The following is a 144,179-nucleotide window of genomic DNA, read 5'->3' as shown; positions in this document are numbered from 1 at the left end:
AGGAGTGGAAGAGAGTGCACATGGAGCGGAGACAACAGGCAGCCCCAACACCACGCCAGAGATGGCAGCCACCTGACGACGGATGGCTTAAAATCAACTCTGATGGTGCTAAGTCTAGGCATGGGGACAAGGGTGGAGGGGGCGCTATGCTGAGAGATCACCATGGAGCGTTCAGGGCGGGTTTGTGCCACCACTTTCCGAATATTGCTGACCCGGAAGCGACTGGAATCTTGGCGTGCAGGAGGGCTTTGGAACTGTCAAGAGAGGTCAATGCACAGCGCATACATCTGGAGTTGGACAGTCAAGCTTTGGTGCAGATGCTAAAACAGCCCATGAAGAACCTGGGCATCACAGGTCCATGGATGGAGGAATTGAAGCTTTTGCTGCATTCTTTTCAGGAGTTTAAAGTTTCTTGGGTTAGGAGGTCTACTAATGTTGCGATGCACAAGTTCGCTAAAGTAGGGGTGGGAGACGAACTATGTAAGGTTTGGTTAGAAGCTCCCCCGGATTTTGTTCTTGATGTAATTTCAGATGAGATTCCAAACTTCGTGTTTTAAATAAAGTGGCAATATTTTCCCTCAAAAAAAGGATGCGTGGTTGTTCCTGACTTGTAGGGTGTAGCTAACCCAATCAAAAAAAGTTGTTAGACTCCAGCAATTTTTGGCCTTTTCTAGCCGATCCCCTAAACTTAACGTTGTAAGTTTCAATTTGATCAAGTTCAAAGAGGATTCAACCGAAAGTAGCATGCATTCAAGCATAAACATAAATAGTTTGCATAACGGAACATAAATCATAAATTTAAACTAACCTAAACTACTTTCGATCGAAGTAGAGGTCGAGCCAATCTTTCCTCGTATTGTACGGTGTGCCGCGAGCCGGGTCCAGGCCGGTGCCGTCGTAGGGGTCGTTGGGGAATGCACTCCTCCACTCGTCGACGTCGATCTCCTCGTCCTTGGGGCCAAACTCAACGGCCTCCGTGCCGCCGTCGCGGCCGCCTTCGACCTCGTCATCGGAGGAGAGCGCGATAACCTCACTACCCTCCGCACCGCCGTCCTCACCTCCTTCGACCTCGTCATCGTAGGAGAGCGCGATAACCTCACCGCCCAGCGTGTCGGCAAAGATGGCCCGCTCCGCCTCCACGAGCTCTAGATGCTGCCGACGGCGCTCTTGCATGTAGGCCTCGGCGGCGGCCTCGGCCTGGAGGCGCTCCCACGCCTCGCGTTCCTCCCGCGCCATAGCCGAGCTCATCACCCCTAGCTCTGACAGAGCGAGGTCGACCGGACGTGTGCTGAAGGGGGAATTGAGCCTAGCCGTTGCCCCGTGGTAGCGAACCTGCCAGTGGTTGTGCTCCATGGCCGTGAGCTTGGCCGTCTGGAAGCTACCGAGCTACCGGCAGGTGTGGGTCTCCCGATCTGTAATCTCGGCGACCCACATCCCCCACCGCCGCTTTCGGGCCCCGAGGTAGGACCTCGTCGGCTGCCGGGTCCGAGGGAGGATGGGGAAGTCCTCGAACCGGCGGAGGGACGCGGCGGTGGGCGGATCAGGGGAAAGGCGGGGCGGATCGGGGGAACGGCGACGGCGGACCGAGCCCACGGAGGACGAAGGGGACACCTTGGCAACCACCTTGCCAGAGTCGGGCGAAAAGGCCGCGATAAAGCTCTTTTTGGCCATTGGCTCCTCGAGCTCCCCGGCACACAGGCAGAGGTTGAGGATGGGGGCGTCGGCGATGGGGCGACCTACCAATGGTTTTGAGGGTTGTGTGTGTCTGTGTGAGCAGAGGTTTTGGGGAGTGTGTGGCGTGTGTGGATGGGGAGGGGGCGGGGGGGGGGGGCAAGCTGGTGTTTGAGGAAATGTTGCGGCAACAGAAAATTTTACTAGGCGGGAGTAACAAGGCGGGGCTACTGAAAATTTGGATCAAGGGCGAGCAGATATTTTTGATATCTCGGGGGATGCAGGGGCGGGAGTAAAATGTCGGGGCTACTGAAAATTTGAATCAAGGGACTGAAGCAAAGCGAGAGTAACAGACATCGCACACGGTCCACACATACTAATCGTGTGCTATCAAACATTAAAACATCCATGCGGGATATATTTTCGAAATTACGAGGCAGTAATATTTTCGGGATTGTGAGGGATGCAGAGGCGCGAGTATTTGGGGAGCGAGCTAGTGTGCTTGACACGCCGGCTGTGGACTGTAGCCGATGCATCTTCTCGCGTAAGCCATATGCGTACTATACAGCGATGGTGCTCCAGGATATTTTGTAATACATCTCACACTGTTGGTGATAATAAGCTGTGTGGGATCTACTTGATTTTTCATCTTGATTTGAATTACATAATGGGGTCACAGCAGCAGTGGACGGTGTTTGAATTGCTAGACCTTTTATCTGCAGTGAACATGCAACTTTATGTGTGTCGTAAAAGAATTGGAATTATTCAGGGTTCGTTTGGACATTTTATACATTAAACTGGTTTTCTAGCCATTTCAGGTGCACAATTCAAAATTAAACTAGATGCACATGCTCTGGTGCATAGAAATTGGTTAAAAAATCAAATCTGTGTCGTTGAGTGCATGCTTAGGTCCCATGCAAGAAATGAGAATGAATTTGAAACAACATGGCACTGTTGATTGCCGGCAAAACGTTGAGATACCTGGTTTTTGAATCCTAAAAAAAATCCAAAACTCGTCTGGAATTCATGAAACTTGGCATGCTATCATGGAGCAGCATCAACATGTCGTGGTAAAAAAATTGTCCCGTTTGGGGCAGGTTTGGCTATAAGCTTCTCACGAACAAGAGCTTCTCATAGCAAGCGTGATGGTTTCGGTAGGGAACATGCCACCTTTGGGGACAAAACGATATCCGTTGCCTCTTATTGCTTTCAAAAAATTTCTAGTGTCAACATAGAACAACAGGAGTATTGTGTTTAATTTTGGAATTTTTCGGGGTTCGTTTTGCCTTTTTTATACATTAATTGGGTTTCTGGGCTTTTAATGTGCATAATTCAAATTTGAACTACAAGCACATGCTCCAGTGCACAAAAGTTGGTTGAAAAAGCACATGTGTGTCCTTGGGTGAATTTTTAGGTCCCATGCAAGAAATGGGAATGAAAACCGAACACCAGGGCACTGTTGATTGCCGACAAAACATTGAGATACCTGCTTTTTAAATTCTAGTAAATCCAAAACTCGTCTGAAATTCAAGAAACTTGGCATGCTATGATGGAGCAGCATCAACATGCCATGGTAAAATTGTTGTCCCATTTGGGGCAGGGTATAAGATTCTCATAAACCAGAGCTTCTCACAACAAGCATGATGATTTCGGTAGGGAACGTGCCACCTTTGGGGACGGAACGATATCCGTTGCCTCTTATTGCTTTCGAAAATTTTCTAGTGTCAACATAGAACAATGCTACCTCTCGAGCATGTGTTGGTTTTCCCTTGAAGAGGAAAGGGTGATGCAGTAAAGTATCATAAGTATTTCCCTCAGTTTTTGAGAACCAAGGTATCAATCCAGTAGGAGGCTACATGAAAGTCGCCTATTACCTGCACAAACAAATAAGAACCTTGCAACCAACACGATAAAGGGGTTATCAATCCCTTCACGGCCACTTGCAAAAGTGAGATCTGATAGAGATAATAAGATAAATATTTTTGGTATTTTTGTTGTATAGATTGAAAAGTAAAGATTGCAAAATAGTAAATGAGATGCGACGTAAATAAAAGAGATATAATATGACGAAAAGAGACCCGGGGGCCATATGTTTCACTAGTGGCTTCTCTCAAGATAGCATATCTTACGGTGGATGAACAAATTACTATCGAGCAATTGATAGAAAAGCGGATAGTTATGAGAATATCTAGGCATGATCATGTATATAGGCATCACGTCTGCGACAAGTAGATCGAAATGATTCTGCATCTACTACTATTACACCACACATCGAGCGCTATCCAGCGTGCATCTAGAGTAGTAAGTTCATAAGAACAGAGTAACGCATTAGGCAAGATGACATGATGTAGAGGGATAAACTCAAGCAATATGATATAAACCCCATCTTTTTATCCTCGATGGCAACAATACAATGCGTGACTTGCTGCCCCTGCTGTCACTGGGAAAGGACACCGCAAGATTGAACCCAAAGCTAAGCACTTCTCCCATTGCAAGAAAGATCAATATAGTAGGCCAAACCAAACTGATAATTCGAAGAGACTTGCAAAGATATCGAATCATACGTATAAGAATTCAGAGAAGAATCAAATATTATTCATAGATAATCTTGATCATATACCCACAATTCATTGGATCTCGACAAACACACCGCAAAAAGTATTACATCGAATAGATCTCCAAGAAGATCGAGGAGAACTTGGTATTGAGAATCAAAGAGAGACAATAAGCCATCTAGCTAATAACTATGGACCCGAAGGTCTGTGGTAAACTACTCACACATCATCGGAGAGGCTTTGGTGTTGATGTAGAAGCCCTCCGTGATCGATTCCTCCTTCGGTGGAGCGCCGGAAATGGCCCCAAGATGGGATCTCATGGGTACAGAAGGTTGCAGCAGTGGAAATAGGGTTCCATGGTGCTCCTGGATGTTTTCGGGGTATATGAGTATATATAGGCGAAAGAAGTAGGTCGGTGGAGCCACGAGGGGCCCATGAGGGTGGGGGGCGCGCCTACCCGCCTGGGCGCGCCCTCCTACCTCGTGGCCTCCTCGTTTCTTCCTTGACATCCACTCCAAGTCTCCTGGATTGTGTTTGTCCAATATTGATTCTCCCGAAGATTTCATTCCGTTGGATTCCGTTTGATATTCCTTTTCTGCGAAACACTGTAATAGGCAAAAAACAGCAATTTGCACTGGGCCTCCGGTTAGTAGGTTAGTCCCAAAAATAATATAAAATTGCATAATAAAGCCCATTAAACATCCAAAACAGATAATATAATAACAAGGAACAATAAAAAATTATAGATACATTGGAGACATATCAAGCATCCCCAAGCTTAATTCCTGCTCGACCTTGAGTAGATAAATGATAAAAACATATTTTTTGACGTGGAATGCTACCTAACATAATTTTCTAAGTAATTCTCTTTATTGTGGCATGAATGTTCACATCCGAAAGATTCAGGACAAAAGTTTACTATTGACATAAGAGTAATAATACTTAAAGCATACTATCAAAGTAATCATGTCTTCTCAAAATAACATGGCAAAAGAAAGTTCATCCCTACAAAATCATATATTTTGGCTATGCTCCATCTTCGTCACACAAAATACTCAAATCATGCACAACCCCGGTTTCAGCCAAGCAATTGTTTCATACTTTAATTTTTTCAAACTTTTTTCAACTTTCACGCAATACATGAGTGTGAGCCATGGACATAGCACTATGGGTGGAATAGAATATAATGATAGGGGTTGTGTGGAGAAGACAAAAAAGGAGAAAATCTCACATTGTCACGGCTAATCAACGGGCTAGGGAGATGCCCATCAATTGATGTCAATGCAAGGAGTAGGGATTTCCATGCAACGGATGCACTAGAGCTATAAATGTATGAAAGCTCAACAAAAGAAACTAAGTGGGTGTGCATCCAACTTGGTTGCTCACGAAGACCTATGACATTTAAGGAAGCCCATTGTTGGAATATACAAGCTAAGTTCTATAATGAAAAGTTCCCACTAGTATATGAAAGTGACGAAACAAGAGACTCTCTATCATAAGGATCATGGTGCTACTTTGAAGCACAAGTGTGGAAAAAAAGGATAGTAGTATTGTCCCTTTTATTTATACTTTTTTGGGACTTTCTTTTTTCTTTGGCCTTTTTTTATTTGGGACAATGCTATATTAATGATGATCATCACACTTCTATTGATTTACAACTCGATACTAGAACAAAATATGACTCTATATGAATGCCTCCGGTGGTGTACCGGGATGGGCAATGAATCAAGAGTGACATGTATGAAAAATTATGAATGGTGGCTTTTCCACAAAGACGATGTCAAGTACATGATCATGCAAGGAAATATGACAATGATGAAGCGTGTCATAATAAATGAAACGATGGAAAGTTGCATGGCAATATATCTCGGAAGGGCTATGGAAATGCCATAATAGGTAGGTATGGTGGCTGTTTTGAGGAAGATATAAGGAGGTTTATGTGTGATAGAGTGTATCATATCACGTGGTTTGGATGCACCGGCAAAGTTTGCACCAACTCTCAAGGTGAGAAAGAGCAATGCACGGTATTGAAGAGGCTATCAATGATGGAAGAGTGAGAGTGTGTATAATCCATGGACTCAACACTAGTCATAATGAACTCACATACTTATTGCAAAAATTTACAAGTCATCAAAACAAAGTACTACATGCATGCCCCTAGGGGAAGGGTTGGTAGGAGTTAACCATCGCGCGATCCCGACCTCCACACAAAGGATGACAATCAAAGAAATACCTCATGCTTCAAATTTGTCACACAACGATTACCATACGTGCATGCTACGGGACTTGCAAACCTCAACACAAGTATTTCTCAAATTCACAACTACTCTACTAGCATGACTCTAATATCACCATCCTCATATCTCAAAACGATTATCAAACATCAAACTTCTCATAGTATTCAATGCACTTTTTATGAAAGTTTTTATTATACCCATCTTGGATGGCTATCATATTAGGACTAATTTTATAGCCAAAGCAAACTACCATGCTGTTCTAAAGGACTCTCAAAATAATATAAGTGAATCATGAGAGATCAATAATTTCTACAAAATAAAACCACCACCGCGCTCTAAAAGATATAAGTGAAGTACTAGAGCAAAATTATCTAGCTCAAAAGATATAAGTGAAGCACATAGAGTATTCTTATAAATTACGATTCATGTGTGTGTCTCTCAAAAGGTGTGTACAGCAAGGATGATTGTGGTAAACTAAAAAGCAAAGACTCAAATCATACAAGACGCTCCAAGCAAAACACATATCATGTGGTGAATAAAAATATAGCCTCAAGTAAAGTTACCTATAGACTAAGACGACAGAGGGGATGCCTTCCGGGGCATCCCCAAGCTTAGGATTCTGGTTGTCCTTGAATTTTACCTTGGGGCGCCTTGGTCATCCCCAAGCTTAGGCTCTTGCCACTCCTTATTCCAAAATCCATCAAATCTTTACCCAAAACTTCAAAACTTCACAACACAAAACTCAACAGAAAATCTTTTGAGCTCCGTTAGTGTAAGAAAACAAACCACCACTTTAAGGTGTTGTAATGAACTCGTACTTTATTTATATTTTTGTTAAGCCTACTGTATTCCAACTTCTCTATGGTTCATACCCCCCGATACTAGCCATAGATTCATCAAAATAAGCAAACAACACACGAAAAACAGAATCTGTCAAAAATAGAACAGTCTGTAGCAATCTGTAACTTTCGAATACTTCTGGAACCCCAAAAATTATACCAACTTAGGAAGTTCTTGGTAATTTGTTTATTAATCTTATGCAAAAAGAATCAGCTAAAAATCTCGTTTCTGTTATTTATGAAAACTAATCTTGTGCGCGCAAAAGTTTCTTTTTTTCAGCAAGATCAAATTAACTATCACCCTAGGTTATCCTAAAGGTTTTACTTGGCACAAACACTAACTAAAACACAAAACCACATCTAACCAGAGGCTAGATGAATTATTTATTACTAAACAGGAACAAAAGCAAAGAACAAAAATAAAATTGGGTTGCCTACCAACAAGTGCTATCATTTAACGCCCCTAGCTAGGCATTGAGATTTCGATGATGCTCACATGAATGACAAGAATTGAAGCATGAAGAGAGCATCATGAAACACGTGACAAACAAATCTAAGTCTAACATACTTCCTATGCATAGGCATCTTATAGGCAAACAAATTATCATAACAAGCAAAAACTAGCATATGCAAGGAAGCGGAAAGAAACAATATCAATCTCAACATGACGAGAGGTAATTTATTATCATGAAAATTTCTACAACCATATTTTCCTCTCTCATAATAATTACATGTGGGATCATAAGCAAATTCAACAAAATAGCTATCACATAAAATACTTTCAACATGAACCACATGCATGCAAAGTTGACACACTTCGAAGATAGTGGGATTAACATTAACTAAAGTCATGACCTCTCCAAACCCACTTTTTTGAAAAACTTCATAAGATTGAACATTCTACAAATATGTGGGATCTAAAGTTGACAGTCTTCCAAACCCACTTTCAATATTTTTGCAAACACTATTATCAATCTCATATTCATCATGGGGCTTAAATAAAATTTCAAGATCATAAGAAGAATCACCCCAATCATGATCATTGCAACAAGTATTATACATAGCAAAACTAGCATCCCCAAGCTTAGGGTTTTGCATATTATTAACACAACTGACATCAAGAGAATTTATAGTAACATCAAGGAACTATCAAGTATGGGCGCAATAGCAATGATCTCATGATTAACATAAGGAACTATAGCAAATTCGCCTTCAAAAATATTGGCACCATGGCCACAAGAATAGCAAGCATCATCTTCATCAAGGGAAATTTCAATGAAATCATCAAAATCATCATTATCTATAGATTCCTGCATATTACTATTTCTTCCAAAGCAACGGTCATTCCCTTCATAATTTCTTTGACATAGACATTATGAGCATAGTTTTCATAGCAATATTTAAGTATGCCGAAATTTTCAGATTCGTGGAAAGTAATATCATACTTTTCAATCAAAGAAGCAACTTCATGAGCACCCTTAAAAGCGACAAATTCTTCAATTTGTTCGATATCATAGTAACTATAAACACCCTTTCCATAAGAAGATAAGATTTCATTATCATTAAACTCACATAGGTAGGGAAGGTGTTTTTTAGGATTCTTAGAGCAACAAGTAAAATCATAAATTTCACAGAGATTCCAAGCATAGCATAGCAAACTATTTATTTGATACCATAAGAGCTTCCCCTTTTCAGACAGACAATGACACACAAAATGAGCATGCTCATCTAAAGATTTTTCCCTCAACTAAACTAGTTGGGGTTTCAGCACAAGCACATATAGATCGAAGATGATCCAAGTAGAACACTTTAAGTGGATCCATATCAATAGATTATTAGCAAGCGAAGATGCAAGCAAATAGAAGGCATGTGGAAACACAAACAAAAAGACATACGAGAAGAAAGCGAAGAAAAGGTAAAAGTTTTTGAAATTTGTTTTAGAAGTGGGGGAGAGGAAAATGAGAGGTGAATGGCAAATAATGTAATGTGAGGGATAAGAGTTTGTGATGGGTACTTGGTATGTCTTGACTTGTGCATAGATCTCGCCAGAAATCGACGAGTTGTCGGGAGATCAAATCTTGACTTGACTTGGCATAAGCCTCCCCGGCAACGGCGCCAAAAATCCTTCTTGCTACCTCTCGAGCATGCGTTGGTTTTCCCTTGAAGAGGAAAGGGTGATGCAGCAAAGTAGCGTAAGTATTTCCCTCAGTTTTTGAGAACCAAGGTATCAATCCAGTAGGAGGTTACACGCAACTCTCTTAGCACCTGCAAAAACAAATAAGAACTTTGCAACCAACGCAATAAAGGGGTTGTCAATCCCTTCACAGCCACTTGCAAAAGTGAGATCTGATAGAGATAATAAGATAAATATTTTTGGTATTTTTGTTGTATAGATTGAAAAGTAAAGATTGAAAAATAGTAAACGAGATGCGACGTAAATAAAATAGATATAATATGATGAAAAAGAGACCCGGGGGCCATAGGTTTCACTAGTGGCTTCTCTCAAGACAGCATATCTTACGGTGGGTGAACAAATTACTGTCGAGCAATTGATAGAAAAGAGCATAGTTATGAGAATATCTAGGCATGATCATGTATATAGGAATCACGTCCGTGACAAGTAGATCGAAATGATTCTGCATCTACTACTATTACTGAACACATCGACCGCTATCCAACATGCATCTAGAGTATTAAGTCCATAAGAACAGAGTAACGCATTAGGCAAGATAACATGATGTAGAGGGATAAACTCAAGCAATATGATATAAACCCCAACTTTTTATCCTCGATGGCAATAATACAATATGTGCCTTGCTTCCCTTGCTGTCACTGGGAAAGGACACCGCAAGAATTAACTCAAAGCTAAGCACTTCTCCAATTGCAAGAAAGATCAATCTAGTAGGCCACACCAAAGTGATAATTCGAAGAGACTTGCAAAGATATCAAATCATACATATAAGAGTTCATAGAAGAATTAAATATTGTTCATAGCTAATCTTGATCATAAACCCACAATTCATCGGATCTCGACAAACACACCGCAAAAATTATTACATCGAATAGATCTCCAAGAAGATCGAGGAGAACTTGGTATTGAGAATCAAAGAGAGAGAAGAAGCCATCTAGCTAATAACTATGGATCCGAAGGTCTGTGGTAAAATACTCACACATCATTGGAGAGGCTATGGTGTTGATGTCGAAGCCCTCCGTGATCGATTCCTCCTCCTGTGGAGCACCAAAAAAGGCCCCAAGATGGGATCTCACGGGTACAGAAGGTTGCGGCGGTGGAAATAGGGTTTCATGGTGCTCCTGGATGTTTTCGGGGTGTATGAGTATATATAGGCGAAAGAAGTAGGTCAGTGGAGCCACGAGGGGCCCACAAGGGTGGGGGCGCGCCTTCCTACCTCGTGGCCTCCTCGTTTCTTCCTTGACGTCCACTCCAAGTTTCCTGGATTGTGTTTGCTCCAAAAACGAATTCTCCCGAAGGTTTCATTCCGTTTGATATTCCCTTTCTTCGAAACACTAAAATAGGCAAAAAAAAGCAATTTGCACTCGGCCTTCGGTTAGTAGGTTAGTCCCAAAAATAATATAAAAGTGCATAATAAAGCCCACTAAACATCCAAAATAGATAATATAATAGAATGGAACAATAAAAAATTATAGATACGTTGGAGGCGAATCAAACAACAGGAGTGTTGTGTCTAATTTTGGAATTTTTTGGTGTTTGTTTGGACATTTTTATACATTAAGTGGGTTTTCTATGCATTTAATGTGCACATTTCAATTTTGAACTAAAATCACATGCTCCAGTGCACCAAAGTTGGTTGAAAAATCATATGTGTGTTCTTGGGTGAATTTCTATGTCCCATGCAAAAAATAGGAATGAAATTTAAACTCGAGGGCACTATTGATTGCCGGCAAAACATTGAGATGCCTGGTTTTTAAATTCTAGTAAATCTAAAACTCGTCTGAAATTCATGAAACTTGGCATGCTATCATGGAGCGGCATCAACATGTCATGGTAAATTTTTTGTCCAATTTGGGGTAGGTTTGGGTATAAGCTTCACACAAACCAGAGCTTGTCACAACAAGCGTGATGGTTTCGGTAAGGAACGTGCCACCTTTGGGGACAGAACAATATTCGTTGCCTATTATTGCTTCCAAAAAATTTCTAGTGGCAACATAGAACAACATGAGTGTTGTGTCTAATTTTTGAATTTTTTGGGGTTCGTTTGGACATTTTATACATTAAGTGGGTTTTCTAGGCATTTTATGTGCATAATGAAAATTTGAACTACATGCACATGCTTCAGTGCATATAAACGGGTTGAAAAATCATATATGTGCCCTTCGGCGCATGCTTAGGTCCCATGGAAGAAATGGGAATGAATTTCAAACACTCTGCCAACGTCACTCGCCCGGAAACATTGAGATAACAGGTTTTTAAATTCTAGTAAATCCAAGACTCATATGAAATTCATGAAACTTGGCATGCTATCATGGAGCGGAATCAACATGCTGTGGTAAATTTTTTGTCCCATTTAGGGCAGGTTTGGGTATAAGCTTCTCACAAACCAGAGCTTCTCACGACAAGCATGATGGTTTCGGTAGGGAATGTACCACCTTTGGGGACGAAACAATTTCCATTGCCTGTTATTTCTTTCAAAAAAATTCTAGTGTCAACATAGAATAACATGAGTGTTGTGTTTAATTTTGGAATTTTTTGGGGTTTGTTTGGACATTTTTGTACATTAAGTGAGTTTTCTAGGCATTTTATGTGCATAATTCAGATTTGAACTAGAAGCACATGCTCCAGTGCACCAAAGTTGGTTAAAAATCAAATCTGTCTCCTTCGGTGCATGCTTAGGTCCCATGCAAGAATGTGAATGAATTTTAAAGACCAGTGCACTGTTCATTGCCGGCAAAACTCTGAGATACCTGTTTTTTAAATTCTAGTAAATCCAAAGCTTGTCTGAAATTCATGAAAGTTGGCGTGGTAAATTTTTTGTCCCATTTGGGGCAGGTTTGGGTATAAGCTTCTCACAAACCAGAGCTTCTCACAACAAGCGTGGTGGTTTCGGTAGGGAACATCCCACCTTTGGGACGAACTATATCCGTTGCCTCTTATTGCTTTCAAAAAATTTCTAGTCTGCACATAGAACAACAGGAGATTTGTATCTAATTTTGGAAAATTTTGGGGTTCATTTGGACATTTTTATACATTAAGTGGGTTTTCTAGGCATCTTAAGTGCATAATTCAAATTTGAACTACATGCACATGCTCTAGTGCATATAAACGGGTTGAAAAATCAAATATGTGTCCTTCGGTGCATGCTTAGGTCCCATGCAAGAAATGTGAATGAATTTGAAACACCCTGCCACTGTCACTCAGCTGGAAATGTTGAGATACCTGGTTTTTGAATTCTAGTAAATCCAAAACTCGTCTGAAATTCATGAAACTTCGCATGCTATCATGGAGCGGCATCAACATGATGTGGTAAATTTTTTGTCCCATTTGGGGCAGGTTTGGGTATAAGCTTCTCACAAACTAGAGCTTCTCACAACAAGCGTGATGGTTTCGGTAGGGAACGTGCCACCTTTCGGGACGAAACGATATCCATTGCCTCTTATTGCTTTCAAAAAATTTCTAGTTTCAGCATAGAACAACAGGAGTGTTGTGTTTAATTTCGGAATTTTTTGGGGTTCGTTTGGATATTTTTATATATCAAGTGGGTTTTCTAGGCATTTTATGTGCATAATTCAAATTTGAACTACATGCACATGCTCCAGTGCATATAAATTGGTTGCAAAACCAAATATGTGTCCTTCGGTGCATGCTTAGGTCCCATGCAGGAAATGAGAATGAGTTTCAAAGGCTAGGGCAGTGTTCATTGCCGGCAAAACTTTGAGATATTTTGTTTTTACTTGTCTGAAATTCATGAAACTTGGCATGTTATCATGGAATGGCACCTGACGTGTTGTGGTATTTTTCTTGTGCATTTCACTTGAATAACAGCCAACAAAGGCATTTCGAACAACTAGCTGCCACTGTAACATCTCAAACATTTCATATAATTTAAATTGTCTGTGTTCTGTTAACCTTTCACGTGATGCCACACCTCACTCTTTTGATGGCTAGGAGGTGCCGCGCGTGCCGACAGGTGCTTGAGTGCTTGACTAAACGGGAGGCATGCGACTGGACTCCAATGCATGATTTGTGCAGCTCTTGATCGCAAACGTTTTAGTTAGAACACCCGTATGCAAACCAACAACTTCCCTAGGAAGCCAAGAGAAAATGTGTCGAGCAGGATTTCTGCATCTCTTGATCGCAAACGTTTCAGGTAGAACACCCGTATGCAAAGTGAGAGCTAAGGTCTTCCCCCTTAAGTCGAGGGAAAATTTGCAGCGCAGGATTTGTGCATCCCTTCAATGCAAACGGTTGTTTTCGATGACCCGTGTGCAACCACGTACAAACAATTTGGTAAGATTTGCATCTGTCATATTGGGTATGTTGCCATTTGTCAAACTGGAAAGATTGACATTTGTTGATCTAGTAATATTGTCATTTGTTAACCTTGTAACACAGCGATTTGTCAAAATATGAAGCTAAAAATCACTAGCAGTATCTAATTTTTACAACTAAAATTCAGTAATTAAGCATAGATGGAGGCGAGGAGGCGTGTTCAGCCGGGCGTGCAGCGGGCGGTGCAGTTCCTAATACGGCTTTAATGCAGACGAGGGAGAGGGTAGAGGTTCCCGAAATGTTGAATGGCCAATGATGCATCCTCCTTCAATTAGCATCGTGAATGTATGAGGGAAGTAATGAGAGGAGGATCGGGAAAATAGGCAGCACGATGTGAATGCAACGCAGTTTGCACTCATATAAAGGCGCCCCTCCATTCCAATGCATCTACCACATCGTACGCACCTAAGCATTTGCCTAAGCATCTACACTAAGCGCAAAAGTGCTCACTCCAAACCCATGGCGACGATGCGCGCGAGCGGCCATCGGCTGTGCCACATGGTCCACGACACCGGCATGCGGCATGGCACCGAGGGTCGTCTCCAGACGGTGTTGGGGATCGGCTGGTGGATAGCCGCCGTTGACATCAGCTACGACTCTTAGTTGGACTAGATGATTGTTGCCACCACCAACAAGTTCACCATCGTCAAGAAGCTCGCGGACGACATCGCCGTACTCCTCCAGCCCGCGCGCCCGGGCTCCTCATTGTCTGCCACCCTAATTGGCCTCCATGGTCGGAACCTCTTTCAAACACTGGTGGCCCTGCGACCACCCACCGACGCCACGAAGAGTGTCCACCTGGAGGTCGCGCTCCCTGCAAGGCGCCTTGCCCTGAAGAATTCATCGACCTACACATCCACGTGTACGAGTAAATCGTGTACATAGGTATCTACAAGGTCAGTGAGGACGCTATGACGTTGGCCTTCTTCAACTGGCTGGAAGCCTTGGATGCCTTTGCTGAGAAGTACCTTGACCTCGCTACAAAAGCCGCCGCTCCTTAGCCGCCGGTCGGTGGCCCGGCGCACTGAGTTGAGGAGGAGGAGGTCGTACATTGATGGATGCATGTTTCTTCTTGCCTCCCGTAACCACCACTGCGATCGCATCATCGTGGCCTTAATTCTTATTGTGCTATTGCATTCTCGTTCCAGTCAATACAGACATGTGCAATCCCTTTGCTTAATTATATGCATCATTGTAACTAGTACTCCATCCATTTTGGAATGGAGGGAGTAATAGTCTACTTTGGTGCGTGCAAATGCCATTGTTGTGGTAGCCACCTATGTAAGTGGATGTTTAATTTGGTTATGCAACCATGTCCTTATAAGTGTGTGTGTGTGTGTGTCTATATATATATATATATATATATATATATATATACGTAAACACTATTTTGATCATGGGATGAGAATAATATTCTGATCACAACTTGACCTGCCCCACTAGTAGTACGTTGAACTTCCCTGTGAACTAGGATGAACTTCCGCCAACATTGCCCAAATGGGGCTTGCGATATACCGCTGGAAAGCTATGGACACCAGTATCATGACCCAACTTCAATTTTTGGCAAAACGTAAGCGGTTTAAGAGCAGTTTTGAAAACCGTTTTTTCTTCACACAAAAAACGTGAATCGTATTTTCGATCGCATTTCTAAACCCATTATCGGAATGAGGCATATAATATGGCGTTGGAAAGCTTCTGCAAAACCGCTACTTCCACGTGTTGAAAGTTTCTCTAATTCTCTATGGTTAAAGAGTAATTTGAAAAAACATAAAATTTCACAAACCGAACAGCCGAGTTCGTATTTTCAACGTCATTTATAAATGGCTAGTCCAATTGAGGCATATGATATGGCGTTGGAAAGCTTATGAAAATGCGCTACTTTTTCATTTTGAAAGTTTTTTTCTAATTTTGAACGGTTTAAAAGTAATTTAGAAAACGGTACAAGTCCTATCAAGTTTGTATTTTCAAGCTAATTTTTTAGCCATGCGTCCGAATGCAGCAAATGATATGGCATTGGAAAGCTTGAACAAAAGCGAAACATTTTGGTATGTATTATTTCTCACAATTCTTTACGGTTTTAAGTCAGTTTCGAAAATGGAGAAAAACGTATTTTTGCTGTATTTTCTACAAACTTTATCGGAATGACGCAAATAATATACCGCTGAAAAGCTACGGAAAATGCAAAACTTTTTCATGTTGACAGTTTTCTCTGATTCCTAGCCGTTTTCAAGTAATTTCAAAAACGGTGAGATCATTCGTTCTGCCTTTATAGCAAAACAGATTCGCCAAAAATGCGTCGCGTTAAGTACCTGAACTTCTCGGTATGAAACCTTGAACTTCACTCTGTTTTTCATGTGCTTTTTTTCCCTTGTATATCTCTATCCACTTCTTCTAGCTCTACATCCACTCACCGGAATTGAGCAAGTGATATACCGATGGAAAGCTGTTGTAAACACGCAACTTTCCCGTGTTGATCATTTTTTCATACTCGCAACGATTTTAAAAGTTTTTCATCTGAAATTCATTCAACGTAGTAGCTGAACTTCATGCTATTTTCACGTTGAACTTCTATGACGTATTTTTGTTTGTACAGGCGCCTGAACTTCCCTCTGTACGAACCCGGCCTTCGGGCTATCTTTGCAACCGTGGCTTCCTCCGCGAATTATTCTGGTTAGTAGTGTTCTATATGATGTTAGTGTAATCTAGAAAGGTTTTTAGCAACTAAACACCAGTTTTAAATAGAAATCTCGCTCGCTGGCGGATTTTGCTCTGGGGTCATGATGAAATTGCGTTTTTTGCAATTTTACTGCCTGATTTGTTCGACCTCAACTTCCCATAGTACTAGGTTGAACTTCCGTCAACATTGCCCAAATGGGGCTTGCGATATACCGTTGGAAAGCTATGGCCACCAGTATCATGACCCAACTTCAAATTTTGGCAAAATGTAATTGGTTTAAGAGCAGTTTTGAAAACCGTTTTTTCTTCATACAAAAAACGTGAATCATATTTTCGATCGCATTTCTAAACCGTTTATCGGAATGAGGCAAATAATATGGCGTTGGAAAGCTGCTGTAAAACCGCTCCTTCCACATGCTGAAAGTTGTTTCTAATTCCGAATGGTTAAAGAGTAATGTGGAAAATCGTAAAATTTCGCAAACCGAACAATCGAGTTCGTATTTTCGTTGCCATTTCTGAACGCCTAATCCAATTGAGACAAATGATATCGCGTTGGAAAGCTTATGAAAATGCAATTTTTTCTCATATTGAAAGTTTTTTTTCTAATTTTGAATGGTTTAAGAGTAATTTAGAAAATGGTACAAGTTCTACCAAGTTTGTATTTTTGATCTATTTGTTTAATCATACATCCGAATGTAGAAAATGATATGGCGTTGGAAAGTCTGAACAAATGCGAAAGTTTTTGGTATATATTGTTTGTCCAAATTCATTACAGTTTTACGCTGATTTTTTAAATGGCTAAAAACATATTTTTGCCGTAATTTCTACAAACTTCATCGGAACGGGGCAAATAATATACTATTGAAAAGCTACGAAAAATGAGAAACTTTTTCATGTTGATGGTTTTCTCTGAATCCCGGCCATTTTCAAGTAATTTTAGAAACGGAGAGATCACTCGTTCTGCCTTTATCGCGAAACAGATTCGTCGAAAATGCATCGCGTGAAGTACTTGAACTTCTGTGGCAATTCTGCCTGAACTTCACTGTGTTTTTCACGTGCTTTTTTTTGCTCGTAGCTCTTCATTCACTCACCAGAATTAAGCAATTGATATACCGATGGAAAGCTGCTACAAAATGTAACTTTCTGTGTTGATCATTTTTTTGATACTCCCGACGGTTTTAAAAGTTTTTCTTGTGAAATTCATTCAGTGCAGTAGTTGAACTTCCTGTTGTTTTCACGTTGGACTTCTGTGACATATTTTTGTTTGTAATTTTCCCATCCATTTTCGTCAGTGTGACACAAATGATTTTCTTTTTATACAAACCTCTCTCACAATATTTTTTTAACTTTTTCCGACCGAGGACTTGAACTTACACAAATGATATTCCTGTCGTCTTGAAGTAAATTAGAAAACGATGCGATCATGATTTCAGCCTTCACCGTGAATGGAAATGCATTGCGTGAAGTAGTTGAACTTCTCGAGCATGTCTGTTTGAACTTCACTCTAATTTTTGACGTGTTGTTTTTTGACGTGCTATTTTTTGCACTGCGTGAAATAGTTGAACTTCTTGGGCATATCTGTTTGAACTTCACTTTGTTTCACTTTAATGTATTTTTTATATGAAATACACACCATGTAGTACGTGAACTTCCGGTTGTTATCACTTTGAACTTCTCTCTAGTTTGAGAGAATTATTTTGAAACACAAAAAACAACATATTATTTATGTATTTTGGACATCTAAATACACGGTGAACCTCTCTAACAAGAATTTTTGAACTTCTAGCAACCATTTTAACGTTTATGAGGTTGTTTTCAAAAGTGCAAAAAATGGCATTGTGCTTCTTATTTTTTGAAAAGGTAAATCCTAGGTTTTAATAAACTCCAAACTTCTGTGTTATTTTAATTTGAACTTCCCCTTTTTATATTTTGGGTAAAGAATTGTATTTTATTTTTATATGGAAAAATCGAACTTGGAAATACAAGATGAGCCTCTCTCGTAAGAATTTTTGAACTTCCCCGGATAGAGCACTTGAACTTCTTTCAACAAACCTTTTAAGCTTTTAATTTTCTATACTTTTATTCTCATTTGAAATGCATTCCTTGCAGTAGTTGAACTTCTCATTGTTTTCACCTTGAACTTCTGTCACGTATTTTTATTCAACCTCTCTCACAAGAATTTTTGAACTTTCTCGGGCCGAGCGCTTGAACTTCTAGCAATAAAAACTTTTAGCTTTTGCGTTTTCATGGTTACGTGAAAATATCTGAGATTTTTATAGACATTGAACCGCTCTACCTTTTCTATCTAAACTTCATTGTGTATTTTTAGAAATGTGAAAATTGGAGGTTTTTGGAAACATCGAACTTCTTTGTTATTTTAAATTGAACTTATTGATTTTATTCTTTAGTAACTGGAAAAATTCTAATTTATCAAATAAATATCAGTCTGCTCTTCTTTTTTCCTATTGAATTTCTTGGTTTTATTTTCTAATAACGAGAAAACTTGAGTTTTTTGTATATATTGAAATACTCCATTTTTTAAAATTGAACTTCTTGGTTTTATTCTTTTTGTATTGGGGGGGGGGGATTTGAGTTTTCATAAACATCAAACAACTTCATTATTTTAATTAGGACTTCTAGATCTTTATAAAAAACAAGGGAAAAATTATGTTTATTAATTTGACCTTCTTTGTATTGAAATAAACATTTTGAACTTCCATGTTATTTAAATTTGAACTTCTCCATTTTTTTGTGAAATATAGAAACACCATTTTTATAAACTTTTTGAACTCCTTAGTTTTTAATTTTTGAACTTCTTAGTTTATTCTTTAGTAATGGGGAAAATCATAGTTTGTAATAAACTTCGGAATGCTCCGTTAATTACAATTGAACTTCTATTTTTTTAGAAATTGGGAAAGCCGTTTTTTTATGTTTTTTTTATTTTGGTTATTTTGTATTTTGTAACAAACATTGAACTACTTTGTTATTTATATTTGAACTTCTAGGTTTTTCTAGAAACATGAGTGAGCGACAACAACAAAATAAATTGTATCTCTGTACTGCTTCCTGACGGATGATTTTTATTCTATGTGCATCTTCTAGGCAGGATGTGTTCTCCTCTCAAAATAGTGTCTTTTGAACATTCTAAGGGGAAGTCGTTGAACTTCTAAATTATTAAAAAGTATGGCCTTTCTAGTTCTCAATCAATATGTGCACTAGCGCACACCACTTTTTGAGAGAGAACACACTAGCGCACACAGTTGTTGAGAGAGAAAAATAATAGGTGTACATCATTTTTTGGACTTCTTCGTACTTTCATCTCTCGTCAACATGCTCAAACGTTTCAAAACCAAAATCTGAACGCAAGTTAAGAACAAAAAGAGTACAAACTAGCATGTACTAGCATAAACATGAACGTTATAATAAAAAGTCCACCACTATCTGAATAACATTTTTCTGGATTTTTATGCAAAAATTCTAAATTTTTTCTTTTCCAGTCGTGTCCGAACTTCACTCCGAAAGTCATAACAGAAAAACGAGTATTTTTGTCGGGTCCGGCAACGGATCCGAGGGGAAGAAAGGGATGCCGGTGCGGGAAGGGTTCACAGGGGAGGCCATCTTATCTTCTAGATCATGGATGACAACATGCTGGGGAGGATCTATGGCGGCGCTTGAAGGAGAAGGGACTGTATTCAATCATTTCTTACATCTTTTATGTACAAAAAGAAGAGAAAAAACCACCCATTTTGCACGAGAACACACCGAACTCACGTGCACACACCCATTGCACGCACGAACGCCGAGCGATTCTGCCCGCCAACCATGATTCTTGTTTCTTCGAGTACCGGTGAGGTTCTGGACGGAGAGGGGGTAGCAGGGAGAGGAGGGATCGTCGCGACAATGCTTGGGGGGGGGCGGCCAGCGGTAATAGCCACGTCCGGCGGTGGCACTATCATCCCCTATGTCCTCGGAGGCGTCGTTTGGGGCGGAAGACCCGCTCGGATGCGCTTGGGAGAGGCAGGGGCAGAGCCGGGGTGTGGCGAGAGGAGGGGGTATGTGGGCGTGCGATGACGGCCTGAGGCAGGTCGCCGTGGCGGCCTTGGCAGTTCGCGGCGGTGGCGCCTGAGGCAGGCTACGACGACGGCGCCTGGGGCAGATCACGGGCGGCGGGGGCATAGCTTCTGCTGGGGAGAGAGGTAGGGGCGGCGGCGCTTCTTCTAGGGATGGAGGTGGGTGCGTCGGCGGCGCTTCTTCTTCCCGTGGAGGGAGGTGGGGCCGGCGCACAGGGTGGCTGGGACGGCGACGCGCAGGGTGGTTGGGTCGGTGGTGAACTAGGGATCCACGACGGAGGATGGAAGTGGAGGTCGCGGCAGCGTGCGGGGCTCCAGATTCCGGCTGCTCAAGAGGGTCAAGGGACGGCGGTGAATGGAATATGGTGGTCTGTGTGGGTGTGGGCGGCGGCTCTGGTGGTCGGCAGCACACACGGGTGGGCGACGGATCTGGCGGTCGACAGCGCTGCAGCGAAGGTGGGGGATGGGTGTGGGGATCGTGGTGGAGTGCGCATATGGGTCGATGGTGGGTGGAGATAGAGTTTTGTTTTTTTATCCATTGGTACCGGTTCGGGAGTTCAGGAGGGAGCAGTCGGGCCTTATAGGGCTGGCTGTGATCCAAATAATTATTCTAATCCACTACAGGAAATATGTGAACTTATGACCTTCTCTCAGTGACCCTCGAAGAATTGGTCATAAATTTATGACCATTTTAGACCAATTGGTCAAAAGCTGTTCAGGGGGCTTCAAACCCTAAACCATTGCGACCATTTTGGTCAGAAAGGTCGTAATTTCCTTACATGAAATGGTCACAAAGCAAATAGTGCTAGTCCGCTGCCTTATTTCTAGTTGTTAATGACCAATATAGATGGTCATAACCTTGTAGATTGTGGTGGGTTGTGATGACTAGGCGCCATCTCATCAGTTTTGCCTATGTGTCATGTCCATGTGGCAGTTTTTGCCCTAGGTTGTGAAGCAACCTATATTTCTATCATTCCCAAAATTCCCAAAAAAATCTCATAAATTCTTTGGGTCATATCTTCATCAAATATGTAAAAATCCTTCCTTGCCTAGTTCAAAACTAATACAACAATATTCATTTTCCTATTATGTTCACAACAACACTTTATGAAGGAAGTGCTATTTATATATTCTTGATTGCCCTACGAATTTTTGGGCACTCTTTCCTATCCAAATCATTACCGCATGACAAAATTCAGCTCCATTTGCCTAGCAAATCTTCCTCGGCAAATTTCCAATGTTTTTGTCCACCTAGAAGCATTGTGAAGGAAGTACCTTTTTTATATCTCTAAATGACATGAAATTTATACAGTTTCCTTCATATGCCCAAATTATCACCCTCCTCCAAATTGCAGCTCAGTCAAATCATCTATGTGAGCCCAGGTTCAATTTATATTTTATGGCCAAATTGGCACGTTGCAAAGCAAGTGTTATATAGACCCCTCCTATTACCCTCAAACTTTCCGGGCACTCTTCCATACCCAAATCATTGCCACATGATAATATTCAGCTCAATTTTCCTAGTAAATCTTTCTCGGGAAATTTCCAAAGTTTCTACCTCGAGAGAAGCTTTGTGAAGTAAGTACTAGCTAGGCTTACCCAAATGATCTGAAAATTGACCAGCGCATGACCATACCTAAGTAACTTACCTACACCAATTTTGAGCTCATTTCATTCATCCAATCTCTCTCACTAGTTTTCCCAAGTTTCTGTCCATAGAAGAGCATTGTGAAGGAAGTACTACTTTGGCATGTCCAAATGGTATCAATTTTCTACAATGCTTTCCTATGCCCAAATAACCATCCTCCACAAAATTTCAGCTCAATCCATTCATTATTTTGAGCCCAGCTTCAACATTCATATTTTTGTCCAGCGTGGTACTTTGCAAAGCAAGTACCACCTAGGATCCTCCTTTTGAGCTAAAAATTTGTGAAGACATTCTCCTTAGTAGATGATCATCCTCAGCCAAAACTCACGCCCATTGGCCATGTGCATTTCCCGTACCGCTAATCAAACACTTGGCTGCTAATTCATGTTTGAGCATCGATCGGTCTTCTCGTGAGAATCTTATGTTGTAATTTTCTTCCTAGCACCAACCTGGGGATTGCCCAACCTACTAGACATGCCTAAGCCGCCCGGAACACATGGTAACATTACGGTCACGCGGTGACCACGCGACATGCATGCGAGTTTACGCGCTCTAGAGTTGAGGCCCTCGGCCACCGCCCAAACCTCGATGTATCGCCACCAAACCATGTATTTATGATTAAATAGGTCCTTATGTACCTAGAAATGATTTTTGGAAAAAATAAATAGCAAACTATGAGGCAGCTGCAGTTCAAATTTGACTCGCTTCCAGCTGAATCGGCGGAAATTTGTCTTTTTCACGAGAGGTGGATCAAATTTTTTTACACCCGACCATTTTGTCAATTGTGCATTAAATATGGCCTAGTATTTTATGAAAATGATTTGGTCCAATTTTGTAACAATTATTTGGTAGTTTCTTCACAAAAAAACCTCCTTTCGGGCACTCGAAAAATGGAAAATGGTTTTTTCGTCCAACGAAAATGAAAACTTCCTTAGGCAACATTGTTTGCCATTCCAATATGCACCCTTGTGCACAATATGAGATCATTTGAACAAACTATGCCATGAATGTGGCCATAAGATTGATCATTTGGCTTGAAAGCCATTGATCTCCACACATGATAGCTCGTTTTTGAGAACACTTTTTTAAATAATTGCCGTATTACAAGTTTGTTATTTTTCCTAGGAACTTGGCCACATATGATGACACAATGCGAAGGTTTCCCAATTTTTTGATTTTTTTTGAATTTTTTATACCCGTTTCAAAATGCGGTCAAAACGGCGGGAATGACCGTTCCTAGCTAGTGGTTGAATCTTGGAATTTTTTTGGTGTTTCTCTGATTAAATAGATACTTATGTACCTAGAAATGATTTTTGGAAAAAATAAATAGCAAACTATGAGGCAGCTGCAGTTCAAATTTGACCCGCTTCCAACTGAATCGGCGGAAATTTGTCTTTTTCACGAGAGGTGGATCAAATTTTTTTACACCCAACCATTTTGTCAATTGTGCATTAAATATGGCCTAGTATTTTATAAAAATGATTTGGTCCAATTTTGCAGCAATTATTTGGTAGTTCCTTCACAAAAAAACCTCCTTTCGGGCACTCGAAAAATGGAAAATGGTTTTTTCGTCCAACGAAAATGAAAACTTCCTTAGGCAACATTGTTTGCCATTCCAATATGCACCCTTGTGCACAATATGAGATCATTTGAACAAACTATGCCATGAATGTGGCCATAAGATTGATCATTTGGCTTGAAAGCCATTGATCTCCACACATGATAGCTCGTTTCTGAGAACACTTTTTTAAAATAATTGTCGTATTACAAGTTTGTTATTTTTCCTAGGAACTTGGCCACATATAATGACACAATGCGAAGGTTTCCCAATTTTTTGATTTTTTTTGAATTTTTTATGCCCGTTTCAAAATGCGGTCAAAACGGCGGGAATGACCGTTCCTAGCTAGTGGTTGAATCTTGGAATTTTTTTGGTGTTTGTCTGATTAAATAGATACTTATGTACCTAGAAATGATTTTTGGAAAAAATAAATAGCAAACTATGAGGCAGCTGCAGTTCAAATTTGACCCGCTTCCAGCTGAATCGGCGGGAATTTGTCTTTTTCACGAGAGGTGGATCAAAATTTTTTACACCCAACCATTTTGTCAATTGTGCATTAAATATGGCCTAGTATCTTATAAAAATGATTTGGTCCAATTTTGCAACAATTATTTGGGAGGTCCTTCACAAAAAAACCTCCTTTTGGGCACTCGAAAAATGGAAAATGGTTCTTTTGCAAAGAAAATGTAAGCTCTATTTGAAAACATTGTTTGCCATTTCAAGATGCACACCACACTTATGCAAAATACGAGATCATTTTGATATGCCATTGTTATATTTTTTATAAGAAATCAAAGTTTTGGGTCCAAAATTTTGAGATTCAAGCGCGAGATAGCTGGCCAATCAGACGCGAGGAACTGCCTTCACGCGGATCACCAAATTGGACGCAGTCTGAGCCGTCCATCGCGCACCCATCCAGCGGTGGAGCTTGTGCCGAGAAAAAAACCCTAACCCACGCATCCACCCACCCTCCCCTCGATCCCAGATCCGATCTGCCCACTCACCCTCCCGCTCCCCTCGATCCCCAGACCCCACCTCCTCGCCGCCGCCCGACTACTGCTCGCCGTCCCGCCCCTCCTCCCTGTAGAGGCGCGGCGCTCCGATGATGGCGTGGGCGGAGGATGAGGTCATCAGCCCCACGTCGCCTCGGCAGGGCTACACGTCTCGGAGCGGATCGGCCGCGACGCCGCCACGCAGCCCGACCTGGAGGAGGCGCTCGAGGCCTCGCGCTACGCCTCCCACCCCTACTCCTCGCACCCCGTGAAGCTGCACGAGCCCCTCTCCATCTCTCTCTCCTTCCTGGAGATGAGAGAGGCTCGGCTGCTCCTTGTAGGTTGGTGGTGAGGAGCAAGGGGGCCGAGAAGTCGGCCGCCAACGGGAAGAAGGGCAAGGCCGGCAAGGTTAGCCTCCTCCCCCCCTCCTCTTCCACCTCGCCTTCACCATCCCCGCACGGCACTCATGAGTTGTCGCTCCAGATCCACGGATCGCTAGTCAGGAGTTGCGCCCCTCTCAATCGTCGCCGTCGCAGAGTTCTTTGTTCAACTTCATCTGGGTTCTAGTGATTAAATTTAACCTGCAGAGTTCTTTGTTCGCAGACAAGCAGGGTTTCTTCCTGCCAGTAGCGATGTTGGAAAAGATCGGGTTGCCGCCCAAGCCGTCGATGCGAGGGGCGACCTGGGTGCTGGATGCCTCCAACTGCCAGGGCTGTGCCGCTCAGTTCTCCTTGTTTACACGGAAGGTAATCAATCTCGTGATCTCTGGCCTCGTGATGATGATGTGAAGCATAACGTACTCTGCCATAATCCAACCGGGCACAATAATCCAGTTCGTACCAATTTCAGTTGCATTTCATGGGAATCCCCTTCACTTTTGGACCACTGTTTCACACTACTTGTAATATTCAAAGAAAGCCTACTCATTACTTGGATAAATTCTCGCCTCTGCCTGTGCTGTCATGACTATGCAGAACCAAGAATTAGCAGTTTTAACAGGTTGAACTGTGGGCTTGCACCGTGTGCTTGCAAGGGGGTTAGATGAGGTGTTGACACACATCTCAGCCTATTAGTACTCGATCGGATCACAGCCCCAAAAAAGTACAGAACCACTACATGCTGCAAGCTTCACGCCTTTTAGTTCCATGCACTGCGATTATGTCGAGGAGGATGAGGTCATTCCCATGAGCTTGTGCAGAGGGGGAAAACTAAGTTGGTGCACATTCTCACTGGAACGACCTCAATGTATGTCGACTGATAATCTCTTTTAGTCCTAGCAGTGAAAGTTAATAATTGCTCTGTTTCATGCCTAATAAAAAAAGTTGTACTGCATGTTTGTTTTATGCTATCTGAATCTACATTGCCAAAGATGGTTGGACCAGGAGTTGTGTTAAACTTTGGTGTATTTAATATGTAGCATCATTGCCAAAGATGTGTATGGAGATGGTTAGTTGGCCAATGTATATGATTGTATTCACTTTGTACAGCTGCTCCACAACTTTTCTTATGTTGCAGTATCTGTGTATTCACTCTGTTGCCACTGAACATTGCAATCATTCAATTATTCTACTCTGTTTGTCTTGTTCACTCTGTTGCCACTGAATCTGTTGCTCTTCTTGTGCAAAAAAAATTAGTGCTGCTAGTCAGAATGAAGTTGCATGTAGGCAGCTCTTGTTCTAGATTTCTCTGGACTATGATTGTAATGGATGGAATGAAACTTAAATCATGACGTCTTGTTGCTCGTTTGAACTGGTGCTACCATGAGTTTTGTTGTGATTTCTGTGTCCTGATCTGGTATGGGGTTCAAATTGCAGATTGGCAAGGCCGGTGGTGAGAAGTGGAAGTCCCAAGTGATGTTGTAAGTTGCCCGTCTCCCCTCCCCCTCTCTGTTACTGCTCGATTCTGTGCTGGTCACTTCCTTCTTTCTTCAGTGTTTGCTCGGTGTCGTGATGACAATGTGATCGTACCTGTGTTGGTTTACTTGTTTCCGTGTCAGTTTGGCTAGTGCTCCACCCAGTTTTTCAGTTAGATTTCAAATTCAGTCGCTATGCAATGGCTGATCTACTACCTGCGCTCAATTCGGTCGTATAAATCAAATATGATTACTGCTGGCTATGGAGGGGCTTTTTTCTGGAGCAATCAGTCAGTAGGAGGGGCTTTTTTCTGCTGCTTGTTTTTGCTTCAGTTGGGTACATGAATCTCTGGTTATAAGGATTTCAGAGCCACGACTTGTTCTGAATCTCTGGTTGTTTCATGATGCTAGTCCGCACTTACAATATATTTTCCTAAGGTGATGCATGCATGATTAGTACCAGTGTGAGATGTCGATTCATGTATCTGTGTTTGGTGCGACATTCATGTATCCATACATTGGGATGTTGGGATACTTGGATTCCTATTTTGTCTCTTGTAGCACCGAATGCTAGTCTTTGTTTTACTAAATTCATCAGATAGTTAACTCACTGTGAGATGTCCACTCTTGTTTTGTTAACAAACATGAACTTGTTAAGTCATCTATTCCTGGCTGTTGCTTTTGTTCAGTATATATGTCTACTTTCTGATTTGTAAGCATAGGTGGTTATAGGTTGCTGTGATGAATATTTGTACAGTTGTTTGCATATTTGAAAGATACATGACATGTTCCTATTCTACATCTGTTTGCATGTTCCTATTGCACTGATCATCACTATTGGTAAATGCTATTGCCTGATATAATAGAAGTATGAGCACTCAACCATTGTACAACTGTTTGCATATGTTTTTTTTATAAATGATGATTGTGAAAGATGTTCACATGTTAATTTTTGTTGACTAAATTCTCTTATGCGCTTGACTTGGCTTGACCCAGAACAGCAGCATCCTTGATGCGTACTGACCTTCACCTTGTTTTTTCTCTCGCAGGCTCGAAGGAGGCAGTATGCAAGGCACCTCCTGATGGATATTGCTTGCTGGCTTCTGCTTTTTGAATGCTTGTATTGCCGCAGCTTGTGCCGCTATTCCAAAAGTTATGTATTTGTGAACATAGGAGATAAGTTATTGATATGTGTTCGTCTGTCTAATGTTATGCGAGATAAAGTTGTGTGAGAAAGTTTTCTATACTTGTGTTATTATTGTGGGAAAGAAGTACTATTACTATACTGATTTGAGAATATTGGCTGTAAATAAAAGAGGGCTTGGCCCACTATTGGATTGTAAAAAGGCCATGTCCAGAATTTATATTGCACTCAATACTTGGGCTCTAAAAAGGCCATGGCCCAAACTATGTTGGACTTGTTTCTAAAAAGAGCAATATAACTTTCAGATTCTAAAAAGGTTGAGGCCCAAAAAAATGGATTGTAAAAGACTGCATCTCAGAAAAAAAAATCCTAATTGTTGGGCCAGGCCCATTTAGCCAATCAAAGCACAGAGGAAAAAAATATAAATGGGCTGAATTAATGGGCTCGGCCCATATAAACACCGAATTGGACCGGGCTGAATCTTGTGCCACGTCAGATTGCCACGCTGGATGCCTACGTGGCCTGGGGAGGTTGCTAGTGACCAAAACGCCACAGTAGACGTATTTTGGTCATAAACGTTTGCGACCATTCCAGAAGAAAGGTCGCTATAGTCAGTTTACGACGCCCAGCTTTTGACCTTATGTTTTTGGTCACAAAAAGGTCATAAATGGAAATTTGTGACCTTTCAGTGACCAATAGTGGTGGTCATAAGTTGACATATTTCTTGTAGTGATCCCAGGATTAGAATAGTGTTATCCTATATATATATATATGTATATATATATATATATATATATATATATATATATATATATATATATATATATATATATATGGAAAATCCATACTACCACCCGGTGGTAGTTACCCCACATGTCTCATATACTACCATTTGGTACGATATATACTATTTTATTATTTTAAATATGTTCATATACTATATCTAAGATATTTCAAAGTAAGTGACTTGAAAAAATTGCATATGAGCCTATAGTTTTTGTTATATTTGTGAAATACGTACATATTTATATGTAAAAAAGAGGATACTCAAAAAATGATACATACTACCTAAAAATTATTATATATACTACCTAATCATTGTTATATACTACATACTACACGTACATAATGTCGGTTTCGACAGATACTACATACAAAATAGAAAACGCAAGTGGTGGTAACTACCACTGCTTGTAGGAAACATTTGCTCTATTCTAATCAATCACAACCTGACCTGCCCCGCTAGTAGTACATTGAACTTCCCTGTGAACTCGGTTGAACATCCGCCAACATTGCCCAAACGGGGATTGCGATATACCGTTGGAAAGCTATGGACACCAATATCATGACCTAAGTTAATTTTTTTGCAAAATATAAGTGGTTTAAGAGTAGTTTTGAAAACCGTTTTTTCATCACACAAAAAACGTGAATCGTATTTTCAATCGCATTTCTAAACCTTTTATCGGAATGAGGCATATAATATGGCGTTGGAAAGCTGCTGCAAAACCACTCCTTCCACATATTGAAAGTTTTTTTCTAATACCCTATGATTAAAGAGTAATTTGAAAAAACGTAAAATTTCGTAAACCGAACAGTTGAGTTTGTTTTTTCGATGTCATTTCTAAACGGCTAATCCAATGGAGGCATATGATATGGCGTTGGAAAGCCGATGAAAATGCACTACTTTTTCATCTTGAAAGTTTTCTTCTAATTCTGAATGGTTTAAGAGTAATTTAGAAAACAGTACAAGTCCTACCGAGTTTGTATTTTCGAGGTAATTTTTTAACCGTGCGTCCGAATACAGCAAATGATATGGCGTTGGAAAGCTTGAGAAAATGTGAAACTTTTTGGTATGTATTATTTCTCCCAATTCTATACAGTTTTAAGTCAGTTTTGAAAATGGTGAAAACATATTTTCTCCGTATTTTGTACAAACTTTATCAGAATGGCGCAAATAATATATCATTGAAAAGCCACGGAAAATGCGAAACTTTTTCATGTTGACAGTTTTCTTTGGTTCCCAACCATTTTCAAGTAATGTCAAAAACGGCAAGATCATTCGTTCTGCCATTATCGCGAAACAGATTCGTCAAAAATGCATCGCGTGAAGTACCTGAACTTCTCAGTATGAAACCTTGAACTTCACTCTATTTTTTTACGTACTTTTTTTGCCCGTGGCTCTCCATCTACGCACGGAAACACTCACCGGAATTGAGGAAGTGATATACCAATGGAAAGCTGCTGTAGACACGCAACTTTTCCGTGTTGATCACTTTTTCATACTCGCAACGGTTTTAAAAGTTTTTCATGTGAAATTCATTCAGTGTAGTAGTTGAACTTCCTGTTGTTTTCAGTTGAACTTCTTTGACGTATTTTCGCTTATAATTTTCTCATCCAGTCGTCAGTATTACACAAATGATATTGCTTTTGTACAAATCTCTCTGACAATAATTTTTTGAACTTTCTCCGATGATGGACTTGAACTTATAACAACAAAACTTTTAGCCTTTGCTTTTTTATTCTTTTTAATACAAAATGCACATCGTGTAGTAAATGAACTTCTGGCAGTTATCAACCTGATCTTCTCTCGGTTACGTGAAAATATTTGAGTTTTTTAACGATATTTTTATCTAATTTTCTTAATCTTTTTTATGAAATTTTGAAGCGCACTATTTTAAAAAGTTGAACTTCTTGTTTTCCATTCTTTAATAACGAGGGAAATCTGAGTTTTCTATAATCATCAATCTTCTCCATCTTTTTAATTTGGACTTCCTGGTTTTTTTCTAAATCTTTTTTTTATGAAATTTTGAAGTGCTCTATTTTTAAAAGTTGAACTTCTTGTTATTTAATTTTTGAACTTCTTGTTTTCCATCCTTTAATAACGAGGGAAATCTGAGTTTTCTATAATTATCGAACTTCTCCATCTTTTTAATTTGGATATCCTAGTATTTTTCTTAATCCTATTTATGAAATTTTGAAGCGCTCTATTTTAAAAAGTTGAACTTCTTATTTTTTTTAATTTTTGAACTTCTTGTTTTCCATTGTTTAATAACGAGGGAAATCTGAGTTTTCTATAATCATCGAACTTCTCCATCTTTTTAATTTGGACTTCTGGTTTTATTTATTTTAGTAACGAAAAAAATCCTACTTTTTGATAGACATCGAGCCGCTCCATTTTTAAATATGAACTTATAGGTTTATTTTAATATAAATTCTTCATTATTTCGAATAGAACTTACTGGTCTTATTCTTTAGTGAGCGGAAAAATTGAGTTTTCAAATAAGTATTAAACTGCTCTACTTTTAAAAATTGAACTTCTTGGTTTTATTATTTAGTAACAAGAAAAATTGAGTTTTTAATATGCATTGACCTACTTCATTTTTTAAAATTGAACTTCTTGGTTTTAATCTTTAGTATTGGGGAAAATCTGAGTTTTTTTAATTTGAACTTCTTGGTTTTTATTTGAATTTTCTTTAGATTTACCTTTTTATTTAGGTTTGAAGTTCTTCATTTTATTCTTTAGTAAGGAGAAAACATCTGACTTTTTTTGAACCTTCGTACTTCTCTCTTTTTTTACTTTGAACTTCTTAGAAATAAATATGTTTTTTAAGAAACTTGATAGAACCAATTTTTGTTCAAATGTTCGAACGGATCTCTATAAAAAAATTGAACTTCTTGGCTTTTACTCTTTAGGCATGGGATAAATATGTTTTTGTACAAAGTTCGAATTGCTCTGCTAATTTAATTTGAACTTATTTGTTTTTGCTCCCCCGAGCACAAAATTGAGTTTTTTATAAACTTTGACCTTCTCTATTATATTTAATTTGAACTTCTTAGTTTTATTCTTAGGAAAATTTTGGTTCTTTTAATCCGTTTTTATAAAAAAATTTGACTTATTTCATTTTTTAATTCGTCCTTCTTTGATTTTGTAATAAACATTAAATTCTTGATTTTCTTAATATAAACCTCTAGATTTTGAAGAAAACAAGAAAATTCCATTTTTCTATAAATTTTGAACTACTCTCTTTTTTTGGTTTGAACTCCTTGGTTAATTATTAAGAGGAGGAAAATCCTAGTTTGATATAAATACTAAACCGCTTTGTTATCTAAATTTGAACTTCCGTGTTTTTAAAGAAACAAAGAAAACTCGTTATATATATATAATATGTACTGCTCTATTTATTTTATTTGACCTTCTTGATTTTCTAATAAACAATGAACTTCTTCGTTATTTAAATTTGAACTTCTAAATTTTCTTGTATCGATGAAAACCTATTTTTTATAATCCTTTTGGACTGCTTTGTTTTTTAGTTTAACCTTTTTGGTTTTGTAATAAACAGTGAAATTCTCTACCTTTAACTTTGAACCTCTGGTTCTTTTTTTGAAATGGGGACAATCCTTTCTCATATATTTTTTACAAACGAGGAAGGGAGTGCTAGTGAGGGGTGGCGTCGATGGTCGGGGAGGGGGATGAGGGGCGGCGCCGATGGTTGCGGAAGTAATCTTCTCTTTTTTTAAATGGATAAATCCTTTTTTGTACACATTGAAGTTCTTTATTATTTTTTATTTGATGTTATTCTATTTTTTACGAACATGAAAAACTAATCTTTTTAAAATAAACGTCGGACTGCTTTGTGTTTTTAGTTTAGTCTTCTTGGTTTGTTTTTTAGAAACAGAGAATATCCTAAAATATGTATGTGTACATCAAACTGCTCTATTTTAAGTCTGGTCAACTGAATATATTTTTAAGTCTGTCATAATTGAACATTAACATGTTTATTTTATTTTACAGTATCAGTACAGTGTTAGTAGTAGTCCCGGAAGACACGATGACAACGATTATAATAAACTCACAAGTAAAGAACACTCGCATCTCCCATCCTGGTACGTCTAACTCAGTCAAACCCACAAGCTCTATGTAACGCCTCACACTGGCACTTCTAGCTAACACAAACATGACCTGCTTAGCTTGGTTAACAACCACTAGGCTATGCCAAAATTAGCGAGTGCGCAGCTAGCTCCTACCTCCAGCTACTTCCCTGGAGCACTACGTGAGGCGATCGAATGCATCAAGCACGTACCGCAAACATATTACACATGGATCGAGTACAACTTTATTAACGATGATGGCGACCATGGGCGGTGGAAGAAAGACGATTGGCACGACCTGTAGGAGTCGTCCTGCTCGTGTAGTACAATGTGAACTTCGGCAACGCCATTCATATGGTCGGGAGGTAGCAACAGCCGGTGGAGACATGGCAGAAGGGAAGGTCGTAGGCTGGAGGTGCGACGCTGGGAGCTTGCTTGCTGGAGCAGCGGGAGAAAGAGGTATGTTGCAGGGCGGCCGTATGCGTTTATGCATCAAGGAAAGGGGCCATAGCCGCGGGTGAGAAAGCAATGTTCATAAACATGTTGCTCAATCACTGAAATCGATGGAACTATTCTAGTCTGATACTTCACAAATTTTAAATATAAGCAGAGTTTTTGCTGCAACTTACCTTGTGGAAAATCACTAGATCCCAGATCGCACGACTTCTTTCTTTATCATATCTGAACTTCAGATTAGTGCCTCCCCATTTTTTGCTCTGGCACGCTGTACAAGCTTCAGATAGTACATTAGAGAGCAGGAGCACAGTACACAACACTGGACGCAAGTAGCAGCAAGCTTTTCCATCAATTAGGAAATTGATGAAAAGAACGAAAGAACACTTACTTGATAACCAAGAAACATGGTGAAAAAAATTCAGCAGACAAAATACAACTCTAATCTCAGTTTTTCACATTCTACACGGTTAATTCTTTTTTAACAACATACATATGAAATTAATTAACGAATCAAAACTCGGAAGGGACTCTCTTTTATGCAGATGTAGACCCAATCATTCATGATTCTTCTTTAACATACTATAAGATGAACAACAGAGAAGCATCCATACCAATAATACTGACTTGCAAACAATATTGTAGAAACAAACATCAGAGTTATCGTTGCTTGAGCGAGTAGAGCTGAGGCAGCCATGGAATTAGTAGTCGAGGAGCATCCATTTTTTCTATGGCCTAATGTTGTCAGTCCAAGCACGCACATAATCGATGAAATTGATTTCAAGCTCCAAGTGCAGCAGCCTATGGCAAAGCTAGCAAATAACAACAACTTCAACCAGCAAAAGGGCACAACATAGAGCAACCGTAGTAGTGCAGCAGGAAGATTTACATGGAGCAGCAGAGGTTCACATGTTCAAGCAAGAGACGACGGGGAAGGTCGATCAGAGGTGCCAGAGCAGGTCACGTACTAGAGATGCGGCAGGAGGCAAATGTAAACACCTCGATCAGTTAGTAGATGAACTTCTAAACTATAGCAATGTTGAACTGCAAAAAAAGTGGCTCCAGAAGCCCCATGACGAATTAGACCACACGGTTGGGGCTCCATCTATCTCCCACATCACCGGACGAGCTTCGGCCATGAGGAAGAACACAACCGGTTCTCACCACGAACTTGACCATAGCCTTTTGCATCAGAAAGAAAAAAAGAGCATGAGCAGAGAAGACACAGGCACCGCCCTGCGTCGCTGGTCGCGTCGTGCTACCAGGATCCTGCTCCGGTGCGATGAGAGAGGTCGGGGATAGGGGGAGCGGTGCCCAGCCGACGGTAATGGAGTTGGCCGGAGGCTGGGGGCGGGTGGCCGGAGGGAGGACGGGGCACGTTGCGGCCTGCCGGAGGGGAACGCGGGCGATGGGGCGGTCGCCGGAAGGAAACGCGGGGGCGTGCGACCCAGGAGGCGGTCGACCCAGTCGTCACTGAGGGCGGGGCACGCTGCGGCCTGCCGGAGGGGAACGCGGGGGCGGGGCGGTCGCCGGAAGGAAACGCGTGGGCGCGCGACCGGGGAGGCGGTCGACCCCGTCGCCATTGGGGACGTTCCAGTGGCTGGTGTTGACGGGGGCGGCAGCGGGGGGTGCCGGAGGGTGCGAGAGAGGTGGGGCGGGGCACCTACGACGGGGGATAGGGTCCGGGGCGGGGCGGATCACTGGCGGTGGGTGGGGGAGGGGGTCGCCGATGGGTGGGTGGGGGTTGGGGATCCAGGCGAGGGAGGTGGGGATCGAGGCGCGGGAGGTGCAGGACACGCGATGGTTTTTTTTCGGTGGAGTTCGGGAACACCACCGCGGCTCCTCTATATACAGGGAGGTGTGATCCAAATAACTATTCTAATCCTGGGATTAAATAGTGTTGTCCTATATATATATATATATATATATATATATATATATATATATATATATACAGACGGTCTATTCTGCTAATATTAGCAGAATAACTATTCTGCACACCACTTTCACACTGCATGCTGAACGCAAGTGCACTGCATCTTCTTAACGACAAGCACTGCAATATAGACTAGTGAACTTCGCGTCGGAAAAAACTGCACGCAGTGTTTTTTCGGTACTGTTTTTGCTCTAATTTTTTGATTGTTTATCGGAACGAGGCGTATAATATACCGTTGAAAAGCTATGAATTAGGCGCAACTTCGCTATGTTGAACACTTTTCGAGATTCCTCGCGGTTTAAGAGCAGTTTCAAAAATGGAGCAGCGGATGACAAGTGGCAGCGAGCGTATTTTCGTGATTTTTTCTAAACCGCTCATCGGAATAAAGCAAATGATACGTTGTTGGAAATATATCGTCAAGGCGCATCTTTTTCATATCTATTATGTTTTCTAATTCCTTACGGTTTAAGAGCAGTTTCTAATTTACTAAATCGCGGAATTATGTTTTTTTTGAAATTTTTGCAATTTTTGGTACTGTTTTTGCTCTAGTTTTTGAACCGTTTGTCGAAACGAGGCGTGTAATACGTTGTTGGAAAGCTATGGACAAGGCGCAACTTTCATATGTAGAAATGGTTTTGAGATTCCTTACGGTTTTCAGTTAATTTTGAAAATCGTGCGGCTGACTACGAGAGGCAGCGGCCGTTTTTCGAGAAATTTTTACAAACCGCTGGTCGAAATGATTCAAATTGTACGCTGTTGGAAAGATATCGTCGAGACACAACTTTTTCATGTAGAACACTCTCTCTAATTATTTACTGTTTAAGAGGAATTTCGAATTTACCAAAATGAGGACACTCTGTTTTTCGCGACACATAAATCGACGTGGGTACTTCATCCGACTGAAAACCGCACGGCAACGGACGAAAAACCGCACTGCATCACACAGGTAAGAGAACTGCATGGTTTCTTTTTATTCAAACGTAATTTTTTCAAGAACGAAAAAGTAGGGTGCACTTCACATCGGGTGTAAATGAACCACAACACTATCAAAAAGTGAACCGCATTACTTTTTTTGCTTCCGTAACAATATTTTTGCACTTACGGGATGAACATCACATGGCCGACCGCACTGCTTTAGAATGAAAACCGCACTGCATCGGGCGGGCAAGCGAGCTGCATAATTTCTTTTGTCGGACGTTATTTTTCTCATACGAGTTCTGTTGTCTTTTTTTCAACTTTCTTTTATGAACGAGAGTGGACCGTAAAGACAAGGGCAAGTGAGCCGCAATATATATCAAAGTGTACCGCATTACCATCTTGTTGTTTCACTAATTTTTTTGCATTTCATGTTGAGGACAAGTGAACAACATCACTCTCAAAAGTGAAGTCTCATCGCAAAACACAAAATGAGTCCCTGTAATTTTTATACATAAATCCTCAAAACAAAAAATGCACCATTTGCATTGCTTGATCACATGCTCCAATCTTCATGCCGCGATTCGAAGGAAGAGTGGTGGTGCCGCGCACAGGAGGTCGCCGTGGGCCGAGAGGAGCTCCTGGATGCCTGGTTCGGGTAGGGGTGCATGGACTCCTCGTCGGGGGAGAGGAATTGAGCCAACTCCAGGAAACTTGGCGCATTTTTTCCATAGTTAACTGCAAAACTTTAGTGAGCTTCAATAAAACACAAAATGAACTGCAACAGTTGTAGTAGCTCGCGGACGCACATCCGGGGACCGGCCATGGAGGTGGAGGTGACGAGGGGAGGGAAACTTGCGGCAGGGTGCCATGCCGCTCATGCTCGGAAGCCAACCTCACAGCGGCAAGGGACGACCTGCAGCCCACCGAATCTCGCGCGAGGGGGAGGGGGGAGTGCCGGCGTGCTGCGTACTCCCAGGTAGTGGACTGCACGGGCGCCCTTGGATCGACGAGGGCAGAGCCACAGCTGCCGGCGCTTCCTCTGCGCCGCTCGTGGTCCTTCCTCTCTGAGGTTGGGCTCCCTGTCATGGCCAGCAGCCAGTGGAGGGGGAGCAAGATGGAGACAGATCCGGGGGGTAACCGTCCGCGCTGCAAGTCGCGTCACCGGTGGAGCCGCTGGACTGCGGCGGGGCGGGGGTGAGAGGCAGCTGGAGAAGGGGGTAGAGCAACAGTGGCCGTCGGCGCTGGCCAAATTACCAGTAGCTGGTCGCCGCAAAAAGACCATCTGGAGGGGAGATATGGTAGCGACGGCCCTCCCCATCAGCGGATCCGGCGTGTACTCCACTGGATGTGGTTGGGTCGGGGCGAGAGTAGGCAGCGCGGTGAGCGGCGCGGTGACGGCGGCGCCCGGGCGGTACACTGGGAGGTGGTTGTCGGGAGTCTACCTCGCTGGGGACTCCTCGGGTGTCACCGGATCTAGGCCCCTGCGAGGTGCTTGCACGGCAGGAAGGGCTCGTGCTCGCCGGAGGAGGCGAGGTGGCGCGGGGGAGGGAGGTGGTGGCCGGGGCGGGCGGCGCGGTGGAGGGAGGTGGGGCAGTGGCGCGGAGGAGGGGGGTGGTGGTGCAGCGCGAGAGAGGAATGTGGGGTGGCGGCGCGAGAGAGGGAGGTGGTGGTGTGGCGAGGTTGAAGGAGGTGGCGCGGGGTGGGGTGGGCGTGGCCCCGATGGAAGGAAGGAGGTGGAGGGAAGAGTTAATGGGTGGAGGAAGGAGGTCGATGTCGTGGATGGAGGCAGTTTTCTCGGGTAGCTATGCGGTGCGGGTCAGGTGGATCGAGTAGTACAGAAGTATTAGCAGAATAAGACGTTTCGGTGTGCAGAATAACACTCTTAAGGGTGTTATCTTAATAGACCCACCCTATATATATATATGTGTGTGTGTGTGTGTGTGTGTGTGTGTGTGTGTGTGTGTGTGTGTGTGTGTGTGTGTGTGTGTATTGTTCTGTATGCAATCCCATCGCACAACACACACGTCTTGTTAGCAGCAACCGTCTGTGTTATTATCAGTCTTCGCACACATTTTTGATTACAGACCTATTTGCCGCATATCACACACATTTTCTTATATTGAACCATTTCTGTTCTCTTGTCTCAACACAAACAGTTCATCCGAGTGAACCGCATGCCGTATATCGCACACACCTTGATCTGGCTGACCGCTTCTTTTTGTTACCTAATCAAAAACATTTCATTCGACTGAACCGTATGCTGCACATCACACACGCCTTCATCTGGCAGCCCGTTTCTTTTGTTCCTCCTCATCTAGTTAATTGAACTGAACCGTATGCCCATCATCGCACACGCAACCAAAATCTGAACCGTGTTTGATGCATCCGTCATTGCAAATGTTTTGCACCTTTTTGACGGTTTTTTACACCATCGTTTGCGATTATTGCATCACACATAGTTTCGTCGAAGGGTCTCTAATCATAGTGTCGCGTTAGCAGCATCCTGCAGTAGTGCATGCTCTGCAATTTCTAAAAGTAACAGCGCTACTAGTGAGCGCGAAAAGCTGCGCAAGTCCCAGAGGTTTACAACCTCTAAGCAGTCCACTTCCATCACCACTCATGAAAATCCTCGAAGCTTAGCAAAAATGACACCATCTCGCAGAGCTGAAGCCTCTGCGATAAGTGGGTCAGTGACGTCCGGGTATGGCTTGCTCCAGGTTGCTAAAAAGGTGGTAGGAGTTCTTGCAATCCCTCCTGCTCCACTTTTATGTTGAAGACTAGAGACACTAGCATCACAATTTATCTTCACCCAATCCATATCGGGTGGTCTCCAACCGAATCCAGGTAAGGTCCTGGCATGCTGAACTTGGATTTCTAGCAAAGCTAGAGCTTCCCTTGTTCTCTTCATAGATTGAATCGGGTCTAGCCTTGCCTTGTCATGCGTGATATTATTCCGTGAAGTCCAAATCACCCAAATAACAGTGACAATCTTGGCCCGATACACCTTTGCAATTCATGAGTCGCATAAAATATCCTTGCACCAAGTATTTGGATGAAGGTCCGGTAACTTAACTTGCAGCCACACCTTCGCTTCTTCCCGGAAATTCTGTGCATATGAGCACTTGATAAGAGCATGCATCATGTCCTCATCCGCTCGCATACAGACCTTGCATCTGAACATTGTAGCAATATGTCTATTTCTCAGGGTAGCTTCCACAGGGAGGATGCCCCATAGTAGCCTCCACCAGAAAACACGCACCTTCAGAATTACCTTGAGCTTCTAGAGCCGGTTCCACAACTGTTTATTATTCTCTGAAGATTCAGTAGTCGCCCCTTCCTCTATACCCAAATGCTCGTTGCGAGTCATTAAAGTACGATACGCAGATTTTACAATGTAGAAAAATCACTGTCGTGAGGCCATTCCCAAAAATCTTCGCCCCCGCCATGCCTCAAAGGTATGTTCAAGATCGCATCTGCATCGGGGCAATGAAGTTGTTCCTAATCATGTCGGCCTTCCAGGACCAACTCTGCTCATCAATCAAATTTGAGTCTTTATTGATTACCGCGTCACCAATTTGAGTGGAGGGTTTGAGTAACATCTTGCCTGGTAACCAACAGCCATTCCAAACATTCACTGAAGTACCATCTCCAATTCTCTTCAGTAGACCAACGTCAAGAGCCACTCTGCCCACAATGATCGCACGCCAGGTAGCCGAAGCGTTGCGCGGAACAGTGGCTTGCAAGAAGTCTGTCAATGGGAACTACCGGCCCTTGTGCACCCAAGCGCAAAGAGAACGAGGGTTTGTAAGTAGTCTCCAGCTCTGCTTCCCTAATAGTGACAAATTAAAAATTTGAAGGTTCCGGAATCCCATCCCTCCTTGAATCTTTGGTTTTGAGAGCGACTTCCAATCGATCCAGTGCATGGCGTGCCTGTCGATCGAGCTGCTCCACCAAAACTTTGCCATTGGCGAAGATATGCTTTTATATACCTTCTTTGTTAGTTTAAAGCAGCTCATAGTGAATGTGTGAACCACTTGAGCAACTGACTTCACTAGCACTTCTCTCGCCGCACACGAGACAAGACGTTCTGTTCCTCCGCTCATTTTGATCTTACTCATTTGCCAATATGATCGAAGGTTCCAGAAGTAATACACCCTACTGCAGTTGGGAGACCCTGATATCTCTCAGTGAATGCCTCCACACAAATTCACAATGTGCCTCTGAGCAAATTTCTGACAGGATGAGGTGTGTTCGGGATAAAGTAAATGGAGCTTTTGTCCTTATTAACACATTGACCCGAGCACTCAGCATAGATCCTGAGAATATTATTCGAGGGGTTGGCACTCTCTACCTTAGCTTGCATGAAAATGAGACTATCATCTGCAAAGAGAAGATGATTTATCCAAGGTGATTGTGTACTTACTCGAATCACTTTATCAATAGAAGAACCCCCATAATGATTAAGAAGCGATGTGAACCCTTCCGCCCATAATAGGAAGAGATAAGGGGATATTGGATCACCATGCCGGAGACCCTTAGAAGGAGTAAAGTATGGCAACAACTCCCTATTCACACACATAGTAAATCTGACTGATGTTACACACTTCATTATCAGCCTGATGAATGAAGTAGAAAACCCCAATTTAAACATGACAGCCTCTAGATAATGCCACTCTACTCGATCATACACCTTCATCTTGTCCAACTTTACATTATAGACGGAGTTCTTACCCTTCTTTCTTCTCTTCTTGCATAAACACTTTCATAGGCAATAAGAACATTATTTCTAATGAGACGACCAGGTACAAAAGCACTCGTCTCCTCGCTCACAATATCATTAAGAAAGTCCCTAATCCTGTTTACAATACATTAAGAGTGATTGAAGTGTCATTCATACCATCAGGCAAATTACCCCCATTCAAAAAACCAAAAACTCCCATAATTATGTCATCTTTTAGTAAATACCAATGTCTCTGAAAGAAGCCAGTTGTAAACCCTCCACTCCCGGCACTTTGGACGGCGCTATCTAGAATAAAGCCCTTCTCACCTCCTCTGCTGAGAACGGCAGATTTATGTGATCATTCATGTTCGCTGTCACTCGGGTAGGAACAAAGCTCATCAACTCCTCCATTGGCCTGAACCCCTGGGACGTGTAAAGAGACTTAAAAAACTGGTGCACTTCGTCCTGGTCCTCTTTCCAAGACTGGCACACAGAGCCATTTGCACGTTCTAGTTTGTTAATATTGTTCATTCTTGTTCTCTGAGCAGCCCGGGCATGGAAACACTTAACATTATTCTTCAATTCATTTCCGCATGTGCTTACAGCAGGTGAACAAGCATATACAAGTAAAATGGGCAAACAGCCACACAAATCACGAAGCAACTATGTGGTAGATGCTTCGCCGATAGGAACCACCACTAGTGTAGAACCGGGCTTTTGCACCGCTTCGTAAGGGCCTTTAGTGCCGGTTCTATAACAGGCAAAGGGTGGGGACTAAAGGTCCCCCCCTTTAGTACCGGTTCAGCACGAACCACCACTAAAGTGCCACCACGTGGCAAGAGCCTAGGTGGGGGCGGGGCCGGGAGACCTTTAGTACCGGTTGGTAACACCAATCGGTACTAAAGGTTTGGGGGGGGCTTATTTTTACTTTTCCTTTAATTTTGTGTTATCAATTTAATTTAGAGATTCTTTTTTACATTATAATGAGTTGATAAATAACTAGGTGAAAGTACCACGAATTAGCTTGAAGTGGATATGGATCGTCCTAAGTAATCAAGTAATATGGATATCGCATATACTTGATTACTATAGCTAAGTGATCAAGTATAGTATATGCCTTATCCATATTACTTGATCACTTAGGACGATCCATATCCACTTCAAACTAATCCGTGGTACTCCTAGTGATTTAACAACTCATTATAATATGCGATTTTTTCGTAAATGATATAATAACTCATCATCATCATCATATTAATATAAAAACTCTTGCCATATCATCACCAACAACAGTACTAGCTAGCTAATAATCATCAGAGTCGTCATTACCACTATTTAATCATCATAGTCATTACTGCTATCTAATCACCACCAACTCATGAGAGGACAAGTACTAAGAGCATGAACTAGCTAATCACTCCTACTGGTCTCTCTCGGGTAAAATAGCATAGAACATGTGTAGCTCTCCTGATTCATCATACTAGAGCATGCAGATGAACCTATCTCCTAATCATGGGCTGCGCTTCTGATTGCTGCCCCCTAGTACTTCCATGCGATCGTTCACAATTTCTCTCCAGTCTTTCACTATTAAGCATTCCTCGGTTTTAGAAATCCTGAATGCACTCATGTGCAATGTAGGATGACTTGGCCGTAAGCTAACAATTGACATGCGACCTTTAGTACCGATCCACTGAGGCACAACTGTCATCGGGAGTCCGAAGAATCTCGTATAGTAACATACTTAGCAATGAAGTTTAGCTTCAAAAATAATGTATGCAAAAGATGCACTGAGGACAAATAGTAAAAATCTTACCATCTTGCCTAAATAGATGTGAATGTAGTTCAATACGAACACTATTGGTCGCACATTTTGAGTACTAAGATTTTCAAATTCAGGAAAATATTTTCTCTTGACAGCATCAAATCCTCAAGCCATGAAACATAATGACTTATCTCTGATACGTCTCCAACGTATCTATAATTTATGAAGCATTCATTCTATTATATTATCAGTTTTGGATGTTTATGGGCTTTATTATACACTTTTATATTATTTTTGGGACTAACCTATTAACCGGAGGCCCAACCCAAATTGTTGTTTTCTTGCCTATTTCAGTGTTTCGAAGAAAAGGCATATCAAACGGAGTCCAAACGGAATTAAACCTTCGGGAGAGTTATTTTTGGAATGGAAGCAATCCAGGAGACTTGGAGTAACGCCAGGGAAGCAACAAGGAATTCACGAGGCAGGGAGGCGGCCCTACCCCCCTGGGCGCGCCCCCCACCCTCATGGACCCCTTGTGGCTCCCCTAACCAACTTCTTTTGCCTATATATGTCCATATACCCTAAAAACATCGAGGAGCACAATAGATCGGGAGTTTCGCCGCCGCAAGCCTCTGTAGCCACTAAAAACCAATCGGGACCCTGTTCCTGCACCCTGCCAGAGGGGGGATCCCTCACCGGTGGCCATCTTCATCATCCCGACGCTCTCCATGACGAGGAGGGAGTACTTCACCCTCGGGGCTAAGGGTATGTACCAGTAGCTATGTGTTTGATCTCTATCCCTCTCTCTCTCATGTTCTTGACTTGGCACGATCTTGATGTATCGCGAGCTTTGTTATTATAGTTGGATCTTATGATGTTTCTCCCCCTCTACTCTCTTGTAATGAATTGAGTTTTCCTTTTGAAGTTATTTTATCGGATTGAGTCTTTAAGGATTTGAGAACACTTGATGTATGTCTTGCGTGGGATACATGTGGTGGCAATGGGGTATTCTATTGATTCACTTGATGTATGTTTTGGTGATCAACTTGCGGGTTCTGTGACCTTTGGAATCTATGCATAGGGGTTGGCACATGTTTTCGTCTTGACTCTTTGGTAGAAACATTGGGGCACTCTTTGAAGTACTTTGTGTTGGTTGAATAGATGAATCTGAGATTGTGTGATGCATATCGTATAATCATACCCATGAATACTTGAGGTGACATTGGAGTATCTAGGTGACATTAGGGTTTTGGTTGATTTGTGTCTTAAGGTGTTATTGTAGTACGAACTCTATGATAGATCAAACGGAAAGAATAGCTGCGTGTTATTTTACTACTGACTCTTGAATAGATCGATCAGAAAGGATAACTTTGAGGTGGTTTCATACCCTACAATAATCTCTTTGTTTGTTCTCCGCTATTAGTGACTTTGGAGTGACTCTTTGTTGCATGTTGAGGGATAGTTATATGATCCAGTTATGTTATTATTGTTGAGAGAACTTGCACTAGTGAAAGTATGAACCTTAGGCCTTGTTTCCTAGCATTACAATACAGTTTGTGCTCACTTTTACCACTTGTTACCTTGCTGTTTTTTTATTTTCAGATTACAAAAACCTATATCTACCATCCATATTGCACTTGTATCACCATCTCTTCACCGAACTAGTGCACCTATACAATTTACCATTGTATTGGGTGTGTTGGGGACACAAGAGACTCGTTGTTATTTGGTTGCAGGGTTGCTTGAGAAAGACCATCTTCATCCTATGCCTCCCACGGATTGATAAACCTTAGGTCATCCACTTGAGGGAAATTTGCTACTATCCTACAAACTCTGCACTTGGAGGCCCAACAACGTCTACAAGGAGAAGGTTGCGTAGTACACATCAAGCTCTTTTCTGGCACCGCTGCCGGGGAGGTGAGTGCTTGAAGGTATATCTTTAGTTCTTGCAATCGAATCTTTCAGTTTCTTGTTTTATCACTAGTTTAGTCTATAAAAGAAAACTACAAAAAAATGGAATTGAGTTTGCCTCATACGCTTCATCTTTTTAATATCTTTCGTGAGAATGATGGGATGGAAAATTGTGCTCAAGTGCTAGAAGAAGAAGTCTATAAAATGTTTGGCAGTAAATCTTTGAATGATGAGCATGATTGCAATGTTTTTAGTATGAACTCTTTGAATATCCATAGTACTAATGATGATTGCACTAGTCATGATGAAAATGTCTCTTATAAGCATGTCAACTATTGTGGAGTACATAAAGCTTGCAAGTACACACCGAATAGAGAAGATAGATTTTGCAAGAGGCATAAGTATTTGGAAACTAAATGGTTGCAAGAAAGGCTAGACGTGAGTACTGAAAATTTAAAAATTTATTTGTCGTACTTGTGAACTTTGCAATGAACATGGTCATTTAAATCTCCGATGCAAATTGTTTCATGATCGAATCGTGTCCAAAAGTTGTGATGACTTGATTTCCCTTGCACATCATAATGAACTTAGTTTGCTTTTGTCTATGAAGAAATGAAACGTATAACTAAGCATATTCCAGAATATAACCTTGAGAAATTCCTTGATATGGATCTAGAGGAAATTTATATGTATTGTGCGGTAAATTGCATTGAAAATCCTTATATTTCCAATTACATAAAGAAAAGAAAGCAAATAGAAGATGAAGAGAATACTAATGAAAGGGAAGAGACTTCCCAATATCCTCCTATTATTTCTTATGATGAATCAGGTAACGAGGAGGAGCTTTCTATTCAACCAATCTCATTAATAAGAAGCTCAAAAAAGAGGGTTAAACCCACACATGATGTGAAGAAGAAAAAGAAAAGATGGAGAAGCAAAGGTAGAAAGGTATCCCTCCCAAATGATGTTGCTCCTATTACTCATTGTGATGATGATAATTGCTATACTATTGGTGCTATCCATACTATTAATGATGAGAGTGATTATGCTTATGATATGAAAAGTCCAAAGCTTGGGGATGCTATGTTTGATGAGAATGACATGTTTGAGAATATATTTGCTGCAACTAATGTTTGTCCCAAGCTTGGGGATGCTACGTTTAATGAAGATGATATTTTTAGCCTCCCATGTTTTGATGAGAAATTTTATTATAATGATAGCATGCCTCCTATTTATGATGTTTATATTGATGAAAGTGGGTTTGGAAGATTGTCAACTTTAGGAAGTAATAATCCCAATATTTTGGAGTATGTTGAATCTTATAATATTTATGAAAGTGGATTTGGAGAGGTCATGACTTTATTTAGTGATGAATCCACTATTTTGGAAGAGGTTTTAATTGATTATGATGAGAACAAAGTTGCTACTTATGATGATTATTGTGATGAAACTTATGCTATAAAAAGTAGTGATGATTATATTTATAAAACTTGTCATGATTATGATTACCCTTTTTCTGAACATTACTCTTTTAATATGGAAACAATTTATAGTATTCGAGTCTGTTATGATACTCCCACTATTCCGAATGAGAAGAATTTTGCTTACGTGGAGAGTAGTAAATTTCTTATGCAAGTAGATCATGAAAAGAATGCTTTAGGTGCTGGTTATATTGTTGAATTCATTCATGATGCTACTGAAAATTATTATGAGGGAGGAACATATGCTTGTAGGAATTGCAATAATATCAAGTTTCCTCTCTATGTGTTGAAAATCCTGAAGCTATGCTTGTTTTACCTTCCTATGCTAGTTGATTCTTGTTCCCATAAGCTGTTTGCTCACAAAATCCCTATGCATAGGAAGTGGGTTAGACTTAAATGTGCTAGTCATATGCTTCATGATGCTCTCGTTATGTTTCAATTCTTATCTTTTATGTTAGCATCATTGTCATCATCATGCCTAGCTAGAAAGGCATTAAAGAAAAGCGCTTGTTGGGAGACAATCCAATATTTACCCTTAATGTTTTTGTGTGTCCACATTATTATTCTACTATAGTAATCATGTTTTATAACTTTTGTTTCAATAAAGTGCCAAGTAAGACCTTTAGGATAGCTTACGGTGATAGTTATGTTGATCCTGCTGAAAATCAGAAACTTTTGCACCTAGTATATTAGTTTTGATAATTCACAGAAACGTGATTTTGATCTGATTCTTTCTGATCTGGATTGGTACACAAATTTATCAGGTTTTCCTAATTTGGTAGGATTGTTGGAGTTTTAGAAGTATACGTTTGATACATATTACTACAGACTGTTCTGTTTTTGACAGATTCTGTTTTCTATGTGTTGTTTGCCTATTTTGATGAATCTATGAGTAGTTTCGGAGGGTATGAACCATAGATAAGTCCGAATACAGTAGATATTACACCAATATGAATTTAGAATGATTCACAATAGTACGTAAGTGGTGATTTATTTTCTTATACTAACGGAGCTTACGAGTTTTCTGTTGAGTTTTGTGTTGTGAAGTTCTCAAGTTTTGGGTAATGATTCGTTGGACTATGGAATAAGGAGTGGCAAGAGCCTAAGCTTGGGGATGCCGAAGGCACCCCAAGGTAAAATTAAAGGACAACCAAGAGCCTAAGCTTGGGGATGCCCCGGATGGCATCCCCTCTTTCGTCTTCGTCCATCGGTAACTTTACTTGGAGCTATATTTTTATTCACCACATGATATGTGTTTTGCTTGGAGCGTCATGTAATTTTATTTTTTTGCTTGATGTTTGAATAAAATACAAAGATCTGAAATTCTTAAATGAGAGAGAGTCTTCACATAGATACATAATTATTTAACTACTCATTGATCTTCACTTATATCTTTTTGGAGTAGTTTGTCATTTACTCGTGTGCTTCACTTATATCCAATGAGTAAATGGTTGAATGAGTTGAATGTCATAAATCTGAAATTATATATGTTTCATATGCTTACCCCATTGGGAGTAATGACTTCACATCTAAGAAGTAAAGGTGGTAAATGTATTGAAGGTTAGCAAACATTGTATTGGTCACTTGAACAATTCATGAAAGAATATTGAAGGAATAGAGATTTCGCATATAAATATACTATCTTAGACATCTTCTATGATTGTGAGCCCCATTAATTATTTTCAAACCTGAGCAAATTAGTTGAAATTGGACAAGGAAGACAACATAATGAGTTATGCTTGGGTATATTTGTATAGAAGTTATATTTTTATAGATCCTCCAACATGTGGTGCTTGCTATTTAGAATTCTTTGCTAGCTAAAATATCTGTACTAAGCGGGAATACTGCTTGTGCATCCAAATTCCTTGAACCAAGTTTCTTCCATGAGAGTCCACCATACCTACCTATATGCGGTATTTACCTGCCGTTCCAAGTAAATTTGCATGTGCCAAACTCTAAACCATCAAATAATAATCTGATTTGTATGCCCGAATCGCTCATGTAGCGACTAGGGGCTGTCAGTATCTTCCATGCTAGGTGGGTTATTCTCATGATGAGTGGACTCCGCTCATCATTCACAAGAAAATGGCTGGTAACTGGGATGCCCAGTCCTATGATCAAAGATAAAAAATAAATCGCAAATAATTTAAACAAAACTCCCCCAGGATTGATGTTAGTTGGAGGCACCCATTGTTTCGGGCAAGCCATGGATTGATGATTGTTGGTGGTGGGGGAGTATAAACTTTACCATTCTGTTTGGGAACCGCCTATAATGTCTGTAGCATGGAAGATATTGGGAACTCTTGGTTGTCATGTTGACAATGAAAGCATACCTCTCAAAATTATTTTCATCTCTGTTTAAAAGCTTTGAGCTCTGGTACCTCTGCAAATCCCTGCTTCCCTTTGCGAAGGGCCTATCTTTTACTTTTATGCAAGAGTCAGTAATATTCCTTCTCATTCCAACCTACTCTTTAGTTGGCAATCATCATGTCATGGGGAAAGATCTAAGAATATATGGCCATTCAAATATATTTGATCATGAATTATTATTGTTGACAATTATCTATATGATAAGTAAGTTGGGAGGCGAAACATTAAGCCCCTATCTTTCTCTGTGTTCGATCGATGCTATTTGTTCTAAAAATATGCTTTGAGTGGTAGCAATCATGGAAGACTATATGATAGTTGAGTATGTGGGATTTGCTAAATCAAAGCTCTTACATAGACCCTTCCTGAAAATAAGATGAATTGCAATTGTTTGATGACTGAGAACATAGTTTGCTAGCTCTCAAGAAAGTTTATGGTCTATGCTTTAACATTTGAATAGCTTGTTACTTGATCATGAGAAGTTTTATGAGATGTGCTACTGTTATGACATATAATGATGCTAGAAAAGGTGATTGAAATTATCATTGATCGAACTTATGCACCTGCTAGCATTCACACCTCATAAATTATTTATTTTATTATTTACCTACTCGAGGACGAAAAGGAATTAAGCTTGGGGATGCTGATACGTCTCCAACGTATCTAAAATTTATGCATCATTCATGCTATTATATTATCTGTTTTGGATGTTTATGGGTTTTATTATACACTTTTTTATTATTTTTGGGACTAACCTATTAACCGGAGGCCCAGCCCTTGTTTTCTTGCCTATTTCAGTGTTTCGAAAAAAAGGAATAGCAAACGGAGTCCAAACAGAATGAAACCTTCGGGGGAGTTAATTTTTGGAACGGAAGCAATCCAGGAGACTTGGAGTAGACGTCAAGGAAGCAACAAGGAAGCCACGAGGCAGGGAGGCGCGCCCTACCCACCTAGGCGCGCCCCCACCCTCATGGCTCCCCTGACCGAGTTCTTTCGCCTATAGATGTCCATATACCCTAAAAACATCGAACAACACAATAGATCAGGAGTTCCGCTGCCGCAAGCCTCTATAGCCACCAAAAATGAATCGGGACCCTGTTTCGGCACCGTATCGGAGGGGGAATCCCTCACTGGTGGCCATCTTCATCATCCCGGCGCTCTCCATGACGAGTAGGGAGTAGTTCACCCTCGGGGCTGAGGGTATGTACTAGTAGCTATGTGTTTGATCTCTCTCTCTCTCTCTCGTGTTCTTGATTTGGCATGATCTTGATGTATCACGAGCTTTATCTATTATAGTTGGATCTTATGATGTTTCTCCCCCTCTACTCTCTTGTAATGAATTGAGTTTTCCCTTTGAAGTTATCTTATCGGATTAAGTCTTTAAGGATTTGAGAACACTTGATGTATGTCTTGCGTGGGATACCCATGGTGACAATTGGGTATTCTATTGATTCACTTGATGTATGTTTTGGTGATCAACTTGCGGGTTCCGTGACCTTGGGAATCTATGCATAGGGGTTGGCACACGTTTTCGTCTTGACTCTTCGATAGAAACTTTGGGGCACTCTTTGAAGTTCTTTGTGTTGGTTGAATAGATGAATCTGAGATTGTGTGATACATATCATATAATCATACCCACGAATACTTGAGGTGACATTGGAGTATCTAGGTGACATTAGGGTTTTGGTTGATTTGTGTCTTAAGGTGTTATTGTAGCAGGAACTCTATGATAGATCGAACGGAAAGAATAGCTTCGTGTTATTTTACTACAGACTCTTGAATAGACCGATCAGAAATGATAACTTTGAGGTGGTTTCGTACCCTACAATAATCTCTTCGTTTGTTCTCCGCTATTAGTGACTTTGGAGTGACTCTTTGTTGCATGTTGAGGGATAGTTATATGCTCCAGTTATGTTATTATTGTTGAGAGAATTTGCCCTAGTGAAAGTATGAACCTTAGGCCTTGTTTCCTAGCATTGCAATACCGTTTGTGCTCACTTTTACCACTTGTTACCTTGCTGTTTTTATATTTTCAGATTACAAAAACCTATATCTACCATCCATATTGCACTTGTATCACCATCTCTTCGCCGAGCTAGTGCACCTATACAATTTACCATTGTATTGGGTGTGTTGGGGACACAAGAGACTCGTTGTTATTTGGTTGCATGGTTGCTTGAGAGAGACCATCTTCATCCTACGCCTCCCACGGATTGATAAACCTTAGGTCATCCACTTGAGGGAAATTTGCTACTATCCTACAAACCTCTGCACCTGGAAGCTCAACAATGTCTACAAAGAGAAGGTTGCGTAGTAGACATCAATCTCCTTACAGTTTAGTTCAGCCCCGGGATAGTGGACGGTCTTGTCTACCAAGTGCTGGACATGTTTGCTTGAATTTAAATAAGTTGTCAACAGAAATTAGTTGTCAACTATTTATGAAAAAATAATAGCGAAGACATAAATATGGTTGAGAAACTCACATAATGGTAAAAATGGAGGCGTCTGCAGATCAAGGCGACAGCCCGCGATGCGAGGTGATGGGGGGGGGCGGCGACGGGCTGGGCCGGCGAAGGGGACGTACGGGCTGGGGCGATGACCGGCCGGCGCATGCGCGATTGAAAACACCGAGGACGGGTGCACGCGGCTACGAGGCGGGGACGGGCGTGCGCGGCGATGAGGGCGGGGACGGGGGTGCGCGACAGGGTGGGCGGTGAAGTTGACGGGGACGGTCACGCGTGACGGAGGCGGCGACGGTGATGGGCGCGACGAAGACGAAGTGTTGTTTATATAGGAGTGGCCTTTAGTACCGGTTGGAGCTACCAACCGGTAGTAAAGGTCAATTTTGGTCGGCGAAGCAGCGGGAAAGGCAGGCCTTTAGTACCGGTTCGTGGCTCCAACCGGTACTAACGACCAAGCCTTTAGTACCGGTTGGAGCCACAAACCGGTACTAAAGGTGGCGCGCTCCCATCACGGATGCACAAAGTTTAGTCCCACCTTGCCGAGCGAAGGGCAGCCGCACTGGTTTATAAACCCAGCTGCGGCTGCTTCTTCCAGCTACTCTCTAAAGCAGGCTTCTGGGCCTAACTTTGTCGCACTGCCTTGTGAGCCTGCTGGGCCTTATGGGCCTGCATATCCATGCCCTAGGCCAGCAGGCCCACTAGGCAGCGCGCAAATGATTTTTTATATAGTTTTTTTCTTTTATTTATTTCTGATAGTTTTTTGCTGTATTTAGAGTTTCACTACTAGGGAAAACCTTATACACAGAAATTTAGCAACAGCGCGGGTCAAAAAAGCGCGCTAGTGCTATATAGCAGTAGAGATTTAAGAGAAACCGCGCTACAGATACAAACTTAGCAGTAGCGCTGGTAGTAGCGAAAGCGCTACTACTAATATTCCCATTGGCAGAATGATAGGCTACGCATAGCAGTAGCGGGCTTAGAAGAAACGCGCTACCGCTAGGGCATAATTAGCAGTGCGTTTCCAGGGAAGAGCGCTACTACTAACAGAAATAAAATAAGATGAAAAACAAATAGAAAAGTAAATGAAAATGAAAGAAATAGAAAAAGAAGAAAGGAAAAAATAAAATGTAAAGCAAAATAAACGAAAAAGCGAAAAATCAGAGGAAGGCATAGCAGCAGCGTGTGTTTGTAAGAGGCGTTATAGCTAACGTAGCTGCAGCGCGTGTCCTAGACCCCCGCTATAGAAAGAGAAAAGGAAATTAAAAAAGGAAGAAATTTACATAGCTATAGAAGCAGCGCGTTTTGCAAAAACCGCTATAGCTATCTTAGGGATAGCGCGTTTTGCGAAACGCGCTACCGCTAAGTTTGACTTAACCAAAAAACCGTTTCCCCCCGGCCACTTCTCCCCCAAATCCCTCAACCCACCCCGCGTGCCGCTGTCTCCCCGATTCACCGTCGCCCCACTTCGCCGCCGACGTCGACGCCACCAGAGCCGTGCGCCGTCGACGACACCGGAGCCGCCCCCAATGCCACGGAGCCGCGCGGCCTCGTCAACGCCACCGGAGCCGCCATCGACGCCACCTTCCTCGCCATCACCGGAGACGCCCCTGCCTCCCTCGTCATCACCGGAGACGCCCCTGCCTCCCTCGCCATCACCGGAGACGCCCCTGCCTCCCTCGCCACCACTACCTCCGTCGCCACCACCAGAGCCATCATCTGTAAGCCCCCACCCCTCCTCTCTCTCTCATGCATAGGTTAGCCAGTTTAATTAGGTTAATTATCTAGGTTAGGACAAAATTTTAGTTAGGGCTTTGACAGAGAAGTAGTTAGGTTAACTAGTTTAATTAGGTTAATTATCTAGGTTAGTGCAAAAACTTAGTTAGGGCTTTCACAGAAAACTAGTTAGGTTAACTAGTTTAATTAGGTTAATTATCCAGGTTAATTAGTGCAAAAATTTATTTTAGGCTTTGACAGAGAACTAGCTGCGTTTACTAGTTTAATTAGGATTAACTATCTAGGTAAACTAGATTAACTAACTAGGTTTAATAGGTAGGTTAATTAGGTTCGTTGGATTAACAAGCTAGGTTAAGTAGATTGGCAAAGGTTTTTGATTTTTGAAAAGACCACTATTTTTCAAGGAAAAGCATTTAGGCAAATTTTATTTTTCATTGAAGTGGTCATGTTATATCTTTTCATTGAAGTTGTTCGATTGTGACCAAGGGGCTTTGTTGTTTCCAGGGAATGATGCTGAGTGGCCTATGTGTTGCCGGAATGTTGATTCATTTCTGTTCCGGCAAATTTCAGGTTCTCGATTTGTCCACTTTTTAGCAAAGGTCATGCCGAAATTTCCCGTGAATTTCGGCATGACTTGTGCTACAAACTAGGACATATCGAGTGCCCGGGATTTGCCGCACCAGGAAGGAGTCAACATTCCTACAAAACAATAGTCCTTTTTATGTCATTATTCATTTTATTAGTTCTAGAATTAATTGACTAGATTTAATCATAGGAAACATGGCTAGCAACGATGAAGGACAGGGTTCTGGTGATTGCGACGACGTCTACCGGGGGGTAGACGAATTTTTTAGCCTTACCGACGATCAACATATGTTGTTGCTGGGACCACCGGTGGCATCGGGGACTGAGACCGACACGCAAACCAGTGCTGAGACCGACAGGCAGACCGGTGCTGAGACTGAGACCGGCGCTGAGATTCAGACCGGCATCGAGACCGGTGCTGAGACCGGTGCTGCCTCGGGGAGCGGAGCCGGTGTAGAACCGAAAGCAAACAGGCAACGGGTTCCTAACAAACTCGGGACTACTAGACTGGTGGTCACGGAGGTGGACGACGACAATTTTGAGCCAAAGGTGCCCGAGGAAGCGCGCGTGTGCTACGGCAATCAAATAGGCTGCATCATACGGACAACCGCCACCATCAACGATGAGAATCTAAAGAAGATAGAAAATATGAGGAGCTCCCTCCTAAAGAAGTTTCACCAGATATTCTTGTTCCCGGGCCGGAATGAGAAGGATTATGAAGATCCAGACAAGGACCCGGCAATGAAGAAGATAAACAAACACGCCATGACCAAGTTTAGCAACGCGTTGGCCGCCTGGAAAAATCGAGTGAAAGCAAAGATCAATGACGGGGAACCCTACTCCGAGATTGTAAAGGATAGTCCGACAATCACAGAAGAGCAGTTTCAAATATTCAAGGAGGCTTGCGAGGCCGAAGCTGCCAAAGAAAAGTCTAAGTACATGAAGGGGCTTCAAAAGAGGAACATTGGGACCCACCACCTCGGAAGCCGTGGTTACGGTGGAAAGAGGTCCAAATGGGCCAAGGAGGACGCTGAAGCCGCGAGTCTGGGCATCCCAGACCCCTTGGCGGATTTCATCTTCCCGCAGGAGCGTGACGTCCTGAGGGCCCGGCACCGTTGGGACAAAGTGAAGAAGGTTTACGAGACAACACCGGTCATTACGGAGTTCATGAGACTGCTGGTAATTTTAGTTTCTGATCAATTCGACTGCACACGTTAGGCATATTTGCAAACGATCCTTGTGCCTTTTGTAGAGAGAGCAGCACCGGATTGCGGCCGAAAGCGACTCGCCGTCTGAGGCATTGGCGAGGCCCAAGTGGGACACTCCATTCAACCGGGCGTTGAACATATTGAAACAACAACCGGTGGATACTCGACCATCGTATGGACGCGTGCACGGTGTCGGAGACGGCGCCACGTGGAAGAATTACTACCGTGAGACCACGGAGGAGAAAAAGGAAAGACGGAGGTTAACTGAAGAAAGCATCGACAAGAAGGTTGAGATTGCGGTTGAGAAGAAATCATCTCAGACAGGCAACTGCGGTAGCTGCTGCAAAACAGGCGATTGCAAATATATCTACTTCCTTGGTGACGGGCGTTTACACTTGGACAAGGCAAAATCCAGAAAAAAATGCAGAGGACTTTCCCATTGCTGACTTCTTGGCCGCACCTGCTCCCGCACCGGCTCCCGCACTGGCTCCCGCACCGGACGTGCTCGGTGGTGCCTCCTCTTTGGCTGAGCTCGACGCCCTCACGGTATCTGCCACACCGGCCCCCTTCAACATAAATGTATAATCTCCCGTTTTCGTTGCCTTTCGGATGTCTCACGTCGCAGACTTTTCTTTGCAAGCCGACGAAACCCCGTGCACCATATTGTTCACCATCGATGAACAGAAGGTGGACGTGGGGAAGGGGACGATAATGGAGCCGAAGGAACCATTGTTCCACAGCCAGTCGATCCCCCCGAACGTCTTCAAGGTTTCCGTGGCCAGTGTCAAACCGGGCCACGAGAATTTGCCTCCTCTAATACTAGTGGGGGATGACGACGAGATCCCGCGGCGGCTTGGTGATTGTTGCAATGGGTGGGTCCTGTTGTGGCCAAAGAGTCTGCTTCGTCTGGAGGCGGCCGGGAGCACACCCACGAGCACGCAGCCTCAGCAAATTATGAACATCAACACCCCACCTACCCAATTAGCGTCGGGTGTCGGGTTGGGTGATAGCGGACGGGGTAAGCAGGTGGCTCCATTAGTCGCTGATGACGTCGCCATGGATGAGGATGAGGATGATGATGGCGCTGAACAGTATGTCTATACTGGCGCCTCCTCAGGGTTTGAGCATCATGAGTCGGTGCCTGAATTACCGTCTCAACGTATTATTGACGACCATCCGATGGTAAAGAAGCCTAGGAAGAGAGCGAGGAAAGGCAAAAAAGCTGATTCTATGATCCAGCCGCCTCAGCAGCCTCGGCTTCAGGACCATGTAGATATCCCCGATGCTGATAAATGGCATATCCCCGGTCGACCAATCCTACCTGAAACAGCGCTACGGGCCAGATTCGGCGATCTAAGGAGACTTCATGACGATGTGCTGCGGGTAGAGAAAGGCCTCATCGCCTCGAAAGATCCAGGATACCCACTCTACGTGGTTAACGTTCCGCGGCAAATGTCATACGTCGACAGCTTCCCCGCGGATAAGTTCTTCCTCCAATTTGATTACATATTCGACATGTTTCACGTGAAGAAGCTGGATTTTACGTTTGTCCGCCTTTATGCCTTGCACATGAACTACATCATTGGGGTTGAGCAGATACGTTTTATCTGTGTCGCTGACCCGTACTACATGCACGAGGGCTTCTTGGGAGTCTGTGCACAGCATCGTGAATACGCGAGGGATTACATCGTCAGTTTCATGCTCGCCAATAAGGACAAGGAGGCGATTCTCGTGCCTTATCATCCCGTGTAAGTCATCCGCGCTGCTATCCTTCCTTCGATTTCAATAATTCATTTGCACGGTGGAGGCTAATTAATTTGAGGTGTACTTATTTTGTGCAGCGCCGGGCGCGCCTTCCTCATCATCCTCTACCCCCGATTCTCCCACGCTCTTTACTTGGACTCGTCGAAGAACATTCACAAAAAGGATTACACCCACATCAAAGATGTTCTCGACAGTGCTATGTTTTACTACCAAGCAAGGGGTGGAGAGGTTAGGGACAAGAAGAGAAGGGGCGGCAGGGCCGCCTTCAGCCATAAGACCGATTTCTGCTGCATCCAGCAACCGAACGATTCTCTTAATGATGGATACTATGTCCTACACCACATGCTGGAGTACAGACGGGATCACCAGAACCTTCACATGGCACCTAGTGTTGGAGAACGTAGTAATTTCAAAAAAATTCCTACGCACACGCAAGATCATGGTGATGGCATAGCAACGAGAGGGGAGAGTGTTGTCCATGTACCCTCATAGACCGTAAGCGGAAGCGTTATGACAACGCGGTTGATGTAGTCGTACGTCTTCACGATCCGACTGAGCAAGAACAAGCTGGACGTCCTCTAGTTTGTTATTGCAAATTTTACGTGGCTGCTACGGGCTGAGCAAGAACTGTTCTTACCTACGCATTAAAACCACAACGATAGTCCGTCAAGTTAGTGCTGTTTTAACCTTTGCAAGGACCGGGTGTTGCCACACTCGGTTCAACTGAAGTGAGAGAGACAGACACCCGCCAGTCACCTTTAAGCATGAGTGCTCGCAACGGTGAAACCAGTCTCGCGTAAGCGTACGCGTAATGTCGGTCCGGGCCGCTTCATCTCACAATATCGCTGAACCAAAGTATGACATGCTGGTAAGCAGTATGACTTGTATCGCCCACAACTCACTTGTGTTCTACCCGTGCATATGACATCTACGCATAAACCAGGCTCGGATGCCACTGTTGGAGAACATGGTAATTTCAAAAAATTTCCTACGCACACGCAAGATCATGGTGATGGCATAGCAACGAGAGGGGAGAGTGTTGTCCACGTACCCTCATAGACCGTAAGCGGAAGCGTTATGACAACGCGGTTGATGTAGTCGTACGTCTTCACGATCCGACCAATCCAAGTACCGAACGTACGGCACCTCCGAGTTTAGCACACGTTCAGCTTGATGACGATCCCCGGACTCCGATCCAGCAAAGTGTCGGGGATGAGTTCCGTCAGCACGACGGCGTGGTGACGATGATGATGCTCTACCGGCGTAGGGCTTCGCCTAAACTCCGCGACGATATAACCGAGGTGGAATATGGTGGAGGGGGGCACCGCACACGGCTAAGGAACGATCCGTCGATCAACTTGTGTGTTATGGGGTGCCCCCCTGCCCCCGTATATAAAAAGGAGGGAGGGGGAGGTGCGGCCGGCCCCTTTGGGGTGCGCTTGGAGGAGTCCTACTCCCACCGGGAGTAGGACTCCCCCCTCTTGCCTTGGTGGAGAAGAAAAGGGGGGAGGGGAAAGAGGAAAGGGGGGTGCCCCCCCTTCCTTTGTCCTATTCGGACTAGGGGGGAGGGGGCGCGCGGCCTGCCCTGGCCGGCCCTCCTCTTCTCCCTCATGGCCCACTAAGGCCCATTAACCCTCGGGAGGATTCCGGTAACCCCCCGGTGTTCCGGTAAAATCCCGATTTCACCCGGAACCTTTCCAATGTCCAAACATAGGCTTCCAATATATCAATCTTTATGTCTCGACCATTTCGAGACTCTTCGTCATGTCCGTGATCACATCCGGAACTCCGAACAAACTTCGGTACATCAAAACTTATAAACTCATAATAAAACTATCATCATAACGTTAAGTGTGCGGACCCTACGGGTTCGAGAACTATGTAGACATGACCTAGAACTATTCTCGGTCAATAACCAATAGCGGAACCTGGATGCCCATATTGGTTCCTACATATTCTACGAAGATCTTTATCGGTCAAACCGCATAACAACATAGGTTGTTCCCTTTGTCATCGGTATGTTACTTGCCCGAGATTTGATCGTCGGTATCCAATACCTAGTTCAATCTCGTTACCGGCAAGTCTCTTTACTCGTTCCGTAATGCATCATCCCGTAACCAACTCATTTGGTTACATTGCTTGCAAGGCTTATAATGATGTGCATTACCGAGAGGGCCCAGAGATACCTCTCCGACAATCGGAGTGACAAAACCTAATCTCGAAATACGCCAACCCAACATGTACCTTTGGAGACACCTGTAGTACTCCTTTATAATCACCCAGTTACGTTTTGACATTTAGTAGCACCCAAAGTGTTCCTCCGGTAAACGGGAGTTGCATAATCTCATAGTTACAGGAACATGTATAAGTAATGAACAAAGCAATAGCAATATACTAAACGATCAAGTGCTAGGCTAACGGAATGGGTCATGTCAATCACATCATTATCCTAATGATGTGATCCCATTAATCAAATGACAACACATGTCTATGGTTAGGAAACATAACCATCTTTGATTAATGAGCTAGCCAAGTAGAGGCATACTAGTGACTATATGTTTGTCTATGTATTCACACATGTATCATGTTTCCGATTAATACAATTCTAGCATGAATAATAAACATTTATCATGAAATAAGGAAATAAATAATAACTTTATTATTGCCTCTAGGGCATATTTCCTTCACCTAGATCTGGCGATGCCCATATTCTGCAATGGGCAAAGGACATAGGAGATATCGAGGATCATCGACTTCGAGCTGAGTTCTATAACATCCAGCACGAACTTGCCCAAATCATCATGAATGAGGTCGTCGGAAAAACAGGGATGTTCCATGCAGAAGGACAAATGTCGCGGGAAGACGTCCGAACATGGATAGCCTCTCAGCGTCTCGACATGAAGCCTTTCACTAAGCTCGATGACTATCTCCCTGACATGGATGGATGGCACGACATGATGGAGTGATTGTCGATATATGACAATGTGTCCGTTTAGTCCATACTTTCTTTTATGACAAAACTTTGAGTTATGCACGGTGAAACTTTATTTGTGATGTAATTAAACCGTCCTCCTCCTCGACTAGCGAAAATCACTCTAGCTAGGTCATTTTGGGTACGATGAACTTTTTTATTTATGCTTATGATATGTTGTTTCTATTTTTGCCAAGTCTGTCTCTTTCTGTTGCTCAACTATATATGTTGCATATCATCGACTCATGTGACGATGCAGGTGCATAGATCATAGATGGCGAAGAAGTGCTACGCCAGGAGTATATATACGACAAGTGGCCAGAGTGTCAGGCCCAGGTGTACCGGTTTTCGGTTTCCGAGCGACACGCAATACTTAGTTTAGGTTCACGCTAATGCGAGAGAGGGATACGAACTCATGTACTCAAAGTGATAGCTATTCTCGCGTATATCATTGTTTAGATGGATGACGATGTATTTGCAAGTAATCGAGACTTGTATCGCTATTTTTGAGATTGATGACGAGAGACCACTTTGTGTTGGATGATGATTATGATGATGACATGATTTGATGAGACTAATTGTATGTATATGCTATGATTACATTTGTATGTGGATGATATGCTAAAGATTATTGTATAAAGCCTATTCAAATACAAAACAAATAAAAAACAAATATGCAGGAAAAAAACTAATAAAACTAGTAGTAGCAAGGGGGGGAAATTTAGCAGTAGCGCCGACTTACCAGTAGCGCTTCCTGCTGAAAAGCGCTGCAGATAATATCAGTAGCGTTGTTTTCCAAAGAGCGCTACAGCTATTCATCAGTAGCAGTAGCGTGGGTCAACAGGCGCTACTGCTATACGTTAGCTGTAGTGCCTTATTAGTAGCACCGGTACCCGCGCTACTGAGAGGGCCAAAACCCGCGCTGCTGCTAGGCTTTTCCCTAGTAGTGTTTCTTTGTGAATATTTTTGCTTTAGGTACAAAAAATTACAAACTTTCTGTTAGTGCCAGTAGTTTTCAAATTTGAATAGTTTAAATTTGAACTATTTGAAATTTGTGTGAATCACTACTTTGTGAATAACTTAACTTTAAAAATAGATTTTCCAAGTTGTACACGAAGTGCATCCAGTTTTTGCCATAACCCTCTCTACTTTTTTGCACACGCTATGTGGGTGAAATGATGATACCATGCCAAGTTTCAACCTATTCAATTTTGCGGTCATTTAGCTCTCAAAACAAATCAGTAAATGAATAAAAATAGCAAATGATGTTAGAAAGGGTTGAAAGTTGATGAAGTGTCTTTGGATCGTGCATAATGAACGCAAAAAAAAGTCCGAAGTTGTAATATGTTTAAAAAAATGAAGTGTCGGTGTAACAGATGAGTTTTTTCGTCCGAAAGCCTAATACTTCGAAAGTGATTGTCCAGTTTGTACACGAAGTGCATCCAGTTTTTGCCGTAACCCTCTCTACTTTTTTGCACATGCTACGTGGGTGAAATGATGATACCATGCCAAGTTTCAACCTTTTCAGAGTTTTTTTGTAGTGCTTTTCAATTTCACGGTCATTTAGCTCTGAAAACTAATCAGTAAATGAATGAAAAATGGCAAATGATGTCAGAAAGGGTTGAAAGTGATGACGTGGCTTTGAATCGTGCATACTGAACACAAAAAAGTCCAGAGTTGTAATAAGTTTAAATATATGAAGTGTCGGTGTAACAGATGAGGTTTTTCGTCCAAAACACTGATACTTCGAAAGAGATTGTCCAGTTTGTACACGAAGTGCATCCAGTTTTTGCCGTAACCCTTTCTACTTTTTTGCACATGCTATGTGGGTTAAAGTATGATACAATGCCAAGTTTCAACCTTTTCAGAGTTCATTTTGTAGTGCTTATCAATTTCACGGTCATTTAGCTCTCAAAACAAATCAGTAAATGAATGAAAAATAGCAAATGATGTTAGAAAGGGTTGAAAGTTGATAACGTGGCTCTGAATCGTACATACTGAACGTAAAAAAAAGTCCGGAGTTGTAATAAGTTTAAAAAAATGAAATGCCGGTGTAATAGATGAGGTTTTTCGTCCGAAACCCTGATACTTCGAAAGAGATTGTTCAGTTTGTACATGAAGTGCATCCAATTTTTGCCGTAACCCTATCTACTTTTTTGCACGTGCTATGTAGGTGAAATGATGATACCAAACCAAGTTTCAACCTTTTCATAGTTCATTTTGTAGTGATTTATAATTTCACGGTCATTTAGCTCTCAAAACAAATCAGTAAATGAATGAAAATAGCAACTAATGTCAGAAATGGTTGAAAGTTGATGACGTTGCTTTGAATCATGCATAATGAACGCAAAAAAATTCCGGAGTTGTAATAAGTTTTAAAAAATGAAGTGCCGATGTAACATATGAGTTTTTTCGTACGAAACCCTGATACTTCGAAAGAGATTGTCCAGTTTGTATACGAAGTGCATCCAGTTTTTGCGGGGACCCTATCTACTTTTTTGCAAATGCTATGTGGGTGAAATGATGGTACCATGCCAAATTTCAACCTTTTCAGAGTTCATTTTGTTGTGCTTTTCAATTTCACGGTCATTTAGCTCTCAAATCAAATCAGTAAATGAATGAAAAATAGCAAAGGATGTCAGAAAGGGTTGAAAGTTGATGACATGGCTTTGAATCGTGCATACTGAACACAAAAAAAAGTACGGATTTGTAATAAGTTATTAAAAATAAAAGAGAGGCGCAATGCTCACCTGCATGTTGCTTATCTTCAGGCCTTGAGAAACTACACATACCTCCGTGCAGTCCTACACCATTTCACGGCCTGAAGCTAAGCAACGTGTAGGTGAGCATTGCGCCTCTCCTTCATCGTCTCTGCACTCAGGGCTTATAAACTGATGTGAGTGCCTCTCGCATGGCGAGGTGGGACTAAAAACAGCTGCAGAAAGAATCAACTAAAGAACTCTAGTACCGGTTCATGCCATGAACCGGTACTAAAGGTGCTCATGGAGCCCTAGCCTTAGAACCAGTACTAAATGAAATATCTTTGTAACAAATGAGTTTTCGTCCGAAACCCTGATACTTTGAAAGAGATTGTGTAAACGTTTAAAAATATACATAAAAAATACATTGATCAGTACCGTCTTTCAGCCAAAACACGCTACTACTACATAGAATTACATTAAAAATATATTGATTATCAATGATATTTTTGTGTACAATCTGAATTGTCAATATGAGTCCTCACCGGTTTAGAAACCAGAGAAGACTCATATTGTGGCCACAAATTCTACACATAGAGTTTAATGAAGACCAAGTGGTTGTGATAGTTTGAGAAGTAACATATTTAAGGTGGTAAAAACTCTGTTAGTGGTGCGAGGTGGGACTAAAAAAGTGCTGCAGAATGAATCAACTAGAAACCTCTAGTACCGGTTTGAGCCATGAACCGGTACTAAAGGTGCTGGTAGGGCCCCAGCCTGACCACAACCTCTTTAGTACCGTTTCGTGGCACGAAGCGGTACTAAAGGTTTAACATGAACCAGTACTAATGAGCTCCTCCCACCTAGCCGTTGCAACCGGCACTAATGGTCACATTAGTGCCGGTTCAGTTCCAAACTGGGACTAATGAGCTTCACATTAGGCCCTTTTTCTACTAGTGCACTTCCGTTAGGAAGTTCTTTGCGGGGGAATGAAGAGCCACATGTGTCTAGTCTTTTTTTTTGACTAGTAAGAATGCACGTGCAATGCACGTATTGATCGATATAGGTATAATCAAACATATTACAAACATTAACATTCGAATTGTTGCATGCTATGAGGTGACATATCTCCATGCCAAAATACAAAAGAGAATACCGATTATGTATCCATAATTCAAAACTCCATGCCCCAATGCTGGGAATGATTCAAACTTCCAATCGAATGTTGTCCATCTCATGACAATGTCTGAAAATCTTTCCAAACCAATGACTATTAGATCACATTCCATAAGATTTACATAGTAAAAGTAGAGAAGCCAGAAGAGCTCAGTATCAGAAAGGACCAATCTTAAAAACACTTAAATCTTTGCCAAAATAAAACACTTAAAATCTGATTACGCTCATAAACACTTGTAAAGCAGCAAAAAACTACAGACAATACAACAACCGTGTCATTTTATTCTGACAGGAAAAGATCAAGCTATTTATCATCATGCAAAGAGTTTACAACGTCAGATGATTAAGCACGGACGACATGACAACATTGGCGGGCTGACCACATGGCGATCCATCTTTTTTCATGCCCATATTGGTCATTTTGACTACGAATATGAAACTTTGTTGGATTCGTAGAGAGTAAATGCAATAGTTACTTCATCTTCATAGGGCCACTGGGTCATGAAACAATGCATCGCAGGTTCAAATGTTCACATGAAAAGAGAAGTTCTGAAACCTATCAAAGCATAGATCAGACAAACTGTACCAAGGGTAAGCCATTTAACTATTTTGTACTATCATTATACCAAGCCTCAGATCTTTCATATGATAATGACATTCTACCATGATACAATAGAAGGAATATTTCAGCATGAAACCTAACCTTATCATGGTAGTGCAATTTTTGGACCGGCTGTAACCTCATTCTCCCCCTATCGCCAAAATCCCGGGCTCCAAGTACACTACATGCCTGCACCATAGTGCCATCCACAAGCTGCCTTGCTTCTTCCATTGAAAAGAAGCGAGAAAACTTATAATAAATGAACTAAGGGAAGTTTAGTTCAACATCCTCTGCCTAATGCAGTCAACACCCATCAACCTAATCCATCGTCAGGCAAATGTAACACAATTAGTGTTCCATAGTTTGTAATATTTATTTTCTTAATCTAATCTGAACACTAAAAATATTATGGGAATAACCTTTTGTGTTCTTTATATTGCCAGTTACATTCAGCTTAAATACAAACCAACGCAAGAATAAATGGAGGCACTTGGCCCATGCAGTCTGCGAATTCTCAATTAGAGAGCAAAGTAGATATAAAAAATCCATGCCATTTATTAGGCTAAGCATTAATATAAATGGTGTAGAATACTAAAACTGACATATAACAATACTAAGAGCGTGTTTACATTCAGCAATACTAAGAGTGTCGTTTGCATATATAGAGACGACAAGTACGCAACAAAAACATCACTTGGTTTGAGCAATCAGGTTCAGCTAAATAATAAGTAAAATCAGCTCAGACTTGCAAAATTTGAGATCAACAACACAAATTTAGATGCATGTCGGCGTTTAAGGTAGCGGCAACTCGCAGGTGCATTTTTCTCTTGCCATTTAGTTGAGTTTCATTCTTCTCACCATATTTGAATACCTCAGACAAGACTACTGCTGAACTTGGTGACCAAGATCATGGGTTGCTGAAAATAGTGTAAAATCAGTAAAATGAGAAAGTAGGAGGGGGGGGGGGGGGGGGGATGTTCCAGACGGAACTCACCTTCGTGACTTCATTTGCCAAAAAACAATAATCACCTTCCGAACATGTTGCTTGGCTGCCAGTGGCGGCGTTCAATCTTATTTCTGGCAATAAAAAATGTGGGACGACAAATACTACAAAATTAATCGTCCAACGAACATGTCCAGATCGACTCAATTTCACCATTTTAAATAAAGTCACAGACATGTGAATGTAACCAGTCAAATACACATTGCAAGATTGGTCTGTGCTGCATCACAAATTTCTCCATTTGGTTCTGCTGGCTTCATTAGACAACATATGTACTTCAACTGCCACAGTGAAGACAAAATCTGACCTATTGACCACTTCATGTGAGATCTCTGCACAATTAAATCAACCACATATAATGTAACAAAGTAATATCCAAATGTACATCGCTAATGGACCAAATTAGATAAGGATAACAACTAATACATGAAATTAGTCACTATTTATGACTATAGGAGACGCACGAGCATCAACGCTCATCTGGCTAATCGTCATTAAATGGTCACTATAGCTGCAACAACAGAATGCATAACGAACGACAACGGTGGTGGCCGTTCGACTGGGACCTCGACATAGGGTGCGTCCACCACGCTAGGAGGGAGAGAAGAAAGCCACGGCGCGGTGGCACTGGAGGGAGAACCCTAGTGGCGCGGTGAGACTTACTCTTACTCCCATCTGCACCTGCTTCTCGCTGTTGCTCATCCGCCGTGGTCGTGCATCCGTTGTGCGCTACACATGTACCGCTGCCCCTCGTCGTCTTCGCCTCCCCGGTCGACCCCACGACCACAAATATGATCAAAATGTCAATATCCCATCCCCCAATATAGAAACTAAGTGCAAATCAATTATTTCTTCACATAGCCTATCAGAAATACACCAAATCAGATATGGATGAATATTGAATACATAGATATCACCAGGAGAAGCCAAGAACGGCGGGGTCATGTGATGTAACCTTTCATCTGGCAAAGCAACCGGGGCGTGTGGCAACGGCACCATTGCGGCCGCAACAGAGGGCGCAGAGGAGGGCGCCGAGGGCTTCCAAGCGGCACATGGGAACAGGGCGGTCAGGTGGAGGAGCAGTCTGGCGGTGAGGAAGATGGGCCAAAAAGAGCGCGTGGATTAAGATGTTTGCTGTGGTACGCGCCGTAATCGGTGAAGTGCTGCTCCAGGTCGAGGAATCTGCCGCCGCGAGCCATTGCGAGATTCGTCAATCAGGCGCTGCCGCTTCGAAACAAATGAGGCGCGACGGAGAAGGTATATCAGAGGAGGTCGTGGAGCACGGGGTGAGGGGCGGAGCGGCGATTGGAGGAACGGATGGGAGACCGCGGCGCCTACGATTCCGGGTGCTGGATGGGTTGCGTGATTGCAGGGACACGTACCTGGTAGTTACGTGGAGGTGAGTACGATCGTCAATGGAAATTGCTAAGTGCACACCAAAGATCAATTAGATTAATGATGACTGTTAGATCAATTTGTGGGACTAATAATGCGGTGTTGGTTGGTCCGTGCGGTGTCGTGGGCCTAATTGTTAGGTGCACGTAAGAAAATTCTTGTTTGATTGTTTAACAGTAGTAGAGAAATGGAGGCAAAAGATTTGCCTCATCTATTAATAAGAAGAGAATAGGGTTTGTTACAAGGGCGCACTTTTACATAGCATGGAGGATTACCCACACAAAATAATGTTCCCTAATTTCTTAGCTACGACGGTGATCCAAAGGTTTGCCTCATAGATGATGTTATTTAGCAAGATTGGTGGTGGAGCGCTCTTATTCCGGAAAACACGGGCATTCCGCTCGTTCCAAATGGTCCATGACACGGGCATGATTAGAGAGGCCATGGGCTTCCTATTGGGGACCCCGACGCCGGTCCTATTTGTCCACCAGTCCTTGACCGAGCCCTCGAGATGCCACATAGAGGTGTCCATTTGATGAAGCCCGAATTTTACAATGACCAAGTTCCATAGCCTAATAGGGAAGCTGAAGGAAATATGCCCTAGAGGCAATAATAAAGTTATTATTTATTTCCTTATTTCATGATAAATGTTTATTATTCATGCTAGAATTTTATTAACCGGAAACATAATACATGTGTGAATACATAGACAAACCGATGTCACTAGTATGCCTCTACTTGACTAGCTCGTTGATCAAAGATGGTTAAAGTTTCCTAGCCATAGACATGAGTTGTCACTTGATAAACATGATCACATCATTAGCAGAATGATGTGATTGACTTGACCCATTCCGTTAGCTTAGCACTTGATCGTTTTAGTTTACTGCTATTGCTTTCTTCATGACTTATACACATGTTTCTATGACTATGAGATTATGCAACTCCCTATTACCTAAGGAACACTTTGTGTGCTACCAAACGTCAAAACGTAACTGGGTGATTATAAAGGTGCTCTACAGGTGTCTCTGATGGTACTTGTTGAGTTGGCATAAATCGAGATTAGGATTTGTCACTCCGATTGTCAGAGAGGTATCTCTGGGCCCTCTCGATAATGCAATCACTATAAGCCTTGCAAGCAATGTGACTAATGTGTTAGTTGCGGGATGATGCATTACGGAAGGAGTAACGAGACTTGCCGGTGACGAGATTGAGCTAGGTATTGAGATACCGACGATCGAATCTCGGGCCAGTAACATACCGATGACAAAGGGAACAACGTATGTTGTTATGCGGTTTGACCGATAAAGATCTTCATAGAATATGTAGGAGCCAATATGAGCGTCCAGGTTCCGCTATTGGTTATTGACCGAAGATGTGTCTCGGTCATGTCTAGATAGTTCTCGAACCCGTACGGTCCGCACGCTTAACGTTCGGTGATGATCGGTGTTATGAGTTTATTTGTTTTGATGTACCGAAGGTAGTTTGGAGTCCCGAATATGATCACGGACATGACAAAGAGTCTCGAAATGGCCGCGACACAAAGATCGATATATTGGATGACTACGTTTGGACTTCGGAAGGGTTCCGGGCAAGTTCGGACAAATACCGGAGTACCGGGGGGTTACAGGACGCTCCCGGGGAGTGTAATGGGCCTATTGGGCCTTAGTGGAGAATATGAGGGGCGGCCAGGGCAGGCCGCGCGCCCCCTCTCCCTTTAGTCCGAATTGGACAAGGAGGGGGGGCGGTGCCCCCCTTTCCTCCCCCTCTCTCCTACTCCTACTCTTGGAAGGGTTGGAGTCCTACTCCCGGTGGGAGTAGGACTCCCCTCGGGGCGCGCCTAGGAGGGCCGGCCTCCCCCCTCCTCCACTCCTTTATATACGAAGGAGGGGGGCACCCCATAGACACACAAGTTGATCATTGATCTTTAGTTGTGTGCGGTGCCCCCCTCCACCATAATCCACCTCGGTCATATCGTAGCGGTGCTTAGGTGAAGCCCTGCATCGGTAGCTTCATCAACACCGTCATCACGCCGTTGTGCTGACGGAACTCTCCCTCGAGGCTCTACTGGATCCTGAGTTCGTGGGACGTCACTGAGCTGAACGTGTGCAGATCGCGGAGGTGCCGTACGTTCAGCACTAGGATCGGTCGATGAAGACGTACAACTACATCAACCGTGTTGTCATAACGCTTCCGCTTACGATCTATGAGGGTACGTGGACGACACTCTCCTCTCTCGTTGCTATGCATCACCATGATCTTGCATGTGCTTAGGAAATTTTTTGAAATTACCGCGTTCCCCAACAGAAGCGGCATTTGAAGAAGAGATGTGGTCCGCTTTCTCGCTCACGCTTGCAAAGGGTGCAAAGTCCACAATTTGGCCATCCATGTTTTTGTAGCCTATCCGCAGTCCAAATTCTGTCTTGGATAGCCAACCGAGCAAACAATTTAGCCTTTGGTGGCCCCTAAGTTTTCCAAACCATTAGAAGAAGTCAAGGTCCTCCTCATTACATGGATTTCCCAAGCCCACCCACAAATTTTTTTGTGTCGTCTATTCAAACCATGGCCATCACAATCGTAAGGCCAGCACAAATTTATCTGTGTTGAGAACCCGTAGGCCGCCATATTCGCACGGGCGGCAAACCGTCTCCCAGTTTACCTTGCACTTTGCACCCGTCTTCTTATCCGATCCTGACCAAAGGAAAGCACGCTGCAGTTTGTTGATATTGTGAAGAGTGCCTGGCGGTATGACCAAAGATGTGATGAAGTACACCGCTTGCAAGGTGACGACAGACTTAACAAGGTTCGTGCGTCCAATGGTCGTGATATTTTGCCCCTCATAGGTGACCAACTTGCTCGCATTCTTGTCCTCAAGAAATTGCAAGTCCACCTTCTTAAGCTGCCAGACGGACAATGGAAGACCCAAGTATCTTATCGGGAAGGACACCCTGTTAACAGGCAAGCCTTGCAGAATGTGCTCCAGGTTTAGGTGATGGCATCGAATGGGCACAACCGAGCTGTTGCTAGAATTGGTGCAAAGTCCGGTGACGTCCCCGAATGCGCGCAAAATGGCTGAGAGGTTGTCAATATCTTTTCTGATTGGAGCCATGAAAACAGCCGCATTGTCTGCATAGAGTGAAGTTCGCACCATGGCCCCTCTCCCACGATTCTTGTGGAGTAGTCCTTTTCGGGTTGCCAGCTCAAGCAGTTGTTGGAGTGTGTCAATTGCGATAACAAAGAGGAGCGGGGATAAGGGGTCCCCAGCCGAAGGGAGCTTTGCTAGACGTACGGAGTTTTACAGGAGGTTTACAGGTTGCTTAATAGTAATTGGCCGAGGATTGATTAAGATGCACGGGCCCACAGGTGAAAATCAGGGGGGGGCAACTAGAAGAGCGAATGGTACGGTCCTCAACCTGTAAAAACCTGTAGAATGAGCCTGTACGTGTAGCATTTTTGGGCCGGAGGCCCATACCGTGCTTGATGTGGTTGCCAGCCACCCCATTCAACAGAATCCTAGAAGATGATGTGCACAGAAGAGCCGCGGTCCAATCCCAAAACTTGGGGGGAAACCCCCTCCGCCGAAGGAGGTCGAGGATGTATTCCCATCTGACCGAGTCGAAGGCTTTGCAGATATCTAGTTTGAACAGGAGAGACGGAGTCTTGCATTTGTGTAGCCTACGGGCCAAGTTGCGGACCCACATTCTTTATTTCTTTTTCATTTGGTAGACAGTTGATGGCATACAATTCAAGAAAAAACTACATTGGAATTACAATTCTTTTTAAATAACGGTTTGCTAGAAAAAGTTAGGTCAATTATGCCCCCGTGTATCATCACTTCATTTCTCAGGGGCGAATTGGATCTTGCCGGCTGCAATGTCATAGACGAAGCGCGTGTCCACCTGCTGCATCGCCCCGATGATTGTGATGTCCTTGCTCGGCACCACGGTGAGGCAGATATCGTGCTGAACAAAGACGAAGAGCTGTTGCGGCCTGATCACGAGCTCGGCGCCCTCCTCGAAGCGCAGCGTCACCGTCGGCAGGTACTCGAGGGCGGCCTGAGTCGCACCGCTGAAGCAAAGGCGGTACCCGTCACGCTTCACGAGCGGCAGCCCGAGTCTCGTGACGTGTTCCACCACGGCGTGCTCCAGGACGTGGTACACCGGCTGCGTTATCGCCGTCGTGCTCGTCCCCGGATCGATGAGGCACCCGCCGTACCACCTACCGTCGTGCGACCTGTGGCGCCGTAATAATATGCTCATTTGGCGTTGTCCAGGTGGCGGGACCAGGGCCTTGTCGGCGACGCTGACGCCCAAGACGCTGACGAAGTAGCCGCTGAAGTGCGGGTCGGTCGTGAAGCGCATGAAGAGGATCTTGGTGCTCTTCATGTGGCCCGTGGCTGAGACGTCTGCGCCGAAACGGAGGAAACCGTGCCTGTCCGGACGCCCGGGCCCGAAGAGGCAGTAGGAGAAGCGGCCGTCCTGCCCGTGCTGGTGGAGCCGAGTCCAGATGAGCGACGGTGTCTGCTTCCCCAGGCCGAGGACGCCGGCGAGTACTCCATGGCTGAGGAACCCCGTGGTGGTGTGCGCGCAGCCAAACACGACGCCGCGAACCTCCGCGGCCGCAGCCGCGCCACCATCGTTCGCGAAGGCGAAGGTCTCGTTGCCGAGCACACCGCTCGCGTGTGCGCCGTCGAGGCGGTTCACCCGGAACTCGCAATCGGTGCCCCTGTATGGCTTATGACACAGGTCGCTCCTGCGCGAGACGCGTCTGAACGACGACGAGATCTCCGGGTTGAAGGGCGGCGGAATCTGTGGGAAAGGATGCGCAATCGGCATGCACTGCATCCATGTCAGGCTGCTGACCGTGTCCAGCACCAGGTCGTAGGTGCGGCGGCCGCTGCCCGTCCCGACGGTGGTGGCCACGCTGTATGTCAGCCCTCTCGGCCCGTGGACATGCGGCCGAAGCGCAGTGGTGGCTGCCTGCTCGTTGAGGTGCAGGAAGCCGCCGCCGTCGACGTGCATGGTGCTGTTCCAGCCGCCGTAAGGGACCAGGCGGAGGCTGAAGCCTCCGCCGGGACGTGGCGTGCCATCGTTTGCAGCGGCAGGCTGGAGGAACGTCGCGAGCGAGGCAACAAGCACCAGCGGGAGGAAGGCGAGAGCGTGTGTGTCAAGCTCCATGGTTGCAGGAACGGAGTCACAGTAGAAGCTAGAGCACCGTACCTAACTTGGTGGCTTGAATGCAACCAGAGTCTTGGCTATCCTTTTGTACAAGGAGAGTTAAGTGTTGAGCGAGGGTTTGGCTGCACTAATTAATTGTGGTGCCAAAATCCATATCTTCATTCATTGTGCATATCCCCTTGTAGTACTATATGCATATCTTCATTTGATGTGTGCCGATCGATTGATGTGAACATGAATTGGAGTATACTACAACATGTCTGTCTTTGTCCTACTGAGCAAGAGTTTTGGGCTGCATTAACTATGTAGAGAAAATCTCTTTTATAGATTTGCATATCCCTTCACTCTCACTCACGTAGGAGATACATACCAATTAACTCATGCAAACATGAATCAAATACTAGAGCGAAAGCCGTATCTAATAGGATCATTTTATTCTAAACAAGTTACTTTGTGTAGATAGAGTTAAATGCTGAGCAAGGGTTTGGCCACATTAACTATGTAGCAGAAATCCATTTTTAGATTTGTATATATATATATATAGCTTGCACAACATGAATTAACGAGTAATGCTACACTTACGTAATGTTAATTACGTGATTAATGTAATCAGCCACCTGGACATGTGTGATTGGGGATTGGGGGAGGAAGAAGGGGCCCACCCCCATGAAAATGGCGTGGGGAGATAGTTGCGTAGTTTACGTAAACGTCCGTAATCTGATAGACTGATACATAGGTCTAGGATTTTCGAGAATTAACCAATGCGGGCATGAATTGAAGAATAATGTTAAACTCCACTGCTGTAAGCGCTTATCAAAGCTGGGTTGTGACAAAGTAATTTTATTCATTTCAGTTATCTTGTGCTAAAATGCAAGGAAACTACAACATATATGCATGATATATAAAAGATGATCATCCTGGATTGAGCAAATTACCGATTTCTATGTAAGATTCAGTCGACCCCTACATAAATCTAACAGTCCTGAGACAAGCAAGGTACTTCATTTACCAGTCCTAACCGAACCTAACTAGTAAAGAATATCTCTGATGCATGATAACATGGAGAGGGTGTCACCATTGCTAAATTGTGAAGATACTAGGATATCGCTACAGAGAAAACCTAACCAAACCTTAGAACCGGTAGAAATCTCTCAAGGAATCGCTTCCCACCATCCATGAACTCCACAGATAGTGCCACCCTATGATCATCGAAGCAAGCATCACATATGAAGTCAATGGACTCCGACCTCCAGGAGAGAAGTTTCAACCACATAGAAATGTGACACGTGAGAAAGGGGGAACATCACCAGGAGAAAATTAGTGAGTGTGGACAACGCGCACTTGTCATGAACTTAAAAGAAGTTTGACTTTTCAATGAACTAATACACCTTATATTTTGGAACAAAGGGAGTAATTTTTTTAGGAAAACACAACAACACCAACCACACAACAAAGCATGCATAACCCTTTTAATACATATTATTTCTCGTTTTCATAGTTGTTGCTAGAAAGCGAGTAAAATGCAATCCTTGATCGCTGAATTCGTGATCATTGTTATACAAAATAAGATCAATAGGTCTGTAAGTATAACTTCACATGATTATCGTATAACTCCAAATATTTATATCCATGTCAGTCTATTGACTGATCAAAATGTCCACATGGAAAACAATGCAACCTTCCAGTGGGCCAAAGAAAGAAACAATAGAATCTAAACTAAATTATGTTAAAGTGAGGAGTCGGGACATCACACTGGTCGCCGCCGCACACTAGCCATCTGAGCACACACGACATTATATTAACGGGAACTAAGTAAACAATCCAGTTAGACAAGCTAACATATTTTTCCATGGATTCCGTTTTTTTACGAAAAAGACATAAAATTGTTATAAAAGTTCATTTAACTACAAAAGCACCTCAAACATAATAGAAATTACATCGAGGTTCCTAGACATTTGAATGACCACCGCCGCTAGAATGTGTTGGAAATATGAGCAATTTACCGAGTGATTTTATTAACAGAAATACTAGATAAAGCATGACTAGTGTAGCAGTGATAAAACAAGCCATGCAATTTGACAAAGAGAAGGTAAACAACATGTTCATATATGAACCATAACTAAACATATCTAAAGCAGACAGTATAGCAGGTTGCATAAATGAAATAGAGTCTAACATATCTAGGGCAAAAACTAGAACAAGGAGCTGTAGCAGAACCTCCAATAGAAATGGTAGAAACACGTACGTGACAGTAGCAGGAGCAGAGGCACTGGACTTGGGGTCGGTGTCCTCCATGTCGTCGAGGAGGTAGTCGATGTCAGGGAAGTAGTCGTCGTTGGGGAAGTAGTCGTCGGCGATCGGATCGTCCGTGATGAAGCAGCCAGTAGTCGCGCTGAGCGCTCCCCAAAAACCTTATCACCCTTCTCCCGTACAAGACTCAAAAGGTGCGGTCTCGGAGGTCTACTGTCCCGACGTGCGGTGCATGCCGCAAGCCGGGATGAGGAAGAACGTAGCAGCAGCGCAGTGCTCAGGAACTTGTGGCGAGAGGAGGATGAGATTCTGGTGCGTCTCTCTGGGAGGAGCGACCTCCCTTCTATAGGCGCAAGAGAAGAAGGCGAGAGGCTGCGCTGGGAGCTGAAGAGAACGAGGGAGCCGAAACGAACAGGCAGCAGGTGAAGAGGTGCGCCGTTCGTATTCAATCTCCACTACAGCAAAACATTTCAGCTTTCGCGTGCCCTTTCGTATACCCGTAATGCGTGGCAAAAATTTACATCGGCTCGGCTCATTCCCGCAACCCGCGGCGCGGCGCGGCGCGTCGTGGCGAGGCGAGGCAGGCGCTGGAGGAGGAGCGCGCGTGGATGTCCCTCTTGTTCTCATGCTCATACAAGTGGGGAAGGAGCCTCCCTTATAAAGAAGTCCAACTCCCTCTAAACTAGCGAGGTGGGACCAAACTTTAGTTCTACCTCTTGCCTTGCACGAATGGGCTGCGTGGGCCTCTAGGATTTATTAGGAATTTTTGAAACTACTATTGGGCTAGGCCCAAATAGACAAAATTCCAGCAGAATGAGCTGCCGGCGCGTCGCCATTGCGGCCCCATACCGGAGCCGGTTTGACCTTATTGATGACAACTGAGAAGTCTTTATGCATGCGTCCCTAATGAGCACTGTCCTAGAGCGCAGTTGTCGTATTTAAACCCTTGAATCGATCTGATGTGCCTCCCACCAGATGACATCCTCGCGCACATTTGGTGGAAACCCTAAGCTCGACGCACCAACTAGAGGCATGAATCTACATTGGAGCTTCATCCACTCCGTCCTGACCAATGAATTCGAGGAGGCTCGAAGCCCGGAACACCAACTCAAAGATAAAGCATCACCATCCATTCAAGTGTCATACCTGAAAGGACTAAAAAACAATAAGCTAAACTACTAACCAGATCCGATGCATTGGGATCCCCACCCACCATCGGAGCGGCAAGCGGAGTGGAGAAGAATCCATGGGCTGGCGGGTGGAGCTTGGAGGGGAGAAAAACTTTGCCCTAGCTACATATTTCCATTTGAAAATATACTTACCTTTTATTGGTCTAGGTCTCAAGAATGCATGTCTTACATTGGACAATAAATTGTGAGTTGATCTTTGTTCACTAACTCAATTTAAGCAAATCATTGTGCTTAAGAGAGAAAATGATATGTGATTTACTATAGGAGCGCACGGCCTCCAAATATTTTCTGAAACAAATAAGGTATTTCATTTGCTTTGACCATTGCTAAATAGTTAAGGTAGCAAGGCAATGCCACCGAGGATAACTATTTGCGGTTAACAACGATGTGTCCAAATGTCCAGTATCACATGATTTAGCTTACTCCGCATATCAAGTTGTCACTCCATCGCAACAATATATACCAACTACTGTTTACCATTTAGTACATGTCGTTAGTTACTTTATGACTAATTTACCTATGTTAGACCCCCAATACTCTCTTTAACCGGCTACATAAGATTGGCTATGGCAAGGTAACACATTCATTTTAGTCTTGCTACAAGGACATATATTTCTAATATATAGAAGATGCGCTACCCTGCGATAAACAAAACACAAGCATCACACATGTAGCGGACGAACTCCGGCCAGGAGAGAAGTTCCAGCCATGCAGAAGAAGAGAAAACAAGAGAAAGTGCCTCGTGATAAAAGGGAGTAGCAGGTAGAAATTAGTAACTAGGGGTAGATCTAGGGGGTGTCGGGGTGTCATGAAAGCCTCTGGAAAACTGAAAAAAAATACTTTGGATAATATACTTCACACTAATTTTATAGAAACTTAATGCAATTTATAGACTATTTTTTGGATTTACTCTGATGTTTAAATCAAATAATACCATTTTAGTGGAAATTCACATATTTTGTACACTGATATTTTGAAGTTGTGTTGTCTATACATACATTTGTATGTATCAACTGTGGCACCCTAGGTCCATGCAAAAGAAGAGAAAACAAGAGAAAGTTCCTCGTGGTAAAAGGGAGTAGAAGGTAGAAATTAGCGACTAGGGGTAGATCTAGGGGGTGTCAGGGTGTCATGAAAGCCCCTGGATAACTGAAAAATACTTTGCATAATATACTTAACACTAATTTTATAGAAACTTAATGCTGTTTATAGACTATTTTCTGGATTTAATCTGATGTATAAATCAAAGTATACTATTTTAGTGGAAATTCACATATTTTGTACACTGATTATTTTGAAGTTGTGTTGTTTATACATTGTATATATCAACTGTGGCACCCTAGGTCCATCATTGTTAGCAAGGGCAGACGTCTGACGACGTTGATACCCGTTCTGAACTCTGAAACAAGTGGTGTGAGTGGTCTGCTCTTCCCATGCAGGCGGGCCATGAGCACATCTAGCATGGCTAAGAGTGCTCACGAATTTTTGGCCAAACGTTTCAAGTGACATAACTTACATGGTGTCAAATATTGGACACCACAATTAAAAATAAGCAAAACGGTTCCTTTTCTATTACTCTTCACTAAAGGCAGTGCGTACTAGATGCTTGAGTGACCAGCTTACAATACAAAGGAGCAAAGAAACAACCAACACCAACTTAGAAACAGAAAAACCAACTAAACCGAGGAGATTTCACACTCAAATGCAACACTACAGAAACTGGACTATAGGGAAAACCCCCTGTACGCCCTCTACAAACACTAACAAATTATCGGTTCGAAGCTTGGGCACATATCCTTCTATATATTCTTCTGTGTGGACCATAGAATCTTCCCATTCCTACATAATGTAGATCACCATGTAGAGATACATAATTAAAGGCTGTAACACAACTTTAGAGTTTTGACCACAAATAAGATATCAAATTTAGATATGAACACAAAGGCACCTTCTCAAATGGTAACAGTTCCGTCTAAGAATGAGGAGTCAAATGGATCTGCCATCGACAGATCATGGGTATGCTTGCGGATGCTATAATTCGAGCCAGTCCAAGCAAACTTTTTGAATACAAACCGAGCACCTGGAGAAGCTCTGTCTTCGACTTGTAGCTTCCTGTTTTGATTGTCCCTCCATTTGTCTATGTCGTGGCAATTGGTTGAACTCTCGAGGATTCCAAATTCCATTCTCCCTAGCACTTTGGCATTCAGAACAAAGAACCTGGCAAAGTCAACTTCTTGACCATTGCCATAGTAGATCTTCAATGGCATTGTCTTTAGATGGTGCTCAAGGCATTCAATTGGATCATCTAGTGAGGCATACTTCCTCACAGTTTTGATATTCTTCGGTGGACACCAAGTCACCAACGACGGCACTTCAATGGATCTAACTGGAGACAGAAACAAAAGAAAACTTTTTCGTAACAATTTGACAACATGACGTCTTCACATTTTAAGCAATATAGCCAATATGAACACTCACGACGATATAGAGCGTCTCCAAGCAGGGGAAGCACTTGAGGAAGTCAAGAACTGCATCCAAATCTGGCCTGGCATGATCAAAAGCCAATACCTGATTTGAAGCACATTTGCCAATGACAGACCTGGCTTTCCCCACCCCCGCGTCGTCTCCCTGAGGCGACTCGGGCGGGCACCTCACCGGCCGGCGGCTAAGCCCCTTCCCCACCCACATCCCCTCGCCGCCGCCGGCAAACAACGTCGGGCAAGGCCTGCCGGCGGCTGGCGGCGGCGGGATCCGCTCTCTCCAGCGAAGCTTGCCATTCAACACCCCCGTTTTCCTCACTCCACCTCCCACCACGCCGGCCATCTTCTCCGTCTGGCAGGATCCCACCGTCCTCCCCACTCATCCGCCTCGGTGCTCGCCGGATCTGGCTGAGGTCGCCCTTTGCGGCGTGTGGCTGCCTTCGGGCCGATGCCCCACGCGGATGCAGATCCATTTGCGCCGCGACCACCTCCGCTCGATCTGCTCCGCCCTCCCCGGCTCCGTCTGCACCGGCTGCGTGACGTGCGCTCCAGTTGGCGCCCCTTCGTTCAGTGCGTGGCCCCCAACCGCGGTGGTCATCAGGCTGGCTCGGGGTCTTCCACCTATGCGCCCGTGCGCCGCATCCCTCCGCTCCGGCAAAACTCCACTCCGGCGTGTCGTGCGTCCTGCTGCTCTGCGCCTCCCAGGCTGGGCTGCGCCGCCGCTGGCGTGGCGCGTGCGTCCACCGTCGCCCACACCCCCCCTCCCTCAGATCCATGCTCATGGGTGCTGGGTGGATTGTCGCGGTTCCCCTGCCTCGGGCGGGCCATACGGCTCCGGCGCCCCCGGTTTGGTCGCCTTCGCGGCCGGGCATTTCAGCTGCGTCTGGTGTGTGCCCGTGTCAACCGCATTTAGCATGGTGGACTGCTGCCCCTGGCCGCAGTTCCCTGTAACCTTCGGCTCTCTGTCTCCGGGAGAAATCCCTTTGCTGGTTCCTTGCCAGCGGCAGCAACGGCGACGCCTTCCCGGTGCCGCTTCATCTTCTTGGAGGCGTTGCTGTGGAGTTCAGTGCAGCTATGGTTTTGGACGAAAGTCCTGCGATGATGGCGCATGTGGGCGTCATTCAACCTTCCTGAAGGTATCGCGAAAACCCATGCTTCAATCCTCTCACCTATGCCCGTCCATCCCATCATCGACTTTTTTCTCTCCGTCGAGCCATCCAATCATCGACTTTTGTCTCTCCGTCGAGCCAGTCACCGTCATCCATCCATTCGTCTGGTGTTCGTCTTCGGTGTTGTTCCCCGGTGTCGGCCATGTTGTTGTGCATGTTCAAGCCCCTCCCACAGTGGCCATTGTGCTGCGGTGAGCTTAGTGCTCTTGGTGTTGTTCCGGTTCATCTTTGCTCTTCGACGACGCAAGATGCCTCCCCAACTTGCTAATCGTCCCGAATTCCCGTGGCGGAGCTCCCAGTCAAGGTTCGTGTTGTCACTCGTTGGTTGTGGATGCTCCTGAGTAGTGTCGTGAGGTTCGGTATGCACGCTAGTGCGGTGCGTTAGGTTGCTTGCTTAGTCTTGGTATTGTGATCCTTAGATGACACCCCTCTTCTACTTGTGCCTCTGTGGTGTTGGTCGTTTGGTCTGCTAGCTAGGTCATCCCTTGTCCGGGGCGTCCATTTTCTTCTCTTCTTCAGTTATTGATGTGCGTCATTTTTTCTCTCTTCTTCTGTAACCTTGTTGCCTGTACGGTTTTCGGCCCGGTTTCCCTTATAAACGGGGTCAATTTGTTTAGGTTTTCGATCCTGTTTCCCTTATAAACGGGATCAGCCAAAGTTAAGGGGTGACTCTTGGCTTTGGCAGCTTTTTGAGCAATATATTCAGGTGGGGATCCTCTCCCCCCCGGTGACCGTTCAAAAAAAAAGCCAATACCTTCACCGTGCGCATTGTGGTTGTCAAGCTAACAGCGATCATTTCCTACAAAAAAGAAAACATACACCAAATACACATGAAAAATAATAGCTTGGGTCAAAGAATTGTGCCTTGAGTGATTCGAAAATCAGGGCTGCAACTACCTGAAAAACGGTTGTTCCAAGGTGGAGTTGCGACATTTTTTTGCTTAGGCAACCCAATATCTCCAGTTTAGGAGCCCAGTTTATCCGGATGGTACTCGGACCTTTGTCTGGATTGTATAGAAGCAATTTCTTCAGGCAAGGGGCGGCCTCGATGACCAGCTCTTGGACTTTGACAATGGGAGGGTATACTTGTTCTTGTCGGACCCAAGGACTAGAAAAGCCGATGCTTTTGAGAGTTGGAGAGCTTATAGTGTCTATCAGAGCCCACATTCTCCTGAAGCTGAAGGCTCTCCAACCTAGGGCAGCCGGCGAGCATGGCGCTCAGAGCCTCCTCCGCCATGGTGACACTGTCCAGGGTGAGCTGCTGGAGGAGCGGGAAGTGTACGACTAGGTTGGACGGCAGACGGCAGCGGCCGAACTTGGCCATGCGGAGCTCGAGCGCGTTCTGGAACACAGATGACGGAAACACGTCGGTGCAGTAGCTGCCGTGACTGTGGACGAGTATGAGGTCCTGGATGCTGGCGAGGTCATCACGGGAGCGGAGGCAGCCGTCGAGCCTGGCATCGCCGGCGTCATCAACCATCTGGCTACCCGTGCGGCGATCGTAGCGGTAGGGGAGGTGGTCCATGCTGATCGCGATGCGGCGGATGGGGCCTGGGTGAGCAGAAAGAATGCGGGAGACAATCTTTTTGGACAAGCCGGCGTCGAGGCTGAGCGGTGCGGAGCGCCAGATGTGTCGCTACCCGCGGGAGAGTGCCTGCGTGCGGCAGGCGTCCTTGGTTGGCAGGAAGGACACGATAGCGCCGAGCAACTCGTCTGGGAGCTTGCCGATGAGATCGTCGTGATCTTTCGCCATGTGCGTGGTGTAATCGCCGGCGACGGGAATGAATATGTGGAGTGTATTTTTGAGATCAGGGGAGGAATAGGTGCTGGTGCCGTGGGCTGTTCTAATCGCGTCGTGGGCTAGGTGTGCGTCCGAGTTGCTTTTCAACAAGGTTATGGTTCCAGCGTAGGTACACTTTCCCAAGGCATTTCCTAAACGGCGCCCGTAGCGCCCGTTTTAGGCTTAACGGTACAGGGCGCACACCCCTTTCACCGCACTGAGCCGGCCCACGTTACTTTTTTTAAAGACGCAAAGAAAACAGCGTCCCAAAGGTTACTCGAACTGGCGATCTCCTTGCTCAGAGTTCGTTGGCACAACCAACCAGCCAGCCTACATGACATGTATACTACTGGCCTTTTTCTTCTTATAATATTTTTTTATTTCCTGGAATGGTTTTAATTTTTTTTCATTTTTGGAACAGCTTTTTCTTTTTCCTTTTTTATTGGAACGGTTTGTTCATTTTTTCTTTTCTGCAAAATGCGTGAACATTTTCTGCAAAATCGATGAACTTTTCTAACAAAATTCCATGAACTTTTTTCAAAATCGATGAACTTTTTTGCAAATTCAATGAACTTTTTTTGAAAACCAATGAACTTTTTAAAATTTGATGAACTATTTTCGAATTGGATGAACTATTTTCAATATCCAAAATATGTTCAGATTTTTCGAAATTCGTTTGACTTTTCAGAAAATGTTTTTCGAAATTCCAAATTGTGTTCATGTTTTCGAATTTTGTTCACGTTTCAAAAATAGTTCTGAATTCCAAATTTTTGTTAACCGTATTGAAGAAAAATGTTCACGATACATTGGAAAAATGTTCAGTGTGTATAAAATATGTTCATCATGTATAGAAATTTTGTTCAGCATGCATTCAAAAGGAGTTCATCATATTTAAGAAAAATTTCTACGTGTATTTGAATATTGTTCACTATACATTGAAAACATGTTCAGTGTGTATTAAAAATGTTCATCATGTAGAGAAATTTTGTTCAGCATGTATTCAAAAAAAGTTCAGCGTATTTTAAAAAAATGTTCAGTGTTCTTTGAATAATGTTCACCCTATACTAAGAAAATGTTCAATGTGTATTCAGAACTATTTTTGAATACACGGACCTTTTTTTGCATGCCCAAGAACTCCATCCGTAATATTTGAACATATTTTCAGTAATTGAAATGTATAAATGCCACAGTGTATTGTGTTATAAATAGCGCGTCTACTTGCTGTTTATTTAAACTTTCGCAGTTGGAATATCGGCTACCAGTTAGGTGGTGCAGTGGCTAGCCTCACCGTGTGGAAGCGGGAGTGCGTGAGGTCGAATCCCGGTCGGGAGGTATTTTTGGCTGTCATTTTGCTCGTTGCTTTGTTGCGTAATCATGGGCCGGCCCATCCAACCGCTGCTGCGGGCGCCAGATCCTTGCGCGGCGCTGAAGGCGCCCTATAGGAGTCCCCCTTACCCAAAAAGAAAAACGAATATATTTGTAGGACACTAGGAAACATACCCGTGTTTTAGAATTGGAGAAAATAAATGTCACACACCTTTCCACGGATCTAATCTTTATTTCGACGTAGCTAATCTAAATTCATTCAGTCAGATACTAACATTATTTCCTCTTAAAAAAGTTATGATATTAGTATCGTAAAAATGTTGTTGCAGCTCTCTCTCTCTGGAAACATACCCGTGTTTTAGAATTGGAGAAAATAAATGTCACACACCTTTCCTCTTAAAAAAGTTATGATACTAGTATCGTAAAAATGTTGTTGCAGCTCTCTCTCTCCGGAAACATACCCGTGTTTTAGAATTGGAGAAAATAAATGTCACACACCTTTCCACGGATCTAATCTTTATTTCGACGTAGCTAATCTAAATTCATTCAGTCAGATACTAACATTATTTCCTCTTAAAAAAGTTATGATATTAGTATCGTAAAAATGTTGTTGCAGCTCTCTCTCTCCGGACTAGAGGTAGAAGGAGCACAATACACTGAAATTTCACTCGGCAGCCCCGTTACTATTTTCAGAGCACTGACTCTTCTCAACAAATACATGGTCGCGTCCGCGGCTTTGTAGTCCTGCAGCTACGCAGCGCTCACGTCTCCTGCGCATACATGCACGTAGCGGAGCGAGCGATCCGCCCGGCCAATGTGCACGACGCGCTCGATCCATCTGATTGTAACAGCCTCCCTACTGCATGGTGCATGCACAGCTCCTCCACGCTACATGCAGGTCAAGCTAACTAACTCCAACACACGCACGCACACGAACTCATGCACCCACACGCACCTACGAACCTGACGCGGCCACACATCGCCATATACACACATACGCGATGCCGCCGCTGCGTCCCGCGCGCATCCGACGCGCCCGATGACCCCGACCGCACCAGTGCGCTCCGCACGTCCCGCGCGCACCCGACGCGCCCGACCAGCCCGACCACACTACATGCCTGGCTTATTCCAACACACATCCCCTAAGCCACGGCCTAGAGCAGTCCGTCATCGTCGACGTTGGCGTCGGCCAGGAGAGCCTGCTCCGCTGCCGGTCCTTTTCGCAGCTGCGGACACTCGCGCCAGAAGTGCACGTGCTCCCCGCATCTGTAGCAGCGTCCACGGCGCTTCCCTTCATTGCCCGACGATGTGCTCGCCGCGCCGTCGTTGTCGTGGTGGCGGAAGCCGCGTCCGCCTTGCCATCACTCCCGAGACGCCCACTGTGCCGCCGTCATCATCAGTTGCCCGTCTACGCGCTCGCCGCTCGCACCCGATCGGCGCCGACCAAGCGAACCTTGAGGGAGTCCCATACCTCCTTCGCGGTTGCCTTCGTCGCCACCTGCATCGGCAAGTCCTCCGGCAGCGCGCCCAGCATCGCCGCCCGCTCCGTCTTGCTCTTCCCGGCGTCGACCGCCTTGCCCTCTGCCGGAGCCACCGCACTCCACAGACCTTGGGCGTCAAGGATAGCCTCCGCCTTGATCGCCTAGGCGGTGTAGTTCGTCGTCGTCAGCGGCTGCAGCTGCAATGCCATCGCCCAGCCACCACAGCCGTATGGGACAACTGCCATGGCCGCCGGTGATCGCCTTGAACCGTAGCTCTGAACACCAAATGTTGTTGCAGCTCTTTCTCTCTCACTCAGGACTAGAGGTAGAAAAAAGAGGAGCACAATACACTAGAGTTTCATCCGGCTGCACACACAGCCCCGTTACTATTCCCAGAGCACCAACTCTTCTCAACAAGTACATGGTCGCGTCCGCGGCTTTGTAGTCCTGCAGCTATGCAGCGTTCACGTTTCCTGCGCATACATGCACGTAGCGGACCGAGCGATCCGCCCGGCCAGCGTGCACGACGCGCTCGATCCATCTGATCGTAACAGCCTCCCTACTGCATGCTGCATGGTGCATGCACGGCTCCTCCACGCTACATGCACGTCAAGCTAACTAACTCCAACACACACGCACGCACACGGACTCAAGCACACACACGGACTCACGCACACACACGCACCTACGAACCTGACGCGGCCACACACCGCCATACACACACATACGCCACACTGCCGTTGCTTCCCGCTCGAATCCGACGTGCCTGACGAGCCCGACCGCATCAGTGTATCTCGCACGTCCCGCGCGCACCTGACACACCCGGCGAGCCCGACCGTACCACATGCCGTGGCTTATTCCAACAGAAAATACAAAGCCTCTAAAGTTTCGTCTTCTTTGTGGCTTTGGAAAATATTAAACGCCATAGGTATGTATGATACTGCCGTCGGTACACTTAGATCCAACGCCATAGGAATATATAATATTGCTGACGTGCGCTCCAACGCCACCACTATTTTTTAATAATGACGCCATATTTGTGGTGTCCGATGTCCATGCCGGCACGGACAATTTTGCCATGCCATTGTTAGGCTTTTCTGCACTAGTGTTGTCGATGACAGCCAAGAAATCTTAGTGCATGAGACCCTAATAAGGTCCATCATGCTGGAGCCACAGCGAGCCGCGGTTGTCATAGTTAAGCCCTTGAATCGACATGAAGTTTGTCACACCACATGACATTGTCACACATGTAACATGAGAAACCCTAAACTCCATGCTCCAAGTAGACAACTTGAATGTACGCCGCAGCTACATCAGTACCACGAAGCCGGCGATGCCAGGGTCGCCTGCTGGTTCTCTTCCCAGGTCTGCGCGCACCTCGAGGAGCTCTCGATCGACTACAGCCACGGCAGCAACGGCAATGACGTGTCGGTGTTGCCACCGTCTGTGTTCCGGCGTGCGCCCATGCTCCAGGTGGCCACGTTCGGCCGCTGCTGTCTGCCAGTGCCCCACAACCTGGCCGTGGACTTTCCGCTCCTCCGGCAGCTAACGCTGTACAGGGTCACCCTAGCGGAGGAGACTCTCAGCGCCGTACTGTCCGGCTGCCCTGTGTTGGAAAGCCTTCTGCTGGCTGAGAATGTGGGCTCTGCCAGGCTCCGCGTCAACTCTCCGGCTCTCAAGAGCATCAGCTTTTGTGCTCCTTATTACTCTCACCTTGTCAAAGTCCAAGAGCTGGTCATCGAGGACGCACCTTCCCTCGAGAGGTTGTTACCGCTCAATCCCAAGTATGGTCCGGACACCATCCGGGTAGTCCATGCTCCTAAGCTAGAAATATTGGGTGGTCTAAGTAAAGGCATATCACAACTCCACATTGGCACAAGTCTTTTTCAGGTACGTAGTTGATGAGATTTTTAATTATATATATGCATGCATTAGGCTGCTCGTAGTGCGTAGTATCATAGTCTATGATAATACCTCCGCAATGCATACTATCGTAAATTAGTATCATCTTTACACCCTTCGTCCCAAAATAAGTGACTCGACTTTGTACTAGCTTTAGTACAATGTTAATATAAACTCGAGTCACTTATTTTGGAACGGAGAGAGTATAATAGATGACCTTATTTATTGGTATCATGCAAGACACATAGTAGTACACTAATTTCTATGATATGTTATCATATTATGATACTGAACTCTCTTTTCTTAGCTCAATTATATGCAACCTCTTAAAATTGTCTTCTTGCCATGCATGATGCTGACTATGATACATCATTACGGGCAGCCTTAATGCTTACAAGCTAGCTACTATTATTGATACATGCTTGGTTTATTTTCTGTTTTTTTTAGAAAATGGTCGCCGTTAGCTTGACAACCATAATGAACACGGTCAAGATTTTGTCTCTTCTTCTTGTTGGCCCCGATTTGGATGCAGTTCTTGACTACCTCGTGTGCTTCCCTTGCTTGGACCGGATTTATATCACTGTGAGTATTTTTGCCAGATTGCTTAAAATGTCAAGATATCACGTTGCCAAATTGTTAGCAACTGTTCTTTTTTCCTTTGTCTCCAGTTAGATCCACCAAGGTGCCGGCCAAACAATATAAAAACTGTGATGACGTATGACTCACTAGATGATCCAATTGAATGCCTTGAGAATCATCTGAAAAATATGGCGTTGAAGGTCTACGATGGCAACAGTCCACACGTTGACTTTGCCAGGTTCTTTGTTTTGAATGCCAAAGTGCTAGAGAGAATCGAATTTGGCTTGCCTGAGATATCAATCTCCAAGAAACGGATGGACGAATGGAGGGATAACCAACACGGGCAATTACGAGTCGAAGACAGAGCTTCTCGCAGTGCTCAGTTTGTATTCAAGAACTTTGTTGGGACTAAATGTAATCATCACAACAATAAGGATATCCATGATCTATCGATGGCAGATCCGTTTGACTCCTTCTTTGATGGATATGTTACCATTTGAGAAAGTGTCCTTAATGTTCATAGCTAACTTTCATATCTTATTTGTGGTCAAAACTCTAAAGTTGTATTACTGCTTTAATGAGTTATCTCTACACAGTGCTCTACATCATGTAGGAATGGGAAGATCCCATGGTCCACTTGTGGAAGTGTTTGTAGAGGACGTATGAGGAGATTTCTATATAGTCCAGTTTCTACCGAATACCATGTTGCTTTAGTGCAAAATCTACTCGGTTTAGTTGGTTTTTTCTGTTTCTTAGTTGGTGTGGTTGGTTGTTTCTTTGCTCCGTCCTTGGTATTGTAAAGCTGGTCACCGAAACATGTCCTAGTACAGGTTGCCTTTTTGCTAATTCTTAATTGCAGTATCCAATGTTTGACGCAACGTAGGTTACATACCTAAATTTTTTCCCAAAAATTCGCAAGCACTCTTACCCAAACAAGCTGGATGAGCTCATGCCCCACCTTGATGGGAGGAGCAGACCACTAGCCGCCACATCTTCGAGAGTTCAGAACCAGCAATCAGCGTCCTCTGCCCCTTGCTAACAATGTAGGCCTAGGATCTTACTACCGAGGGTGCCACAATTGATGTATACAATGTATAAGAAACATAGGTTCAATATATATCAGAACCAAATATGTAAAGTTCCATGAGACAGGACTTTCAACACCCAGGTGGCCCTACACCTTCTATGAACGGTAAATTCAAAAACAATTTAAAAGAAAATAAAAATTAAACTTTGGGACATCAAATGTGGTCAAAGTTTCGATGATTTTGCAACATTTCAGCTAAAAATTAACATTCGAGGAGCCCTCACCTAAAAAAGTAAAATCACTATTCAAAATCTGTGTGCACTTTTGAGGGCTCCACGAATGTTATTTGTGGCTGAAACTTTGCAACAACAACATCAAAACTTTGATCATCTTTGATCCATGAAAGTTTCTGATTTTTTATTCCTTTTTTCTATTTTTTATGAATGTACTATTCACTAGTGTGTAGGGACACCCGGGAGCTATTACACCTTTCTCAAAGCTCCATTAAATAGTATAATTTGGTTAAAACAGTAGTGTAAATCCAACAAATAGACTATGAATAGCATCAAGTTTCTATACAATTAGTGTTAAGTATGATATGGAAAGTATTTTTCATTTACGTAGGCCCCTAGATCTACCCCTAATTGCTGATTTCTATCTGCTACTACTAGCCCTCTTACCACAAGCCCCTTTCTCTTGTTTCTCTTCTGCATGGCCAGAACTTCTATCCTGACCGGCGTTCGATTGTTCCATTTGTGATGCTTGTGTTTTGATTATCGCAGGGTGGCACATCTTGTATATATCAGAAATATATGTATATTTTTAGCAGGATACCTAAAATTAATCCGCGCGCTACCTTGCCATATACCAACTTATATAGGCACTTAAAGAAATCTTTGGGGTGTAACATAAATAAACTGGTTGTAAAGTAACTAATGACATGTACTAAAAAGTCAACAGTAGCTGGTATATATTGTAGCCATGGAGCGACAACTTGATATCTCGAGCGAGCTAAACCATGTGATACTTTCGCTGTTAACTGCAAATAGTTGTCCTTTTTTCAGGAAAAACTCCCGATCTATGCATCAAACATTATGATAGTACAAAGAACATAACAAGCAATAGAAATTAGTTATCCTCGGTAGCATAGGCTTGCTACTTTAACTATTTAGAATGTTCAAAGTAAATGAAGAACCTTGTTTCTTTCCAAAAATATTTTTTAATTTTTTTTTGTGAAGGCACGACATGCTATCGTCGAAAATATTTATAGGTTGCCTAGATTGAGTTAACCAAGTTATTGTCGGATGAGCGACATGCTTATATTGAGACCTGAACCAATAACGAAGGTAAGTATGTTTTTAAACGACAATTTGTAGCTCGGGCAAAGTTCCCCTCCAAGGTCCACCAGCCAGTCCGTGGATTCTCCTCCCCTCCGCCCGCCACACTCTGGCGGTGGGTGGTGGGGGCGTGGAATCCTAGTGCCCCGAATCCGGCTAGTAGTTTAGGTTAGGGTCTTTTAGTCCTTATTGCGGTGGCACTCAGATGGATGGCGATGCTTCATCTTTGAGTTGGTCTTTCAGCCTTCGGGCCTGATGCAGATCGAGATGCGGTGTACGGGGCCGAGGTGGGCAGAGAGGATGTCAGAGATGGTCTTTTCACGTAAGTCGTCGTCGAGGTTGAGCGGCGCGGAGCGCCAGATGGGGCGCCACCGACGGGAGAGAACCTGCGTGCGGCAGCCGTCCTTTGTGGGGAGCAGGGAGACGATGGTGCCGAGCAGCTCGTCCGGGAGGTCGCTAGTGAGATCGGCGCGATCCGTCGCCATGTTCGTGTGATCGCCGGCAATAGGTGAAGGGGACGGACGAGGGCTTTGGCGTCTCTGTGCTTGTGCCGTGGGTTCTTCTTATTCTTATCGCGTCGTGGGAATCGATACGTCCGAGTTGCTTTCCAACACGCACGTGGCGTCGTGGGCTGGGTGTATGTCCGAGTTGCTTTCCATCCTGTGCGTGCGTGTGCCCCTTCCCCCTCAGAATATATTTCTTTTTTTTAGGTGGTGGGTGTAAAAGAGTTTTATTCCATTCCATGGGCGCTCTGCTCTCTAGGAATTTCAAAGGAAAACACTCTACCAGCTAAGAGGTGCTTAATCTCCGAGACTAAATGACCATAAGCCGATTGATCAAGAATATCTGAGGACAATGCAGAAAGTGTCGTCCAAGAGTCAGATTGGATTACCACAGGAAGGTCTGATCGCTCCAAAGCAAGCGCTAGACCCTCCCTTGAGGCATGTATAATTGCACTTCGAGGGCATCGTTGCAGAAGAAGAGGTGTCGATAAGCAGCAAAGATCGAGCTTCTATCCGGATTCCTTAGGACCATCCTTGAACCCGCATACCCGTCCGAGGAGAACGAATCGTCGACCAAAAGGGCGGCCCGTCTCGCAGCAGGAGCATGCCATGGTCTGGACGATGCAGTTTCCTTGTTCCTGGGTTCTAACCACCCCTCGCCCTCTACCATTTTAACTTTGATCTTCTCCTCCGAGATGTACTGTTTTGCATGACATATAGAGTTGAGATAACTATTTAAAAAGGTGACCGAGATTTTTACCAGAACATGGTCCTTTCCATGCAATAAATCGGTTGCAAATTCCAGATTCTCCATATTAAAATCAGCACCATGTCATGTACCCTCTCTGTTCAGTTTGCTAGCATATTGAGCAGCCATTCCTCCCCAGTAATTACTAGAAGTTCATTGCTTGGGATTGACCATATCTTCCTCATTCCTTCCCAGAGCTGCACCACTTCCTTGCATGCCACCAACGCGTGGAAGGATCTCTCATCTTCGACACCACACAATGGGGCAAGTTGCACGCGTTTAATGGTGTTTATATTGTATGCACTTAAAGGTAGCAAGTGCGCCGGTCGACGCCTTCCATGCCATCACTTTCATCTTTTGCGGGATAGTGGCTTGGCAGATAAGGTTCCAAATCGGCCGTGTACCATCAGTTTGAGCACTAGAAGCACCATTAGAAATGGTTTCCTCATGGTTTTGCATAGCTAAATAATAGGCACTGCTAACTGTGAATCAGACACTTTTCTCCGAATGCTAGGGAAGAAAATCATCTTGTTGTCTCGGAGACGTATTAGTCTTACGAATTTGAAGCATATCCATAGGCCAAACGTGCTCATTAAGCAGCTGAGTATTCCGAATACCATTGCCATCCATGAAGTCAGAAACTCATTCCAAACAACAATTGCTCTTTGGAGTGATCGGTTTGAAGGAAGGAGCACAAGGGATCCATGGGTCTCACCAAGTATGAATATGAGTACCATTACCCACCCTCCAACCAATCCCTTTTTAAGCAATTCAAGGCCATGCTATTTCCGTGACTTCCAATCAAGCAGAATTACCGATGTCGACGTGCATGGTACATAAGAGTTTGGCTTTTATTCATCTAGTCACCTCTGATATTTGGCGTGTTATTACCTACATCAAGATCAATGTTGTTCTGTTGACACCTACAATGCCTCACAACTAAGGAATGTAAAGGCAGGTCAATCGTCGGAACTTCCACCAGAACAAATAGTGTGTTAGTAGAAACAAAAACGACGAACTCAACGGCAGACACTCATCTCCCTCCTTGATCGGCGGAGGGCTGCCCGTCCATTGATGCTTGGTGGGATGAATTGTTGAAGACATTTGAAAATAATGGAAGGATGCGTCTAGTAGGCTCCTCATCTATGATTGACATCATGTGGAATACCTTGAACCGCCACATTTTCAATGGCATGAGAATGACAAAGATCAAGGTCCCTCACCTGGTATTTGAGATCATGGTGCAAAGGGACCTAGCTCTTAGGCCAAGAGTAAATCCGAATCCTTTGTTGAGATTTCGACACATCCCATGTCCCAAACATGACAACATATAAACATTTTCCCCTACTTACTGAAAAGGCAATGCTCCTACCAAAAATGGGAAGGAGGCAAACAAAAGGGAGAACAAATTAGGAGTCGTTCATGTGTGATGTGGTGGGAAGACACACTCACTTATCCTGTGCCGGGTGATGGGACATGTGGGGGTTCACGGGAAGCTAACAATTTCTCGAAGGCGAATTACAGAGATGACTCTGGCCATGATGGCATGGACCGGTCACCGGTCACGCCACGATCTGGCTCTAGTCTAGCCAAGCCAACATTTTAGAAGCTACATGATGTTTTGTGGAGCCGGGTGAAGGAACTAGGGAATGATACCATGCGAGAGGAGAATGTTGGATGGCGAGGCAGAACACGTGGTGGCATATCATAGAGAGTATTCACAAGACGTGATCTACAACGGGTCTCCATCATCTTTTCCTTGATACCTAATCCGTCGTGGGTGGCTTTTGTAGTTATTTTAAGGCGGAGAATTCTTTAAAAGTCCATACGAATGACTCATCGATTGTGTTTGTCATCTATTGGCGATGCAATGATGGTAATGAGTGCCTGATAGATTCATCTTGGAAGGGAACTTCTAGAGAACTTCATTGCAAACTATAGTTTTGGCCAAAAGAACTAAATAGATGATACACCCCATGCGTTGTTGCAGGATTCGGTTCCAGTATTTTTTGATGAGATTTGATTGTATGTAACATTCAGATTCATTAGTAAACTAAATCCAAAAATACATATTTTATATTTTATAGTTGAAAAATGTTTATTTACTGTAAACAACATTATACAATAGAAAATATTTCCCATGCATGTGGAGATGAACCTTTGATGTGGTGGTGTTGTTTTTCTGTGTGCATATTGAGATAAATAGAAATAGTGTGGATCAATCAACTAATATAATGGAAAGAAAATTCACAATGCATGTTGTGGTGGGCCTTTTATGTTATATGGCATGTGTGTGCTGTTGAGATGAGATGATGGTGTTTTATCCTAGAAATACTCTACTTACCACACTACAGGAAATCTGTTAATGCATGACGGATTTCTGCTGACAGTTTTAAAAATCATCATGAACGGTCTAGTATAGCCCCGCAAGCCCGCAAAAAGCCCGCCTAAATCCCTAAACTTTTGCCCATATAAAACCTAACCCTTACCCACTTCCCGTCCCCAATCTCTTTCCCCATCCGCCGCCGCCACACAGGGCCTCTCCTCGTTCCCGTCCTCCGCCGCCACACCTTGCCGCTCCTCGTCCCCGTCCTCCGCCGCCACGCCTCTCCTCATCCCCGTCCTCCGCCACCACCTCCCTCCCTCCAACCGATGACGGCGGCCCGAGAGCCATGGCGATGATGGTTGCAGCGGCCCCATGGAAGCGGTGGCCAACGCTAGCCGCTGCGGTGCGCCGGCTATGGATCTGACCAGGGGCCTCCCTCCTCCGTCTCCCACGCCACGCAGCTGCCTCGCCATCTGGAGATTCGGAGCATCAAGCGTCGGACGAGGAGAGTACGACGACCCTGACCTACGGGAGGCCCGAGCTCGACCACGCCGGCGACGACGATGGCCCGCAGAAGGTCCCTCCCTACTCCCCCCTCGTCTCCTCATCTTCATTCCTTCCTTCTTTCTCCCATTCGCAATCATTTTTTTTGAGTCGATTCAGATCAACAGAAGCTCTCTGCCTCTCAAGTTCCATGGAAGGACGAACGGGACCCCACGCTCGAGCCCGACGAGCTGGACGAGTTCGACAGCGAGGTCGTCCGCCCCACGCACCATGATTCCCCAAAGAACAAGGTTGACCCTCTTGCTCTGTTTTTCTTTTCTTTCCAAGTGATTGCTCTCAAATTTTCTTGGATTGAACCTCATGCAGCAAACGTGGCCACTTCCTTTCCTGATACTTGCATGTTACAGCCAACGACAGAGTAGCACTGATGGATATTTCCTTCTTTTCTCACCATGGGAGCACTAGCAGTGTAGAATTCGTGATATCTGCTAGTTAGTGAAGCAACTAGTACTTGTTTATTTTATTAAGTAAACGCCCATGAGATGCTCCTGTTGGTTCCTTGCTATTCTGTGCATGCAGCAAGGATGTAATCGACAGTGGGGCAGGTGTTAATGCTATCTGCCTTTTCGCTGAGAAGAGTACTATCGTATCTTATCCTTTTGGTGAACATTCAAATCTCATGACTCTTGATTTATCTCTATGGGATCTACTTAGCTGACCATTTTGTCTAAGTTACATTTGTGGCAGATAGTATGGTGTGATGTTCCAAGATGGATTGCGTACTTTAGTAGATAAGACTGTCATTTATTTTAGCATCAAGGATGATGCAGTTCGTACTTGTTTAGTTTAGACTTTCCTAGATTCCATAGTTCTGTATTTTTCTTGCTTCATGAAAGTAGCCATCATATGCTTTGTTGTGATATTGATTCGTCAATGCCTGAATACATAGTTGTATTTATCGATATACCAGATTTGCATTTCGAGGATAAATTATGATACTTAAAACATATATTTTTTTACTTTACTAGATTTTTGAAATTAGAACAGACACTTGTCAATGGCAATAGTATATTTTATGCCCAACTCCCTTGCAGCTATTTATATATCAGAAGCTCTGCATGCACCTTCCTTCTATTAAGTTTTAATTATATATTTTATATTTACAATAGAACATGTCTGGCTGTTTATTGTCAAGGCCTAATGTTGTTGTCCGGAAGGAACTCCAGGAACTAGCTTTGAATAGCTCTTGTATTCATCTGGAATTTGATATTTCAGGCACTGGTCTTGTGTACGTTTCTTGATATCTGTTACAGTTCCAAAATGTAAAGTTTCTCTATTGCTTGTCCATGTGGTTCCACATCAGACTATTCAGAAGCATCTTGTGAGCAAAGTGCTATTTAGTGTTTAATATTCAAAACTTCAGTTGTTGCATTTGTTTTTACTCATGTAGTTTTGATATTTTATTGCCAACTTAAATAAAAGAACGTGTAGCAGTTTATGCTTGTAAATTTTTTGCCAGGAAGTTATTACTAGATCTACTATCCCAATAATTTTTTATTTCCTGAATGTACACTAAAGGCCTACATCTAGACAAGTTGTAAAAAGAAAACTTTTTCCGCACTTTACTCTGTTTTACTTATTCGAAACAGGTGTAGGTTTAGATATCTGTAGTGCCTGAAGCTTAGTCAGCTTAAGACTTAAAATAGTTTAGCCATAGTTTGTATCTACACTTGTGTGCGGTTGTGCCTATCATCCATATTTGCCAAGCTGATAATTCTTTTCACTTATCCAGATTTGTCCACATGCTGGCTAACTTGTTTTTTATGCCTTTGTTTAGTGCAGGTTCCAAGAAATCAGAGGCTCCTTTTTCAAAACGAATACACGGAGAAATCAGAGGCTACTTTTCCAGATCGGTTCCAAGAAAATGCAAAGTTGTGTAGTAATTTGTTTAAAGGCTCCTTTTTCCAGATCGGGTCCAAGAAAGTGATGTAGTAATAATGGTTGTAATACTTGTTGAGCTATATATGTAAATATGTATTTTTGGTATCTGAACATTGCTGTGATTGTAATGAGTTTGTGTTGTTTTGTGAAAACTAAATTTGATTTATGGCCTTGTTTGAATATTAGGCGTGAAATTTATAGATCACAAAAATGTCTAACTGTTATCTCCACCTAATGTGGGTTAAGAAGAAAAACACAAAAAGCAATTGTCTAGTAGTGTCCACGTAGGCTGCCACGTCATTCCAACTGGTCTAAGCAAAAATCCAACATGGCGTACGTCCATGACGGCTTGTTCTGTCACAGAAGATTGGGCCTGGGCGGGCTTGGCACAGATCCATGACGGCCAAGAGCTGTCATGGAAGCTACCATACCTAATTATGACCCGATATACATGACGGATTTCAAATCCGTCATGGAAGGGCACCCATGACAGTATTTCATTCATCGGTGACGGACTAGAACTGTCATGTATTAACAGGATTCTTGTAGTGCCACTTGAAAATGGGATTTTTCTAAAAAATATTATTCTTCGGTCCTGACCAAGATGAAGAGCCCATCTTCGGTTTCCTGCTAGACGTAGAGCATCTCTTTGGTCACCAGGTGGACAAAGAGTATTCTTTGTTCCTGACCAAGATGAGAAGGTGCTACCGCACGTCCAGAGTGTGCATGGAAACTCACATATGATCGTCCTGCTGCACCGTAGCTCTTTTAGTCAAACCCTTTAGTCACCAAGACCATATCGATGTAGAGAATTTATTCAGACGAACAAGAGCTCGGACCGTATATTGTGGAGCACAAAATTTTCCGTTCAATCTATGCCGACCAGCGCAACCCTATGTCATGGTCGGTGATTATTTTTTCAATTAATTGTACCTGTCTACACACCGGGATATCGCAATCCTCCTAGATATTGTCTTTATGAAGAACCTAGATCGAACAAGCTATTCTCAATGACCAACATTTGGAAAAAATCACCGAGCGTGACATAGGCTTGCTCTGGTCAGCATAGATTGAGACCCTCTTGTTCACAATGCACGGTTTGAGCTCTTGTTCCTATGAATGGATTCTCTACATTGATGTGGTATTAGTGTCGGAAGGGTTCGACCAGAGGAGCTATGGTGCAGCCGGGACAATCATATGTGAGCTTGCATGTACAAATGTACTTGGGAGCACGTCCTCCTTCTTGCCAGGAAGGAAGACTAACTCTTTGTCCATCACAAAGAGACCCTCTTGGTCCAGCAAGGGACCGATGACATCCTCTTCGTCCAATACCTGACCGAAGACATTCTGTTCGTCCTGGAGTAGCGACGGGTACTAGAATTGAAAAATGAAATATAAGGGAGATATAGCTTTGGGATTTCATAGAAAAACAATAATGTTGAAAAAATCCCGGAAAATTGGTCCACGTAGCAAATTTCGAACTCTAGACTCAAGGAAAAGACCTAAATGTCAATGACACCTAGCTAGCTGGCGAATGGGGAGATCTTAGTCAATGACAAACCGTCTTCTTAAATCTCCATTTCCACCCCTTTGACATAATTGCACCACCATAGAATCCACATATTCCTCCAACAGAAGTCTCTGTAAAGCAAGGCAGATGCACAAAACTTGCCACATTCATCAAGGTAACCAGCAGCCATCTGCCCTGACATGATCAAGTCGTAAACTGAGGCAGGCATTGGCCTTCATTGCCAAAACTGTTGGGGAACGTAGCAGAAATTCAAATTTTTTTACGCATCACCAAGATCAATCTATGGAGATACTAGCAACGAGAGAGAGGGGAGTGCATCTTCATACCTTTGAAGATCGCGATGCGGAAGCGTTACAAGAACGCGGTCGGTGGAGTCGTTCACGAAGCGATTCAGATCGCGGCCGAATCCGATCTAAGCACCGAAGAACAGTGCCTCCGCGTTCAACACACGTACAGCCCGGTGACGTCTCCCGTGCCTTAATCTAGAAAGGAGAGCGGGAGAGGATGGGGAAGAGTCCGTCCAGCAGCAGCACAACGGCGTGGTGGTGATGGAGGAGCGTGGCACTCTAGCAGGGCTTCGCCAAGCACTGCGAGAGACGAGGAGGGAGAGGGGTAGGGCTGCGCCAGGAAGAGGAAAACTCATGTTCTTGGCAGCCCCAAAACCTCCACTATTTATAGGGGAAGGGGAGAAGGGGCCGGCCCCCTCCAGATCCCATCTAGAGGGGAGGGGCGGCGGCCAGGAGGGGGAGACTTGCCCCCCAAGCAAGGTGGGGGCGCCCCCTTCACCTAGGGTTTTCAACCCTAGGCGCCTTGGGCCCTTGGGGAGGGGCGCACCAGCCCACTAGGGGCTGGTTCCCTCCCATATTCAGCCCATTAAGCCCCCCGGGGCAGGTGGCCCCACCAGGTGGACCTCCCGACACATTTCGATGGTCCCGGTACAATACCGATAACCCCCGAAAATATTCTGGTGACTGAAACTGGACTTCCCATATATAATTTTTTACCTCCAGACCATTCCGGAACTCCTCGTGACGTCCGGGATCTCATCCGGGACTCCGAACAACATTCGGTAACCACATACAAACTTCCTTTATAACCCTAGCGTCATCGAACCTTAAGTGTTTAGACCCTATGGGTTCGGGAACCATGGGGACATGACCGGTACATTACTTGCCCGAGATTTGAACGTCGGTATCCCAATACCTCGTTCAATCACGTTACCGGCAAGTTACTTTACTCGTTCCGTAATGCATGATCCCGTGACTAACTACTTAGTCACATTGAACTCATTATGATGATGCATTACGGAGTGGGCCCAGAGATACCTCTCCGTCATACGGAGTGACAAATCCCAGTCTCGATTCGTGCCAACCCAACAGACACTTTCGAGATACCTGTAATGCACCTTTATAGTCACCCAGTTACGTTGTGACGTTTGGTACACCCAAAGCACGCCTACGGTATCCGGGAGTTACACAATCTCATGGTCTAAGTAACTGATACTTGACATTAGAAAAGCTTTAGCAAACGAACTATACGATCTTGTGCTATGCTTATGATTGGGTCTTGTCCATCACATCATTCTCCTAATGATGTGATACCGTTATCAATGACATCCAATGTCCATGGTCAGAAAACCATAACCATCTATTGATCAACTAGCTAGTCAAGTAGAGGCTCACTAGGGACATGTTGTGGTCTATGTATTCACACATGTATTACGGTTTCCAGTTGATACAATTTTAGCATGAACAATAGACAATTATCATGAACAAGGAAATATAATAATAACCACTTTATTATTGCCTCTAGGGCATATTTCCAACAAAAACATCTCTGGCTTAACACCGACGGTCTGTTCAGCGTTCCAAACTCATAGTGGCAACTAAACATGAGGCGGCAAATGTGGTACTTGGTCAGCAAATGGGACGGCAAATGGTTTCCTCCCCGCGCACTCCGGTGGACACCAACGGCATGGCTTGGAGCATTCGCCAACTTTCGGCGGCGGCACCGACTGCTTCCAAGTTTACGCGGCCAATCTTTCAGTGCAATGGCCCAATCTGTGAAACACCTACAGCCAGAAAAATTCTTCAGCCCATATTAGGAGCACTTACTATTTTTCGGACCAGTTTGTTCAGCGACTCATTCCTTTACATTTCTCAACTTTCACTCGATCAATGCACGATCATCATCTTAGACCTCGCTTCACATATGGAGTTAAACTTGCACACACTGAATGAAGTATTACAGTATATGTATGTCGGATTTTATAATAATTGCACACAATTAACTGTAGCAAAACTGATCTGTGTCATACTATAATTCACTAGAGCAAGCGTGTAATAAGAAGGTGTGAGCAGCTTACGATACCAAGGGGCAGAAAAACCGACAAAACCTAATGGGTTGCATTCAAGTACATCAAAACATAAACTAAACTTTAGGCAAAAACTTGTATGTCCTCTGCAAAGCACCATCACGTACACTTTCGCAACTTCTCAGGTTCGAAGCTTGATTTTGACAGACCTTCCATTCCACTCATGCATGGAGTACGTAGATCACACTGTAGAGATGGCATTAAAACGATAAGACACCTTTAGAGTTTAGACCACAAATTAATAAGATATAGACAGAGCATTAAAATGGTGAGACAACTTTAGAGCTTGTACCACAATTAAGTTATGGAATTTAGGCTCTAAACATCAGACAAGAATATAATACCTTCTCAAAGGGTAAGATATCCAGCGAAGAAGTAGGCGTGGAATGGATCAGACATCGACAGATCGTGGATACGACTGTTATATCTCAAGGCACTAAAAGCATACTTTTTAAAAACAAATCGAAGACAGGGCAAAGCTTGGTCTCCCACTTTTAGCTCTCTGCAATGGTTAGTCTTCCATTCCTTGTCACGGTTGTCAACAAGTCCAAATTCCATAATCTCTAGCACTTTTGCATTCAAAATAAAAAACCTAGCAAAGTGAAGCTCTGAACCCTTGCCATGATAGACCTTCAACACCAGTTTTTTGAGGTGATGCTCAAGGCATTCAATTGGATTATCCAGTGAGGAATACTTCCTCACACTTTGTATATTCTCGGATGTGCATAACTCACTTTCACCTACCTCTTGGATAAACTTTCGTTGATCCAGCTGCAGACATAGATAAATAATATAAACGGGTCCTCACAATATAGTAACATGTCATCTGCACAACGTAGCAAAAATACTCACAAGGATATACAACGTCTCCAAGCAGGGGAAGCATCCGAGGAAGTCAAGAACTGCGTGGAAATCAAGGCCGAAACAATCAAGAGCCAAAAGCTTCACTGTGCACATTGTGGTCGTCAAGCTAACGGCAATCATTTTCTAGCAAACAAAACTATATAAAAATAGTAGCTTCATATCATATAGTAATGCGTGTGTGGTTCAAAAATCTTTGCTGCCGCTACCTGGAAAACGGTTGTTCCAAGGTGGAGCTGTGATATGGTTTTACTCACAATACCCAATATTTGTAGCTTAGGAGCACGGATTACCCGGATAGTTCCGGCCCATTGTGTGGATTGAGTGGCAGCAACCTCTCAAGGAAAGGGGTGTGTTCGATAACCTGCTCTTGCACTCTCACAATACCAGACTAAGAGTCTACTAGATTGTCCCAAGGAGCACTGAAGCCGATGCTCCTCAGAGCCATGGAATTGATGCGGATGATGGCGGAGCCAACATTGCTGTCTAGCAGAAGACTCTCCAACTCAGGACAACCAGAAAGCACGGCGCTCAGAGATTCTTCCGTTAGGACGACCTTGTACAAGGTAAGCTGCTGGAGCAGCGGGAAGTCCACGACTAGGTTGGGCGGCAGACGGCAGCTACCGAATGTGGCCACGTGGAGTGCGGGCTCATGGCGGAACACTGAGGGTGGTATCACGGCGCTGCCGTAGCCGTGGTACTTGTAGACGAGCCAAGGTGGGTGGAGAGGATGGCGGAGATGGTCTTCTCGGGTATGCCGTCGAGGTTGAGCGGCGCAGAGCGCCAGATGTGGCGCCAGCGGCGCGAGAGCAACTGCGTTCGGCAGCCCTCCTTGGTGGGGAGGAGGGTCGAGGGAGGCGACGACGCCGAGCCACGCGTCGGGGAGATTGCTGATGAGATCGGCGCGATCCGTCGCCATGTGCGCGGCGTGATCGCCCACGCCGGAAGGTTGGGTGAACTTCCGGCTTTCTTTGAACAGCGATGGTTCCGGCCCATCTTCCTAAAAGGATATCATTCAAAAAGAAAAAGATTGTGAAACCATATCACAGCTCTACCTTCCTAAAGAAAAGGGATATTTTGTCAGCGACAACGAGGGATATTTTGTCAGCGACAACGAGGAAGCGACGCGCCAAGACGAAGATGGTTCAAATGGACAGCCCACTCGCAAGCCTCGACTACCAACTCGGCTTGCAGGCCCAGAATGGGCCTTGGGCCTTGCAACTCCTTAAATACCCCCCTCTGTCTCTCTGGTTAGGCTGGCGAAAGGCATACGGCTGGCTGGCCTGTAGGATAGCGTGTTCGTTCTCCTCCTCTCGCTTTCCCCTTTCTGTAAGCAACACTGAGAGCTTGAATTCGAAATCCATGGAGTAATTGATGAGATCCTGACAATCTGGCATCAGAGCCATTCGATCCGGCGGCTGTGCCAGTCCACAATCGCCACACCAGCTTCGCCAACAAGCTACGCGCCGCCGCCATGGACAAAATTCCGTCGGAGACGAGGGCCATCTACGATCTGCTCCGAGCTGACTGCGACTGCGTTGACTCCACGGCGCAAGCGATCGCGCGGCTCGACGCCAAGATCGACCTCCTCTCAGGCCGCATCGACGAGGTCAAGGTGTCGATCGGCGTCGACATCGACGAGCTGCGGCAAGGGCTCGACCGCTCTGCTCCACCGCCGTCGGAACCCCATCGGCGCGCCGGCCACACCATCACGAGGACCGAGGAGCAGTTCCAATGGCTCCGAAGGGCACCGCGCCGACGCTAAAAACCGGGGGGAGGGGCAACGCTATGTTCCACCCCCTGTCAGAGGTATGCAGTTCGACCAGACTCTGCAGAGAGTGCCATTCAATTCTATTGAAATTTTTCGGCCAACCACTTCTGATGTCTACGGGTTTGGTCCTTGTATCGAGCTTCCTTGTTTTGATGGATCCAATCCCAAGCTCTGGCAGACACTCACCGAGGATTACTTCAGATTCTGGGACACGCCAGCGAATCAGTGGATTTCTCTCACTGTAGCCTTGTTTGAGGGCACTGCAGCTAGATGCACTAGTAGAAAAAGGCCCATTTGTCCCGGTTCATAAGGCCCATTTGTCTCGGTTCACAAACTGGGACTAAAGGGTTGGTACTAAAGCCCCTCCCCCCCTTCAGTCCTGGTTGTATTACGAACCGGGACTAAAGGCCCTCCACGTGGCCGCTCTCTGGAGCTCCACCTTTAGTCCCGTTGGTAACACCAACCGAGACTAAAGGAATTTTTTTGAATTTTTATTTTTCTGAATTTTTTGAATTTTTTGAATTTTTCTTATTTTCAAATTTCTGAATTATTTGACAATTCAATCTCTAATCACCCCTCATCATTGCTCAATTATGAATTACTCATTCCAAATGGTCTAACTTTCTGGTCGGTCACCCATCCTCTCACTACTCCAGCCTGAGCATGCTTAACTTTCGAGTTCTATTCCCCCTAGTTTCCAAGTCTGCACTTGTTGTTTTCCTGACAATACTAAGATGTCAATCCCTTGAGCATTAAGCATCATTTAAGTTTGAAACTATTATTCTACAAAACAATAATTATTTATTAACACTAATATTTTTTGAATAAGTAGTTTGACCATAGTTTGACCATAGTTTGATCACAATTTGACCTGATTTGGCCATAGTTTAACCAAACTTTGACCAAAGGTCAAAAAACAAGAAATAATTATTTATTAACAATAATATTTCTTGAATAAGTAGTTTGACCATGGTTTGACCAGATTTAACAAAAATTCAAAAAATACTGAAATTTGAGAATATCTTTTTTTTCCTTTCAGAATTTGAGGATTCTAAAAATTTGCAAACAGGCCATAGGCAGTCAAAATTGGATGCGTATTTTCGTGCTGATTTTTTGATATATTATGCATTTCTTTTCAACATCGTATGCAAAAGATACGGTCGTTTTACTTTTTCATAACACTTTTTTGCAAAACATGTCCAAAATTAAGTTTTTTAATTTTACTAACCAGTAGATGTAGTAACATAACTACATCTCGAAGGATTTTAATTTTTGAAGTTTTTATCATTTTCTTTTGTTTTTTACAAAACTGGAAATGCGATACATAGGGGGGGGGGGCGGGGGTAGAGTTTGAACCTTTAGTCCCAGTTTGAGACACGAACCAGGACTAAAGGGCATCGCACCCTTTAGTCCCGGTTCGTGTCTCAAACCGGGACTAAAGGTCTCATTTGAACCGGGACTAATGCCTTCCCGATTCCTTAGCCGGTCGAACCGGGACTAATGCTCACATTAGTCCCGGTTCGTGATGCAACCGGAACTAATGTGTACATTGAGCTATGTCCAAAGTTTTGGGGAACGTAGCAGAAATTCAAAAATTTTCCTACGTAACACCAAGATCTATCTATGGAGAGACCAGCAACGAGTAGAAAGGAGAGTGCATCTACATACCCTTGTAGATCGCTAAGCGGAAGCGTTCAAGTGAACGGGGTTGATGGAGTCGTACTCGTCGTGATTCAGATCACCGATGATCAAGTGCCGAACGCACGGCATCTCCGCGTTCAACACACGTACAGCCCGGTGACGTCTCCCACGCCTTGATCCAGCAAGGAGAGAGGGAGAGGTTGAGGAAGACTCCATCCAGCAGCAGCACAACGGCGTGGTGGTGATGGAGGAGCGTGGCAATCCTGCAGGGCTTCGCCAAGCACCATGGGAGAGGAGAAGAACTTGGGAGAGAGGGAGGGGCTGCACCAAAGGCATAAGGTGTGTTTGGGAGGCCCTCCTACCCCACTATATATAGGGATCCCAAGGGGGGGTGCGCCAGCCCCTAGGAGATCCAATCTCCAAGGGGGCGGCGGCCAGGGGAGGAGTCCTCCCCCCCCCCCCAAGGCACCTAGGAGGTGCCTTCCCCTGCTGGGACTCTTCCTTTAGGGTTTCCCCAGGCGCATGGGCCTCTTGGGGCTGGTGCCCTTGGCCCATGTAGGCCAAGGTGCACCCCCTACAGCCCATGTGGCCCCCCGGGGCAGGTGGCCCCACCCGGTGGGCCCCCGGGACCCTTCCGGTGGTCCCGGTACAATACCGATGACCCCGAAACTTGTCCCGATGGCCGAAACAGGACTTCCTATATATAAATCTTTACCTCCGGACCATTCCGGAACTCCTCGTGACGTCCGGGATCTCATCCGGGACTCCGAACAACATTCGGTAACCACATACAAGCTTCCTTTATAACCCTAGCGTCATCGAACCTTAAGTGTGTAGACCCTACGGGTTCGGGAGACATGCAGACATGACCGAGACGTTCTCCGGTCAATAACCAACAGCGGGATCTGGATACCCATGTTGACTCCCACATGTTCCACGATGATCTCATCGGATGAACCACGATGTCAAGGACTCAATCGATCCCGTATACAATTCCCTTTGTCTAGCGGTATTTTACTTGCCCGAGATTCGATCGTCGGTATCCAATACCTTGTTCAATCTCGTTACCGGCAAGTCACTTTACTCGTTCCGTAACACATCATCCCGTGATCAACTCCTTGGTCACATTGCGCATATGATGATGTCCTACCGAGTGGGCCCAGAGATACCTCTCCGTTTACACGGAGTGACAAATCCCAGTCTCGATCCGCATAAAACAATAGATACTTTAGGAGATACCTGTAGTGCACCTTTATAGTCACCCAGTTACGTTGTGACGTTTGATACACCCAAAGCACTCCTACGGTATCCAGGAGTTACACGATCTCATGGTCAAAGGAAGAGATACTTGACATTGGCAAAGCTCTAGCAAACGAACTACACGATCTTTGTGCTATGCTTAGGATTGGGTCTTGTCCATCACATCATTCTCCTAATGATGTGATCCCGTTATCAACGACATCCAATGTCCATAGCCAGGAAACCATGACTATCTGTTGATCACAACGAGCTAGTCAACTAGAGGCTCACTAGGGACATATTGTGGTCTATGTATTCACACGTGTATTACGATTTCCGGATAATACAGTTATAGCATGAATAAAAGACAATTATCATGAACAAGGAAATATAATAATAATACTTTTATTATTGCCTCTAGGGCATATTTCCAACAGTCTCCCACTTGCACTAGAGTCAATAATCTAGTTCACATCGCCATGTGATTAACACTCACAGGTCACATCTCCATGTGACTAATACCCAAGAGTTTACTAGAGTCAGTAGTCTAGTTCACATCACTATGTGATTAACACTCAATGAGTTTTATGTTTGATCATGTTGCTTGTGAGAGAGGTTTTAGTCAACGGGTCTGAACCTTTCAGATCCGTGTGTGCTTTACAAATCTCTATGTCATCTCGTAGATGCAGCTACCACGCTCTATTTGGAGCTATTCCAAACAACTGTTCTACTTGGAGCTATTCTAAATTATTGCTCCATTATATGTATCCGGTCTCTCTACTCAGAGCTATCCGAATAGGTGTCAAGCTTGCATCGTCGTAACCTTTACGACGAACTCTTTTACCACCTCCATAATCGAGAAAATTCCTTAGTCCACTAGTTACTAAGGATAACTTTGACCGCTGTCCTGTGAGACATTCTTGGATCACTCTTGTACCCCTTGACTGACTCATGGCAAGGCACACTTCAGGTGCGGTACACAGCATAGCATACTGAAGAGCCTACGTCTTAAGCATAGGGGACGACCTTCGTCCTTTCTCTCTATTCTGCCGTGGTCGAGCTTTAAGTCTTAACTTCGTACCCTACAACTCAGGCAAGAACTCCTTCTTTGACTGGTCCATCTTGAACACCTTCAAGATCATGTCAAGGTATGTGCTCATTTGAAAGTATTATTAAGCATTTTGATCTATCCTTATAGATCTTGATGCTCAATGTTCAAGTAGCTTAATCCAGGCTTTCCATTGAAAAACACTTTCAAAATAACCCTATATGCTTTCCAGAAATTCTACGTCATTTCTGATCATCAATATGTCAACAACATATACTCATCAGAAATTCTATAGTGCTCCCACTCACTTCTTTGGAAATACAAGTTTCTCATAAACTTTGTATACACCAAAATCTTTGATCATCTCATCAAAGCGCACATTCCAACTCCGAGATGCTTACTCCAGTCCTCAGAAGGATTGCTGGAGCTTTACATACCTTTTAGCATCCTTAGGATCGACAAACCTTTTCTGATTGTATTGCATACAACCTTTCCTTACAAAAACTAGTAAGGAAACTTGTCTTGACATCCATCTGCCAGATTTCATAAATGCAGCTAATGCTAACATGATTCCGACGGACTTTAAGCATCGCTACGAGTGAGAAAATCTCATCGTAGTCAACTCCTTGAACTTGTCGGAAAACACTTCGCCACAAGTTGAGCTTCACTGATGGTGACATTACCATCCACGTCCGTCTTCTTCTTAAAGATCCATTTATCTTAATGGCTTGCCGATCATCGGGCAAGTCCACCAAAGTCCATGGATCCGTTCTCGGATTTTATGGCCTCGAGCCATTTATTGGAATCCGGGCCCACCATCGCTTCTCCATAGCTCGTAGGTTCATTGTTGTCCAGCAACATGACTTCCAAGACAGGATTACGTACCACTCTGAAGTAGTATGTATCCTTGTCATCCCACGAGGTTTGGTAGTGACTTGATCCGAAGTTTCATGATCAACATCACAAGCTTCCACTTCAATTGGTGTAGGTGCCACAGGAACAACTTCCTGTGCCCTGCCACACACTAGTTGAAGAGACGGTTCAATAACCTCATCAAGTTTCCACCATCCTCCCACTCAATTCTTTCGAGAGAAACTTTTCCTCGAGAAAGGACCTGATTCTCGAAACAATCCCTTATTGCTTTCGGATCTGAGACAGGAGATATACCCAACTGTTTTGGGTGTCCTATGAAGATGTATTTTATCCGCTTTGGGTTCGAGCTTAATCCTGAAACTTTTTCACATAAGCGTCGCAGCCCCAAACCTTTAAGAAACGACAACTTAGGTTTCTCTAAACCATAATTCATACGGTGTCATCTCAACGGAATTACGTGGTGCCCTATTTAAAGTGAATGTGGTTGTCTCTAATGCCTAACCCATGAACAATAGTGGTAATTCGATAAGAGACATCATGGTACGCACCATATCCAATAGGGTGCAACTATGATGTTCGGACACACCATCACACTATGGTGTTCCAGGCGGTATTAATTGCGAAACAATTTCCACAATGTCTTAATTGTGTGCCAAAACTCGTAACTCAGATATTCATCTCTATGATCATATCATAGACATTTTATCCTCTTGTCACAATGATCTTCTACTTCACTCTGAAATTACTTGAACCATTCAATAATTCAGACTTGTGTTTCATCAAGTAAATATTCTCAACATCTACTCGAATCATCTATGAAGTAAAATCATAACGATATTCACTGCACGCCTCAGCACTCATTGGACCACACACATCAAAATGTGTTACCTTCAACAAGTTGCTATCTTGTTCCATCTTACTGAAACCGAGGCTTTTCAGTCATCTTGCCCATGTGGTATGATTTGCATATCTCAAGTGATTCAAAATCAAGTGAGTTCAAACGGTCCATTTGCATGGAGTTTCTTCATGCATATACACCAATAGACATGGTTCGCATGTCTCACACTTTTCAAAAACGAGTGAGTCCAAAGATCCATCAACATGGAGCTTCTTCATGCGTTTTATACCAATATGACTTACATGGCAGTGCCACATGCAAGTGGTACTATCATTACTATCTTATATCTTTTGGCATGAAAATGTGTATCACTACGATCGAGATTCAATGAACCATTCAGGTTTAATACTAATCTTGATGGTAGAGGGAGCGTGCGATGTTTGATCACATCAAACTTGGAAACACTTCCAACATATATCGTCAGCTCACCTTTAGCTAGTCTTCGTTTATTCCGTAGCTTTTATTTCGAGTTACTAACACTTAGCAACCGAACCGGTATCTTATACCCTGGTGCTACTAGGAATACTAGTAAAGTACACATTAACATAATGTATATCCAATATACTTCTATCGACCTTGCCAGCCTACTTATCTACCAAGTATCTAGGGTAATTCTGCTCCAGCGGCTATTCCCCTTATCACAGAAGCACTCAGTCTCGGGTTTGGGTTCAACCTCGGGTTTCTTCACTGGTGCAGCAGCTGATTTGCCGTTTCATGAAGTATCCCTTCTTGCCCTTGCCCTTCTTGAAACTAGTGGTTTCACCAACCATCAACAATTGATGCTCCTTCTTGATTTCTACTTTCGCGGTGTCAAACATCACGAATACCTCAAAAGATCATCATATTTATCCCTGATATATTATAGTTCATCACGAAGCTCTAGTAGCTTGGTGGCAATGACTTTGGAGAAACATCACTATCTCATTTGGAAGATCAACTCCCACTTGATTCAAATGATTGTTGTACTCAGACAATCTGAGCACAAGCTCAACAATTGAGCTTTTCTCCCTTAGTTTGCAGGCTAAGATAATCGTCGGAGGTCTCATACCTCTTGACATGGGCACGAGCCTGAAATCCTAATTTCAGCCCTCGAAACATCTCATATGTTCCGCGACGTTTCGAAAACGTCTTTGGTGCCTCTACTTAAACCATTTAACTGAACTATCACGTAGTTATCAAAACGTGTATGTTCGATGTTCGAAACATCCACAAACGACGTTTGGGGTTCAGCACACTGAGCAGTGCATTAAGGACATAAGCTTTCTAGTGTTCGCATAATTGCTACTACCAACTTTCAACTATATTTTCTCTAGGAACATATCTAAACAGTAGAACTATAGCGTGAGCTACGACATAATTTGCAAAAGGTCTTTTGACTATGTTCAGGATAATTAAGTTCATCTTATGAACTCCCACTCAGATAGACATCCCTCTGGTCATCTAAGTGATTACATGATCCGAGTCAACTAGGCCGTGTCCGATCATCACGTGAGACGGACTAGTCATCATCGGTGAACATCTTCATGTTGATCGTATCTACTATACGACTCATGCTCGACCTTTCGGTCTCCGTGTTCCGAGGCCATGTCTGTACATGCTAGGCTCGTCAAGTTAACCCTAAGTGTTTTCGCTGTGTAAAACTGTCTTACACCCGTTGTATGTGAACGTAAGAATCCATCACACCCGATCATCACGTGGTGCTTAGAAGCGACGAACTATAGCAACGGTGCACAGTTAGGGGAGAACACTTCTTGAAATTTTGTAAGGGATCATCTTATTTACTACCGTCGTCCTAAGTAAACAAGATGCATAAACATGATAAACATCACATGCAATCAAATAGTGACATGATATGGCCAATATCATTTTGCTCCTTTTGATCTTCATCTTCGGGGCTCCATGATCAGCATCGTCACCGGCATGACACCATGATCTCCATCATCATGATCTCCATCATCGTGTCTTCATGAAGTTGTCACGCCAACGACTACTTCTACTTCTATGGCTAACGCGTTTAGCAATAAAGTAAAGTAAGTTACATGGCGTTCTTCAATGACACGCAGGTCATACAAAAAATAAAGACAACTCCTATGGCTCCTGCCGGTTGTCATACTCATCGACATGCAAGTCGTGAATCCTATTACAAGAACATGATCAATCTCATACATCACATATCATTCATCACATTCTTCTTGGCCATATCACATCACATAGCATACCCTGCAAAAACAAGTTAGACGTCCTCTAATTGTTGCTGCATGTTTTACGTGGCTGCTATGGGTTTCTAGCAAGAACGTTTCTTACCTACGCAAGACCACAACGTGATATGCCAATTGCTATTTACCCTTCATAAGGACCCTTTTCATCGAATCCGTTCTGACTAAAGTGGGAGAGACTGGCACCCGCTAGCCACCTTATGCACCAAGTGCATGTCAATCGGTGGAACCTGTCTCACGTAAGAGTACGTGTAAGGTCGGTCCGGGCCGCTTCATCCCACAATACCGTCGAAACAAGATTGGACTAGTAACGGTAAGCATATTGAACAACATCAACGCCCACAACTACTTTGTGTTCTACTCGTGCAAAGAATCTACGCAATAGACCTAGCTCATGATGCCATTGTTGGGGAACGTAGCAGAAATTCAAAAATTTTCCTACGTAACACCAAGATCTATCTATGGAGAGACCAGCAACGAGTAGAAAGGAGAGTGCATCTACATACCCTTGTAGATCGCTAAGCGGAAGCGTTCAAGTGAACGGGGTTGATGGAGTCGTACTCGTCGTGATTCAGATCACCGATGATCAAGTGCCGAACGCACGGCACCTCCGCGTTCAACACACGTACAGCCCGGTGACGTCTCCCACGCCTTGATCCAGCAAGGAGAGAGGGAGAGGTTGAGGAAGACTCCATCCAGCAGCAGCACAACGGCGTGGTGGTGATGGAGGAGCGTGGCAATCCTGCAGGGCTTCGCCAAGCACCATGGGAGAGAAGAAGAACTTGGGAGAGAGGGAGGGGCTGCACCAAAGGCATAAGGTGTGTTTGGGAGGCCCTCCTACCCCACTATATATAGGGATCCCAAGGGGGGGGGGGGTGCGCCAGCCCCTAGGAGATCCAATCTCCAAGGGGGCGGCGGCCAGGGGAGGAGTCCTCCCCCCCCCCCCCCCCAAGGCACCTAGGAGGTGCCTTCCCCTGCTGGGACTCTTCCTTTAGGGTTTCCCCAGGCGCATGGGCCTCTTGGGGCTGGTGCCCTTGGCCCATGTAGGCCAAGGCGCACCCCCTACAGCCCATGTGCCCCCCCGGGGCAGTTGGCCCCACCCGGTGGGCCCCCGGGACCCTTCCGGTGGTCCCGGTACAATACCGATGACCCCGAAACTTGTCCCGATGGCCGAAACAGGACTTCCTATATATAAATCTTTACCTCCGGACCATTCCGGAACTCCTCGTGACGTCCGGGATCTCATCCGGGACTCCGAACAACATTCGGTTACCACATACAAGCTTCCTTTATAACCCTAGCGTCATCGAACCTTAAGTGTGTAGACCCTACGGGTTCGGGAGACATGCAGACATGACCGAGACATTCTCCGGTCAATAACCAACAGCGGGATCTGGATACCCATGTTGGCTCCCACATGTTCCACGATGATCTCATCAGATGAACCACGATGTCAAGGACTCAATCGATCCCGTATACAATTCCCTTTGTCTAGCGGTATTTTACTTGCCCGAGATTCGATCGTCGGTATCCAATACCTTGTTCAATCTCGTTACCGGCAAGTCACTTTACTCGTTCCGTAACACATCATCCCGTGATCAACTCCTTGGTCACATTGCGCATATGATGATGTCCTACCGAGTGGGCCCAGAGATACCTCTCCGTTTACACGGAGTGACAAATCCCAGTCTCGATCCGCATAAAACAATAGATACTTTCGGAGATACCTGTAGTGCACCTTTATAGTCACCCAGTTACGTTGTGACGTTTGATACACCCAAAGCACTCCTACGGTATCCAGGAGTTACACGATCTCATGGTCAAAGGAAGAGATACTTGACATTGGCAAAGCTCTAGCAAACGAACTACACGATCTTTGTGCTATGCTTAGGATTGGGTCTTGTCCATCACATCATTCTCCTAATGATGTGATCCCGTTATCAACGACATCCAATGTCCATAGCCAGGAAACCATGACTATCTGTTGATCACAACGAGCTAGTCAACTAGAGGCTCACTAGGGACATATTGTGGTCTATGTATTCACACGTGTATTATGATTTCCGGATAATACAGTTATAGCATGAATAAAAGACAATTATCATGAACAAGGAAATATAACAATAATACTTTTATTATTGCCTCTAGGGCATATTTCCAACACAAAGCCCTGTTTTCTACTAGTGATGGTTGGGGTGAGTTCGTCGCCGAGTCCCAATGTAACATGGGATGAATTCTGCCGTCTACTGCAATCCTGATTTGGTTGTAACTTACATCAGTCAATTCTGCGGCAATTCTTCAGCATTCAACAAACTGGCTCTATTGAAGACTATGTGGAACGTTTCTCAGAACTCTTTGATCAATTGGCTGCATGTGAAACTTTTCCTAACACTGTGCATTATGTCACACGTTTTATGGAAGGACTCAAGCCAGCAGTCAGAGCGGCAGTGGGCATGCAGCAGCCACCGGACCTGGACACATCATATCAGTTTGCGTTGTTACATGAAGAAGTGGGTGCGAGCTATTCATTCCCAACTGTGAGCTACCAGTCGACTCGCCGAGCAATAGCACTTCCCCTCCCTCCACCTCCTAGCAAACCTCAAGTGTCTGCTTCCGGTCCAAGAGCATCTGAAGACAAGGAGATCGCTGACAGTTATAGACGTTCAGCTTCCGAAGATAAATGGGGAGCCCTGCGAGCATTTCGCAAGGCGAAGGGCCTCTGTTTCATCTGCGGTGAACACTGGGGCAAGGATCACTTGTGCAAGCAAGAGGTGCAGTTGCACGTCATGCAGGAAATGGTTGAGTTCTTGCAAAACACAGATGTATCTAAAACTGACGACATTGATCCAAGTGCTTCACTAAACATGATTTCTATCTCTGCGACAGCTATGGGCAGTAAATCTAAGAAATCTGTCAGAACAATGCAACTGAAGATTCAGCTACAAGGCCACAACTACACCTTCCTGGTGGACTCAGGGAGCACCCAGTCGTTCCTCCACAGCTCTCTACAATCAGAACTGCAAGTAGCAGTGCTTATGCTACCAGTACCTGTCAGAATTGCCAATGGAGACATAGTGACATGTTCTAGTCAACTTCTGAATTGCACCTGGTACTGTTCTGGATATCGGTTTAATTCTGATTTCAAATTCTTTCCATTAGGCAGCTATGATGGTATTATTAGTCTGGATTGGCTCACTTCCCATAGCCCAATGCTGATTGACTGGGAGAATCATTGGATGTCCTTCCAACATAACAATGTCAACATCACCATCCTTGGAGCAGCAACAGTTATTCCCGAATTTGCCTTGGTTGAAGTGTGTTCACTTTTGTCAACTACAGACACACCTTTTCCAGATGAGATTCAGAAAAATTTGAATGAATTTCAACATGTATTTGAAGCTCCCAAAGGACTCCCCCCTCGACGCCCATATGACCACAAGATTCCATTAATACCTGGGGATGTTCCTGTTTCTCTTCGACCTTACAGAATGGCTCTAGCCCTCAAAACTGAATTGGAAAAAAAATACAAGAGATGTTGGACAGTGGAGTTATCCAGCCAAGCAATAGCCCGATTTCATCACCTCTGCTTATGGTCAAAAAGAAAGATGATACCTGGCGCACAGTGATTAACTATAGGCATTTGAATCAAGGAAAAAATTAGCGCGCTACAGAAAATAGCGTCGCTCCTGAAAATACGCTATTAGCATGCTATAGCGTGCTATTAGCGAGACATTGTACATTGATTTATTTAGCGAGACAATTCTCTACACGCTATAGCGCGCTATTAGCGGTGTTATAGCGTGCTATTTTTTTCAGTGATTTGAATGCTATCACACAAAAAGGGAAGTTTCCAATACCCGTGATCGATGAACTTTTGGACGAGCTCTCGAGTGCTAGTTGGTTCACCAAGTTGGATTTGCGCTCAGGTTATCACCAAATTTGTCTGGCTCCCTGCGAAGAGTATGAAACAGCATTTCAAACACACTTGGGGCACTATGAGTTCACCGTTTTGTCCTGTGAACTCACGGGAGGACCCAACACTTTTTAGTTTCCAATGAATGCTACACTAAAACCTGGAAATATAAAGTATGTCCTCATTTTCTTTGACGATATCCTTATTTTCAGTATCACCTTCAAGGATCACCTGCAACATGTACGGCAAGTGCTATCCCTTTTGTCTGAAAGTCAATGGAAGGTGAAGCTGTCGAAATGTGCCTTTGCACAACGTCATGTTGGATATCTTGGTCACATCATCAGCGGGGCTGGCTGATAACCCACAAGTATAGGGGATCAATTGTAGCCTCTTTCGATAAGTAAGAGTGTCGAACCCAACGAGGAGCTAAAGGTAGAACAAATATTCCCTCAAGTTCTATCGTACACCAATACAACTCTACGCACACTTAACGTTCGCTTTACCTAAAACAACTATGAAACTAGAAGTACTTTGTAGGTGTTGTTGGATAGGTTTGCAAGAATATAAAGAGCACGTAAATATAAATTATGGGCTGTTTAGATAAATAAGCAATAAAGTTAGTATAACGAGTGTGGAAAAGTGGTGGTAGGAGTTGTAAAATTGTCCCTAAGCAATTGACTACTTTACTAGACCGATAGCAAGTTTTCTGTGGGAGAGGCCACTGCTAGCATGTCATCCCTGACTTGGAATTCTATGCACTTATGATTGGAACTATTAGAAAGCATCCGCAACTACTAACGTTCATTAAGGTAAAACCCAACCATAGCATTAAGATATATTGGTCCCCCTTCAATCCCGTATGCATCAATTTCTATGCTAGGTTGAAGCTTCTGTCACTCTTGCCCTCCAATACATAGTCCTATCAACATACAACTAACCCTATGGTGCGATCCATGCGTGCGCTCATATGATGGGCACCAAAGGACAGCAACATAACCACAAGAAAATTAAACCAATCATAGCAATTCATCAATTACCGATAGGACAACGAAAATCTACTCAGACATCATAGTATGGCAACACATCATTCGATAATAATATGAAGCATAAAGCACCATGTTCAAGTAGAGAGTACAGAGGGTTGCAGGAGAGTGGACTGCTGAATATAGATTGGGGAAGGTGATGACGATGTTGGTGAAGATGACGGAGGTGTTGGTCTAGATTGCGGTGATGATGATGGCCCCGGCGGCGTTCCGGCACCACCGGGAGAGAGGGGGAGAGAGCCCCCCCTTCTTCTTCTTCTTCTTCTTACTTGACCTTCTCCCTAGATGGGAGAAGGGTTTCCCTAGATGGGAGAAGGGTTTCCCTTCTAGTCCCACCGGGAGTAGGACTCCCCCGTCTTGCCTTGGTGGAGAAGGAAAGGGGGGAGGGGAAAGAGGAAAGGGGGATGCCACCCCCCCTTCCTTGTCCTATTTGGACCAGGGGGAGGGGGCGCGCGGCCTGCGCTGGCCGGCCCTCCTCTTCTCCCTCATGGACCATGTAGGCCCATTAACCCCTGGGGGGGGGGGGGGGTTCCGGTAAGCCCCCGATATTCCGGTAAAATCCCGATTTCAGCCGGAACGTTTCCGATATCCAAATATAGGCTTCCAATATATCAATCTTTATGTCTCGACTATTTCGAGACTCCTCGTCATGTCCTTGATCACATCCGAGACTCTGAACAACCTTCGGTACATCAAAACTTATAAACTCATAATAAATCTGTTATCGTAACGTTAAGCGTGCGGACCCTACGGGTTTGAGAACTATGTAGACATGACCTAGAACTGTTTCCGGTCAATAACCAATAGCGGAACTTGGATGCTCATATTGGCTCCTACATATTCTACGAAGATCTTTATCGGTCAAACCGCATAACAACTTACGTTGTTCCCTTTGTCATTGGTATGTTACTTGCCCGAGATTCGATCGTCGGTATCCAATACCTAGTTCAATCTCGTTACCGGCAAGTCTCTTGACTCGTTACGTAATGCATCATTCTGTTACTAACTCATTAGCTACATTGCTTGCAAGGCTTATAGTGATGTGCATTACCGAGAGGGCCCAGAGATACCTCTCCGACAATCAGAGTGACAAATCCTAATCTCGAAATACGCCAACTCAAGATGTACCTTCGGAGACACCTATAGAGCTCCTTTATAATCACCCAGTTACGTTGTGACGTTTGGTAGCACACAAAGTGTTCTTCCGGTAAACGGGAGTTGCATAATCTCATAGTTGTAGGAACTTTGTATAATTCATGAAGAAAGAAATAGCAACATACTAAACGATCAAGTGCTAGGCTAACGGAATGGGTCAAGTCAATCACATCATTCTCCTAATGATGTGATCCCGTTAATCAAATGACAACACATGTCTATTTTTAGGAAACATAACCATCATTGATAAATGAGCTAGTCAAGTAGAGGCATACTAGTGACATTAAGTTTCTCTATGTATTCACACATGTATTATGTTTCCGGTTAATACAATTCTAGCATGAATAATAAACATTTATCATGATATGAGGAAATAAATAATAACTTTATTATTGCCTCTAGGGCATATTTCCTTCAGTCTCCCACTTGCACTAGAGTAAATAATCTAGATAACACAGTAATGATTCTAACACCCATGGAGTCTTGGTGCTAATCATGTTTTGCTCGTGGAAGAGGCTTAGTCAACGGGTCTGCAATATTCAGATCCGTATGTATCATGCAAATCTCTATGTCTCCCACCTGGACTTGGTCCCGGATGGAATTGAAGCATCTCTTGATGTGCTTGGTCCTCTTGTGAAATCTGGATTCCTTTGCCAAGGCAATTGCACCAGTATTGTCACAGAAGATCTTCATTGGTCCCGATGCACTAGGTATGACACCTAGATCGTAAATGAACTCCTTCATCCAGACTCCTTCATTTGCTGCTTCCGAAGCAGCTATGTACTCCGCTTCGCATGTAGATCCCGCCACGATGCTTTGCTTAGAACTGCACCAACTTACAGCTCCACTATTTAATAAAAACACGTATCCGGTTTGCGATTTAGAATCGTCCGGATCAGTGTCAAAGCTTGCATCGACGTAACCATTTACGACTAGCTCTTTGTCACCTCCATAAACGAGAAACATAACCTTAGTCCTTTTCAGGTATTTCAGGATGTTCTTGACCGTTGTCCAGTGATCCACTCTTGGATCACTTTGGTACCTACCTGCCAAGCTTATTGCTAAGAAAACGTCAGGTCTGGTACACAGCATTGCATACATGATAGAGCCTATGGCTGAAGCATAGGGAACATCTTTCATTTTCTCTCTATCTTCTGCGGTGGTCGGGTATTGAGTCTGACTCAACTTCACACCTTGTAACACAGGCAAGAACCCTTTCTTTCCCTGATCCATTTTGATTTTTTTCAAAACTTTATCAAGGTATGTGCTTTGTGAAAGTCCAATTAAGCGTCTTGATCTATCTCTATAGATCTTGATTCCCAATATGTAAGCACCTTCACCGAGGTGTTTCATTGAAAAACTTTTATTCAAGTATCCCTTTATGCTATCCAGAAATTCTATATCATTTCCAATTTATAATATGTCATCTACATATAATATCAGAAATGCTATAGAGCTCCCACTCACTTTCTTGTAAATACAGGCTTGTCCAAAAGTCTGTATAATGCCATATGCTTTGATCACACTCTCAAAGCGTTTATTCCAACTCCGAGATGCTTGCACCAGTCCATAAATGGATCGCTGGAGCTTGCACACTTTGTTAGCTCCTTTTGGATCGATATAACCTTCCGGTTGCATCATATACAACTCTTCTTCTAGAAATCCATTCAGGAATGCAGTTTTGACATCCATTTGCCAAATTTCATACTCATAAAATGCGGCAATTGCTAAGCATTGCTACGGGTGAGAAAGTCTCATCGTAGTCAACCCCTTGAACTTGTCGAAAACCTTTTGCAACAAGTCGAGCTTTGTAGATAGTTACATTACCATCAACGTCAGTCTTCTTCTTGAAGATCCATTTATTCTCACTGGCTTGCCGATCATCGGGCAAGTCAACCAAAGTCCATACTTTGTTCTCATACATGGATCCTATCTCAGATTTCATGGCTTCAAGCCATTTTGCGGAATCTAGGCTCATCATCGCTTCCTCATAGTTTGTAGGTTCGCCATGGTCAAGTAACATGACTTCCAGAATAGGATTACCGTACCACTCTGGTGCGGATCTTACTCTGGTAGACCTACGAGGTTTAGTAGAAACTTGATCTGAAGTTTCATGATCAATATCATTAGCTTCCTCACTAGTTGTCACATGAACTGGTTCTTGTGATGAACTACTTTCCAATAAGGGAGCAGATACAGTTATCTCATCAAGTTCTACTTTCCTCCCACTCACTTCTTTCGAGAGAAACTCCTTCTCTAGAAAGGATCCGAATTTAGCAACGAAAATCTTGCCCTCGGATCTGTGATAGATGGTGTACCCAATAGTCTCTTTTGGGTATCCTATGAAGACACATTTCTCTGATTTGGGTTCGAGCTTATCTGGTTGAAGTTTCTTCACATAAGCATCACAGCCCCAAACTTTCTGAAACGACAACTTTGGTTTCTTGCCAAACCATAGTTCATAAGGCGTCATCTCAACGGATTTTGATGGTGCCCTATATAACGTGAATGCGGCCGTCTCTAAAGCATAACCCCAAAACAATAGCGGTAAATCAGTAAGAGACATCATAGATCGCACCATATTCAGTAAAGTATGATTACGACATTCGGACACACCATTTTGTTGTGGTGTTCCGGGTGGCGTGAGTTGCGAAACTATTCCACATTGTTTCAAATGTAAATCAAACTCGTAACTCAAATAATCTCCTCAACGATCAGATCGTAGAAATTTAATTTCTTGTTACGATGATTTTCCACTTCACTCTGAAATTCTTGGAACTTTTCAAATGTTTCAGACTTGTGTTTCATCAAGTAGATATACCCATATCTGCTCAAATCAGCTGTGAAGGTGAGAAAATAACGATACCCGCCACAAGCCTCAATATTCATTGGACCACATACATCAGTATGTATGATTTCCAACAAATCAGTTGCTCGCTCCATAGTTCTGGAGAACGGCGTTTTAGTCATCTGGCCCATGAGGCACGGTTCGCAAGTACCAAGTGATTCATAATCAAGTGATTCCAAAAGTCCATCAGCATGGAGTTTCTTCATGCGCTTTACACCGATATGACCTAAACGGCAGTGCCACAAATAAGTTGCACTATCATTATCAACTTTGTATCTTTTGGTTTCAACATTATAAATATGTGTATCACTACTATCGAGATTTAATAAAAATAGACCACTCTTCAAGGGTGCATGACCATAAAAGATATTACTCATATAAATAGAACAACCATTAATCTCTGATTTAAATGAATAACCGTCTCGCATCAAACAAGATCCAGATATAATGTTCATGCTCAACGCTGGCACCAAATAACAATTATTTAGGTCTAAAACTAATCCCGATGGTAGATGTAGAGGTAGCGTGCCGACCGCGATCACATCGACTTTGGAACCATTTCCCACGGGCATCGTCACCTCGTCCTTAGCCAATCTTCGCTTAATCCGTAGTCCCTATTTCGAGTTGCAAATATTAGCAACAGAACCAGTATCAAATACCCATGTGCTACTGTGAGCATTAGTAAGGTACACATCAATAACATGTATATCACATATACCTTTGTTCGCTTTGCCATCCTTCTTATCCGCCAAATAATTGGGGCAGTTCCGCTTCCAGTGTCCAGTCTGCTTGCTGTAGAAGCACTCAGTCTCAGGCTTAGGTCCAGACTTGGGTTTCTTCTCTTGAGGAGCAACTTGTTTGCTGTTCTTCTTGAAGTTCCCCTTCTTCTTCCCTTTGCCCTTTTTCTTGAAACTGGTGGTCTTATTGACCATCAACACTTGATGCTCCTTCTTGATTTCTACCTCCGCAGCCTTTAGCATTGCGAAAAGCTCGCGAATAGTCTTGTCCATCCCTTGCATATTATAGTTCATCACGAAGCTCTTGTAGCTTGGTGGCAGTGATTGAAGAATTCTGTCAATGACACTATCATCAGGAAGATTAACTCCCAGTTGAATCAAGTGATTATTATACCCAGACATTTTGAGTATGTGTTCACTGACAAAACTATTCTCCTCCATCTTACAGCTATAGAACTTATTGGAGAGTTCATATCTCTCAATCCGGGCATTTGCTTGAAATATTAACTTCAACTCCTGGAACATCTCATATGCTCCATGACGTTGAAAACAGCGTTGAAGACCCGGTTCCAAGCTGTAAAGCATGGCACACTGAACTATCGAGTAGTCATCAGCTTTGCTATGCCAGAAGTTCTTAACGTTGTCAGTTGCATCAGCAGCAGGCCTGGCACCCAGCGGTGCTTCCAGGACGTAATTCTTTTGTGCGGCAATGAGGATAATCCTTAGGTTACGGACCCAGTCTGTGTAATTGCTACCATCATCTTTCAACTTAGCTTTCTCAAGGAACGCATTAAAATTCAACGGAACAATAGCACGAGCCATCTATCTACATCAAACATAGACAAGCAAAATACTATCAGGTACTAAGTTCATGATAAATTTAAGTTTAATTAATCATATTACTTAAGAACTCCCACTTAGACAGACATCTCTCTAGTCATCTAAGTGATCACGTGATCCAAATCAACTAAACAATGTCCGATCATCACGTGAGATGGAGTAGTTTCAATGGTGAACATCACTATGTTGATCATATCTACTATATGATTCACGTTCGACCTTTCGGTCTCTGTGTTCCGAGGCCATATCTGTATATGCTAGGCTCGTCAAGTTTAACCTGAGTATTCCGCGTGTGCAACTGTTTTGCACCCGTTGTATTTGAACGTAGAGCCTATCACACCCGATCATCACGTGGTATCTCAGCACAAAGAACTTTCACAACGGTGCATACTCAGGGAGAACACTTCTTGATAATTTAGTGAGAGATCATCTTAAAATGCTACCGTCAATCAAAGCAAGATAAGATGCATAAAGGATAAACATCACATGCAATCAATATAAGTGATATGATATGGCCATCATCATCTTGTGCTTGTGATCTCCATCTTCGAAGCACCGTCATGATCACCATCGTCACCGGCGCGACACCTTGATCTCCATCGTAGCATCGTTGTCGTTACGCCATCTATTGCTTCTACGACTATCGCTACCGCTTGGTGATAAAGTAAAACAATTATAGGGCGTTTGCATTTCATACAATAAAGCGACAACCATATGGCTCCTGCCAGTTGCCGATAACTTCGGTTACAAAACATGATCATCTCAGACAATAAAATATAGCATCACGTCTTGATCATATCACATCACAACATGCCTTGCAAAAACAAGTTAGACGTCCTCTACTTTGTTGTTGCAAATTTTACGTGGCTGCTATGGGCTGATCAAGAACAGTTCTTACCTACGCATCAAAACCACAACGATAGTTTGTCAAGTTGGTGTTGTTTTAACCTTCGCAAGGACCGGGCGTAGCCACAGTCGGTTCAACTAAAGTGAGAGAGACAGACACCCTCCGGTCACCTTTAAGCAATGAGTGCTCGTAGCGGTGAAACTAGTCTCGCGTAAGCGTACGCGTAATGTCAGTTCGGGCCGCTTCATCTCACAATGCCGCTGAACCAAAGTATGACATGATGGTAAGCAGTATGACTTATATCGCCCACAACTCACTTGTGTTCTACTCGTGCATATAACATCTACGCATAAAACTTGGCTCGGATGCCACTATTGGGGAATGTAGTAATTTCAAAAAAATTCCTACGCACACGCAAGATCATGGTGATGCATAGAAACGAGAAGGGAGAGTGTTGTCCACGTACCCTCGTAGACCGTAAGCGGAAGCATTATGACAACGCGGTTGATGTAGTCGTACGTCTTCACGATCCGACCGATCCAAGGACCGAACGTACGGCACCTCTGAGTTCAGCACACGTTCAACTCGATGACGATCCCCGGACTCCGATCCAGCAGGGTGTCGGGGATGAGTTCCGTCAGCACGACGGTATGGTGACGATGATGAAGTTCTACCGACGCAGGGCTTCGCCTAAGCACCGCAACGATATGACCAAGGTGGAATATGGTGGAGGGGGGCACGCACACGGCTAAGGAACGATCACGATGATCAACTTGTGTGTCTAGAGGTACCCCTGCCCCCGTATATAAAGGAGAGAGGGGGAGGTGCGGCCGGCCCCCTAGGGGTGCGCCTGGAGGAGTCCTACTCCCACCGGGAGTAGGGCTCCCCCGTCTTGCCTTGGTGGAGAAGGAAAGGGGGGAGGGGAAAGAGGAAAGGGGGATGCCACCCCCCCTTCCTTGTCCTATTCGGACCAGGGGGGAGGGGGCGCGCGGCCTGCCCTGGCCGGCCCTCCTCTTCTCCCTCATGGACCATGTAGGCCCATTAACCCTTGGGGGGTTCCGGTAAGCCCCCGGTATTCCGGTAAAATCCCGATTTCAGCCGGAACGTTTCCGATATCCAAATATAGGCTTCCAATATATCAATCTTTATGTCTCGACTATTTCGAGACTCCTCGTCATGTCCGTGATCACATCCGATACTCTGAACAACCTTCGGTACATCAAAACTTATAAACTCATAATAAATCTGTCATCGTAACGTTAAGCGTGTGGACCCTACAGGTTTGAGAACTATGTAGACATGACCTAGAACTGTTTCCGGTCAATAACCAATAGCGGAACCTGGATGCTCATATTGGCTCCTACATATTCTACGAAGATCTTTATCGGTCAAACCGCATAACAACTTACGTTGTTCCCTTTGTCATTGGTATGTTACTTGCCCGAGATTCGATCGTCGGTATCCAATACCTAGTTCAATCTCGTTACCGGCAAGTCTCTTGACTCGTTACGTAATGCATCATTCTGTTACTAACTCATTAGCTACATTGCTTGCAAGGCTTATAGTGATGTGCATTACCGAGAGGGCCCAGAGATACCTCTCCGACAATCAGAGTGACAAATCCTAATCTCAAAATACGCCAACTCAAGATGTACCTTCGGAGACACCTATAGAGCTCCTTTATAATCACCCAGTTACGTTGTGACGTTTGGTAGCACACAAAGTGTTCTTCCGGTAAACGGGAGTTGCATAATCTCATAGTTGTAGGAACTTTGTATAAGTCATGAAGAAAGCAATAGCAACATACTAAACGATCAAGTGCTAGGCTAACGGAATGGGTCAAGTCAATCACATCATTCTCCTAATGATGTGATCCCGTTAATCAAATGACAACACATGTCTATGGTTAGGAAACATAACCATCATTGATTAATGAGCTAGTCAAGTAGAGGCATACTAGTGACATTAAGTTTGTCTATGTATTCACACATGTATTATGTTTCCAGTTAATACAATTCTAGCATGAATAATAAACATTTATCATGATATGAGGAAATAAATAATAATTTATTATTACCTCTAGGGCATATTTCCTTCAAGTACGTGGATTCTTGGGACTCGCTGGCTACTACCGCAAGTTCATTTGCAAATATGGCATCATTTGTCGTTCCTTAACAGCATTGCTGAAGAAGGGAGTGTTTTTCCATTGGTCTGAAACTAAGGAACAATCATTTCAAGCACTAAAACAAGCCCTCATTTCTACACCAGTATTGGCCCTCCCAAACATCAACAAAACGTTTGTCATTGAGACGGACGCGTGTGATATGGGGATTGGTGCAGTTCTCACTCAAGAGGGTCACCCTATCACATATGTAAGCAAAGCACTTGGTCCCAGAAATCGTGGCCTATCTGTCTACGAGAAAGAATATTTGGCAATATTGCTAGCTGTTGAGTGATGGCGTCAGTATCTACAGCTAAGTGAGTTTGTTATTCAAATAGACCACAAGAATCTAACAACCTTGTCAGATCAGCGCTTGCATACACCATGGCAGCAAAAGGCCCTGACCAAGCTTATGGGACTCCAATATAAGATCATCTATAAGAAAGGTACTGACAACATTGTAGCTGACTCGCTTTCGCGTCGGCCTCACTCTGCTGCTGAGCTGCACATGATTTCTTCCTTCCAACCACTCTGGTTATCTGAAATCCTAGCAAGCTATGAACAGGATGTATTTTGTCAGCAAAAATTACAGAAGTTGGCCACTTTGCCTTCTTCAGACGATAAATTTACTGTCAAGAATGGATTGTTGTGCACCGATAATTTTATATGGGTGGGGGCTGACAAACAACTTCAGACAAAGCTTGTTATGGCCTTTCATGATACTCCTCTAGGAGGGCATTCTGGTTTCCCAGTAACCTAAAGGAGAGTCAGACAACTTTTTCGCTGGTCTGCAATGAAACCTTTTGTCAAAGTTACTCTACAACACTGCTTGGTCTCTCAGCAGGACAAACCAGAAAGGATATCCTATCCAGGCTTGCTCCAACCGTTACCAGTACCAAATCTACCATTGGATATGGTTACAATGGACTTTATTGAAGGACTTCCAGTTTCTGGCAGGTACAATTGCATACTGGTGGTGATTGACAAGTTTTCAAAGTATGGACATTTCATTCCTCTCCAGCACCTCATCACGGCTATGAATGTTGGAGAAGACTTCCTAGATACACTGTACAAGTTACATGGCATGCCTCTCTCCATTGTCTCTGACCGTGATCGCATATTCACTAGTACATTCTGGAAAGAGTTATTCGCCCATTCTCAAGGGACCCAACTGCGCATGAGCTCAGCCAGACACCCCCAAACTGATGGATAGACTAAGCGAGTGAATCAACAGGTAGAATGCTATTTGTGATGCTTTGTGAGCAATCACCCTACTAAGTTGGCCAAATGGCTTTCCCTATGTGAATACTGGTACAACACCAATTGTCACTCAGCAACCAACAAAACTCCGTTTGAGATCATATATGGGCATCTGCCTTGGCACTTCGGCATCGGTCCTGATTGCACTATCGCTTCTGACGACGTCTCTCAGTGGCTTGAGAAAAGGCAGTTTGTTTTCACTTCAGTTAAACAACAACTATTGAGAGCTCAACAGCGTATGAAGGTGCAAGCGGGCAAACATCTACAGAATGGGACTTTGCAGTGGGTGCTTCGGTGTTCTTGAAGTTGCATCGATACATTCAAGCTTTGGTTTCTCCTCGTGCCAATCACAAACTAGCCTACAAGTTCTTCGGGCCTTACACAATTATGGAACGCATCGGAGAGGTGGCCTACAAACTAGACATGCCGGCGTCGTGCAAAGTCCATGTTGTTGTATGAACCAACGCTACTGGTATGGCAGCGCTACTACTACTCGAATGCCCCACACTACTGCTAGTATTTTCTTTTTTTTATGTTGATGTATTCGTATTTTTACATGTTTTATACAATTACAACATACACATACAATGAAACTATATGAAAAAGGAATGTCTCATCATCATCATCGAAGTGGTACAACATATTCTCAACACAAATGATGTCGATCTCATCATCATCTGAAATAGCGATACAAGTTAATGATCACTTGTCTCTTACATTGTCACCATAGACACATGTTTCATCATCTACCTAAACTATGACATACGAGATAAGAGCGATCACGATGATCAAAAGCGGTATTACGTAGTAGTTTTTGCAGCGGCGATGGTTCTGAATCCCCTGTTGTGCCATGAATCTTAAGTAACTAGCTTTTGCTTTCGCTCTGCTATCAAACCGTTTCTGGCTTCCGCCGGAGAAGCCAGAGACCTATGCCTGACACTCTGGCCACTCATCATACACACCCGGAACATGCCCTACATACACGGCATACCACTTCCTCGCCATTGTTGATCTATATACCTGTCAGAGATGCACATGTATAGTAAACAAATTTCGGTGAAGCGAATTGAACGAAACAGTTATGAAATAGCGATACTATATATGTGCATGATGAAGCGAATCGTCAGAGATCACATGTCTCTGATCTATATACCTGGCAGATGAAGCGAATTGAACGAAACAGTTATGAAATAGAAGCAACATATATAGTAAACATAGTTAACAAATTTCATCGTACCGAAAGTAATTAACTAGAGCGCGGCACCATAAATCTAATAGTTTCGTCGTATTGAGACATTCGAAGTTTCGTCATATAGAGAAAGTAACAAGTAACTAAACATACACATTGTTTTTAAGCAGTGCACTCTTCCCATCTGTCCATATCTGGGAGGACGGTCCTAAGCTTATTGAAAGGCGTCATCTCTTGATGTTGTAGGGCAATGCGGGTTCAGACGTCAGCTCGTGATATTTGGCCACCGTAGAACATCCCATTCTCTTCGAGGACATCTTTCATGATGATGGACGCAATTTCCTGCTGGATCCGGTAGAAATCATTTCGAACTCGATTATCCGGCACGGCTCCAAAGGCTTCGGCCCATCTCTGGATATGGGTATTAGATGAAGATTTAATGCCAAGTGATTGCACATCCCTTTTGTACTCCATCATTAGATGGATGACGCAGAATCCATCGTTCTCGCTTCTCGTCGGTTGCTGAATGCAACAAAAGTCAGTCTTGTGGCCGAAACAGACCCTGTCCTTATTTGTTTTATTGCTTTGGATGTAGCCACCCCGCATGTTGAAGCCCAATATAGCTCTGTCCAGAACATAGTTTATGTGTGTGTAATCTTTCTTCTGTATGTTCTTCGACGGGTCCAAATATAGAGCGCAGGAGTAACAGGGGTAAAGAATGATGAGAACGGCACGACACCCCCCACTGCACAAAATACACGATCAAGTTAGCCTCCATGCACCAAAGGATGTATGTGTTATAGTGCTATCCGCGGATGACTTACCCGGGATGATATGGTAGGAGAATCGTTTCTTTGTCCTTATTGCTGACCAAGAAATCTTTGATGTACTGAGTCGCATATTGACGGTTGGCATCATTGATTGACAGGAAGCCCTCATGCATGTAGTATGGGTCCGCGACTGAAAGACCGGTGACTTGCTCTCTCCTCACGATGTAGTTCATGTGGAGCGCATACAGGCGGACGAACGTAAAATCGAGTGTCCTCATTTGAAACATCTGGAAGATGTAATCAAACCTCAGGAAGAAGAGGTCCGTGGGGCATGTGTGAACATACATGTTGCAACTTCTCGGCACATGAACCTTATAAAGTGGGTAACCTGGATCATCCGAGGCGAGGATGATTCTCTCTGTCGAAAGCACATGGCCATGGAGTCTCCTGAGATCCCCTGTTATGGCAGCTAGTGCATTCGCCGGTACCATTGGCTCTCCTGCGACATGGATTAATGGCACATGTTTCATCGGTACACTGTAAACCTTGGTCGAAGGAAGCTGGCTGCTAGAACCAACAATGCCAGCTTTATTGGATTTTCTCGCCGTCGGTCTCTTCCTCTGCTTCTTCTTGGTGGGATGAGGTGCTGGTGGGTTTGTCAGACCCTCCCTGAGCACCACCCCTAGTGTTGCCAGGCTCAACATTGGACAACTCTGGCTAAGTAGTTGAGCTTGGGTGGAAGCGGCATCTGGAGGCGTGTCCTACGAGGATTGCATGAACAAAGACTTCTTGCACTCTCAAGGACGTTCCGGCTCTGGTACATGCCTCAGATTCATATGGTTGACTCAGTGTTACTTCCATGTCATAGACGGTGTTGATATACTTGCTACATCTTGAGCTTGCGTTGGTTTTCCCCGAAGAGGAGAGGGTGATGCAGCAAGTGTAGAGTAAGTATTTCCCTCAGTTGAGAACCAAGGTATCAATCCAGTAGGAGGCTCCTCAAAAGTCCCACGCACCTACACAAACAAACTGAGAACTCGCAACCAACGCGATAAAGGGGTTGTCAATCCCTTCACGGCCTCTTGCGAAAGTGAGATCTAATAGAGAGATAATAATATATTTTTGGTATTTTGTAATATAGATACAAAAAGTAAAGATGCAAATAAAGATAGATTGAAAGCAAATATGATAAGAGATAGACCCATGGGCCATAGGTTTCACTAGAGGCTTCTCTTGAGATAGCATAAGTATTACGGTGGGTGAACAAATTACTGTCAAGCAATTGATAGAAAAGCACCTAGTTATGAGATTATCTAGGCATGATCATGTATATAGGCATCACGTCCAAAACAAGTAGACCGACTCCTGCCTGCATCTACTACTATTACTCCACACATCGACTGACTCCTGCCTGCATCTAGAGTATTAAGTTCATAAGAACAGAGTAACGCTTTAAGCAAGATGACATGATGTAGAGGCATAAACACATGCAATATGATACAAACCCCATCTTGTTATCCTTGATGGAAACAATACAATACGTGTCTTGCAACCCTTTCTGTCACTGGGCAAGAACACCGCAAGATTGAACCCAAAGCTAAGCACTTCTCCCATGGCAAGAAAGATCAATCTAGTAGGCCAAACCAAATTGATAATTCGAAGAGACTTGCAAAGATAACTCAATCATACATAAAAGAATTTAGAGCAGATTCAAATATTATTCATAGATAAACTTGATCATAAACCCACAATTCATCGGATCTCGACAAACACACCGCAGAAAGAGATTACATCGAATAGATCTCCACAAGAGAGGGGGAGAACATTGTATTGAGATCCACAAAGAGAGAAGAAGCCATCTTGCTAATAACTATGGACCCGTAGGTCTGTGGTAAACTACTCACAACTCATCGGAGGGGCTATGGTGTTGATGTAGAAGCCCTCCGTGGTCGATTCCGCCTCCGGCAGAGTGACGGCGAAGGCTCCAAGATGGGATCTCGCGGATACAGAAGGTTACGGCGGTGGAAATTGTGTTTCATGGCGCTCCTGGATGTTTTCGGGGTACGTAGGTATATATAGGAGGAAGAAGTACGTCGGTGGCCGCCCGAGGGGCCCGCGAGACAGGGGGGTGCGCCTTATAGCGGGGGGCACCCTCCTATCTCGTGGGGCCCTTAGAGCTTTCTTGACTTGCACTCCAGGCTCTCTGGACCAGATTTGTTCCAAAAATAACGCTCCCGAAGGTTTCATTCCGTTTGGACTCCGTTTGATATTCCTTTTCTTCGAAATACAGAAATAGGTAAAAAAACAACAATATGGGCTGGGCCTCCGGTTAGTAGGTTAGTCCCAAAAATGATATAAATATGTAAAATAAAGCCCATAAACATCCAAAAGGGGTAATATAATAGCATGGAACAATCAAAAATTATAGATGCGTTGGAGATGTATCAAGCATGCCCAAGCTTAATTCCTGCTCGTCCTTGAGTAGGTAAATGATAAAAAGAGAATTTTTGATGTGGAATGCTACCTAGCATAATTCATAATGTAATTTTATTTATTGTGGGATGAATGTTCAGATCCAAATGAATACAAAATAAAAGTTCATATTGACATAAGAAATAGTAATACTTCAAGCATACTAATCAAAGTAATCATGTCTTCTGAAAATAACATGGCTAAAGAAAGTTATCCCTACAAAATCATATAGTCTGGCTATTGCTCTATCTTCATCACACAAAGTATTTAATCATGCACAACCCCGATGACAAGCCAAGCAATTGTTTCATACTTTAATAATCTCAAACTTTTTCAACTTTCACGCAATACATGAGCGTGAGCCATGGACATAGCACTATATGTGGAATAGAATGGTGGTTGTGGAGAAGACAAAAAGAAGAAGATAGTCTCACATCAACTAGGTGTATCAACGGGCTATGGAGATGCCCATTAATATATATCAATGTGAGTGAGTAGGGATTGCCATGCAACGGATGCACTAGAGCTATAAATATATGAAAGCTCAACAAAAGAAACTAAGTGGGTGTGCATCCAACTCGCTTGCTCACAAAGACCTAGGGAAATTTTGAGGAAGCCCATCATTGGAATATACAAGCCAAGTTCTATAATGAAAAATTCCCACTAGTATATGAAAGTGACAACATATGAGACTCTCTACCATGAAGATCATGGTGCTATTTTGAAGCACAAGTGTGAAAAAGAGATAGTAGCATTGTCCCTTCTCTCTTTTTCTCTCATTTTATTTTTTTATTTTTCTTTTCTTTTTCTTTGGCCCCTTTTTCTTTCTTTGGCCTACCTTTTTTTTCTTTTTGGCCTTTCTCTTATTTTTTTCTTTTTCTCATATTTTTTCTTTTTGTAAATTCCAAAGTCTCATCCCGACTTGTGGGGGAATCATAGCCTTCATCATCCTTTCCTCACTAGGACAATGCTCTAATAATGAATATCATCACACTTTTATGGATTTACAACTCAAAGCTAGAACAAAATATGACTCTATATGAATGCCTCCGGCGGCGTACCGGGATATGCAATGAATCAAGAGCGACATGTATGAAAATTATGAAGGTGGCCTTGCCACAAATATGATGTCAATTACATGATCATGCAAAAAGCAATATGACAAAAGTAATGCGTGTCATATGAACGGAACGGTGGAAAGTTGCATGGCAATATATCTAGGAATGGCTATGGAAATGCCATAATAGGTAGGTATGGTGGCTATTTTGAGGAAGGAGTATGGTGGGTGTATGGTATCGGCGAAAATTGCGTGGCACAAGAGAGGCTAGCAATGGTGGAAGGGTGAAAGGGTGCGTATAATCATTGGACTCAACATTAATCAAAAGAACTCACATACTTATTGCAAAAAATTAGAAGTCATCAAAAACCAAAGCTCTACGCACATGCTCCTAGGGGGATAGATTGGTAGGAAAAGACCATCGCTCGTCCCCGACCGCCACTCATAAGGAAGACAATCAATAAATAAAATTGTGCTCCAACTTCATCACAAAGCGGTTCACCATACGTGCATGCTACAGGAATCACAAACTTCAACACAAGCATTCTTTATATTCATAATCACCCAACTAGCATCACTTTAATATCACTACCTCCATATCTCAAAACAATTATCAAGTATCAAGTTGATCATAGCATCCAATTCACTTCCTATGATAGTTTTTATTATACCCAACTTGGATGCTCATCATTCTAGGACCAACTTTGTGACAACAGCAAATACCATGCTGTTCTAAAAGACTCTCAAAATAATATAAGTGAAGCATGAGAGACTAGCAATTTCTTCAAAATTAAGACACCACCGTGCTCTAAAAGATATAAGTGAATCACTAGAGCAAAAACTATCAAGCTCAAAAGATATAAGTGAAGCACATAGAGTATTCTAGCAAATTCTAATCAAATAGGCTTCTCCCAAAAGGTGTGTACAACAAGGATGATTGTGGCAAACTAACAAGCAAATACTAATATAATACACAACGCTCCAAGAAAAACACATATCATGTGGCGAATAAAAATATAGCTCCAAGTAAAGTTACCAATGAACGAAGACGAAAGAGGGGATGCCTTCCCGGGGCATCCCCAAGCTTAGGCTTTTGGCTATTCTTGAATATCTTGGGGTGCCATGGGCATCCCTAAGCTTAGGCTCTTGCCACCCTTTATTCCATAGTCCATAAAAGCTTTACCCAAAACTTGAAAACTTCACAACACAAAACTCAACAGGAAATTTTATAAACTCCGTTAGTGAAAGAAAACAAAACCACCACATAAGGTACTGCAATGAACTCATTCTTTATTTATTTTGGTGTTAAACCTACTGTATTACAATTTCTTTATGGTTTATAAACTAATTTACTAGCCATAGATGCATTGAAATAAGCAAACAACACACAAAAACAGAATCTGTCAAAAACAGAACAGTCTGTAGGAATCTGTAAATAACGCAAACTTCTGCAACTCTAAAAATCCTACCAAAATAAGAAGTCCTGGAAAATTTGTCTACTGAACAGCATCAAAAAGAATCAACAGAAAATCACGTTCCCGTGATTTAACAAAATTATATTCGTGCGCACAAAGTTTCTGTTTTTCAGCAGAATCTAGTCAACTATCATCGTAGGTTATCTTATAGGTTCTACTTGGCACAAACACTAATTAAAAGATAAAAACACATCTAAACAGAGATTAGATGCAAGATTTATTCCTAAACAGGAGCAAACACAAAAAACATAAAGAAAAATTGGGTTGCCTCCCAACTAGCGCTATCGTTTAACACCCCTAGCTAGGCATAAAAGCGAAGATATATCTAACTAGTGCCATCTTTGGCACTAGATTCATATGTACCATGCATGATAGCTTCATAAGGTAGTTTGACTTTCTTTCTTGGAAAGTGTTCCATGCCTTTCTTTAAGGGAAATTGGAATCGAATGTTCCCTTCCTTCATGTCAATAATCGCACCAATCGTTCTAAGGAAAGGTCTACCAAGAATAATAGGGCAAGAAAGATTGCAATCTATATCGAGAACGATAAAATCTACGGGCACCAAATTTATATTTGCAACAATATGAACATCATTGATCCTTCCCATAGGCTTTTTGATGGTGGAATCTGCAAGGTGCAAATTCAAAGAGCAATCATCAAGATCATGGAAACCTAGAATATCACATAAAGTTTTCGGAATCGTGGAAACACTAGCACCCAAATCACACAAAGCAAAACACTCATAATCTTTAATTCTAATCTTTATAGTAGGTTCCCACTCATCATTAAGTTTTCTAGGTATAGAAACTGCCAAATTCAGTTTTTGATCATAAGATTGCATCAAGACATCAACGATATGTTTGGTAAAAGCTTTATTTTGACTATAAGCATGAGGAGAATTCACAACGGATTGCAACAAGTAAATACAACCTTTTAAATAGCAATTATCATAATCAAATTCCTAGAAATCCGAGATAGTAGGTTCAATATTATTAGAAGTTGAAGATTCTCCAATCTCTCTTTTACCAAATTTAACATTAAGATCTAAAGACTCCGAATTTTTGGGACGCCTTCTAGGCAAAGTTGATTCATCATCACTCCCACAATCATCAAAATTCATATTGCAAAACATAGATCTAATCGGAGACACATCAATAACTTTAAGATCCTCATCATTATTTTCATGTAGACTAGAAGAACACGCTTTTATAAAGCTTTCTTTTTTTGCACGCAATCTATCGGTTCTTTCCTTGCTTTCGTCAATGGAAATTCTCATTACTTTGAGAGACTCATTGATGTCATGCTTAGGAGAAGAAGATCCATGTTTAAGAGAATGAACATCAAGCGAAAGTCTATCAATGTTCCTAGCCAAATCATCAACTTTGAGCAATTTTTCTTCAAGCAAAGCATTAAAATTCTTTTGAGAAATCATAAATTCTTTCACACTATTCTCAAAATATGAGGGCATCTTATTAAAATTACCATAAGAATGATTGTAGGAATTTCCATAATTATTAGAAGGATTACTAGGGAACGGTCTAGTATTAAAATTTCCTCTATAAGCATCGTTTCCAAAACTATTCCTACCAACAAAATTCACATCCATAGATTCATTATTATTCTCAATCAAGGAAGACAAAGGCATATCATTGGGATCAAGAGGAGTATTTTTAGTAGCAAACATCTTCATAAGTCCATCCATCTTTCCACTCAAAACATTGATTTCTTCTATAGCATGCACTTTTTTACTAGAAGATCTTTCGGTGTGCCATTGAGAATAATTAACCATAATATTATCAAGCAATTTTGTAGCATCTCCTAATGTAATTTCCATAAACGTGCCTCCCGCGGCCGAATGTAAGAGATTTCTAGAAGCAAAGTTCAAACCGGCATAAATATTTTGTATGATCATCCATAAATTCAAACCATGAGTAGGACAATTGCGAAGCATCAATTTCATTATTTCCCAAGATTGGGCAACATGCTCATGATCTAGTTGTTTAAAATTCATAATATCATTCCTAAGAGTGATGATCTTAGCGGGAGGAAAATACTTAGAGGTAAAAGCATCTTTGCACTTGTTCCAAGAATCAATACTATTTTTGGGCAAAGACGAAAACCAAATTTTAGCACGATCTCTAAGTGAAAACAGAAATAACTTCAATTTGACAATATTTTTATCCGTATCTTTCTTCTTTTGCATGTCAGACAAATCAACAAAATTGTTTAGATGAGTAGCAGCATCTTCACTAGGAAGGCTGGCGAATTGATCTTTCACAACAAGATTCAGCAAAGCAGCATTGATTTCATAAGACTCAACATCATTAGGAGGAGCAATCGAGTACTAAGGAAATCTTTTATTATTGGTATTCGAGAAGTCACACAACTTGGTATTATCTTGTGCCATGGCAACAAGTAATCCAACACACAAGAAAACAGAAAAACGGCAAATGAAAAGAGAGGAGGAGATTGGGAAAGAGAGGGCGAATAAAACGGCAAGGGTGAAGTGGGGAAGAGGAAAACGAGAGGCAAATAATGTAAATGCGAGGGAGATGGGTTTGTAATGGGTACTTGGTATGTCTTGACTTGAGCGAAGACCTCCCGGGCAACGGCGCCAGAAATCCTTCTTGCTACGTCTTGAGCTTGTGTTGGTTTTCCCCGAACAGGAGAGGGTGATGCAGCAAGTGTAGCGTAAGTATTTCCCTAAGTTTTGAGAACCAAGGTATCAATCAAGTAGGAGGCTCCTCAAAAGTCCCACGCACCTACACAAACAAACTGAGAACTCGCAACCAACACGATAAAGGGGTTGTCAATCCCTTCACGGCCTCTTGCGAAAGTGAGATCTAATAGAGAGATAATAATATATTTTTGGTATTTTGTAATATAGATGCAAAAAGTAAAGATGCAAATAAAGATAGATTGAAAGCAAATATGATAAGAGATAGACCCAGGGGCCATAGGTTTCACTAGAGGCTTCTCTCGAGATAGATAAGTATTATGGTGGGTGAACAAATTACTGTCGAGCAATTGATAGAAAAGCACATAGTTATGAGATTATCTAGGCATGATCATGTATATAGGCATCACGTCCAAAACAAGTAAACCGACTCATGCCTGCATGTACTACTATTACTCCACACATCGACCGACTCCTGCCTGCATCTAGAGTATTAAGTTCATAAGAACAGAGTAACGCTTTAAGCAAGATGACATAATGTAGAGGGATAAACACATGCAATATGATATAAACCCCATCTTTTTATCCTTGATGGCAACAATACAATACGTGTCTTGCAACCCTTTCTGTCACTGGGTAAGAACACCGCAAGATTGAACCCAAAGCTAAGCACTTCTCCCATGGCAAGCAAGATCAATCTAGTAGGCCAAACCAAACTGATAATTCGAAGAGAGTCGCAAAGATAACTCAATCATACATAAAAGAATTCAAAGAAGATTCAAATATTATTCATAGATAAACTTGATCATAAACCCACAATTCATCGGATCTCGACAAACACACCGCAAAAAGAGATTACATCGAATAAATCTCCACAAGAGAAGGGGAGAACATTGTATTGAGATCCAAAAAGAGAGAAGAAGCCATCTAGCTAATAACTATGGACCCGTAGGTCTGTGGTAAACTACTCACAACTCATCGGAGGGGCTATGGTGTTGATGTAGAAGCCATCCATGGTCGATTCCCCCTCCGGCAGAGTGCCAGTGAAGGCTCCAAGATGGGATCTCGTGGATACAGAAGGTTACGGCAGTGGAAATTGTGTTTCGTGGTGCTCCTGGATGTTTTCGGGGTACATAGGTATATATAGGAGGAAGAAGTATGCCGGTGGCCGCCCGAGGGGCCCACGAGACAGGGCGGCGTGCCCTACAGGGGGGGCGCGCCCTCCTATCTCATGGGTCCCTCGGAGCTTCCCGGACTTGCACTCCAGGCTCTCCGGATTAGATTTGTTCCAAAAATAATGCTCCCGATGGTTTCATTCCGTTTGGACTCCGTTCGATATTCCTTTTCTTCGAAATACTGAAATAGGCAAAAATAGCAATATGGGCTGGTCCTCCGGCTAGTAGGTTAGTCCCAAAAATGATATAAATATGTAAAATAAAGCCCATAAACATCCAAAAGGGGTAATATAATAGCGTGGAACAATCGAAAATTATAGATACGTTGGAGACGTATCAATACTGGAGAGGGTCCTCGGCCTCCTCCATGTTATCATCCATATCCTCTTCCATGGGGCAGATGGCATCATTTGCCGGAACGGTTGGCCCTCGTTCCTCGTGTCTCTCGATCTCAGCAAGTAGCACAGACGATGGTTGTACTTGTGTAGGAGGGGTTGTGGTCATACCTTCCTGAGGTCCCATTGGTGTGCTCCCGACCACCTCGACACGAAGAAGATTTTTCGGCCACAGGATCAGCCAATTTTTGCATTGGCCAAGCTGCGTTGGGGTCTCGTCATCCTCTCCATCGGTTTGTATCGGACGAGGGAAACATAGCCCGCTTTCACACTCGCCACGGAGACCCTTAAGTCCTTATCAGGCATCTATCGGCGGTGGAACAATCGATCCTTGGGCTTCACTATAGTACCCTTCCCCACATCCACCAACCCACCCTTCATGTGGTAAAGGAGGGTGCACAGAGTGGAGTCGGCCTACAAAGACATATATGTGCAGCGTCAGATATCCAAAAAGAACGGCAACTGAAGATTAATTAATTAGTTGAGTTTATGAAGGTGCGACGCGTATTTACCGTGAGGGCTCCGAGCTCAGCCAATGTCGACGGCCTGGCGTTCAAGCCAGAGACGGAGCTAGGGCTGCTGTGACAGCTGGGTGCAGGAGCAGGTGCTGGAGGAGGTGCCGGTGTGGGTGCGATTGCCATACTAGGTATGGGTATGGGTCCGGTGTTCATTGAGTTGCTCCCGGTGAAGCTGGGCATGGGAAAATCACTTGGTGGCGCGTTTGGGTTTTGTTGCGCCCATGTGACCACAGTTGGAATAAAGCTTGTAAAGGCAACCGCCATATCATGTCTACAGGCAGCCACCATATCATGTCTACAGGCAGCCATTATCTCAGCTTTGGTCTCAGCTTTTGCTTTCTCCATCGCCCGCGCCACCTTCTCGTTGATAGTCACTTGACTAAACTTCTTTCTCTATCTTTTGGCCTCGGGGTCCTTGCTATAATAGTACTTCCACGAGGCGCCATCCCCGGCGCCGTGCACACGTCCATATTGCGGCCGCTGGCCGAGCGGGTGTCCCATTATTATGTTCATGGCACGGTTGAAAGGAGTGTCCCACTTGTACTTCGCCGACGACTGAGTCGACTGAGTCAACGAGTCGCTCTCGGCCGCAAGCTTGTGTTGCTATCTCTGCAAAATGGACCGTGAATCATTTACGAATGCGACTAGAATGTAGTATACTTCGTTGATCAGAACCTAATATGTAAGGTGGTAAAAGGATAATTAGCAGTATTCTCATGAATTTCCTAGTCGGCCCGTCGGTGAAAAAAAATCTTTTTCTTGAGGTCCCACGAGAATCGGGCCCTGATGAAGTCGTGCTCCTGCTGGTCGGTGAACTCAGCCAATGGGTCCGGGATCCCCAGACGTTCACGTTCTGCGTCCTCCTAAGCCCACACGGGCCCTTTCCCGTGTAACCATGACTTCCAAGGTTGTGGTTCCCCATGTTCTTTGCCTGCAGCTGCTTGCCTCTCTCCAACCTGGCCTTGATAGCTTCTTCATTGCAAGTTTCCTTGAACTTTTCAAAGTCATCTATCGTAATTTTCGGATTGTCTGCAACAATATCGGTGTAGGTTTCATGGTCTACTTGAATCGCCTTTTTCACCCTAGTTTTCCAAGCGCTCAATGCATTGCTGAACTTTCCTAGCGCTTTGTTGTTGATTTTTTTATGGCATGATCATCCCCTGGGTCGACATCGTCATTCTGACCGGGGAACGGGAATCTTGCGTGCAACCTAGTTAGGAGCAACTTCTTGAAATGTTCATTCTTCCGTATTTTTGTGGTGTTGATGTTAGCGGTATCCTGTAGGATGCATGCTAGTTGGTTGCTATAACACGCTGCCACTTCTCGCGGCTCTATTGGCTCGAACTCGCCAAGGTGCACCATTGTGACAACCAGTCTTCCGGTGCCGAGCTCATTTGCGCGTCGTGTCCTCTTTTCCTTCTTTCCCTCACTGGCTTGGGAGGTCCCACCTTCCGTGCTGTAGGTAGCAACATCATCAGCGCCAGTCTTAGTGCCGGTGTCATTGGTGGCATCAGTGTCAGCGCCGGCGCCACCACTGTCGTCCTCCGTCATGACAAGGGGGTCCTGACACCCAGCTTGCTGTCTCTCCTGATCCGCCAGAATGTCGATGTAGGCATGTGCTAGACCTAATTGGGACTGAGAACCTCCGGCCTCATCGGTGTTGGTCATGTTTCCTAGGGTTCAATGTCATAGTCGTTTAATTATCGAGCTTTATATAATAAAGTGAATAATGACAAAAAAGTGACATTTTTTTTGCCGGAAATGTTGTTCCATTCCCTTCGCGATAAATCTCAAGCACTCGATGTGTCCAACTTTGTAGCACAAGTCATGCCGAAATTCACAGAAAATTTCGGCATGACCTTTGCTAGAAAGTGCACATATAGAGCACCTGAAATTTGCTGGAATGGAAATGAATCAACATTTCTGGCAAAACATAGGTCGCTTAGCAATCAGTTTCCCTGCAAATGACAATAAGCACTATGTGTTGAAGTAGCTGACTTGTGCACTTTTTTAACAGCAAGCATTTCATCACTCTAACAACCATTTTAACAGCCACATTATGAGCACTCTAAGAAGCTGAAACAAACATCAAGACTTTGTTGCTTCTGACATATACACAATCATGAACATTCCTACCCAACTGATGCAAAAAAGATCAACTACCTCAGTAAAACTGCAAGCTCATTAACCAATCTAACAGCTCCACTCCCCATTGGATCATTATGAATACTTTAACAGCCACATTATGAACACTCCCCCTTGCATCATTATGTGCTGACATATGAAGAGGGAGGGAAGAGGGGGTGGCGCACCTCGGGGTTGGGATCAGGGTCGAGGTCGCTGGGGCAGAGGGGGGGGTTGAGGGCATCCTTCTCCTCCTCGTCGATATGCGCCTAGCTTCGATCTGCAGAAATACCTAATTTGGTCAGAGAGAGAGAGAGAGAGAGAGAGAGAGAGAGACCAAATTTTCAAACACTTCCATGAAAAATCCTCATTTTCAAAATGGACAACAACATAAGCTAATTTTCAAAAACTATAATTTTCATTTTAAAACAAAGCAACATAAGCTAATTTTCATTTCAATATTCTGTCAAAGCTCATTTTAATTCTGTGTCAAAGCTCATTTTCATTTAACTACTGCTGCCTTCAAAATACTACTCTGCTCATGTCAAAGCTCATTTTCAAAATACTACTGCTCATATCAAAAGCTCATTTTCATTTTCATTTTCATTCTTTATCTACTCTCTGCTCATGTCAAAGCTCATTTTCATTTTCTATCTACTCTGCTCATGTCAAAGAACAAGGGGACGGAGGGAAGGGGTGGCTCACCACGCGTCGAGGTCGGGGTCGCCGGCGTGGGGCTGCGGGGGTCGGCGTCACGGTCACTGGGGCAGAGGGGGTACGTTGTGGCGTCCTTCTCCTCCTCGTCGATCTGCAGAGAGACCAGTCAGAGAGAGAGAGAGAGAGAGAGAGAGAGAGAGGGAGAGGAAGAAGAGGGAGGGATGCCGCACCTCAGTGTTGGGGACGGCCGGGGTCGGGGTCGTCGGAGGAAGAGGGGGTAGGGGGTCGTTCTCGCGGGAGGGGCCGGGCCGGGGGATCGACAACGGCATGGGCGGGTGCGACGTCGATGACGGTGTGGGCGGGTGCGGTGTCGACGACGGCGTGGGCGGGTACGGCGTCAACGGCAGTGCGAGCTCAGAGAGAAAGGGGATCGAGAGGGGGATAGAGTGAGAGAGAGGAAAGAGATAGGAGCTAGCGGACCGGTCACTCCAAGAAATATGTCAACTTGTGACCTTCTCTTAGTGACCCCAGCTGAATTGGTCGTAAATCCACGGCCATTTCACTTGGAAGGGCTGAAACCCTGAAATTGCATTACATCAAATGGTCATAAAGCAGACAAGAGTAGTTCACGACCTTATTTCTACCTGATTACGACCAATATAAATTGCCATGAGGTTGTGAACGTGGATGCATTCGTACTTAAGGTGTCGCTCAAGATGGGTTTGGGCCTCGGTGGAACGAGGCCACCTCCTTTTAAAAAAATCTATGTGCCATGTAGGCCTTGGCTCATCCAGGAAAGAAATGCGGGATGCCCTCATATTACTCAAAAATAACATATAGTTGACCCAACGAAAATGGGAAAATAAAAATATCAACAATGTTAATCATCTATTTATATTTTTCTAAAAATGTTTATCATGTATAAATTTTTCTAACCAATATCAACAATGTTTTATATGTATACAAAAATGTACAATGTGTAAAAAAAATATAGACATCAAAACGTATGTATGAAAAGATGTTTTTTTGTTGGAAATATATGAAAATGTGTTAATTATGTATTTGGAAAAAGTTAAACATATACAAACAATATGTACAATGTGTCTTAAAAAATGTAGACATGTGTTCTAAATATTAGACATCAAAATATTTATGAAAAATGTTAATGATGTAAATAAAAACTATTTAATATTTATAAAAAATGTTTCTAGTGTACACAATTTTTTTCATAAAATATGGTATAATATTTTTCAAAAATGGAGAAGTTTTTTTTACGACAAATATTTGTTAGGTTCTTCGAGAAAAACTAATATTGGGAACTCGGAAAATAGAAAATGAATATGCCGGAATTTATCTTTTTCACGAGAGGTGGATCTATTTTTTTTACATCCAACCATTTGGTCAATTGTACATTAAATATGGCCTATTATTTTAAAAATCTGATTTGGTCCAATTTTGTAACAATTATTTGGTAGGATCTTCACAGAAAAACTCATTTTGGGCGCTTCAAAAGTAGAAAATGATTTTTCCCGTCCAAAAAAATGAAAACTTCCTTAGGAAATATTGCTTGCCATTGCAATATGCACTCTTGTGCACAATATGAGATCATTTGAACAAACTATGCCATGAATGTGGCCATAAGGTTGATCATTTGGCTTGAAAGCCATTGATCTCCACACATGATAGCTCGTCTCTGAGATCACTTTTTTAAAATAGTTGTCGAATTACAAGTTTATTATTTTTCCTTGCAACTTGACCACATATAATAACACAATGCAAAGGTTTCCCAATTTTTTATTTTTTTTATTTTTTCATGCCCGTTTCAAAATGCGGTCAAAACGGCGGGCATGCCATTCTTAGCTAGTGGTTGAATCTTGGAAAACTTTTGGTGTTTCTCTGATTAAATAGATACTTTTGTACCTAAAATGATTTTTTGGTAAAATAAATAGCAAACTATGAGGCAGCTGTACAAATTTGACCCACTTTCTACCGAATCGACGGAAATTTGTCTGTTTCACCAGAGGTGGATAAAAGCTTTTGACACTCAATAATTTGGTCAACTGTGTATTAAATATGGCCTAGTATTTTAGAAAAATGATTTGGTGCAATTTTGCAACAATTATTTGGTAGGTTCTTCACAAAAAAACTCATTTGGCGGCTCGAAAAATGGAAAATGATTTTTCGTTCAAAGAAAATGAAAATTTCCTTAGGCAACATTGTGTGTCATTCCAATATGCACCCATGTGCACAATATGAGATCATTTGAACAAACTATGCCATGAATGTGGCCATAAGATTGATCATTTGACTTGAAAGTCACTACTAGGAAAATGGCTATAGATGGGATTGACACTAATGGCGCACCAGAAAGATGGTGCGCCATTAGTATATACTAATGGCGCACCACAATCTGATGCGCCATTAGAGTTTAAACAACTAATGGCGCACCATGCTACGGGTGCGCCATTAGTATCAAATTTTTTTTTAACTAGTGCGCCTGTCCAAACATACTAATGGCGCATCCCGGCAAAGTGCGCCATTAGTAGTTGTAACTACTAATGGCGCACTAGGCAGCAGGTGCGCCATTAGTATAGAAATTTTTTTTTGAACTAGTGCGCCTATCCAAACATACTAATGGCGCATCCTGCCCAAGTGCGCCATTAGTAGCTACTAATGGCGCACCAGGCAGTGGGTGCGCCATTAGTATAGGATTTTTTTTTGAACTAGTGCGCCTATCCAAACATACTAATGGCGCATCCTGCCCAAGTGCGCCATTATTAGTTGTAAGTACTAATGGTGCACCATGCAAGAGGTGCGCCATTAATAAGTGGGCAGCAACAAGATATTTGGGACAGCCTCGCCTACCCACACACTCACTTTCTCCCCACTTCATTCTCTCCACCTCCTCCTTGTCTCGGGTGCCTCCTCTTTTTCACCTCATTTCCACCATAGATTCATTCAAATTAAGTGGTTAAATTACCTTGTTTTAATAGGTAAGTAAGGGGGGAAGCTATATTTAGGTTGTTCTCCTTACAACAATGTGCACATGCACTTTTTACGGCCTAGCTAGATCTATGTATGTTCGTGGTGTTGCATATGTTTGTGGTGTTGCATATGTGTTTGTGTTTGGAGGTGTACCGGTATTTGATATGCGATAGTTGCCAATATTTTGCCGGAATGTTGATTCATTTCCGTTTCGGCGAGAATTTTGGCATTAAGCATTCTTTTTGGTCCTATTTTTAGGGAAGGTCATGCCAAATTTTTGTTTGGTTCTAAAATATCGTTTTGCTCTACCCGCAGGCGACCATGGTCCGCACGATGACCGAAGGCATCGTGAATAGGTTTTTGAGGTCCGCGAAGGCCGAGATGCTTCAAAAGAACGAGACGGAGATAAGATGTCCGTGTCGAAGATGCAAGCTGAAGAGCCTTATTGCGGACCCGGATTCCGGGCAGGTGCGGGACCACCTGCTGTTGCGTGGTTTCATGGATGGCTATCGGTGGCAAGGTGATGAAGATGACTACGAAGTCGTCCATGCGGGCCGGGCAAGAAATGAGGAAGGGCAGCAAGACAACCACCGCGGCTCGGGCGGGCGAGAAGACGAAGAATCCCCAGGAGATGATCACGACTGTGATGCTGTACACAGTCATCATGTAGAAGATGCAGGACATGATGATGAGGAAGATGCCGGAGCAGGCGACGGGCATGATCATGAAGATGATGATGCCGGCGGAGCAGACGACGCTGGACCATCGATGGGCTGGGTGCAGGACCCTCATATTCAAGAGCTGCTTCTCAAGCAGACGGATAACGCAAGAGCTGCCGCCCGAGAGAAAGCCAAGATGGATCAACTTGAGTTAGACGCGGTTACTCCATTGTATGAAGGATGCAGGCCCGAGGATACCCGCCTGAAAGTAACGCTCATGGCCCTGGAGATGAAGGTAAAACACAAAATGACCGACGCATGCTTCGACGAGAACATGTCATTCTGGCACGAACGTCTTCCCAAGGGGAACAAGTGCCCGACCAGTTTGGAGGAGGCGAAGAAAATCGTGTGTCCTCTGGATTTACCGCACGTGAAATACCATGTGTGCATGAACAATTGCATCATTTATCGGGACGAGCACGCGGAGTCTACAATATGTCCGGTGTGCGGTGTCACTCGATACAAGAAGAGGAAGAAAGCTCCTCGAAAAGTGGTGTGGTACTTTCCGATCACTCCTCGTCTGCAGCGGTATTTCGCGGATCCTAAGGTAGCAAAGCTCCTACGTTGGCACGCGGATAGGGAGGAGAAGAAGCGAGAAGATGACGCAAATGATCCGGAGATAGATAAAAAAGACAAGATGCTGAGTCACCCTAAGGATGCGAGCCAGTGGCAAGCATTGAACTTCGAATACCCAGAATTTGGGAACGATCCAAGGAACATCGTGCTGGGCGCGAGCACCGATGGAGTCAATCCGTTTGGCAGCCAGAGAAGCACACATAGCACCTGGCCTGTGTTTGTGTGGATGTACAACCTTCCCCCCTGGTTGTGCATGAAGAGGAAGTACATTCACATGAGTATGCTAATTGAAGGGCCGAAACAACCAGGGAACGACATCAATCTGTATCTGGGGCTGCTGAAAGAGGAGCTTGACACGCTGTGGAAAACGCCAGCCAATACGTGGGACGCCGCAGAGAAAGAATATTTCCCTATGAGAGCCGCACTGCTCACGACGGTGCACGACTATCTCGGTTACGGATATCTTGCGGGGCAGGTAGTCCACGGATTTTCTGGATGCGTAAGGTGCATGGATGACACAACGTATCGCCAGCTAGATAGAGATCCCGGGTCTTCGAAAACCGTGTTCATGGGACATCGAAGGTGGCTTCGCGACGATGACCCGTGGAGGAAACGCAAGGATCTGTTCGATGGTGAAACCGAACCCCGAAAACGCCCGTGTACGAGGAGCGGCGAGGAAATAGACAAGCTGTTGAAAAATTGGAAAGACTGCCCACTGCCGGGAAAGAAGCAAAAGGCGCCAGAGCCGGGAAAGAAGCGAAAGGCGCCAGAGCCGCTGCTGAAGGTATGGAAAACGAGGTCTGTTTTCTGGGACTTGCCGTACTGGAAGATCCACCGTGTGCCTCACAGCCTTGATGTCATGCATATCACGAAGAACGTGTGCGAGAGTCTGCTTGGTACCCTGCTCAACATGCCAGAGAGGACCAAAGATGGGCCGAAAGCAAGGGCAGACTTGAAATCAATGGGCATCAGGCAGGAGCTTCACGCTATATATGATGATGATGATGATGATGATGATGATGATGATGATGATGATGATGATGATGATGATGAGGCGAAGCAGGACACAGAAAGTCGTCGCAAAGGCAAAAAGGCCAAGAAGACCGGAAATGACTACCCTCCCGCGTGCTTCACTCTAAGTCAGGAGGAGATCGAGCAGTTTTTCACCTGCCTCCTAGGAGTAAAACTTCCTTACGGTTACGCGGGGAAGATAAGCAGATACCTAGACCCAGCGAAGCAGAAGTTCAGCGGGATGAAGTCTCACGACTGTCACGTGCTGATGACGCAGATACTTCCAGTTGCAATCCGTGGGATCATGGACGCGCACGTCCGTGAAACGCTATTTGGCCTATGCAACTTCTTCGACGTCATCTCTCGGAAGTCGATTGGCGTGAGGCAACTCAGAAGGCTACAGGAAGAGATCGTGGTGATACTATGCGAGCTTGAGATGTACTTCCCGCCCGCATTCTTCGACGTTATGGTGCATCTGCTGGTCCATATAGTGGAGGATATCATCCAACTCGGGCCGACGTTCCTGCACAGCATGATGCCGTTCGAAAGGATGAATGGTGTCATCAAAGGATACGTTCGCAACATGTCACGTCCAGAAGGAAGCATAGCCAGGGGCTTTCTGACCGAAGAGTGCATCTCCTACTGCACGAATTATCTAGGCATCGAGAACCCCGTTGGTCTGCCCGTCAACAGGCACCTCGGCAGGCTCGCTGGATGGGGTCACCGTGAGGGTCGCCGCGAAATGCATGTCGACTTCGAGGGTCGACTCGCCGACTTTGAAAGAGCAAACCTAGTCGCGCTACAACACATAGACGTGGTCGATCCTTGGTTGGTAGAGCACAAAACCTTTATTAAAAAGACGTACAATGACCGAGGCCAACAGAGGACGGACGGAGATATACTCAAAGAGCACAACTCATGTTTCACGCGTTGGTTCAAGCATAAGCTTCTGTCGTACCCTTTACATGAGGATTCTTCCGCGGAAGAACAACTCATATTCGCCTTGTCACAGGGCGCCGAGCACAACCTGATGACCTATGAGGCGTACGATATCAACGGCTACACATTCTACACCGAGGCCAAGGACATGAAGAGCGATGGTTATCAGAACTCCGGGGTAACGATGGAATCCTACACCGGTAACGACAAGGACAGATACTACGGAAGGATCGAGGAGATCTGGGAGCTGAGCTACGCTGGAGAGAAGGTCCCGATGTTCCGTGTCAGATGGGCCAAGAACGTCATAAAAGAAGACCGGTATTTCACCACCATGGTTATACCCGAAGCCAAATCCAAGACCGCGGGCGCAAACGTCACCGCGAAAAATGAGCCATGGGTACTGGCTTCCCAAGTGGACCAATGCTTCTTCATTACCGACCCGCCAAAGCCCAGTCGTGTTGTCGTGAGGAGAGGCAAAAGGAAGATCATCGGAATGGATGGAGTAGCCAATGAGCAAGACTTCGACAAGTACGGCGACCCGAGGATCGAACATGACGACGATGATGAAGTAGCAGCATACACCACAAGAAGAAGCAGGACCACCCTACCTAAAGGACGTCCGTTCCACAGAAGAACTCCATTTGCGAAAAAGAAGGGCAAGAAGATTGTGAACAGATAGCTAGCTAA

At 43.7% G+C, this 144,179-nt stretch overlaps 1 protein-coding gene across 1 annotated transcript; it reads right to left on the bottom strand.

Moving 5' to 3' along the window:
• Positions 1-69,613: 69,613 nt before the first annotated feature.
• LOC123117703 (aspartic proteinase nepenthesin-2-like) lies at positions 69,614-70,954 on the bottom strand. The gene has a single exon (XM_044538399.1). It carries the CDS (start codon positions 70,952-70,954, stop codon positions 69,614-69,616), a length of 1,341 nt encoding a protein of 446 aa, XP_044394334.1.
• Between the last annotated feature and the right edge of the window lie 73,225 nt (positions 70,955-144,179).

The sequence above is a fragment of the Triticum aestivum genome, chromosome 5B, assembly GCF_018294505.1.
Source record: "Triticum aestivum cultivar Chinese Spring chromosome 5B, IWGSC CS RefSeq v2.1, whole genome shotgun sequence".
NCBI lineage: Eukaryota > Viridiplantae > Streptophyta > Magnoliopsida > Poales > Poaceae > Triticum > Triticum aestivum.
The sequence above is the reverse complement of the archived record's forward strand: the minus strand, read 5'-3'. Positions and strand labels throughout refer to the sequence as shown.

Excerpts from the sequence above, each read along its gene's own strand:
- LOC123117703 (XM_044538399.1), bottom strand. The coding sequence starts at position 70,954 with ATGGAGCTTGACACACACGCTCTCGCCTTCCTCCCGCTGGTGCTTGTT.